Source organism: Ochotona curzoniae, unplaced genomic scaffold, assembly GCF_017591425.1.
Source record: "Ochotona curzoniae isolate NIBS_2020 unplaced genomic scaffold, NIBS_Ocur_1.0 contig_1, whole genome shotgun sequence".
In the NCBI taxonomy this organism is placed as follows: domain Eukaryota; kingdom Metazoa; phylum Chordata; class Mammalia; order Lagomorpha; family Ochotonidae; genus Ochotona; species Ochotona curzoniae.
This window is the reverse complement of record NW_024464918.1, coordinates 22217993-22362171: the sequence shown is the minus strand read 5'-3', so window position 1 is coordinate 22362171 and position 144179 is coordinate 22217993. Positions and strand designations below refer to the sequence as shown.

Genomic DNA, 144179 nt, shown 5'->3' with positions numbered 1-144179 from the left:
GTGTGTAAGACGGGATCGACATCTTCCCACAGTGTGCTATTTCTACTTGGAGCCAGCCTACTGTATAACTGGCAGATAGTGTTCCAACGAACTACACTTTCTTTTTTTAATGAACTACATTTTTTGTCTTGAAGCAGTTGTCAATGTTGTCAGCCAGTCTATCTCGTTCCCATTTTTAGTTTGGAGTCAGTGAGTTTTCCAAATGATGGATATATTGGAATGTATCTACAGACACATGCTCTGCATTGGATTGCTAAGAGGCAGTAGTAAGAAGCAGAAGCCAAGGGGGAATGAACTATTTTTGACTGTGAGATGCTGGAATTCTCCCCTCTCCTGGCTTCATTTATTGACTGTTTACAAGGTCAGGAAAGCAAAGAAATCATTGAAACATTTTAAATTACATATTGGTAAGAACAAATACACTATCAGGTGTGTATTTAAACTGACAGATATTCCTTGATCTATACACATTCCTATCTGGGAAGCATTCCCTCATATTAATTAGAAAAAAAGAGAAATCAGTGAGTGATATTTTTACAGTCAAGAGGAAATAATCATGTTGAAATTAGATGTTACTGATAAGCCTTTTTATTTTGAAGACACTTAGCGGAGAAGCTAAATATTTGTTTAAGATGAAAAATTTTTTAAATCAATGTCCCATTGATCTGCCTCTTTTTAGTGTCACGATACCGGACAAGCTCATATGGGATCCTGGCACATGTAAGGCGAGGACTTTAACCGCTAGGCCACCGCATCAGGCCCTCCCCTTGTTGAATTCTTTATTGTATGATTATTTCGTGCTTACGTAGTACATTGAAGGTATATCATCACAATAATTAAAAGGGAAAGAAAGAGAGGAAGAGGAAGTAATGGTGACTGTGCCTGTGACTCGGGCATCCCACATGAGCATTGCTTTCCAATCACGGCTGCTGCACCTGCTATCCAATTTCCTGCTATCAATCCTGGGGATGTAAGAGAAGATAGCTCAGGCTCCTGCACTCACGCAGGAGATTCAGATTGAATTCCAGCAACCTGGCTTCAGCTTGGCCCAGGCCGGACATTACAGTTATTTAACAAGTGAACCTGTGAATGGAAGATCTTTCTGTCTCTGTGTACCTCTGCCTTTCAAATAAATAAGATAAATAAAAAAAAAAAATTCTTTGAAATTCTCTGAAAACAAGTAGGTATCAACTCTTCCCACCCCGCCCCCCGCATATGAACAAACTATTCTAAAAAATGTTTTTAAGATATGAAAATGTAAGAAAAGATGCAGGGAAAGGCTGTACAAGAAGAAAGAACAGGGGGCCAGGCCAGGATCTGGAGAAAAACAGACAGGGCTGGGAGAAGGAATATGTCATGAGGTCAGATGGATGGACACGGGCCAGGTCACTGAGAGCACAGCAGGCACTGTGAAGGTTTTGTACTTAATTTGTGTGCCAAGAAGGTCACAGAAGGGTTTTGCACAAGGAAATGAACTAATGCAATTCATATTTTTAAAAGATCATTCTGGTTGCTATGTGGAAAACAGATCATGCTGGGCACTAGCCTGGTCCCAAGGCTCTTGCAGATGTCATATGGGTTGGCCCTAGAGATGGCTTGGGCCAGGGAGGTGGCTGATGAGACACAGTGGAGGGGGGCTGGGAATCCATGTGGACTTAAGGTGATTTGGTCACACTGAGCTGGTCACTGGGGACATGGACAGAGGAATGGGGGAGGGGAGGCAGACAAGAGTCTTTCAAGACTTTTACGTCTTTTAAGCTTTTGTTCTCTTTGAATAAAGCTTCAGGGGTCCTTGGCAAGTAATAATGTGGAATGCTTTTGAAAAAGACTCAAGAAAACGGAATCCACACAAACGACTCAGATTGAATTCTGCAGGTAATGATAAATAAAGTCTTTTTGTGAACAGAGAGATGATAGAAACCAAGTTGTTATCCTTAGATATTGTCACCACTGGGCCAAATATCTATCTCACAGATTTAACAACAATGAAAATGCGGACAAGGCTAACAACTATGTGTATGTGTGTGTGTGTGTTTAGGCAGGGAGCGAGCACAGTCTGGGCAGCCAGGCCAGCAGACTCCATCAGAGGTTAATTTACTTCTTTGTTTATTTGATATTGCTATGGTAACACTAAACCACTAGCCAGAAGGACAGAGAATAGTGGACTCTCTATACTTAATAATCTGATTTTATGTAAGACATTGGGAAAGAATGCAATAATTCAAGTTCTTTGCTGGAAACATTAAAAGAAACCAGATGAGGCTGAGCGTTTATTCTTGCTGGTCACAGCGGTCCCCTCCTTGGGTACAGCCAGGGTTTCGGGGCCAGCTGTCCTGGCACCACCCAGCCTGACATTTGGAGGAACTTACCCTGCATTTTGCTCCTCTCCCTATTGCTGCCTGGAACCAGAATACTGCAAACATCCCCCAAAGTAAAACAAAACCCCAAGGAACCGGAAAATGAATTCTGCCTATTTTTATAGGCTTTGCAAAGGAACTGCTTCCTCCTGGAGCGCTGGTTGACAAGGCCCCGAGCACTGGTCATGGAGAGGTGACGAATTTCTCTCTAGACTAGGATGTTCCCACTCTCTCTCGGGAAGTCCGAGTTCTGAAGCTGGTGGTCTAGGTATTTTCCCTAATTAGAAACACATTCTTTCTGTTGTTTAGGAGAAAAGCCAGTAATTTTTCACTCTTCCAAGTACTCATAGTAATATTCCTTAATGGACTTTTTCATGGGATCAGAAAAAAAAAGAAAGAAAAAGACATCCTTCAGCATTCTGAATTTTGAATCATGGACATCTTAGATTTTTACTGACGTCTCTGTTCACTCCTCCCATAAATTTTGAGTCCCTTCAATGTGACAATCTTTGTAACAGGTGCTAAGAATATGATTCCTGACCCCTTCGCTAACTACCATAATAACAATGCTTATAATGAAGGCCAGTGTATTTTCATTTCTGCCCTGTGATAACCCTTAAAGCTAACAGTGAGATGAGAATTAAGCTGCCATTAGTCCTTAATATCTAATATCCCCCTAAAGTCATCCCCAGCAGGCAGGCAGCTGAGAAGTCCCTCCCTTGAGGACAAGCAGCTTGCCCCCTCCAAGTTTCTCATAGGGGGCATTCTGTCTTTAAGCCTTGATTTGCCCATCGCGCTGTCTCAACAATGGCCAGGATATTTTACACCGCCTCACTCTCACTTCACCAGTTTGCTGCTATTTCTGTAATTGCATTTCCTTAAGATTCATTAGGGCAGCATCAAGGACCTTGCTGATATTGATTCACTTTATTCAACAGATAAAAATGTTCTTTTCCTCCAACACTGCAGGATTCTAAGGCTCTTTCAAAGCTGAATTCCATGTCCTAGCCTTGGCTACTCCGTATTCAACCAAGTAAGTGCTGCCTTCCCCCATCTGAGATGACCTCTAAAACTATCTTATCTATAGCACATTCTCAACCTAGATTTTGGTCTACATGATATAAAAAACATTTAAAACCTGAAGAAACCATCCTTTGAATTAAAGGCTAGTAAATGCATTCAAATATAACCTTGAATATCTTTAAAGATAAGCAAATACATTCAAACTTACCATCTGCCCCAGGTCAGTTTCCCAGTTGTAAGGTCAAGAAGATCACCATCATAAGACTTCTGTCTGGTCTGGTTTAAATCTGGGGTGAAAGACCTCAAGATTAGCACCTTTGGAAGTACATAAGTGGCAGGGGTTGGAGCGTCTATTTGTAAAAAGAGTAAAAGGAAATCAAATGGTAATTTTTAAATGTTCATTTTAATATTCCTTCCTAGTTCCAAGTGCAAGACCTGAGAAAGTTACTGAGCAGTTTACATAATAATAAATAGGTAATACATTGGTTGGTGAAGTCCTGGTTAACAGCTACAGGCCTAAGGAAGAGCAAATTGAGGCGACATGTTCTCCTTTAGGAGTTTAAGTCTCACTTTGACCACCTGTTTCTTACAGAGGAGTCCTCATATATCAATATCTTCATCCTACAATTTACACTCATGGCATTTGCTACAAATGTAATTTAAAATAAAGACTTGCATCCTAGTTTCTTGCATGAATACCTTCTTCTGAGAACATAAAAAGTCCATGCCAGTGGCTTTCGATTTGTGAAGGAATCTAAAATGTTTACTTCAGGCTAAACATACATGAGATATTCAGTTTTTGTCCAAGATCTTAAAAGAAATTAATTTAATTTGCCCAAAGTGATAAACCAAAACAATAAAAAAGGATAAATTCATTGGATTTGAGCCTAGATGAGTTATTTTCCAAATTTTTTTCAGATTAAAAAATGACTCTTTAGGATGGGGGTTGTACTTTTAATTGCCACTCATTGAGAAAATATGTGCTGATTTAGAAGCCCTAATGAATGCAGTCAAGGCTTTACACAGCTTGTATTTTGTCATGGTATTAACTACACTTGGAAACAACCAGGATTTTCTGTATGTGACACATGATTTATTCCATCTGTGGGTGATGCTACACATAACATACACGCTCAGCATTGTTCCCCACCACTCCTTGGAAACCTTGGGACTGTTTTCCATAGTCTGGAAACTACGAAGCTTAGCAATACTTCAGATTGCTCCCTTTCCAATAGTTCTGATATTTACACACCAAATGTTTAACAACAACATGAATAAAAAGGCAATACTGAGCAATTAACACAAAACACTTCTGAAACCTAAATACCTTTTTGTCTTGAAAACCTTTTTTTAACATTAAATTTATTTTATTTTTATTTTTATTGGAAAGACAAATCAGATTTATGGGGAGGAAAGACAGAAAAAAAAGATCTTTTAACCACTAGTTTCCTAGCCAAGTGGTCACAATGACCAGAGCTGAGCCCATCCAAAGCCAGGAGCCAGGAGCTTCTTCCAAGTCTCCCATGCAAGTGCAGGCTCCAAGGCTTTGGCCCATCCTCAACTCCTTTCTTAGGCCAAAGCAGGAAGCTCGAGAAGTGGAACAGCCGGACATGAACCGGTGCCCAGATGGGATCCTGACGCTTGCAAGGTGAGGATTTAGCCATTGAGCCATCACGCCAGGCTCTTGTGTTCAAAATTAAGTAATAAAGAGGCAGCACTATGCCTCTAGGATTTCTTTAATATCAGGTTGGATGTTAAGGAACAAACACCCTTACTGGCCTCTCTTTCTTTCTCTTTTTTTTTAAGATTTATTTATTTTATTACAAAGTCAGATATACAGAGAGGAGGAGAGACAGAGAGGAAGATCTTCCGTCCAATGATTCACTCCCCAAGTGACCGCAATGGCCGATGCTGTGCCGATCCAAAGCCAGGAGCCAGGAACTTCCTCCAGGTCTCCCACACAGGTGCAGGGTCCCAATGCTATGAACCGTCCTCGACTGCTTTCCCAGGCCACAAGCAGGTAGCTGGATGGGAAGTAGAGCTGTGGGGATGAGAACCAGCAACCATATGGGATCCCAGGGCGTTTAAGGCGAGGACTTTAGCAGCTAGGCCGTGCCGCCGGGCCCTGGCCTCTCTTTCTCACACAATCTTTTGATGTTGCCTCCTGTTAGCCAAACCCAACAGAGTTCAGTGGGCAAGGGGGCCTGGGTGACCTAAGGACATCAGTGTCTCAGAGTTCAGATTAGGTGAAATGGGACATAGAGTAGATCTTATCGGCAAATATTGGATGACCAGCACAACCAGGAATATGCATACACTTAAACACCTGACAGTTTTTCAAAGCACTCATTAAATCCTCCAGGCTGAGGCTGGGAAGCCGACAATGGAATGAAACAGAGGAATAGGGCATTTCAGTGATGTGCTCAGGATGAGGAAGGCACAAAACCAGACCTTCCCTTTCTTAAGCAATTTGGAACATGTTTAGGACTTCTATTGTGGTTACGCCTCTTCCAGACCCAAGCTACATTTACAGCCGGAGACGCTATGGTTTGTGGGTGGGTTGTGTTCTGCTTCTTTTCTGTTTATTTGGGGATTTTGCCTCTGTTCATAAAACATTATCTCTCAGTGTTTATAGTATTTTGTTGTTGTTGTTAAAGTTCCCAGAATCTTTCAAACCCTCCACGTAGATGAGTTATATTCAACAGGATGCCTGATTATTCACTCTGTGGGGGAGAGAAGCAGGCGCTCATAAACGGACCCCTTGGGGGTCCTGAGCCCCTTCCTGGCTGGGAGCCGAGTGGCTGTGGAAGACTGGCGTGTTGGTGTGCACGGGAGCCTCACACCCCGGGAATCCAGACAACCTGAGACAGCCTGTTAAGATCTACTGCCATCTCCCACCTTTCCTATGCACTGCTTTTCTCTCCCCCTACTGACCTTATTCACCAATGAGGACTTTCTAACAAAACAAAACAAAAAACAACAACAACTTTAAAAAAAAAAAGGGCGTTTTTTTTTTTAAGAAAGCTTTTTAAGACAGTTCCCCGCTCAACAGAAAGCTTCCTTTTCTGGGGTTTGGAGGAAACTTGCATTTTTGTTGTTGTTGTTTGTTTTTTGACAAAATCATTTTCATTGGATTAAAAAGAAAACTGAGTTGAGAAGCAGAGAGCATGAAACTGGATTTACATAGTTCACGTTTCGCTTAGGAAGCTTGCCAGTCACATCATATGGAAATCGCTGCAAAAATACATGCCCTGTCAACTAATCAACAAACCCTAGGCCACTGGCTTACAACCCAGTGAGCAGAAGAAACTATGATAATTCTAGAAGAATTGATCAACGCTGGCCTTCCCTACCAATGTCAGACAAAGCAAATTGGTCTAGTTCTGCAAGTAGAGAAGTTTCCAGGCTAATTGTATCTGGTGCCTACCAGTTCCAGAAAGTTCTGTGCATGAAATCTGAAAGGACTGGAGATTAAGATTTAGATTGATTCTAGGCACATTGTGATTAAGTTCTGAAGGAGACCCATTCTGAGATCCAAATCTCTCAGTTACATTCTTTTGGAGAACCTCGGTGGGTAGGCTCAAGTTGGGAATGATCCTAGCTAGACAAAGGATGAGCCAAAGTAGTTCAATTAACTGCAATCTCAGGCCAGGATAGAATTCCTGACGTTTACATATTCAGAGAGTTAAGGAGCAAATGCTGTCTTGTATATTTCTTGAAGGTTTCAGGTGTTTTTGTTTTGTTTTGTTTTGTTTTTATCTATTTTACCCTGTGCAACTTCTCCTGGAAACTAGCATTGATTCCACCTCTTAGTGAGAAAGTTGTAAATTCTTATCCTTAAATGCAGGATGGTAGGGGAGGGAAAAGATAGATGGGCTCTTTGTTGTTGCCTGATTACAGATTTTACATAGTAATTGCATGTGGTATGTGTGTGTGTGGGGGGAGGGGGGAAATGTTAAATTAGCTTTATGTGAGATTTATGTAAACTCTTCTTAGAATAAGGTGGGCATTATTTCTTACAGGAATTATCAGTAGACTACACTTACACAGCAGGGAGGTAATCTAAGAATAAAAAGAGAGCAGTTATGCAGGAATCTCTCCAAGAAGATGCTTTGATGTGCTTTGAATACAAGAATAACAAGTTAATTAGGAACCAGATTGAGGAATTTGACTTCAAAGAGAAGTCTGACACAATATATGGAAGTCACAAGACATTTCACACATGGTAAGGAACTTATTTAAGAGTTAATTTAGTAACTATGTGATCATGGTTATAAGTAATTTCCATTTTGCGCAGTAGCCATGCCTTATATTTATAAAGTGGCTTCTATTATTTATGAGGTTTTATTATTAAGCAACTGCTATGTAGGAAATACTGTTTTCAGGTGTGCCATTTCCAATCAATAAGCCACAGATCTGCCCCCACCATCTGGTATCTCCCCTTGGCTGCATACTGATCTGATGCAAAGAACACCATTGACAACATGGTGAGACAGAAGCTTGGCTGGCTGCGCTCCAGCACTACTGCCCAGAGTGGTGGACCTTCACAGTGAGTCTCCATCTGCAACAAGAGCGCTCGGTGTTGGTGTTCCTTCTTCAGTAAGTTGTGCTGAGTTTTCTCTACTAGACGCCAGGCAAGCACATTCAATTCTATACAACTTAGGGCTTCGAGGTCTATCAGGAATACTCGTGAATTTTTCATATATGATGATAAGCAACTCTAATCCTGGATTTTAAGCACAATGTGCCTCTGGCTTATTCACTCATTTTTAATATGGCATCCAGTTAAAGCAGAGAGGAGTTGAGTATGGGGACCTTTTATTTTTAAAACATTTATTTATTGTATTTGAGAGAGTTAAAAGAGAGAGAGAAGGAGAGAGGAAAAGATTGAATGAGACTTCCAGCTGTTGGTTCACTCCCTAAATGGCCACAATAGCTGTGACTGTGCCAGGCTGAAGCCAGGAGCTTCATCAAGATCTTCCATGTGGGTACAGGAGCCCAAGGACCTGGGCCACATTCTACTGCTTTCCTGGGTGCATGCATTAAGCAGGTAGTTGGTTCAGAACTACAGTGGCTGGAACTCAAACCAGAACCCAGATGGGATGCTAGCATTACAGGAAGTGCCTAAGTCACTACGCCACAACAATAGCCCAAGTTTGGAGATCTTGATGAAAATGGGAATGGAAAGATCCCCATCCACATTTTTGAAGATGTAGACTGTGGCTTCCACTAATCAGCAAAGTTTTCCATTCCTGCAACCGTTAGATCTACTAGATATTTAGTCTTTTCAAAACATAGGACTATATTTCCACTTCTGCTGCTAAGAACACCAAACTGGTATAAAAGCTAGGTCTTAACATCGAATGAATGGAGACAAAGGTCCTGTCCCTTGCCCAGGAATGCTTCTTGTTTTCCAAAATAGATTCCACACCCTCCCAGCCAGCGGGAGTGACAGTAATGGAACATGGCCTAGGCTTTCTGCTCCGATAATTACTCCTAAGTAATTAGTTGCCAGTTCTCTCCATCTCATTTACTTGTTTGCTTGATCAGTTAATTTATTTATTTAGACGAGAAGAGTGGTCTGTCTGCCAACTGTTTTATTCCCTGAAACAAAGAGACTTTGGGATTCTGTGCTAAGAAGCCCAAGCCCAGTGAGTCACCTCATAGCTACATCAGAGGGAGGATTTTTTTCCCCTTTCTTTTCCCTCTTAGCCGAGCAAAAGTTGAATGGCTAGGCTCTTGGCAACCTCATTGTATCCATTCTGTTCTGATCATTAGGTAAACAAATGGTATTCACTGGGCTCTGAGTCAGAGAGACAGAGCACAGGCCAGTCTTTCCATCAGTCAGCTGGACTGCTCTCCCCTTGTCACAGGTCTTTTGTCTCCATTGAAGACCCCTCAAGTGTTGAGCAGCTCACAGAGTAATGAGATGGACGCAGGCTTTGTCTGGAAAGGGACATTCAGGCAACTGTCTTTGCCCTTCTGCAGATGCCTGGAGCCTTTTCGCTGTTTTTCTGTTTTGTTTTGCTTATTGGTCTATTCAAATCAAAAAGTGCTGCTGAAACACATGCAACACTGTGAAGGCACGGTGGCAGAACTGGACAGGGGCACGGGCAGGGTTTTTCCAAGACCAAGTCTCCTTAAGTATTGAGGAGGGACAAGCAGCAGTGGGCTGCAGTACTGACTTAGCAAAGCAGGAATGGGCGTTGAACGAGACTGGCTCTGCAAACAGAGTGCCTGGGTTCCAAGAATCTGCCACGTTGTCTTGAAAAATGCCTTTGGCTAGCAAGACTTAAATTCTTTGTCCACAAACGGGTACAGCAGTCATAAGTACTCACAGCAATGACTTGATGGCAGGCTGCACACACTGTGCTTATTGGCGCATTAGGAGCTTTGATTAAATTTTTGCATGTAAAATTACAACTGAGGATGCATTTGTAGAGGGAGGCAGCCTTGAATCCTGGAAAGGAAAGAAATGACAGAATGCTTCAGACCTAAGCACAAGGAGTCATGGGTTTAGGGGAATTAAAAAAAAATTTACAGTTTATCTTTTCACTTTAGGGTACAAAGTTAATAACAACATTTTACAAATCTGAAAGCTCTCAAGCAAGCTCTCGTGGTTAGCATGTTGGTGCTGGAACATAATTTCCCAAACCACAGTTCCACAGACTAATTGTCTAGGAATCTTTTCTGAAAAAAAAAATTGCATTTTCTAACCCATGAAAAAGAATTCTTTGATCAAGCCTATTTGAAAAACTTAGCTTTTTTGGGCATTTATAAATATCCTTAGGATAATGATTCTGAGCAATACTATATGAATATCTGATCATCCAATGTTAATCCTATAAATCTGGATTTGAAGTACTTTCCTGTTCTTGCTTCTCCTGCGGCCGCTGTTCTGTTGAGTGTGGTTGTTTGGAGTTGGGCACTAGTTTTGCAACAGAGCTTTTCTTTCTTTTTCTTTTCTTCTTTCTTTCTTTCTTTCTTTTTTTTTTTTTTTTGTAAAAGAACAGAGAGGTCCCCAAGACTTGTGTGGGAGCTCTGCTCTATTCATGGCCAAGAATGGACTTGGCTGTAAACTGACTCACCCAGCTGTCTGCTGTCATCACTGGTGTTTGTATGCATGGTGCCTCTTTCATCAGAGAATGTTCTTGGCAATAGTTACGGTGAGACCAGCATGACTCTAATGTTGTGGACCTAAAGAGTAGTTGCTTTGAAAACTCAAAGAAGTCTTTACTGGTAGAACTGGGCTGACTTAGCTCAGGGGGAAAATACTTTATAATGATACTCGAATCTTGCAACCAAGTTTGGCCAACTTTTTAAAAAATCTTTATTTTTATTGCAAAGTCAGATATACAAAGGAGGAGAGACAGAGAGGAAGATCGTCCATCCATTGATTCACTCCCCAAGCAGTCGCAACAGATGGAGCTGAGCCAATCTGAAGCTAGGAGGCTGGAGCCTCTTCTGGGTCTCCCATGTGGGTGCAGGGTCCCATGGCTTTGGGCCGTTTTCTGCTGCCTTCCCAGGCCACAAGCAGGGAGCTGGATGGGAAGCAGGGCTGCCAGGATTAGAACCAGAGCCCATATGGGATCCCGGCACGTTCAAGGCGAGGACTTTAGCCGCCAGGCCCCCAGTTTTGACCAACTGTTAATCAGTTGAGTCCCCAAGATACATTCATTATCAAGTGTTTTGTTTTTTTGTGTTTTTTTCTGAGAACTTATATAAACTTCTTACCCACTCCGTCTCCCTTTCTCTTCTCCACGTATACTATGTGGGGCTGAGAATGGATATAGTGGAGTAGGTGCTAGACATTGGGGGAAAAAGGAGAGGGAGTAGAGAAAAAGAATGATGTTGCTGTGCTCTCTGAATGTGAGATTACATCATAAGTAGCATACGTTAAAACATTTTTACAATCAAAAGACATATTTTACATGATCTACATATGTGGTTTTTTTTTTGGTGGCAGCTAAAGAAAACCCTAAAACTAAGTGCTAAGATTTTCTTTTATGTGTTTCTCCGTAACTGCAGCCTAATATTTGCTATGACTAAGAGTATGGAAGGCTTAGCAGATCAGGTCGTTGGCACTGCATCAGGAGGACCTGCTGGTTGTCAATCTTTCCAGCCTGGGTTTAGCTACTCTGCCTAATGCACTGTCTTCACTAGTTTCTTCCTTTGTAAGCACATATTATCCCTGTTCCTAGGTCTTTATGAAACAATAAAATACAATCGTTCTTCAGTACTTACTCACACGCCTGGTAGGAGCATACCAAAGTTTGCATGGGCCTGCAGTGAAATAAGAAAATTAAGATAAGAAAATTAGAAAATTAAATAAGAAAATTGCGATGAGTATTACACCCAATTGCATACTGTTAAAATATTCTATTTTTATGGTCTAAAAAACATCTTACCTAATAGACTTTTTTTGAGTTTCTTTCTATTTTTTCCTCACTATTTTATCAATAATTATAACTTCAAAGTCCCAGAAGCAGCGAGCTGATGCAGCAGGAGCATTGGTCCAGCCACAGACACGAGTTCCTGTGAATTTTGCTTTCCAAGTGATCCCTTCCTTGATAGTGGAGCATCTTGATTGGCAGCTGTTCATCCAGCAGTAGAGAAACGAGTTCCTCAAAGTAACCATTTGAGGGCTAATCTCTCTTAAGAAATGGTGCTTTTGAATGGCCGCTTTACAGATGCTGATTTCCCACAAAGGATGGTAGGCAGCGGAAATGGGAGAAACACAGGGTTAGATGCTTTCATAAAGCCAAATAATACTGTCTCCTTCTGGTCACTGCATTTTCTGTATCTCTCTCCTCTCTCTCCTTCCCAACCCCCTCCCCTCCAATATTCAAACTAATTTTTGGAGATCTAGTTCTTAATTCATTTGACAGACATTCACTGGGGTCCATAGATTGTTAGGTACTGTCATGAGTACTTTAAATATATGTATATATAAAGAGAGAGAGAGATAGTATTGAATAATAAATAAAGTATTTAAATACTTTATCTCATTTGAATCACACAACAGATTAGTGAGGTGGGACTTAGTTTCATTCACAATTTTCACCAATGAGGAAATGAGGCTCAGTTGGCTAGGTGTCATACATGCAGGAAGTCATCTAACTGGGTTCAAGCTTAGGGCTCCCATGTTCTATAGGTCACGTCAGTGACCACAGGAATATCAGCAAGAACCTCGGGTGGCAATATTAAAAGCAGAGACTTGTTGGAAACACACAGAACTCATTTACTCATGTTCTTTCTTAGTTGGTTTGGACATTTTGGATAATAAAGGCACCTAACATTAAGGCTGCTATCATAATTAGGTCAAGTGATCTTTACAAAGCCCTAGGACATTGTAAGTTCTTGTGAAAGAATCACTGACAGTAAATGGATGAAGAATAGGAACGAGACTGTGATATGGGTTGCGTGAGACTTCATAGAAGATGAAAAGATAAATGTATAATACGAGATAAAACGGGAGCATTATAAGGCTGATTCAGAATTGAGTGAAGTGATGCATGGATTGTAATGAGTGGGGAAGGTGTTTGGGTTCCAGTGTTGGAGGGAAGGCTTCCTTGTTGATTCCACTCTGAACACAGTGGGTCTGGGCAGGATTGGAGGCACATGATGTATGGAGCTCATGTCTGGCCACCGAGACCGCAAGCTCTGCTGTGTTCCTGCAGAGCAGAGACATGATCAAGTGCCAAAGAAAGTTCTTGCAGAGCCTGTGCAACAAGTCTGCTTGGTTGAGAGGCTAAGTACAGCTCCCAAGGGGAAGCCCTCCGCCCTGCTGTCTATCCTGGACTGTGCATGGAGTCAGTTTTGATTACTTTGGCCAAAAACCCTATCTCACAATGATCCAAGAACTGAAAGATTAGGATCCTTCTGGCATGTGCTGGCATGTTCTGGACTGCAAGGTCTGAATTTACTCCAAGGCTGGGGACCAGTTACCTCACAGTATGAAAGAGAAGGGCTTTTCATTTGCACAAGAAACTGGATGCAGAAAGTTGATATGGAATAAAATGAAGTCATTGCACTCATGTTATAGTGTTTTCTCCAGTTTGGGGAAAACTTAGTCATGCTGAAGGTAACTCCAGAGACTGCAATGCTGTGATGAATATTCAGCTGGAAACATTCAAGGAGTCCATCCGTTTCAACATTGACAAGGCAGCTAAGGAGTTGTAACTGCTCCCACAGACGGCTCCCTTCTCTTGGTTTTCACCTGAGTGTGTGATCTGACAGGTGTAAGGAGCATTTGACTTTAGGGATTTTTCTTACCCTTCTGCTACTAGACATATTCCCTGTATAAATAAATAGTTGCAAAGTGCAAAGATGTCCTTGTATACACCACTACATTTCCCCCATCAGTTATGTCTTAGGGAGAGTACACTGGTGACACCAGAAAGTTGACATTTCTGCAACATGTGCCTACTTCTATGTCACTTTAGTACTTGTGTGAATTACTGCACCCATTCACTTATTCAAACTACAGAATCATTCCATCACCACGCAAGTCAACCCCTCTTATCCCTTTGGAGCTTTATCTGTTCCTTCCCTCCGCCTGGCAAAAACTAATTTATGGTTATATTCTCAAAATTTTAACATTTAGTTCGGCCATACTGTAGCTGATCTTCTGAGATTGGCCCTTTTGTTCAACATAATCTTTTTGAATTCCAACCAAGATGCATGTGTGAAAAATTCCTTACTTTTTGTTTCTGAGTGGTGTTCCATGGTATAATGGTGCCATAGTTTAAGTATTGATTTTACTTGGCAAGAAGCAATGGTGCAATGGTTAAATTCTCACCTTATAATACCGGGATCCCATATGACCACTGGTTTGTTTCCCAACTATGCCACTTCCCATCCTGCTCCCTGCATAAGGTCTGGGAAAGGAGAGGACAGCCCAAAGCCTTGGGATGTTGCACTCACGTGGGGGATCTGGAAGAAGCTCCTGGCTCCTGGTTTCAGATCAGCTCAGCTCTGGCCATTACATACACTTGGGAAGAAAGTGAACCATCAGATGTAAGATCTTTCTCTCTCTCTGTCCTGCTCTCCATAAGTCTAAGCTGCCTTCCCAATAAAAATAAATATTTTTTGAAAAAAAAATGGATTGACCTCTTGAATAGATAGATTAATAGTTTGTTTTCGAAGTTACAATAAAGCAGTCATCAACATTCATGTATAAAATTTGTTTGAATATAAGTTTTCATTCCTTTGGGATAAATGCCCAAGAGTGTGGTTACTTGGTTATATTTTGAAAAAGTGGAACCACAAATCATGATTCTATTTCTTTAATTTTTTTTCTTAAAGAAGGCACCAATTCCCACCCCCAATGCATGAGAGATCTATTTTCTCCACAACTTCATCAGGATTTGGTATTGTCACTAATTTTTACTATGACTTTTTAAATTGCACTAAAGCCATCATTATATTCTCAATTTGTATTACCTTCAGATGCATTGCCATATTTAAACAACTTTCTTGAGATATAATTCCCGTATCATACAAGTCACACTCCCAAAGTACATAATCCAGTCTCAGTTTATTCACTACAGCACAAGATAAGGTTTTCATTACCTCAGAAATGAAACTCCTGGGCCTGGCGCAATGACCTACTGACCGAATCCTCACCATGCAACCACCAGGATCTCATATGAGCATCAATTTGCGTCCTGGATGCTCTACCTCCCATCCTGCTCCCTGTGTGTGGCCTGGGAAAGCAATGGAAGGTGGCCCAAAGCCTTGGGACCCTGCACCCAGATGGGAGACCTGGAAGAAGCTCCTGGCTTCAGATTGGCTCTGTTCTGGTGGTTGTGGACACTTGGGGAGTGAACCAGTGAATGGAAGCTCTTTCTGCCGCTCCTCTCTGTAAATCTGCCTTTCCAATAAAAATAAATAAATCTTAAAAAAAAAATAGAAAGAAATGAAACTCCTTACCCCTTAGCCATCACCTGGTAAATCCCAACCCTACCTCTGCTTTGGTCTAATTAGTGATCTACTTTCGGTCATCAGTTTTTACATATACTCATTTGTGGTGATCCTGCTTTTAACTCCCATTATCCTTTGGCGAGCACTGCTAGTACAGGCGAGGTTGAATAGGGACCATGTTGAAATTTATAGGGATAAACACACATTTACTTTGAAAAGTCATTCTATCACCCATATGGTAACAAACTGGAAGGAAGTTGCCTCGGCCTTACCCAGTTGCTAGCAAGGATGCGCCTGAGCGGGCTTAAAGCAATCCTGGAAACCAGCTGTTCAATGCTCAGGAATTTTGTCATTTGTAGTTTGAAATCAGCCATGGTGGAACAATTAACTCCAAAAAGTCTGCCAAAAATATAAATCAAGCCCCTCTTTCTTCCCAGAGTCTGTTTGCCAGCTCTCCACCCTACAGTTTGTCTTGATTAATCCCATTTCCCCAGAGACCTCTCTCATCTGGGTCATTCTGTGAGCGCTTACTCCCAAGTAGGACATTCTGCTATCCATCACGCTGCTGTTTTTCCTCAGGCTTGTAAAGTCAAGTGGCTGAGTAACCCAATCAAAAGGCACAAGTTTCTGTTAATGCATCCTAATACCTAATTATACGTCTTTTCTAAGTAATTCACTTCCTCTTTGCCCAGGGACTTTGTAGAATAACGGGATGTAGATAACTCCAAGAGGACATTTGTGTCAGGCAGGGAGAGGGGAAAGGGGGCTGTGCAGGAGTCATCCGGAGAGAGAGAGAGAGAGAGAAAGAGAGATAAACTACCATATCTTTGTTCCTGAAACCATCAGAAACTCAGTCTGGGTTTCCCGTAGGGTGGCAGAAACACAATCACCTGAGCCATCTCTACTGCCCCCTAGGGTCCACATTAGCAACTGCTCTCTGCAGATAACAGGACCAACCCACAAACATCTAGAGGGTGAAGGGCCAATATTCTTGATCTTTAGCGGGGAGCCCTTGGTACACCCCATATAAACAGAAAAAGAACCAAACAGAAATTGTACTTACTATTCTGTCTTCTTGTGACATACGTGTGTATTGTTTATGTTGATAGTCACATTATCCTTGTACGCAGGTACACCATAGCATCTGACATGTCCTGACAGACACATTTTTCCATTGGGAATCTCGCTGTGCTAGGATTCAGGTGATGTAGTCCAGATTTTGTTGCCCTTCTTGACTGGCCCTGCCAAGGTTTAGGCAAATCACTAACACGTGTATTCTCATTCATTCCCGGGCACACTGGTCACATTGCCAAGTGTTCAATAAATATTGTTTAAGCGCAAAGTCATACATGAATAAATAAATGTTAAATTCCTTTTCAGGCTCAAGTGAAAAATCATCAGTGTGTGGATCGGAGGTTTGCAGACCACGGGCTGTCTTGGAGTGGCCCCTCGGATGCCAGGGGCCGTAGGGAGGGCCGTTATTTACGAGCATGTCTGCTTCTGGGCATTTTGCTTGGGATCTGCCCTCCCACTTGTTCGCTCTTTTCCTCTAGCTTAGTAACCCTGGGTGGAAGAGTCCTCGTCACCTGTTTAGTTAACACTGCCATGCTCTTGCTGAAGAGTTAGCAGGATTCAGGAAGGAATCGTGAGGCGGAGCCATCTGGGTTAAGAAGCATCCTCTGGTGTGCCGGTGTCTTTGAGCTTTACGTCCTCATTTGATCCTTTTGTGATATGTCAATGTATGCTAAACAATGTACTCTTATATATATATATATATATATATATATAGAGAGAGAGAGAGAGAGAGAGAGAGAGAGAGAGAGAGAGAGAGAGCGCTTCTTGCAATGGACCAGAAAAGAAATTTAAAAATAGGTCAGAAAGAGAAAAGGGCATATTAATTGGATCTCTGCTTCCGTGGGCTATTAAAATAAAATGGACGCACTTGGCGTATTTGGACCTGCACTTGCCCGCTACAGCCCCTACGTACGTAGCTAAGAAGCTAGACTTCATGGTCAAGTACAGAATGACCAATCAATGCCGTCTATGGTTCAGGAATAGAAGACTAATGGGGTGCAGGATTATCCATCCCTTGGTTTACGGGAACAACCAAAAGTTATTACTGCTTTTCAAAGGAATAAAAACTGTTTAAGAAACAAAATACATCCTGGCAAGACTGTTGGAAACATTACACTCTTTTTAAAGAGAGAAAATCAAGGGCATTCATCTTGTAACAGCAACTGAGCAGGGCAGCGTACTTCTCGGCGGAGAGCTTGCTGCAGGGGTAGGAGTTAGGGAGTGAATCTTCTGAGCTACCTTGTTAAAGATTTATTTATCTTTATTTGAAACGAAGCTGTACAGAAAGAAAAGACAGAGACAAGAATCTTCCATTCTCCGGTTCATTCCCAAAGTGGGTGCAACGGCCGTAGCTGAATTGATCTGAAGCCAGGAGCCAGGAGTCAGGAGTTTACTCCACGTCTCCCACATCCTCCACTGCTTTCCCAGGCAGCAAGCACAGAATCGGATGGGAAGTGGAGCAGCAAGGATATGAACAGCGTCCACATGGGATTCTGCCACCACAGACTGAGGATGAGCTGGTTATGCCACCGTGCCGGCCCTACGAACTGCTTTGATATTTTTGCTGGCGTCTGAAATGAGTTTGGAATACTGTGTAGAGACTGTAATTGGCCTCTCCGTTTACAAGGACGTTTGTGTTTGCAACAAATTCGCTGCCTGGCTGATAACAGCAGTCTCCCTAAAGTAATGACAGACTAGAAAAAAATGGAGATGGTGAAGAATCACGGCATAAGAACGAAATGGAAATGCTTACACGCAGGTGCCGCTTTGCTGTGGATGTGGTCTAAAGTATCACAGAACACCAACGGCAGAGTTCCTGGGACTTTTGTGCAAATGCTGCCCTCCTGTGGCCAGAAAGTAGAATAGAGAGGAGTAGAGAACCTGAATCTGGAGAAAGGTTGAGCGGGGAACGTTTAAATATGTTATCTGAAGAGCTTTAGAGTTGGGTGCGGGGCAGGAGGAAGAAGGGGGTCTCCTTCAAAAACGAAAAAGAACAAAAAGAAAAAAAAAAAGAATCAACAGAGGAAACAAACAAAAAGAGCAAAGCCAAAATGAATTTCCAACCAAATAACCCAGTGGACTCATTTCTGCCTTGGTAAAGCCTTCTTGCGATCTTCTCCTCAAAACACGTATTCTTCCTCCACTGTCCAGTTCACAAACTGCAGAATTACGGTATTTTACCAAGACTCTGCTGGATACCAGAAGTTGTGCCACGAGCTGGGGACTGAAGCATGAGAAAAGATATTATTTTATGGTCTCAGCTTTTATTAAGAAACAAGCAACTTTACATGGCAAATAGCAAAATGGCTACACCAAGAAAGCCCTGGGGGAGCAAACGAAGAGATTTTGTCTAATGACTGTGATGGCTAACTTGATTCTTGAAGAACAAGTGGGATTTTTTTTTTTTTTCAGATAGAGAACATGAAGATGAGCATTCTTGCCCACAGAGTACCCAGCAACATCTCAAACCTGAACTTGACCTGAGTGTGCAACAACCAGCTTTGTGGGCCTCCCAAGGCTCGTGTGTGCAGGCGAAGGTGTGTGCTGGAGGAGACGGGATGGCAGCCCTGGGCTGTTGAAAGGACGTACATCTGCTGGCTCATCCTTGGGGTCTTACGTCCACCTGAGACACCTGACATCCTGGCTCCTGCCTGTGACCTGGTCCAGGCCTGGCTTGTACACATATTTAGGGGAGTGAAACCAACAGATGGAAGATATCCGTCTCTCTTTAGAATAAATTAATAAAACAGTGGCTGTGTTTAATTTGGTTGTAATCACCTACTCTGTAACTGGTAAGCCCACATTTTTGTTGCCAAATGCTTAGTTTCTACAAACATTTTACATTTTTAAAGATTTATTTATTTCTATTGGAGAGTCAGATGTACAGAGAGGAGGAGAGACAGAGAGGAAGATCTTCTGTCTGATGATTCACTCCCCAAATGGCCACAGTGGCTGGAGCTCAGTCATTCTGGAGCCAGGAGCCAGAAGTTTCTTCTGGGTCTCCCACATGAGGTACAGGATCCCGAGCTACAAGCTTTCCCAGTGTTTCCCAGTATACAAGCACGATGCTACATTGGAACTGGGGCCGCTGAGACACAAACTAACACCCATATGGGATCCTGGCGCGTGCAAGGTGAGTACTTTAGCATCTAGGCTACCACACCGGGTCCCTCTACAAACATTTTAGAGGTCGTACCAGGTAGGCATTGGGAAACCAAGGAGGAATTGTAAAGAAAAACGTATTCTAGCATTATTTTAATATCATTTGTGCATGAAATCAAGCTGTAGACGATGAGCAGAGTATATTCCAAAAGGGCTACTTTAAGTAGAAAACTGCTGTACTTGTTGAGATGAGACTTACCAGGTATGACGCAGCATAGCAGGTAGAGGCAGTAGACCCCAGGAAAGATGACGCAGAGGGCGATGGGGAAGACAGAGAAGGGAGCCCATGCACCTGTCCTTGAGCTGGGAGCAGGTCTGGATACTCAGTGACTTGTAGCTTTGTGCCTTTTGTTCATTCAACACTGACTGCACTCGGATTTCATCTGTCATTTGACTATAAACTTAAACAAGAACGGCACCAAATCCATCTCATCACCCCCTGGTATATATCTTTTTGAAAGCGCTCTTATTCAATTGGCATAGATAAAGTTTGTGTAAAAGGAGACAAACATGTATCCACCTTTTCTGTACCTCCCCGATCAAAGGATCCAGTCGAACGTGCTGCTTCAGGAACATTCAAAGAACAGAGCGAGGTCTGCTGAAGTGAGAGCAAGCGTGGGAGACGAGAGTGGTTACAGGACAAACTGCTCTCCCTCACCCTGCTGAATGGAAGTGTGCAACATCTTATCAATTTTCCGCAGTCTAGGGGCTGACGTTTCAGCATGTCAAGACATCTGAGTTCTACTCAATTGTTTCATTTCCCATTTAGCAAATTAGAAACAGCTTTCATGAGAAGCTATAGACATTCCTCATTTTTGCCTTATTTGGCCCTGATTTGTCTTACCTGTTTTCCTAAAGTATATAATAATTCAATTTAAATGAAAGTTCAAGGCAAGCATGAAGCAGAGCTGCTTAAATCACCACTTGGGACAACTGCACCCCCTGCTGGATTGTCTGGTCAAAGTCTGGGCCCTCCTCCTTCCATTCCAGCTTCTTTCTAATGCGCATTCGGGGAGCCAGCAGCCGCGAGGGAAAGCTGCATCTGCCACTCGGGCAGGTGACCTGGATCCAGCGCTGGGCTCGGGCTTCCTCCTGGTCCATTCCTGGATGCGTGAGCATTTGGAGAGTGAACCAGCACGTGCAAGAGCTCTCACTCTCCTCTCTCTCAAATAAAATGAAAATAACAAGTGAAAACTCCAATAATATTATGAATAGCGCAAGATAAAGGTTTTTTTTCTTTTTAAAAAATGCAGCTTGTTTTATTTTCATATAAACTAAAACACTGGAATTGATTCCTATATTAAATACATAAATTATAAAATAACCATTCATAAAACTTTACATACAATAAATTGATTTCAATCTCTACAGTAATACATACAGTACATGTACATGTTCAGTGAACTTTCTCGAACTATTCTGGTAAAACTCAGTTTATATTTTTCTTTCATTACTAATCAAGCACTGAAGTAATATATGGAGTCATGCTAATGAGATGGAGAGAAAGTACCACAATGGAGGCAGTTGATTGGATGAAATCTTTGAGAAATTGGCCCCTTGACCATATTAACACAGTAGACATTTAAGGAGATATGTGTTCAACTATCTTAGCTCTATACTTGCGTCCTCACAGGATTGAGCCTTGAGAGTTAAAACATGCATGAATACTCCTTGGAACGGGAGTCATCGTTGTGAAAGACACGGGGCCTTTGGCTAACGCTAGGACTATAGATTGTGCTGGGATTTTCTGTTACTCTTCCAAATATATATATATATATATATATATATATATATATATTGCTTGGGTCTGGACCATTGAAAGTAACGATAGTCTCTGCCTTAATCACCAGCAGGACATAGTAGTCATGAACAGAAGATGAGGGGGAGGAGGCACAGGGGACTAGTACTGAGCAGAGATACAAGATGCTGAAGAAAAGGCGAGGGCAGAGCAGCATCGGGAAACCCTTCCTGTCCCCCACACCCCGTGCTTGCCCCACTGTGCTGCACACAGCCTGCGTCCTGGTAGCTGTGCATATCAGCTGTTTACCATCATGTTCTGATTTCTATCTGCCTCGTCACGGCAAACTCCTCCAGTACATGGGAGGAAATAGGCACATGGTGTGAACTGTCAGCCAAAAGATAAGTGGTTGCTGTCCTTGGTGGCTGCTTGGGAGCTGCTTCCAGTTGAGGAAACTGTGTCATGACTCTTTAGTAAGTTCGTGGGGTCTCAGTTATAGGTAAAACTGAATTCAACATTGTTTAGCGATGCTACACTCCCACCCAACCAAACTTTGTGAGAAGAATGGAAATAAACGTATGGGTGCAGAGGTCTCAGTGCAAAAATAGAAACAGGAAATGCTACCAACTCAACCACCTGCGTGTGCCACAGTTTGATACCCTAGGTAGAGAACGGAAAATCATAATCCTGATTTTGTGACGTTGCCAAGACTTTATGTATTCTATCTTCAGTGATTCGAGTGTTAGATTCCCAACAACAGAAGATGTGTTCAGGGAGAATTAAACTTTCAAGCTAAAGAAAGAAAAGAAATGTGAATCTGACCTACCCAGTTCTGGAATGAATCAGAAAATTTGGCACTTTAACAGGGCTAATGAGGATCAACTCCAACCTTCCATTATGTCTGAATCCTCTTGCCATCATTCCTGAAATGCAGTCCCAATGCGCTGTATTATCTAGAAATGACGAGGCAGTTGAACGGAGTGGAAACTGTCCTCCCTTAAGACCTCTAGCCCATGGTTCCACATCCTCCTCCCTCTCTGGAAATCAGACGTTCAATTAAAGAGGGGGTGGAGACATTCACCTGACGTAAACGATCATCTAAGATTTGCCTTGATTTCTGATCTTCAAAAGCTATCAACTTTTTTTCAATCCAGAAGATAAATCTAAGTTGCTAAGGCAATCGATTTAAGTAACTAAAAACTATCCTTAAATTACCAGCTTTGAATTACTTAAACTTCACAAAGGGCCACAAGTATTATAACCTCAAAACACACAGCGAAGCCTTATTCTGTAGATGTGTTTTTGTGTATCCTGTGCAAGTTGCCAATATAAAAAAATGCAATTAAATATTTTAAAAATAAATTGTTTAGGCTGTCCACCTATGTGCATGTAACGACACAGGTGGTGCAATTATTTAAACATCAACACAAAAGGTCGATGGATACTCTTTTACAGTTTACGTAAGAACTCAGGCAGTTCACAAAGACATGCTTCATTTAAAAGCAATGAACTTATAAACTACATTGAAGACATTGGACCTATGTGTCACACAATTGGTTTGCAGAAACAGTCAACAATAAATAATAGGGCTAAGCTTGCCAGAAATATATTTGAGTTGAAAAACAATTAGCAGCCAGCTGAAGTAAGATCTCGCAGCACAACTCCTTTTTGTCAAACCTTAGTTCTTGTCTTACTAATAGAGCAGTCGTGTTCTCCTTCTTGCTCAGCGGTGACCTGTGCATTGAAAGTAACGGCTTTACCTTCATTCATGCTTACTGTCAACTGAAGGAAAATCAGAGCACAACTATTTCTTCCAAGCCTCAATCCTCACTTTTGATGATCATTTAAAACTACTGCTTCCTAAAAATGTTTGGGTGGCATTAAAAACTGGTTCTACTATGACAGTTGAGTCTAATTTGTCCCTTTTTCTTCCTTTCTCATGAATTTTTTTCAGTCCTGAATAACCACTAAATTGGAGTTTTCGTCTTAATCTATCTTGATAGTTATGGTTATTGTCTGAAGAATAAACACTTTATCAAGAAACCTTAGCCTGGAAGGACGCTATTCTGATTGCTACTACTCACCGGCCAGATGCGGCAGGATAGCACAGAGAGCGGACAATGTCTGTTCCTGGTAGTGCTTCCCATGTCTGGGGAGACATTCTGTTTATTCTTCCTGGACAATGTATGTCAGGGAAGCATTCTCACACACATGGTCCATTTCCATAGATCTGTGAGCGCCTAGAATGCAAGCTAACCTTTTGCTGATACATTTTAATGTTGTGGAAATGGGTCAGACAGTTAGGCTTATCCAATGATTTACTTTAGAAGACTGTAGGCAAGACTTGGTAAAAATATCATCATGACACCTACAATCTACAGAAACTCGTTAATGCTCGTTTTCTGGATCTTAAGCAAGAAGGAGGAATCTCCTCTGCATTTTACCCTAAATACACGGAAATCTGTGCAGATGATCATCCTTGCTGCTGCGGCTGCTCTTGTATGATTTTGAGTTATGATAGACTCCAATTTTAAAAGACGAGTGTCTTGGTGGCAGAACCAAATAAAGAGAAGATACATTTTGTAGGACAATCGGCATATGGATCAGCTCGGAGGGGTGCTGGGATTGGTAGCAGATTGCAGTGAAAGATAAAAGCGTGAGCCATGGGAGAGGAACTTATCCTCGTCCATATTTCGTCATTGAGTTTGCTGGAATTGAATCAAGACACTGTAGATGTGACCTGAGTGGTTGAACAGAATCCAACAGGTCTACTTTTTCTTCTTATAGGAAACATGACATGATCTCCCCTCAAAATGAAAGAAACAATCTGGCTAATTGATGTCAACTGATGCCAAGCCTTCAGGTCATGGTAGGCTCTCATGTGATAAAGGCAGAGTTTTGTATGATGGCATACATATGCAAATGTTCTCATTAATATGCTCTTTTCTCTCATGATGACCTATTTGCTATAGATTCCTTGAGATCCTGGGTTTAGATCTCTCTATCTTTATTGCTAACGATGTCCCAGGTAGTTTGATGGGATAACTTCAGTGCTTAAATTCAACCAAACTGATACACTATTTTGTTACATGGGGGGGGGGGGGATATCATCTCAATAACACGAGAAAGTCAAATAATACAGCAGTTGTAATAGTTACAAAGCACTTTATGCTACTGTCAGCACCTCTTGATCCAGAATTGCAAAGAAAATCATATGATAAAAAAAAGCATTAAACCCCATTTGCAGATGAGGAAACAGGCACGGAGAGGTTAAGTGACTGGGCCAAAGGTACCTGGGCCAGCAGTAAACAACAGAATCAAAAGTGGGACTCCAGCATTCCAGGCGTCTGTTTCACGCTTCAGTTCCTGTTCTGGCTCTGAAAATGCCAGAGTTAAAACTGAAGGATCTGATATGGAAAGGTTTGTGTAGTATTTTCTAGAAAGCTTCCGACCCCCTACATGCATTTTCTATGCTTGTGAATAGCCCATAAAGAAAACCTTGAAAATTTGAAAAATTGAGGTTGTTTTTGTTCTCTACAGGAAATGAGGTGTAAAATTAGCTTTCCGGGAACATATATTTGCTCTCAAAATTGAATCCAAGACTCAGTAATACATAACTTAGGAAAAGTACCAATCTTCTCATTGTCTCTGGTAGAAAAAGGACCTTATCAATGAGTGTTATTTTATATAAAAAAAGTAGCACTATCTTGTTGCTGTCAGCTATCTGGGAAAAACGTTATCACACTCTGAACAAAAAGAGGTCAGATTGCCCTGGGCATATCAGGATACTTTAAAAATAATTCTAATTTTGTTTCATAGTCACATCTCTTTGCAAACCCAACTGTTGGTACATATTTACTCATCACCATGAGGTGTTTACACCCAAACTATTTAGCATACTCATCTGCAGACAATTTTAAGAAGCCATTTGAACATTGGCGTTTTGGAAACTGAAAGACTCAGAGATGCTGTCGGGCCCTTGTTCCCTATAGATGTAGACTTTCTACGCAGAACTAAGTCAGGAGCTTGGGATTGAAGCGTCCTTCTCCTCATTTCCAGCATGAGTGAGATCCGTCTGTCGATGGCAGGGGAGATGCAGACTTGGAAGGACAGGGAAGAGTCCAATCTGCTTTGATTTCTCAAGTCCCCAGGTGGGTCCCTTGACTTGGTTGCCGGCTTAGTCAGGGCTGCTGTGGTCCAGCTCATCTGTCAGCTGTGGAATGCTTTCCACGAGCGCCACCTTTGGTAGATGAACCAGGAGGGTGTTTTTCTTCCCATTCAAACAGCGGATATCTCTGTTCCTGAGTTTAAAGCAATCAAAAAGATAGGAAAGCAAATCCCTGTAGTAAGAAACCAGACTTTTCAAATGAAACATTTTATTGTAAATAGCTCCTCATTGTTTCTCCTCGTGCTTTATTCCCCACCCACCCTTGGTTCATTTTTGTGATGGTTTTGATTTTGTTTTAAAGTGATGTTTATTGTCTGGACTAGTGTTTTCCATGGGGTGTGGTGTTACGTTAAAAGAGCCCCCTGCACAGCAGAGGTTGAATGTTTCATTGTAACTTTGGTTCCATGCCCAAGACACATCATTGTTGATTTGCTGAAACTGGTTCCATTGCTGAAATTTTTCTGTACACAATATATTGTTTATAGGTCTTCTCTTCTGGTTTGACATATACATGTTTCATTAAATGCAGCATATAGTGTAGATTTTCAACAGGGTCATGTAGGAACTGTCAAGTAAGAAACCTTGAATAATGGCTTTAAAATACACATGTGTAGTCCTGGCTACAGGAGAGTTCATAGTTCCCATCTCCCTCTTGGTGTAAACAATTTTGCCATCGTTGAAGGTTTAAAAGCATTTTATCTTTCTGGGGTCTTATCCATGATTTCGGTTACTCTGTAAAACAGGAAAACTTCTTTAATCATCAATGCTGTTATTAGCTGTATCAGAAAAAAAAGGTGTTAAATATATTTTTTAATCCTTACCAACTCTTTCAGCTGTGTGATTTTGTGCAAATTCCATGACATTGTTAAGCTTAGCTATTTTAATTTTAAATGAGAAAATAGAGGTATGTATTTTTAGGATTGTTGTGACATAATGCAAAGAAGTTATCTCAAAAAGTTCATGGAAAACGGAATAAGCAGCTTATTTCGTGCAAAAAAAGAAAGTTGAAATCCGTGCAGCTATTTCATAACATGCATTTTCATGAGGCTTTTTTGAAGACTTCTAGCATGCATGGATTTTAATTTCTTTGCACCAAAATACTTATCTTTTAATTCCACTTCTGCAAATGTTTTTGGAGTGCTCATATTTAAAGTAATTAACAATTCTTGTTCCACAGTAAAAGGCCTGAAATGTTAGCTATTGTCATTGTTGCCTCTTCATCTTAACTTTTCAAGGTGATTCTGGAGGCTCACACTGAGGGATCTGTGCTGTGTTGCAGCACACTAAACCACTACCTGTGGCATCCCCTGCGGACACTGGTTAAAGCCTTGGCTGCTCCATTTCCATTCCAGCTCTCTGTTTATGTTCCTGGGAAGGCTCCTGGCTTCAGCCTGTCCTAGCGCCAGTCATTGCAGCCAAATCAATTATCTCTTTCTTTCTCTCCTTCTCTCTCTCGTTCAGTCTTTTCCTCACTTTCTGGTACTTGGCCTTTCAAAAAAGTAAATGTATCTTTCTTTTGAGGCTCAACTGAATCATTTTGCCTCCAAACAGGAGCTAAGGTGTTACTTTAAGTGCAGTCCTCTCTGTGCTCTTTAGCTACTGAAATGAAATATCCTGTCCTGCTTTTGGTTATGCAGTTTGTCACCACTCTGAAATCCAGACTGGAGGATTCCCTGAGAATCTTGCTACAAGAGTTTTCTGGTTGGCCTAGATAGGTGCTTGGAAAGTACGTATTCTGGGGCAGTTGCCATCTGGACTCCAGGTTCCTCTTCACATGATGTGTCTGGATTTTCCCTCGGTTAGAGGTCTAGGTCATCAAAAGCCACAAATGGAAAAGAGGATGTGTCGTCCTGCACCACTTCAGGATAAGGGCTTTCAAGTCTGAAGAGAAGAAATGAAATACCTCTTTCCAAGACAAATTCAGTTTCTTTGTCGTTAAAATAAAGATGGTCACTTTTTAGGAGAACTTTGCAATTGACCCACAAATGGTCATCAAGATCCATATGGAAGGAGTAGGAGGCCATTAAGCATTGCAAGAACACTTCCAGTTCACTCTATTCAAGGACATTTGTATCGTACATGTAAATTAGAAATACGTGGAATGCACATTTGTGGAGCCCATCTTGCTGCCAACACTGAGTACAACTAGAAAGAACGCACGCTAGGATCGGAGAGAAGTGATGGGAAGGAAGTGCAGTGTTGAGGTAAGATCACATTGAGGTTGTGAGGGATGGGTTCTGAGAGGAACCAAGAGATGAGCAGTACATAGGAACAGGGAGACTGGCTTGTCTGCTTCCCAACCACAGCCTTCCTCGCCTTCCCTCGGGAGAGGGATGCCAGAGCAGACAGGGCCAGTAGAGCAGCTGTCTGCCTTCCCATCCTTCATCAACAGGCAGCCAGACTGTAAAGAACATGCTGTTGTGACACCAGTGGCAGGAGTCAGAGTGTCAGTGGGATAAGTCAGCCCCTGTCCAGGCTAGGAATGGTGCGCAGGGCATGCTCTGTGTAGTCTTGTGAGGAACTCACATATTTGTCCCCCAAAGTGGCCAGTCTTTGGTCACTGGTCCCAGGAAAGGCATCATGATCTGGTCAGTCGTTGCCAGAGGAACAGCCACCTCCACTGTTAATGGAAGTAAGAGGTAAAATCAACACCCCTCTCTACCTTCCTGTCCTCCAGAAGAGCTGAGTTTTGAAGAGGAAGGGAAAGGCAAGAGTTCTCTTGGGGCTAACCATGAACCGACCCAACGCCTCCACAGAAGTACCTGGCTCCGACTAAGAGAAGGAATAAGATGAAACAGAGCCTCAGATGGCACTTGTAACCTAGGCAAGGCTTCTGAAAGCTTAATGTGACTGCAAATTTAGCCCAAACCTGGGCTTGACTATGTTGAAGTTCTCAACCCAGATCTTCCACGTGGGTGACAAGCACCTAAGTACTTGAGCCATCTGCTTCCTACCGGAATGTGGACTAGCAGGAAGCTGCACTGGCAGCAGAACAGCCAAGATTCAAACCAGGCACTCAGATTTGAGATATGGGCATTCCAGGCAGCAACTTGACCATGAAGGCAAACGGGTGCCTAAGAGTGTGGGCTTCAGTCTCCTCCTCCGTAAAACAGCAACTGGAGCTGTCATTTCTGGGGCTTGACCAAATGCCATCATGTTTTGTCGCAGTGCTATGTTGCCACACGTGACCTCTGAAAGAGTGCTGTCATCTGAACACCTAGGGGCCATCTCTGGCACTTAACACACCCCCAACACTCTACCACATGCTTTTCAATTAACTGTAGCGTTGTTATGACTACTATCTAACAGAGGAGGTCATACTAAGGATTGCTAAGCAATTGTTTTTTATGAGCCAATTGGGGAAGATAGACAGTATCAATGAATGAAAAACCTCTTTGAAGTCAGAAAACCTGAAGAGGGTCCCGGATTTCCTCTAGGGTGGGAAAAAAATGGGATCCTCATGTTACCCCGTTGACAGTAGTGTTGGGAATATTGTCTAGGCAAAAGGAAGTAGATCTTGAAGACAAAAGCTGCCAGACATTAAGAACTTGACTTTGAATGAGCCTATGTGTCAGCTACTATATTAGTTGTTTTTGCCTACATATCATTCAACCCTCAAATAAAAGTAGATAATATTATTTGCTACTTTTGATATTATAAATTAATTTTGTGGGTCTGGCCTGATAACCAATTAGTTAAATCTTTGCCTTACATCAGCTAGGATTCCCATATGGGAGGTTGTTTTATTTCCCTTCTAGCTGTCCGCGTGTGGCCTGGGAAAGCAGAGAGGATGGCCCAAAGTCTTGAGAACCTGCATCCACACGAGAGACCCAGAAGAAGCTCCGAGCTCCTAGTTTCAGATCAGCTCAGTTCTAGCTGTTGTGGCCACTTGAGGAGTGAACTGGCAGAAGGAAGATATTTCTCTCTGTCTCTTCTTCTCTAAAGATCTGACTTTCCAATAAAAATAATAAATAAACTTTTAAAGGAAAGATCAATTTTTAGAGAGTATAGTGATTTAAATGTTTATGTCCCCTCTGGAATATTTGTTGACATTTGATTCCCATTTTGGTGGTGTTACAAGGTGGTGTTTTTAGGAGGTGACTGTGCCATGAGAGGTCTGCCTTCATGGATAGGATAAGCTCCTTGTGAAAGGACTGTTTCTGTATGGAAAGTGGAACCATAAAAGGCCAGAGAAATTGTGGTCAGCCCACCCGGAGCTTTGCTGGCCATGTTAAGGAATGGGGACTTGATTCTGATGGTGATATTTTCCTAGGCAGGGACAAAAAATTATATTTGGTGTTTGAAAAGCTCACTCTAACTGCTGTGAAGATAAAGGGTTAGAACAGTGTTCTTCGGGGAAGTCGTGAGTCCAGGTAGTAGGCTAGGGAGGAGTGGGAAAACCTATGTACTTTGGCATCCGTTATTTCCTTAATGGACTCTTTAAGTTGGTCTCCAAATAATATATTTACAGGAATCAAAACAGGTATGTTATTTTGGCATTATATTGCTATGTTATGCACAGACTGGATCTAACATTTCAAAAGGATGATTTCATTATCTCTTATCCGCCCGACTATTCATTCATCTATCTGCCCTTCACTCCCTCTATCATTTTAACATTTATTCAGCACTTAGTGTTTATGGAACACTACAAAGACAGATAAAACATAAACACAACTCTATGATATAATAATGTCCAATTTGTGTGACAGGGAATAATTTTAATGTGACTGGATAAAATTTCCTGGATATACTACTTAGGTAGAGGAATGACTTACTGGAATATGATTCATCTTATACATTTTCTTTACTAAGCCAAAATAACAAAGACCAAAATTTTTCTGTTCTGTACAACAAATAATACTAATTGGCCATGTGGCCATTCCTTTTGCACAGATCTCATCCAATATTAGATGGGACAGGAGACTGAACAATGCAAATAAAACAGAAAGTAAACCTTTGCATATTTTAACAGATCATTTGTAAATGATGTCTTTATGAAAACCATTTTGTGGGTTTCTTTTGGCTTTGAAACAATGCAGTGTTGTATGCTTTTAATATTCTTCAAAATACTAGACAGGAAGTAAAAATATGGAGCTGTGCCTGGTATGGAAGCCTAGTGGCCCCGCTTCCCATCCAGCTCCCTTCCTGTGGCCTGAAAAAGCAGTCCAGGGACCCTGCACCTGCGTGGGAGACCCAGAACAGACTCCAGGCTTCTGGCTTTGGATTGGCTCAGTTCTGGCCAATGCGACCAAGTGAATCCTCAGACGGAAGATCTTTCTCTCTGTCTCTAATATCCCACCTGAGTCTGGCTCTAATCAAGGCTGCTTCACTTCTAATCCAGCTCCCTGAAAAAAGCACCTGGGAAAGCAGCAAACATGGCCAGGCATACATGTGAGAGTTTCAGATGAAGTTTCAAGTCCTCGGCTTTGGACACTGCATCCATCTGGAGAGTGAATAAATGAGGGTGTGTGTGTGTGTGTGTGTCCCTTTGTAGTTGAAACTTTGCCTTTCAAATACATGAATAAATCTTGGAAAGTTGAATTTCCAATGCAGCAGTCTTAGGAGATGGAGCCTACTGAGAGATGACTAATCCTGGAGAGGCAGAGGACAGAACACATATCCTTGGACTCTGGGTCTTGCACCAGTGCCATCCTGGGGCTCTCAGGCCTTTGGCTTTGGACTGAGGGTTCCACCACTGCTCTGCTTTGTTTTTATGTCTTCAGACTTGTACTGAATGTGGTGCTTTCTCTGGCTCTGTCACATACAGTCTGCAGGGTACTTTCCAGCCTTCACAATCATCTGAGTCATTTCCTCCTACAAGTGCTCAGTTATATCTGAGCACCTATCTGTCTGTCTGTCTATCTACCTTCCTGTCCATCCATCCATCTACCTCCTATTCCTTCTACCTCTTTGGAGAATCCCAACTAATACAGTAGTACATTAGCCCTTTGGAATAAAGAGAATGCATGATTAGATGACATTTCCTAGCACTATTTGAGTTCCCCAGGTTGAGGTGAAGTCCCACTAAAATCCCTGCATCTGAGTTATTTAATCAGCAAGCACTGAGTGCAGTCAGAGGACCTTCTGGGAACTTTTGGTAGCTTCCATATCACCACTGATGATAATGACTTAGGTAATTGCTAAAAGAAAATGAGTCATTCCATTTTAAGGAAGGTATCTTTACATAGTATTTAAGTACAGTATTAAGTAATAACATCTTGGGTTTATGAGAAGAATATAAACCATTACTTTAGCACAGAAAAAAACATCTTGATGGTTGCTTGCAGAATTCTTTTACTACCCAAGAACACGTTAAGGCCTTTCTTCCCTCCTTCTTTCTAACTCTCTTGCCTACCTTAGAGCTAGAAGTGCCATTAGTCTGTTTTCAGTAATGTTTTGTTTCTTATATTATTATTGTTTTAAAATATTTATTTATTTTTATTGGAAAGGAGATTCATAGAGGAGAGGAGAGGCAGAGAGAAAGATCTATCCTTTGGTGCTCCCTAAATGGCTGCAATGGCTAGAGCCAAGCATATCTGAAATCAGGAGCTAGGAGCTTCTCCTGAATCCCCCAGGTAGGTGCAGAGTCCCAAGGCTGTGGGCCATTTTTCACTAGTTTCCCAAGCAGAGAATTGGATTGGAAGTAAAGCAGTTGTGATATGAACCAGAGCCCAAATACGGTATCAGCACATTGAATGGAGGATTAGCTAGCCTAGCCAACGTGCTGGCCCATCTTACGTGGTTTAAATCCAGATTATTACTCAGAAACAGGAGATGAAAATCAACTACTTTTTGGAATTTAGGCAATTATAACAATTTGGCAATACAATACATTAAAATTTTGAACTTAAATATTTTCAAACTTGGTACATGTTCCAGAAATCTTGTAATAATAATATCCATCAGCCTTAATTATTGAACTATTTCCATACAGTATGGTAAGTCTTACATATACATAACCTATTTAATTTTCAACACAACATTCTATGTAAGTAACTTACATTTTATGGACTAGGAAACAATCTGATAGATCAAATGAACTTTTTAACAACAATGAGGCAAATAGTCAACAAAGGTCAGGATTTCAACTTGCAAGCATATTTGACTTCCAGTCTTTACAATCTAAACTCTTACACTGCCCAGACTCATTGTAAAGCTAACTTGTCATGTTATTTATTATCATTATAGTCTTTAATTCAAAAGATAATTATTAAATGTTTCTTAGGTGCTGTTTTGGAGGAAAAACAAACAAAATCTCGTGCTACCTTCAGGGAGTAACATAAAATGGGAAAAGGTATGGTGCTGAGGGCGTTGAATTTAAAAGCCAATAGTTAAACAAACTATAGAAATGGAAGATGGTCCTGCTTCCTTGTATGTGATGGTTCTTATGTTACTGATGAGCCAGTGTGGTGGCTCAAAGAGGACTCTGGAGTGAGGCTGTTGCAGTGGAGGGAGCTCATTCCAGTCCAGCGTAGTTTATGGTCTTGGGAAAGTGACATGGGGTAGTTTCATACAAAAGAAGAACAAAACGAATATCCACCTCATAGGTGGTTTTGTGAAGGTTACCGTACCTAATGCTTAGAAGAGCTCTTAGTACATAATAGTTATTTCAATATTATTGATTATAACTCTTTCTCATAAGGTTTCTTTTTTTCCTTCCCTAAACCTTCCATGTTCAGTCATCTTTCACTCAACCTTACTTATTCTGTTTATCTGTTGTGACGGGTGGAAGGGCAACTGCTTGTCTTCTGATATTCTGGCTATTTTGATTCCTTTCTAGAAACTTTCCTTCCCTCCTACGTTACTTCTTTAGCTATGCCTCAATATTTTTGGTGTGATGCAAGGCTACTTCCCTTGGCACAGACAAAATACACCTTTAGTTTGCAAAATAAAGATCCTTAAGAAGAAGGACTAAAGTTGAAGAATTGGTTATGATAAGACATAAAGCTCCCAGGAATACCTGCTTAACTCTTGCAGGTCACACTAAAGCACTTTCACCAGTATGGTCCATATCCCGGTACCAGAGTTGATACCCATGGGGAGAAAGAGAGAGAGAGACACAGAGAGAGAATCTCTTTCATTTTTTCAACTTGCCAAAGACAATGTTAAAAAATAACAGGCCCGGGCCCGGCAGCGTGGCCTAGCAGCTAAAGTCCTCGCCTTGAACGTGCCAGGATGCCATATGGGCACCGGTTCTAATCCCAGCTGCTCCACTTCCCATCCAGCTCCCTGCTTGTGGCGTGGGAAAGCAGTCAAGGACGGCCCAAAGCTTTGGGACTCTGCACCCACATGGGAGACCCAGAACTCCCTGGTTCCTAGCCCCAGATCAGCGCAGCACCGGCCATCGAGCTCACGTGGGGAGTGAATCATCAAATGGAAGATCTTCCTCTCTGTCTCTCCTCCTCTCTGTATATCTGACTTTGTAATAAAAATAAATAAATCTTAAAAAAAATAACAGGCCCAAGTAAAGATCTCTGCCTGATATAATTTAATAGCATAAGTTGGCAAGGGCCATGCTAAACAGATTTACAATAGTAGGTAGTCCCTTCTTGCTTCTCACAATGATACTGAGATTTGGTGTTTTCATACCTGGCTGTACATCAGAGTAACCTGACATGCTTGTTAATAGATATCAATCACTGCTCTCCACTTCTTCCCTGGGGTCTCGCCTTTATCCCCAGTAATTTATTATGTTGGAGGTGAAGCCTTAGAATCTGTATTTGTGAGCACCGGGATCCCTGGATAGCATTATTTATGTATGTATTCACGAGACATGGGCTTAGTAATAAAACCACTTTTGTGTTTGTCAAACTGACATTGAAAAGCAACTTATTTGAAAATAAGATCCAATTTCACTTAAGCAATCTGCTTTTCTGAATTCTGATGAAGAGAGACTGGGAAGAGAGGTTGAAAAAGTAGTTGTCATTATTCTGGGAAAAAGGGGTTGAAAAAGCAGCAGTCATTACAGTCACAGAATCAAATTTTCAAACTGGAACCAACACTAAAGACACAGTCATGATTCTCCTCTTTGCATATACAGAAACAACCCTTTCCGTGAAATGAAAGATTAAAATGAGAATACTAAGACCCACAGACACAGTGACTTTTCAAAGTGAAACAGCAAGTAGAGCATAATTCATAATTTTTAAAACTATCTTTACTCATCACTCAAGTGAACTGGCATGACTGCCAACTTATGACATCGAATCAATCCAAACCAAAGGTATTTCTTTTTCAACAAATATGACATAGTTAACTATGTGCCATATATAATTTTATCAAATACTTGCTAGAGTCACATTTTGGGGAATTAAATGGAATCTTACCTTTAAGAGACACCTTGACATCAAGGCCATAGAATAAAGGCAAGAGAGAAGAACAAGAATAGAAACAGAAACTGCAGAAGAAAAAGAAGAAGATTATGTACATCTGAATTTTTGTGGCACCATTCAGGCAGTACAAAACCTCAGTGCCCCACATCATTTGAGTCTGACAACTTTTCACCTACCCATTAACTACCCTCCTTTTTGTATCAACAATTCACACCTTCGATTTCTCTGATTACTCATAAAGCAATGCTACATTCAACTAACATTAATTCTACATTTTAGAATTATGAATGGTTATTACAGATAACTGGTCTAAGCACCCAATTTTATAGATGAAAAATGTAGGCACAGAGTACAAAACTAATAGTTTAACTTCACACCAGTCCATGGCACAGTAAGGATTAGAACTTCCTTGAGTCCTGTTTCGTTATATATTATTATTTCTATGTTTCTTGAATGATATGGTATTGTAAAACGTAAAGCATGACCAGAGCATATGTGTAATCATGCAATGCTATCATTGTTAGATAATATGGTAGGTTTTAGGACTAAAGCAGAGATGAGAGAGCAATAATATAGGGGATAAACACATGAAGAATTATTCCCGTAGAGCATGTCTAAGAGGGAAATGGGATAATACCAGTAATTAATAAAAATCAATTATACCCAGGTTTAGTGACAATGTGTGATTATCTTCCTGGTATGAAATATTCTCCTACTCCAATGAGCACATCAGACAATGAAGGTTTGATCTTGCAGCTGCCGTGCCTCTAATCCAGACATCCCCTTACTTGATTCATGGAAATGAAATGGGCTCTGACTTGTCCTTTTTTTATCAGAAAAATCACTTTAGAACTCAGCTAACAGGATGTACAAGGATGTGTTTGTTTAGTACTGGTCTATAACTGATTCAGGGCAAGACGCTTTTTTTAAAGTACTGATTAATTTCTTTGGTGATGTACTTTTGCAGAATCAGTGAGTCTCTGGCTTGATTATGACATTCAGTAACATGTGTTGGACATACTATCTTTTAATAGGGGTCATGAATGCCACTGCCATGCAGCACATGTTTTGTATATTTCCTTTAACACACTGCTTACATGGTTATTGCTTCATGATGGCTAAATTCTATAAAGGTGTTGTAAATGTGGTGCTAACAGCTATGGATTGGTGACTAATCCACTATTCTGAAAAACAGACTCTGTTTTTTTGTTTGTTTGTTTTTTCTTTCATTCCCTGAATTTACACCTGTGGCAGGAGAAGTTAAAAAGGAGAGGAATGGAAGGCTTCTCGCTGTTCCCATAAGAAGGCCACACATCAGAGCTACCTCTCTATGTGTGAAGGTTGTACAGATTTTTGGTCCCTGCAGGTTAGTGAACAGATTGGTAGTCAGACATCCTAATTTCTGAGCTTGATTTTCTGAAGATTGGTTGTTTTGTCTTGTTCAGATTGTCTAATCATCTGCATAAAAGGTGCTCATAGCATCTGCTGTTCCTTCTCATGGAATAGTTATTGGCGTTAAATGAGATGATTACAGTGGCAATGCTTTGGGTGTGGTGAACTGCTAGGTACAGTTGAAACTATGTATGCTAACTGTGTGCATGGTAATGAGCAACAAACAATGGATATTGGATGTCCTCCAGGGAACTGTGCAAATTCTCCAGGCAAAGAACGAAAAGCATCTCTGACGTAAGTGACCTTTAGCATTATTATTTTGTTCTTTGTAGAACTTATTTCTCATCTGTCAAGATTCATGTAGAAGGGACAATTGATAATAAGCACAATAACTACACAGTAATTCTAGGGTCCATAACCAAAGCAAACATAATCAAAAAGAGACACTCTCCATTCCTCAGTCTGCAGGACAAGTAGAACTGAGGTCAAGTGACCAGAGGTGCTTTTTAACCTCATCATTTATTGAAATCTCTAATCAACTGGATTGTTTTTGAAGTGGTTTAGTTTACTGCCACATGTAGAACATGTAACTTTTATAAATAAAGATCACGATATTCTATTAAGTATGTTACTCCATAATCATAAATATTTAGGAAATTCAAACTTAAAATATGTATTGAGCAGAAAAATTGTGAAAAAAAACTCATGTGGATTTTGACAGTAAATATAATGTTAGTCATTTTTAGCAAAATTTCCATGAGATTTAGTTAGCCAATAGCTAAGGTGGCAATATTCATTAAATATTTTAATTTTTTTCTTTCTCTCTCTCTTTCTTTAACTTCAAGAAAATGGGAAAAGAGCAGTATCATAACATATTTTAGGCAAATGGCCTTGACTGTGACTTCCTCCTTAAGTCAGCCGAGTGGAGCTTGTGAATTTGCAGGAAGAGTGGCTGGGAGGGCGGCATGCTAAAGCACAGGAGATGGAAGACAGCAGGCACATCCTTATTCCAATAGTCAGGGAAGTTGAGAACAATCTCTGCTACCTGTCGGCCTTCCTGCCAAACACTAAGCAACTAGACTCTGTCCTCAGTTTATCACACTTCACCTGGGCCTCACTCAGTCTTGCAGGAGGGAAATTCACATTTTAAATTTACGGTTGGAATTTTTTTTTTTTAAATAAGACTGCTTGATTTGACTTACATTGTCTTTGTGTTTCCTAATCGCCACGTAAGTGAGCTCACTTACGTCTCACAGAACGTACGTCTCAGGTATTATTATTCCTACTTTATCAAAATGGCTTAGACAAAAGAGGAGATATCATTTATTCAAGTTTTTTTAATCTATTTTTTTCCTTTTTAAAAATTATTATCATTTTATGATATAGTTCCACAGGCTTTGGGATTTCCCTTATCTCCTCACCAATTCTCTTCCCATCCCCACTGATTTTTCCCATATTATTACAATACTAACGTTCCTTGTAAACAATCCTAACTTCATCATTGCAGGCACAGACAATGGCAGAGTCCAGCACTGTATTGTCAAGATAAATTCAAGTCTGAAATATCCAACCTGCATAAGACTCTGGGGTCCAGACCCTATCAATTGCCTCTGACTTCTCATACAAGAAAAATTGAACCAAATTCTAACTGTTGTCTCTGGGTGGTAGACAGTTTGCTGTTTACTCCTTGTCTTGCCAGGGAAGATGCTACAAAGCAGCTACTCCCTTTTTCAATTAAAGGATTCCTAAGAAGTTACCCAGAGTCGATCTGACTGGGAGAGCAAGGCAGACTTCTTTGCCATTTGTGCTGTGTTCCTCAGCAGGATGCCTCCTGGCATCTTGGGCAGGAAAGTGTTTTTATTGGGCCAGACTATTCAGCTCACTAAAGCCTGCTCAGCACCTCTGCCTGCGCCCATCCCTTCTCTCTCACCACCTCTACACTTCCAATAACTCTCTTGAAAAGCCACTGTACTTCACCTTCCTGATCCTCCAACACCTGAAACATAACACTGGTTGATTGGGGAGTCTCAGTGTCTCCTTCACGTCACTGAGGAAGTGACAGGAGCACAGAGTCACCATGTGCCACCCTAAGGAGGTAAACTGTGGCACAAGAATAGAAATGTATTTAGCGAATAATAATGGGAAAGATGAAAAAAATGAAGGTACAAAAATATTTTTGAATAAATAATGGAGTAGTACATTAAAATTCAGGAGGAACTAGAAAGGTGAAGAAGGTAGAACTGAAGAAAAAAATACAGAGAAGAGTCAACACAAAAGGCAAAAATGTCCAGGCCAGGAAACAGATGGCAGAACCTTTTCTAGAACCCTGGGCTCTGACTGAGGCTGAGGGCTACGCTGACGATAGCTACACCTGCCTGTACAGTTGTCCATCACTGAGAGGAAAGAACAGAAACAGTGTGTGAAACCAATAGGACCTTCTGATTAAACACATTAAAAAAATAAATAAACAAACCCAGATGTTACGCTGAACCCGTACCTTTTCTTCCAAGTCTTTTATTTGTCTTTTTTGAATGTCTGTTTTATCTTCTAAGTCTCGGATTCGCTGAAGAAACAATAAGGAAAATAATTAGTAGCTGATCAGTAGTATAGAAAAATTGCTTATCAAACTAAAAAAAAAAAAACTGCATGAAACATTAGCTTTGGTACATGAAGTTGGAAAAATTCCATGTTTAGTTTTCCACATTCAGATGGTTGTTTTATTTTCAAAATTGACCCATGCTTGTTATAGAAAGTCATTGACACTGACATTGGCTATATTTCCAAAATTACTTGCTCTCCATCTTCACTGACCTTATCTGTGCAGACCCCTTCCTCTTATGACATAAACACCCCTCCGCACTAGCACCAATCAAGTGTACTGCAGTTTTTTCTTAGTGAGTAAGAAGAGTAAAAAGAACATGCTTTGTGGTATATCACTTAGATTGAGATTGTCATTATTTACTACCAAAATAAAAATGGCTAAAGTTGACTCATGGAAAAGCAAATGATTCTATTTGTCTTTTGCTAGCCTTTCTCTTCCACCTTCTTTCAACCCTTGTTCCAGGATGGAACTTCTTCACAAAGGCAGCTGGCCCAATTCTTACAAAACAAATAGGGATAATACTTCAATAAAAAGTATTATTATTACTTTTTATTAAGTAGTATTAATACTTCAATAAAAAGTATTATTATTATTATTATTCAAAAAAAATACTCGGGGGGAATGAACCCTAGCCTACAGCAAACACAGGAGTAGTAACCCTGTGGTGAGCAAGGCCTCCAGAGCTGTTGTTGGACTTACCTGTTAACTGGGCAATGAAATCCCACTCACTGAAATAGTGCAAATTTGAAGTCAACATTACATAGATCAGTATTTATCAGGAAGAAAATTCCTTTCACATTTCTTTGGACAGTCTAAAAGGTTCTTTCTAATCATGCAAGAGATTATGCCATGCAGCTTATTATTTGATGCCTGCACTGGGAACAGTAGGAAAATAGAGAACTAGAATCTAAGAAGGAAACCTGGGAAGCCAAATGGGGTGATAATATAGAAATAGAGGTTTTTATAATGCAAAGTGGGAAGAAAAAAGGGAAACTAGGATATATGATACTTTAACTTAAAAACTGTAACTCATTTCCTCCAAAATAGTGGTTCTCAAATGGAGGATGACTTTGTCTTCCTACCACCCAAAATGCATTTGGTAATATCTTAACATTTTTTAAAGAATATATTTGTTTATTTGAAGTGTATGAATCAATTTTAGCATAGTCACAGAGTAGTACATTCATCACCACTATCTGATTTCTTATTGTCCCAACAGTGGCTGTGTTCTGCAAGCAACTAATGGGAAGACGCCAGGAATGCTATCGAACATTCCACAAGGCACAGGGAAGCTCTTCCTCACCCTATTAAGAAACAAGCAATTATCTGGCCCCCGACTGTCAAGTGTGCAAAGACTGAGAAACTGCTCTAAAGCAAAGGGGCTGAGGTTTACACAGGAGGAGATGGTATATTTGGTCAGAGCAGGACCATCAACATTGAGCTTGAAATTATACAACAATGAACACTGGAGAAAGGGTGGCACTGGAATGCTGATGGTGTGTTTTTATGTGTGTAGTGGATAGGTAGATATATCTGTAGGGTTGCCGGTACTCCAAAACAAAAGAATAAATTTGTGAATCCATCTGCCTTGAGTTTGCAAGTTATTTTTTGGTGAGGCTACTGGATGTGTAGATAAATGCTGTGTCGACAAAATTAGGCGATATGTGAGATGACCACAGGATCCATTCAAGCTATCAAGTCTATACTTGTTGGGTGCTGTCTTACTTTATCAGTAATGTGTTGGTTGTGACAGAAAACATAACAAGAGGCATCAACTGGCTCTTGATCTCAGATGCGATCAGCTCCAGATGGGAAGAAAAAATGTAAACAAAGGGAATGAGAAAAATAGGAAAGATAAATGATGTTAAACATCTTGTATTAATAATATTCATCACCAATCTCCCAGTACAGTGGTTAACTTAAAGAAACTGCCCACATATATTTGTTAAACAAATGTATACTATATGCTTGGTTCCTTATTTTCCCCATCCCCTTACCATCAAATTCAACAGGAAACTTTGTCAGATTCCAAACAGATACCCTTTCGATTTGCTCCTTTTCATCCCTACTGCGAGCAAGCACACTAATTAACCATCACTCCTCATCAGAACTGGGGTTTGATAGTACCAGGTCTTTCTGCTTCTTACATTGTCCAACCTAGACCTATGCATAGTACCCCAGTCTTAAAATGGGAAAATGACCATGGAAGTCCCCTGGGCTTAAATGGGTGTGTGGGGCAAGAGAGGTAGGCAGGATTAACTGAACTGTGCTCAGAATAAAATCCAAGTTCTTGCAGGGCCTCATATGAGCTCTCTCTCTCTTAACCCGCTCAACTTTACCTCCTAGAAACCTCCCCCGACTCTGTGTGCTCCTGCCATGCTGTATCTTTCTTTGCTCCTCATATTTTCCAAACTTATTTTCCATCTAGTAACACAGCTCTTGCTATCCCTATCTTCAAAGGTACGATTTGCCAAGGCATGTATGTGGTTGCTTTGTATTTCAGACATCTTCCGAGGGGTCTTATCTGGCCAAAGTAGCTAGTTAGTCCTACTCCCAAATTCATACACACACATCAAGATTCATACATTTCAATGATTTCACATGACCCTTAATGACATTCTCTGAAAAATGTTTCAGCCATTGTTCATTTGTGTCAGAGCTTTGTGGCTTTACATTTGCAATGCAGATGAGAGTAGCAGTCATTATGTCTTTATTTACTCTATATTTCCCCGCATCTAATACAAAGCAGGCCCTTAGTCATGGCTCTGAATAAGTGTACCATGTGATGTGATCTGCACATATTTCATCAGTGTTCCAGTTTGATCATCAGGGAGAGGATCCTGAGAAAGGTGGAGCTAAGCTAGAGTGTAAAGGAGTACAGTTGAATCAATGCAGAGGAGACAGGTATAGCTGGCACTGGGGCAAAGTAGGTAAAACCACTAGCTGTGGCACCAGCATCCCAGTTAGGCACTGGTTCAAGTCCTGGTAACTCCATTTCTGATCAAACTCCATGCTAACGTGCTGGAGAAAGCAGAAGAAGGTCCAAGGTTTTGAGCCCCTGCACCCGCATGGGAGACCCAAAAAGAAACTACTGGTTCCTGGTGTTAGACTGCCACAGCTCCGATTGTTCCAGACATCTTGGGAGTGAACCAATGGATGGGAGATTTCTCTATGTCTCTCTGACTTTCCCCACCACCCCATCTCTGCAGCTCTGTCTGTCAAATAATAAATCTTAAAAAAAAAACCCATAAAACTTGTAGGTAGGAGATCATGGTACAAAGGATACTGGGAAGTTGTTCATGGAGAGGACAATATACTATGGATAGCCTCAGCTCAGGTTTTGGGGGATGGTAGTTCACTAACGAAGGACCTGAAGAGAAATGCATAGGAGTAGCCTCAGCTAGAAGCTGGGGTTATGAAGCTTTTGGGTAACAATGTTCTGCCAGGATAAGAGGGAAGTACCTATGGTGAGATGCTTGGATAACTGAAGAAAAAAATGTGAGAAGTCTTTCACGAAACTAGGCCACTGAACTTGCATATATTTCTATGCCCTTTATCAAGATATGTCAGAACTGTCTTTGTGTTAATCTCCTTTGTCTTCATCTGTAGATTTGAAAGTTGGTGAGGGCAGGTCCATGAAAAAAACTCTGCATTTAGCCTACTATCTAGTACCTAACATTTAATTGTTATTTTTAAATGTTAGCTGAATAAATGCATAGATGATATCCCAGAGGACATTTGGCAGTGCATGGAAGCTGACGCAATAATGAAAGGTCATGCACATGCCTGGATAACAGGTGTGAACAGAAAGGATCAGCTTCAAAAATAGCTCAGGGGAAATGTCAATCGGGTGTGGTGTTATATTAAAATTCTCAGAGGCAAGGGGCAGAGAAGACTTCAACGTTTCCAACCTGTGGGATTTGGAATGTGCTGACTCTTGCTCACAACAGGAAGTGGAAAAGGCAAGAAAGACAACTGTGCCTGTATGAGCTCATCATCAAACATTCAGCCAGAAATGTATAATAAATAGTTAATGGTATGCTCTAGAAGTTAGTCTATATAACTATAAATAACAAATGCTGATCATTGCTTTCTGGAACAATTCTCTGCAACTGAAATATTGATTAAAAGGGAAGATGATTAACTGGAAAAGGCATATTCTAATGATCATTTGTTCAGTGGAAGTCTCTGAGGCTATAAAATGTAAGATGCCTATCACCACAGACTTGGTCAACAGAGCCAACTTGCTCAGGACTGAAGTAATGACAGGTTGAAGAGAGGCTCAAACGGGATGACAAGGTCTTACTCACAAATACATTTACCTAACTATTAGCTCACCTTAAAAATAACCACATCTGTGGTTCCATTTTTGAATGAATACTCCTGAGTTTTAGAAATTTGTACAGAGGAAACCCTTGACCCTCGATAGAAGAAAACTGAAGTAATGTAATAATATTAGAATTTATTAATCAAGAATAAAAATTCTTTCATTGGTTAGAACTCAAAAACTTTTAAGATGGAATCTGAAGTAACACTGGTAGAAATGTACATGTATTTATCATCTCTGGAATAAATGAAATCAAATAGCAGAGTAATTTGCTGGTCTAGAAAGATTCACAAAGATCTTGGCTATAGCTGAAGAGTTAGTGTGAAATGTCATGTTCCCATAAGCTGGTTTAATTATTGTCACAAAATAACCCTTTTCTTCTCATCTAGATCTCTCATGTACATAGGACTCTCACTATACACACAAAATGCAGATTTTGTATGAGCTGTTTGCTATAGCTTCTGAATACTATAGCTTAACACTTTCAAATCTGTGATTGCTACTAAACATGTTTCTTGACCAGGACCCAGCAATCACCTGTCAAACTATGATATGGATGAAGAGTTGGAATTAACAAGTTTGGCTGGGATGAATATTGGATACCTGGTTTAAACTTGGATGGCCTAGGTGAATATTTTAAGTCATAGATAAGGCAGGAACATGACAATACAGTGCAATAGTTACAGACATGTCTTAAGGTATTGTCATCCTGGCTCTGTGGTTTACTATGTATCACCTTGGGTAAATCAGTTTGTGTCCTTGTCTTCAGTTTTGACATCTCTAGAATCAGGATGATAAGACTACTTAGCTCATAGGGAATCGTAAATGAAAAGATGTAAGCAGAGCCCTTAGTTTAGTTCCTGGCACATGGCGAATGACAGTAAATAAATGGCAGCTTCTAGGCTTTGTTCATGCTGCTGTCTGTGTGAGGAATACACAGAAAGGCCCTTGGTTTCTGCTCCAGATTTGATCAGGCTCAGTTATGGACTTGAATAGGAGGGGATCACGATGCTGCTGTGGAGAGTGTCCTGCTTCCCTGCTTAGGCACCGTAACAGGGACCCACGAGATTCAGGTGATATTTCATGACATGGTAGTTCTAAAAAGAGCGGCTCATTTTGTCAAGGTTGAGTCATTACCATTTTGTGTCTGCCCGTGAGTGACCATAGTCGTCTGGTTCTGACAGTCACTTCCATCTCCTGCGCTCCTCCACACTGCACTCCCTAGTGTGTGGTTAGGACTCTGTGCCAAGGCTCCTTGGCGTAGAGCTGACTGCGCGGTCTGGCTGCCCAGTCCTCACCTGATGGGCTTGCTGCAAGAGCTCCATCCTCTCCTGGAGAATCTGACAGTCGTACTCTCTGCTCTTCCTCAGCATCTGTCGCCGTAACTTTTCCACTGCCGTCCTCAGCTCCTCTTGCTGTTTCTCACTTAATAACTCACCAAACTTGATAACAGTTTCCTGCTGCAGAGCATTGTACAAAGTAGCTTCCAGTTCCTGGATTCTCTGGCAAATAGAATTAGAGATGTCTAACTTTGGAACTCAGCATTTACGTGTCACATGGGGAGGTATGTGTAAGTGTGTCTGCATGGGTGTGTTACTTTAGTCTTACATGATCTTAGCAACAAAAGACATTTTGAGGCTTTTCCACCCAGATGACCCTTGTGAAAATTTTCCCTGTATGAGATTCCCTAACGGCCATTCAGCTCGCAAGTCAGCTTCTCTAGTGAGGGACATTTGTTCTTTTTCATTTCTTTCTGTATTTTAAAAATTTACTACTTTTTAACATTTTGCTGCATCCACTTCATACATAGAAATTAACACATACACGTATCTACCTTTTTCTCGAAAGTAGGGACATTAAAAATCACAAGATGTAAGATTCATGACAATAACTAGAAAGTGAGGATGGAGGGATATTATTGTGGAAGTGGAATAATCCAATAAGGACAATATTTATAACTAAATACCAAACAATATGACACTTACATAATTTTTTTTTTTACTCTCCATCAGCTTCTACGTATCAGAGAAAACACATGATTTTTATCTTTCTGTGCCTGGCTTATTTCACATACTTTTCATTGTCAGAATTTTAGCTTGTTATAATAACTATAACTCCTTCTATTCGCAAATGTTGATGAAGCTAAATTTCCTTTCTTTTCCACTTGTAGTCCTTCAGATGATTAAACACATTGATCATGATGACCACACTTTAGTAATAAACAGTCTAGGTTGGACCAAAAAATGCTTGAAATTGGAGATATATTTTATTCTCCAAATGCTACCTTGTACAAACCTCTGTACTTGAAGATGGTCTTATGGTCTCTATATTTTTTCTTGAAACAAAAATTGAGAAAAATTGATCAAAAAGTGACCAGAGTCCCATAATTGGCTTGTTTCGATATTTTGTTTGAACATTTCCTTTTCTAAGTGAAAGGTCTATTTTCTTTCATATCAGACTTTTAAATTTATATGTGCTTTCAGGCATAGTTGCCAAAACTGCAAACTTATTCTTTGTAACTTTGACAGAAGTGATTGAACATTCCCTGGTTTGAGGGTACTTCCTAGTTCTTGTCCCAGACTAAGCCGACCTCAGCTTTCAAAAGCAAAACTTAGGGGCTAGCATTGCATCACAGTGCTTAAAGCTGCGTGAGATCAGTTCATCCAGGTTTCTGCTAGTGACCTAAGAAAAGCACTGGGAAGATGTCTCAAGTAATAGGGTCCCTGTTCCTACAATGTAGACTCAGGTGGATTTCTTGGCCTGGCCCCAATTCCAGCCATTTTTGAGGCTATCTGGGGAGTGAATCTGAGGATGGAAGATTGCTCCCCCTCTATGTCACTTTGCCTTTCAAATAAATAAACAAATATTTTTTTAATCAAGTATGTTTTTCTGAATGAGTATTCAGTGGTCTTTTCTTCATTTGGATCTGCATTAATACACTGCTTCAATTTATGATATATAGGTAACAGAGGTAAGGAAGAGGGGAAGGAAGGGAATAGAAAACTCCATTCTTTGCTCTCTAATTTAGTGACAAAGTCACGTTCTTTTTTTTCCATATCGATTTTAGAATCTCTTACTCAGTTTGGATAGGAAAGATTAATTCATCTTTATTATAAGCAGAGCATAAATGCTTCAATCTTTTCCCAAAAGTGACTCAAGCTGTTTCCAGGAAAGCATTATAAAAACCTCTTCTATATTCCTTGAAATATCCCTCTAAGTTCTTTTTTTTTTCTTTTTCCTTTTCTTCAAATTTGATTCATCACTGTGAATGAATGGAACTGGGCATAAAGTAAGAAGCAATGTGAGCTGCAGTCGAGTGCTGAGAATTCTGCAGCACGAATTGGGTGCAGGCGACTGCATCAAATGGGCTCCTCCAGCCACAGAATCTACCACCAGTGGAAGGTGCAGTCTTGACCAACACAGCCGCGCCCCGGGGGCTGCAGCGTGGGAGCTCAATCCAGCCCAACATCTGGAGTCAGAACAACACACCACCCTCAGTTATCTCTGACAAAGTTCTTATCCTCCACAAGCCTTGATTTCTTCACATACATGAAATAATAATATTAGGATACGTAGCTTAGAGGACTACCATGAGAAACAGGTCAAATATCTCTCACAAGATTGGACACATTATTCTGCTGCAAATTCCCAAATGACTGGATTTGACTGAATAAGACTTCTCATCAATACATAAAACCATCCAATTTATCTTTCACCTAAATATTTTTAAAAACTTTAAAGAAAAATATAATTAAACATAAAATATTATCACTAACAATATTTTAATGAAACTCCTGAACTCCTCGTGTTGTTCTGAAATTAGAACTAGAAACCAATGAATAAGTTTCTTCTGTGTTGTGGCTGACTCAAGCACACGACATGATAAATAAATGGGACAATTTATGTCACAGTATATAATTATAAACATCGTAAGAGTCTGTACTGATTATTGTACCCACCATGTATGCTTGGTCAAGAGCCTGCTTTCTGTAGTCCAGTTCCTCCTCCAGATAGCCCTTTATTTTGCAGAATTGTTCCTACAACAAAGGATCACAATCATTAACAGAAAAAGCCAGCTTAGTTAATTAAAGTGATATAGAAATTGAACTGATCAATGTTTTCCTTAATCCAACCATAGGAAAAATGACACGTATTTGTAGATTTACAAATATTCATTTCTTAGAGCATTACTTCAACTTTCATGGGAGAGTGTCAAAGAATGACTCCCATTTCCTCCTCCTCTCAGCCCCTAGTGACCAGAAAGCAATCCTAATTTCTGTTTCACGAATGTGGCTGCTTCAGTACTTCACATGAGTTGAATCACACAGCATTTATCTTCCCATGACTAGCTTATTTCTCTAAACATCCTCAAACTTGACCCATAGAATAAACATTCTATCCTATGTACACACCACATGTTGCTTAACTCATTCGTCTATCAACACACTTTTGGAGTACTTTTGGCTACAGCAAACAATGCTGTTGTGGATACAATGTAAAGATGTCTCCTCTAGATTACTGTTGATTCTTATGGTTATATATAAAAAATGGGATCCTGAGCCATGTGGTAATCCTATTTTAAGTGTTTTTTTTTTTTTTAGCAATTGATATACATTGTTTAGCATAGCAGTTTTACTGTTTTGCATTTCTATCAACACATTCCAGGTTTTTCACATGTTTGCCAATACTTAATATTTTGTAACTGGTGATATGGATGAGATTTGGTTTGAATACTTTAAAAATCAGAGTTACACAGAAAAATTATTTTGGCTAAGAATGAAAAATGCAAGAAAAAATTCTCTTCAGCTTTAGCTTTTAGAAATATCACAAAATTACATGCCTTTTGGAAGAATATAATTGAAATTGTTGGATACTTCTGACAATTTTGCCCCATGGTATTTACATAAAATACACCTTTCATGAATGCTAGTTAAACTGACAAAGGCAGTTTGTATTTCATTTGCACTGTACATCTTCAATTTTGTTTGCTGTTTCATCTTTGTACTCACCATGTCACTTTCCAATTCCATCATCTTCTGGTGCAGGGCTGCTTCTGCGCCTTCAATCTGCTGGATCCACTAAGGGTTCATAAAACGATTATTTAATGTCATGTGTATCCTGTCCATTGTACATGGATGTGCCCAGTCTCCATACTTTACACGTCATAGAGACTGAGAGATGAAGGGAAATCTCAGTGCAGTTTTTATCTCTAACTTCAGAAACTAGACCACAGTCTTCCGTCCGTCCATCCATCCATCCATCCAAAAATGTATTCCCTAATGCCTACCGTGTGTCAGGCACTGTGCTAGGTACCACAGGATCAACTAGATTTTTGCTCTCACTAGAAGACATCATGAGAGATTTTTCTTGATGGACTGGAATTCAATGAATGAGAGAGATGTTTGGGGCAAAGGAGAAGGAAGTCAAGGCCAGAAAGGACACCCTATTCCATAGCAGTGCAATCACAAGGAGTATGAAGAAGGTCAGGTGATAACACAGGAATGCTAATTTTTTAGCATGTAAAATTGAAACCAGCAAAGAACTGAGGAACTATTGTTGTTAAGTGAAGAAATGTTAAATTTCACAAAACATCTTATCTTTCATAAAGCTCAGAATATAGTTCTTTTACAATGTATGGATGTTATTATGAATGTAATTCCATGAATGAGTTTAGAGTTTGAATACTATGTGAACTGACCACATACATGCTTTAACGGAATACACTGTCTCTCAAGTTAAATGTCAACTTATATCTCAGGGAAGCAATTGGGCATATTAAGTGTGTGGGTTGGGCAGGGAGATAATGTTGGTTCAGACCTAATTCTTGTGTTTCATGGCTGAGTAGCCTTGAATGATTACCTGATTTTTCTAGGTCTCAAGTTTCTTATTGTAAAATCAGGTTGATATGCAAATGAAGATTACAGGAAATAATTCCTGCATGGCACTGTCCACCATGCACTGAATGCTCCAGTGTTACTCAATTACTACATACTTAAGTTAGAGTTTGTGGTGAACTGAGCATTGATACACACTAGAAGCTTGATATACTTATGAGAAGGAATCAAATCCGATCATGCTCATTGAGACTGAAGAGGTGCTAACCTTCCCATTCTTTGTACAATACGGCTTCCCAAGTATTAAATTTCAGTCCAAAGCCATGGGTTTGTTAACTTGACTCCTAGCGCAACGGTACACTCTCAAACTTAGTAACCCTCTCTCTCCTGCCCACTGCCATTTTCACTGAGAAACAACTTTTACAAATATTATATGCTTGTAAAAAAGCTATGTATCAAAATGGTTAAAGCATGAAGTTTAGACACAGATTTGTATGTTGGCCCCCACGCCTATAATCTATCTAGTCAGTGGCTTTCTCATAAGTGAAATGAAAATACCAGGGCCTGTAGAGTGATTCTAAGAACATAAGATACTTTGCTTGGCTTGTAACATGTTCCCATACAAGGCGATTATGATTAATATAGAGCCACAATATAATTTGTTTATTGGAATTTTCTGCAGACTCAGATTCTGGCTAAAGATCATGATCCCATACAATAGCATGCCATTCAGATTTGAAGTCTGAAAATTCAGGATGGATATTTGGAATTCCTTGGAAGGAAAACATTTTCTTTGTGAATCTTAAGGTGGGAAGTAAGAGTTTACTCAGTGAATTTTAAGAGCCTGCACCAAAGATATCCACATAGACTGTTGGCATTTAAGGGAAGGTTCTTGTCTTACTCATCTGTTTTTTGCTTTCTATCACAGTGTTGGACAAGTGATCATCACCACATGCTTCTTCTTTCGGCATCTCTTCTTGCAAAAAGCGGTAAGCACAGGTCCTGGCTTGTTAGCCAAAACCCTAACAGCCCAGAACTGTGAGCTCTGCATGCCTGCTTTCTGGTTTTATCCCAACCCACAAGGCGAGGTCGGGTAAAACAGTCACGATCATCGGCTCTAAAACCATACTGCTCCATTGTAAATCATGGCTCCATCCATCTTCAGCTGTGTGACTCTGGGCAGTTGCCATCTTTCCCTTTGTGCTAAATCCCTCTTGTACAATGGGGACAATTATCCCAGCTAGATAGCAGTTAGAACGATGCACAGCTCAGAAGCACTATACAAGTACACACTGCACTTGACTCACACAGAGGTGGATGGAGGAATATTTTCCCATCGGTCTAAATGAATTTGCAGTTCCCAAGGCTGTTTTCCCTTTCCTTCACCTCCCCAGTCCTCATCTTTCACAGAATCTGCCTTAGGTTTCTTTGTAGCTCTAACAAAGGCAATTTTTCTTGCAACAAAAAATTATAAACATTCCTGATTCTAGATAAGATTTGATGTTGAATAAATGGAACATAATTGGTCTCACATAAAGTGCCCTCTTTACTTTTGTGTCTCCCTGTGTGTTTTGGAAAGAGTGTCTTGTGAAAAAATATACTCATTGATCCCATCAGCAAATATTTGACTATGTATTAAATATGCTGTTCTGATGTGGAAAGATAAGGATAAAAGTAGAGGTCATATTTGTCTTCCAGGAATTGGGGTGTGAGTGGTAGGTGGATGGAGGGGCGTGGCAACAGTACATGGGCAGGTGAAATGCAGTTGTTAAAGACCGCGGGAGCAGAAGCACAGGTCACTGTGAAAGCATAACGAAATGGCATCTAACTGGGTCCAAGTGAATACAAAGCTTCTCCGTGCATGGGGAAGTCTACTGTGGGGAAATGAGTGAAGAGGAAGGAGAATGGGAAGTTTGGAATATTCTCCAGATAAGTGGCAACATAAGGCAGATAAACAGATAAGTGGTGGTAAGAAGCACTAAGTGGGGAAGGGAAAGCTAGAGACATATCTAATATAGGTAGGGAGGAAGAAGGTCGCTGGATGGACAGATGGGAAGATGCCACAGAAGTAAATAGGGACTGGATTCTGGACCTCCTGTTAAGGAAGATGTGGTATTATTAGTTTGTTCAAGAGAGGAATGCTAAAGTGATTGCGTATGTCATTAAATTGTAAAGGAAGTATGTTTTTAAAATAGTAAATTTCAAACTTTCTGTCATTTAACATGTAATTATGGGTACTTCAATGTATATTTCTAATGGATACGGTCTTTATAAAAACACAATCATACAATTATTTTCACATTTGTCAAAATGAGCATTAGTTCCTTTGGTCATCTGATAGCTGGTCGATATTAAAAATTCTCCCAGTTGTCAGCAAAGCATGCTTCTTGAAAACGATAACAACAGCAAAAGCACAAGGTTTGTTTAGATTTTTACCCCCAAAAAGAATCATTGCAACACTTCTTTGATGTTGTTCTCTATTTTTTGTTTACATCATTATTTTTCCACAATTTTTCTTTATATCATTATTTGTTTGAGTAACTTAACTGTATTATTTCGCCTGTAGATTTTCTTTATCTTAAATGGAAGAGAGCTGGTTGCTTGCTTATGTCTTTACATAATTCCAAACAAGCCTTTTACGGATATCCTAGTGAGAGGAGCATCTTAGATGATGTGTAAAACTCTCACTTTATCCAACTGTGTACACATGACTTGACTTAGTTTCTGTGGCACCCTGAATACAATCAGCTCTCTGACTCCTCCACTGGGATCTTTCCTCTTCTTTCTTCTTCACCATTTACCTCGTTGAGACACAAGAGGGCAAACACACACTGAGTGAAGCTTTCCTTCTAGGCCTCCCACACTACACTTTGAGAGTGATACAGCAGTGAGCCATCATCAAATGGCAGAACGAGGTGGGAATGATTGGTTTGTATAAACCCAGGCCAACAACTGCACTTCTGTACACCCTAGTCTGTGACACTAACCCTGTTCCAGTTGACCACTTATCCACAAACCTCTCTTCAATGGTTTCACAAATTAGTAGCAATTACTAGAATAATGCAAACCAGATATCTAGTTATATATACATATATATATTAGAAATTATAAACAAAAATTATATGCCTCCCCCCTCCCCAAAATCAGGTGTTTTCTTTTGCATGCACGGTTTCATTTTATCTCTATCACCCTCAACAATAGAGCATGGATGACATATTAAATAATGCAAAGACACATGTAAATGGAATGTCATTCACCTCTCTACAGTCTTCTTCAGGAGTCAAGTTAGACACAAAAATGATTTGAAATGTCAGAATTTCATTAATCTCATTACCTTCTCCGCCAGGGATAGCACAGTGCTGGCCTGAATGATGGCTACTTGTTCTTCATTTCTTAAATTCTATAAAAAATAGAAAAGGAGAGAAATAGGTGAAGAGACTAAACATATGTATATTATAGAAAATACTGCCTGCCTGCCTGTTGCAGCCACCACTGTACGTGCATGCAACCTTAAGAAATTCCTATTATGCTTAGAAACAATTCAAAGGAAAGAATTCATTCAAAATTTCAACAAAGTACTGATAATGTGATTTTTTCCCCATATCTCCCTACTACTGACTTAATTTTGTATCACTGTAATCCTATCTTATTAACAGTCATGCTGTGACAAAACCAGAAACCAAACAAGACAGATAGTTCTCTTTACAGGAGTTTTGATGTGATTTCCCGGATCCTATTCTCTCCTGTGATAACTTTTCAAGGTTAAAAAATGGTGACTCCTTCAACCTGCAAGCGTCATTCACACAGAATCACAATTAGTGTTCCTCTCACTGAATTAATATGCCTTGACCCTGTGTGAAAGGTGTTTTGAGAAAGAAAAGCTTCCTGCTTCATTTTTACAGGGCCTCCAACAACCCTAGCATTTAGCAGCACTTGCAACAGCATGACTGATTAACTTCATACCAGACGCCTCTGAGCAGCAGTCAGGTCATAATCAGTTTGTATCGCTGCAGATGTGGTCGTATGCAAGCCTGAAACTTGCCCCCTGAAAAGCACTTTATCAGGTTCCATTTCTGACACTACCTTCCAAGGCTCCTGTGGTCCCTTAGGCATTTGATGAACTGAAGCGTCTCCCCAGGGAATTGCATCCCTGAGTGAACACAGTATCTCACTGGCTGCTCCTTCGTGCATGAAGCACTGGTAAGTATTTCTCGCTTCTGCTCAGGCAAACGCCTATTTATTCCACACTTAATTAACTCATTACTTACCCCGTTATCACCCAAGATATCCAGCTGTTTTATGAGATCAGGGATGTTCACATCCTACAAAATCAAGGACATGTACTCAAGTCAAAGACACAAAGGTGGCTTACTAGTCTATTGACATGTTCATAATAAGCTAGAGAAGACTTTTTAGGGCCTATGTTGTTTAGCTTTTTCCTTGGTGTTAAGCCTCTACCACATATTTTATAAAGCTGTAAGACCTTAGGCAAACTACTTAATATTGCATAGGCTAATAGTAAAAATTAAAGATTATGTTCTATTAAAATCTATCACATAGCAAGGACCAGTAATACATTCATTAACTTTTTTCAAGCATAGAGAAAAGTTAATAGAGAACAAATGTAAAGAATCAGCCAATTTCATTCTCACTAGTGATTTCTGAACTGGCTGACTTTGGCTACCACACAGAAAACTACAGTGCTGCATCATTTGTTAGGTATTTAGCATTAATTTCACATTGTGGGAAGCAGCTCATTTTTATTCTATTCCTGAAGTCAGCTTGAAGCAGCTCACCTCCATCGAAAAGAGTTTTCTTGGATATGTTATAACATCTACCAGATCAGACTGTGATTCACCTAAGAAAAAAATATCTAAGTGGGTGGGGGGGCCAGCACTGTGGCTTAGTGGCTAAAGTCCTCGCCTTGAATGCGCTGGGATCCCATGTGGGCGTTGGTTCTAATTCCAGCGGTCCCGCTTCCCATCCAGCTCCCTGCCTGTGGCCCGAAAAAGCATTTGAGGACGGCCCAAAGTCTTGGGACCCTGCACCTGCATGGGAGACCCAAAAGAGCTCCTGGCTCCTGGCTTCAGACTGGTTCAGCTCTAGCCGTTGCAGTCACTTGGAGTGAATCATTGGACAGAAGATCTTCCTCTTTGTCTCTCCTCTCTATCTATCTGACTTTGCATTAAAAATAAATAAATCTTTTTAAAAAGAAATCTGAGGAAATGACAAAGTGTATTGCTCTTCATTTACTTATATTGAATTGAAAAACTGCCTCGGTTTACAAATTTTCCACTCAGCCTAGGAAAGGAAAGGTTGAACTCTGGGAACCTGATTTAGAATAGAAGACAAGAAAGCATTCATTGCCTCTTCCTCTCCACACACACTCCACGTCACCTTTTATCTTGTTAGCATCCTTCTGTCCACTTACTCGTGTCCTAACAGCAGTGTAGCAGAGCCCAGGCACCAGGAAAAGGATGGTCTAGTTTAACGGCCATGGGTAGAGAGGAGGCAACTGAAGCATACTTGGCAGCTCAGAGAGGGAGCAGGGAGGGCCATGCAGAAAGTCAAGGAGGGAGGACCAGGGAGAGGAGAGGCACCCTTGCTTGCTGACTTCATCACATGGAAGGACAACACATTTTCTGATAGAGTCACCTTGACTTCATACTTAAAATGTATATCAGCTGACACTAAAGATAGAATTATGTTTTACCTAAGCAACACACTGTAAACTCTAAGCCATCCCCAAAGGTAGATGATCCCTAAATAAACACACTGAAAGAGACAGTGGATTGCATGGTGCCATAGTCTCTGTCAAGTCTGAATTTACACAATTAAGCCTTCTACAACTCCAGTTACAGACCAGCACTGCAAACGGACTCAGTGGACACATTTTGTGAATTTAGCAAACCTGAACTGCCTTTCTTGGAGTCTTGAATTCATGTCCTATGTTCTCTAGCTAATAGGGGCTGCTTAATAAATATCTTCACTGTGCACCTACCTTTATGTTACTTTGTTTTACAATCACTGTGGCTGCCCATTTACTGTCACCATTTATGCCTCTGACATGTCTTGGCTTTGTTTATGTGATACTGACTTGGCAGTAGAAGTGACCATTTTCAGTTCCTGCATCCATGCCTTTTCCATTTCCCAGATTTTCTAATTCCTACAAATAAGCAATTAAATAGCTGCCTACCTTGACACCTTCTTTCATACAGTAGATCTGCAGAGCACTCACACCATCTGAGAATGGGTGGATTTGTAGATTAAATGGAGGGGATCGTCTCTCTCTCTCCTTGAAATACCATGAAGAATACATGGGATTAAAAAATAAAACAGCAAACAATGAAACCAGTTGTCTCTTTCTGCTGTTTCAGCAGTTCATTTAATAAGTCCTCTGGGACAAAAATACAGCTTAATATACTCCTGCTTAAATGTAATCAAAAAGGACTGGCAAATCAGCCCAAATTACAGAAGACTTTAAAGATGGTGTCATCCAGTCTCTCAAATTTTTATCACAGAAGAAAAATGGAATTCCAATTTAAGCAATTTACTTAATGGAGCTTTCAGATATCATAAAGAGTAACTTTGCAATGAACTTTTATGGCAGCTAACAGCTGACATCAAAACTTCATGAGTAAGACATGTAAGTCAAAACAATGACTTACTTCTCTGCACTGAGGCATTGTTGCTAAGTCTTTATCCTTACCTAATTTGAAACAACTTTGTGAAGGAACTACTAGCAAACTAACAGAAACAAAATGGGAATTTTCTTCCGTTTTTATACACCAATATATCACCATATTGTGTACGACATAATCCTAACCTGATTTGACATGTTTTGCAGACTAAAAAGGATACAACAAAAACTAACACTTGCAAAATACTAAACAAAATATTTCTTAAAAAGTTACCTTGCTTCCAATACCTCTATTGTATAAATGCACCATAAAATTCATTTATAAACTCAAATTTAATTCTAAAATAGCTTATATATAACACATTTCGAAATGTAACTCTTAAGAGAACAGTTATTAACAAGTGAATGCAATGGAATGTTGATGTGCTTTGTAGCCTATTCAAGTGATTTCAAAGTTACATGTTGGTCTTATCTATAAAGCTAGCAGTGTTAAAAAGAGCAATATCTGACCCAGAAGTTCAGAGATGAAGGAAGCGTTTCCCACTGCCTTGTCACAGGAAATGGGCATGATGCTGAATCTCAGCAGCCCTGCTATAAAGTTTTGAGGGTGAAGTGAGGTCCAAACAAAATAATGAATTCAAATGCTCAACTTAACCCCTGGCCCGAAGACGTGCCCCAGCGCATGTTAACCATCGGGATTACAAGTATGATGATGACCCCCCATCATTTCCTTACTTCTAGCTCTAGGTTTCGAAACTCCAGCAGCTCATTCTGGTCTCGGGCATCCTGTAGTTCCTGCTGTAACCGGTGATTTTCTGCCTCTTGCTTTTCTATCTAATAAAGTAAATCCTCAGGTTAGGAAAAGTACTGTTAAAAGCAATTACAAGTGAGCAAAGCAAGCATAGATGGCGTTCATTTACTTGGTGAACAAATCATCCAGACCACGAAGAATAGACCTCAGTGGATATGAACAAGATCAGTCTCTGGCTTTCCTTCTAGTTATTCTTGGGTTCACTTTTTTGAGTCACAGAGAAATCATGCCGGAAATACTGGTTCGGGGGATCAAGTCTAGGGCTCCTGTGAATACCGAATGTGATCATACTCGCTGTGCCCTGGCGAAGGGCAGGACAGGGCACCAGAACCATATTTAAGGATGTAAATAAGGAAAATTGACCCCTCTCTTTTCTGCTGTCAGAGAAATACTTTTTGAAAAGCTGCTTTCATTATAGAGAAAGATTGGCTTCATTCAATTGCTTAGGATAAAGCCATTCTCTATTTTGAAATTAAAAAATCCTAATGTGGCTACCACCTAGGGATCCAATTTGAAGTGCTCCTGTCATCTCTGCACACACAGTCTCACACACTCACATGTAATTATGCATCCATTCGAATTGAGAAACTCTGACCTACCCTGTGAGTAGACTAATCTGAAGCACACTCCACACCCATCCCTTTGCTGACAAGGGGCGCCTCTATCTTTTTTTCAATGGGAGCAATTCTTAACACTTTCTTCCCCAGAAGTGACACCTCCTCCTCTGGTTTTCTTCTACGCTGTCCTGTAGCCCTTTCTGACAAAGCATTGGGATTAAGTAGGTTCTGTATGAATGTGCTTTCTCTGTAGATAGGTCTTATCTGATTTTTATCTCTGGATTTGGGGAAATCAGAGCATTTTTATTAACTTCGGTTACTTTTGAATTCCCTTTGATGTTAGTTGTGTGTATTGGTACTTATGTACAGAAATTATTTAAAGTCTTGGATTTAGAAATATAAACTCAGGATTTTGCTTTGTTTTGAAAGGCAGATTAGATAGCCAATAGAAAGAAAAGAGCAGGAAAGAAGAAAGAGAAGAAAAGGAAAGAAGAAAAGAAAAGAAAACACTTTTTCCTGCTACTTCATTTCCCTATATCCCACGAGGCTGAAGCCTGGAACTGGGAACTCAATCTGTGTCTCCTACGTGGGCATTGATAGTTCAAGCCATCACTGCTGCCTTCCAAGTCTGCACTCGCCGGAAGTTAGAATCAGGTGCCAGAGCATTTACTGAATCCAGAAACTTGTATATGGTGTATGAGTCTTAACCACTAAGTTAAATGTCTTCCTTAAGAGGGGTATGTGTGTGTGTGTGTCTGTGTTCAAAAATAAATGCATTTTACTTTCTCAAGCATATACTTTTGAAATATAATGTTTAGTTTGTTGCTTCTGTTCTGCATTTACTCTTAGAAGCTAAAGCTAAAAGATTCTTTTAATTCTCGAAAAAAAAAAGATAAAGGAAATTAAAATCTACAGAAGGGAATTTTTTTGTTATAAAGAAATGGATTAAAAACTTTCTACTGGATGTCTCTGAGATTAATTCGAGTGGATGCATCATTTCCCACTTTATTTTCCAGTTAACCTTAGGTTAATCTCCAACTGTCACAATTATTGTGTCCAACTGAAGTTTTTTTGGGTGTATGTGGTCTAATGAACTTTCGATTGTTTCTGAAAGTTGACATAGATTTATAAAGGAGATTCTACTGCCCACAATCGTGCATTGGATCAATGCTGCAACACCTGGGAAGACTGATGGTTCTGGTGGTTAGTGAAGTTATTAGAGCAGAATTCTTAAGTTATAGTTCATATACCAGGGCCAGTGTCAAAGAAGTCTCTTTATAGATGTTTGTCAAAGATAATGTAAAATGCTCTCTACTATGTGTACTTCAAATCAAAAGCCTATGCTCAGATAACCAAACTAACCACAACTGTTGGGCCTTCACCATACTTTTGCATCTTGGCTGGTTGAGCAGTTTCCTGGATAGGCTATTTCGTGCTTTGAAAACATTTGAAAAAAGCCCCCTTTCTCCAAAATAACTAACTAACTAAATAAATAAATGAACATTCGAGATTAAAAGTGGCACACTCCAATGAGAACCTCTAATAGGCTGTAGCATGGTTTGATAGTCATATTCTGTTCCTTCCTTGCACAAAAAGTAAGCGGTTCTACATTGCTTTGGAGTGGGTTTACAGGCAACTATATAGAATGTGTGGCTGTGTGCGTGTGTGTGTGTGTGTGTGCGTGTGTGTGTGTGTGTATGGGCACATTATCTCATCTATATATACATATATACATATATGTCTTTACATATATCTGGAAAACAAATCAGTGTGCTTCAGGGATCAAATCTTTCAGGTCTACACAACACCCAGCACAGAGCCATGCACACGAGTGCCACACAAGTGATGGTGACGGGGATGCAGGTGAGCATGTAGCAGAGGACAGAGCAGCGCCACAGAAGCCTCCCTTTCCCCCGGACCCCCAAGCCACTCCTGAGAGCACCCCCTGCTGCTCCTGGATCGCTCACTTTCTCTTCTGCCCCACTAGAATGTTGTGCCCAACATACCTTTTCTAAAAGCTCCTGGTTTCTCTTAATGAAAAGTTGCTTATCTTCTACCCAGTGTGAATCCTGTTTGACAAAGAATATCGCGCAGTCAGCATTTCAGAATGATGGGAAAGAGCACCTGTCGTCAAACCCCTTGGCCAGAGCTGTTCACATTTCCACCCTTTTTGTTTGCCTGCCAACAACTTTGAGAATGACATCTACCTCTGCCAGCTCCTCTCTTCCAAAGACCTTGGGCCAAAGGTGCCAGGGAAACTGAACTCCTGAACTCCCTTCTCATCATCACTCATACCCTCTACCCTTTCCTGTATGAATAATCCAGGACCAGCCTTCTGGGGACTCAGAAGTGACCACACAAGCAAAAAAAAAAAAATAGTGAACAGGGCCAGAATGCGCACAGGCTAGGTACATATGCATGGAGAACATCAAAATGCAGAGCCATAAATATAGCAGAGAGGCAGAGAATGCAGCTGGAGGGGTGGGGATTGGTCTCAGCACTTAGATGGCAACTCTGGGCTATTGGCATAGAGCTCCTCTTCCTCTGGCATTCTCTCTCTTGCCCAGCCTCATTCATTGTTGTGACGGGGTCCAGACTCTGGCCAGAAAAAAAAATAAACAAACAAACAAAAAAACACCAGGGACAGAAACATAGGGTGGAACATCCTGATACACTTGGGACAGGTCACTGTGGACAGCCAAGCCATGTCCTGGATGTGGCCCATGCACAGGGTGAGCTACAACAGTCAGATTGGAATCTTCCGAATCCATAGAAGAACTAGCATCCTGGTACCTACCTGTCCTTTCTGAGCCAGAGTTGCCTCCAGATCTTCGATTTTGGCCTTATACCTTTGCACTTCTGCTTGGAGCTGTTCTTGAGCCTAGTGGGACAAACATTCCAGAACAACAATTTGTCAGTTAACATTTCATTTTTTCCCCCATGTTCCTTGCCTAGAAATCAAGTAGTGCAAGAGAGCAAGAAGAGGATTTTCTATACCAAAAATATCTTTCTAAACTACCTTTCTCTAAGATCTAAATTAAACTACCTTCAAGATCTATATTCTTGAATAAAACTCCCTCTGGAGTTTTAACAGGCTAATGTTAAAGCTCCTTAGCTCAGCATCTTAGGTTTCCTATTAATATCAAGTCATTATTGGCACACACATGAAAGTATGTGCGTATGTCCCACATCTGATGTGAGCTTGCCTCTCCACTCCAAATTATGGTGCTTTTGCTAAGTATTTGTTGATACTTACTTATTTGAACACCATAAAAGAAGAATGATTGGTTGATTTCATCTGCTGGTTCACTCCTACAATGCTCACAAAATCTACAACTGGGTTAGGCTGAAGCTGAGAGCTTAGAACTCAATCCAGGTCTCTCACACACAGGGGATTCAAGTACTTAAGTCACCATCTGCTGCCCCAGTCTCTCTTCGAATGTGCATAAGCATCAAGCTGAACTGGAAGTGGAGGTGGGACCTGAATCTAGATTTCCAACATGGGATGCAGGTATCCTGAGTGGTGTTTTTAACCTCCTGTACTACAATGCTTTTTTTAAAAAAAAAGATTTATTGATTATTATTATTATTATTATTATTTTATTTGGAAAGACAGAGTTATAGAGAGAAGGACAGAGAGAAAGATCTTCCATCCACTGGTTCACTCCCTAAGTGGCCATAACAGCTGGAGCTAAGCCAGGAGCTTCTTCCAGGTGTCCCATGCAGAGGAAGTCCCAAGGTTTTGGGCATCCTCTACTGCTTTCCCAGGCCATAAGCAGAGAGCTGGAAGGGAAGTGGAGCAGCCAGGACACAAACTGGCACATAAAAAGCAAGGACTTTAGCCACTAGGCTAGCGTGTCAGGCCCCATGGTGTTACTTTTTTTAAAAAACGTTTACTCACTGTGTGTGTGTATGTGTGCACATAGGTATATTTTTATGCAATCTCCTAAACACATAAAACTATAATATTTCTCCTTTCCCACTAAACAATTAATAGTACTTCTTCCAACTCTCCTTAGTGTAAGAGGGAAACTTCAGAAAAAAAGAAAAGGGATAATGTCATTATATGGTCCTGTTCCTGCTTATGTCAAGTAAACTAAGCTTTGAGTCAATTACAGCACAGTGAATATGATTTTCAAGTCAGAAAGCTAGGCTCATATTCTAGATTTGTGATTTTAGGTAAGACATTTAAACTAATTCAGCCAAATTTAGCTTCTCCTTAGATATGATATCTTTTCTACAAAATGTATATAACAAGAGTGTTTAACCCAAAGGTTTCTTTTAGGATTGCATAGATAACATGAGGAGTCTTCAAAAAGCTCATGGAAGATGTCTGTGGGGAATAATTGATGCTTAGACTTTTTTTTTTGTACCAGAATATCTTACTTCCTAGCTTCACTTTTTCATGAACTTCCTGAAGTATCCTAGTACATGTGAATTGTTCAGTATAATTCGTGGAACACAGCAAGTATTTAATAAATGCGAATAGTAGTAGTGGATATGTTTAACTTTTCTTTAGTTTTTAACAGGCTTCTGAGCGGCAGCTAATAATGGAAAGGACATCTGGCCCTGTATGATTGGAGCTGGATTCCCAGTTTGCCATTTACTGGTTGTGGGTTCTTGGGCAATTCAATTAACCTGAGTTTCAAATTCTTCTAAGACATGTGTCTTAGGGAACAGACACAAGGTTAAATATAATATTGTCTGAGGAAATCATTGGAAAGCTCACAGTGTAACGCTTTGCACTGATTAAGAAACTGGCGACCATTGCTTTTGCAAGATAAAAGTTCTATTTCCAAGCAAGAAATTTAAAATCTAGATTATCAAAATCCATTACTGTCTAGCTTTGGAATTTTAAGTTTTTGAATAGTAACAACTACATACTCAACTCTCTTGAAAGCAATGAAAGCATACTAAGCTGGTTGAAACATCTTTAGATCCAAGGTTTACTGACATAAAAAGAAAAGGTTTCAAAAGCAACAGAGGAGAGAAGGGAGCGGGGAAGGCTCCCTCCTGATACTTTTATGCTGATGGTAAGCCCTCTCCCAAAGGAGAACCTTCGCTTCTCGTTCAGCATCGATGATGCCTCCCGTCTGCTCCTGCAGCAGGGCGTATGCTCTTTGGAGGGCCTGGTATTCTTTCGTCAGTTGTCGAAACCGTAGCTCAGACTCTTCAGCTGCTAAGCTCTGGAGGTTAGGAAAACAAGTCAAAAAATAACAGTGTTATGTTCAAGACCTAGGTTCAACATGAAACACGAACATGTGCCTGCTTTTCAAAGAGATATTAAAGATATATTTAATGTTCTGTCCTATTGTATTTATATGTAGTTTTTTAATTGGATTGAGACAGAGTGAGTATACTGAAGCTGGAAGCTGGAAACACAAACCATGCTTCCCACATGGATGGCAGGAAGTTAGTGACCTGAGCCATCCCTGCTGTGTTCTGTACTGACAGCTGGAGTAAGGAGCTGGAACCAGGAATTCCAGACACTGGGATGTGCAGTATGAGTGGTTTTAAGTACTAGGGTAAACTCTTGCTCCCTAATTTTAATTATAAAGTGTACCTGTGGACATATTTACTTTGATAATATGAAGATGGACATCGCCTAAATATGGAAGCATTTAATAAAAGAAGTACTTATTTATTTATATATTTCTAACTGATACTCATTTTGGCCTGGGGTATCAATTAATTTAGATCTAAATGATTTTCCCCCAGATTTTGGATCTAAATTATTACATGGAGGTTCTTCTCTCATCTCAATGTAATATATAGATATTCCCTGATAAGTGACCAAAACTGTTTTTCAGTTTTAGATCTTAAAATTCCAAGGTATTAAACAATCATCACAGAAAATCCAGGTTGGTGACCCCCAAGGACCTGAATCAAGAGTTGTGTGGGAGGATCCAGGAATTTTCATTTAACTGGGGCCCCTGGCTCACTGTGATAATGATCCACCGAGCACAGATTACTAAGCGTTGCCTGAGATTTATCCAAAAGTCTCATGGACATATCCTTTAGCTCACATCTTCCCTAGATGAGACATTTCGGAAAGCAACTTCTTGATTAAAAGAAAAATCAAGGTAAGAGCTGAATAGTAAAGAGTATCTCAGCCGGTTATTTTTATTATCTTTCAAGAAGAAAGAAAACCAAGAATGATCTCAAAAACGCCTCTACTATGAGACTACTTTGAGCTGTTCATAATTAAATGAGAGGTAAAGTGCTCTTTCTTTGAAAGGAAAGATCTGGGCACAATAATAGTCAGGACTAGAGACACAGAACAGCTTACTTCATCTAAGTCATCATCGGGAGTAGCTGGGGTACGGTCTGTTCTGAAAGAGGCCATGGATGATGTCTCTGAATCCATGGAATCCTCATCATAGCCGATGAAGGGGTCCAGAACAGGTCTCTAGAAAGAGGAAAAGTGCACCAATAGAGACACATCTAAACGAGGAGAAAGCTGACGAGTCATAGCATTGCCAACTGACATATGCATCAATGCACAGAGGAGGCAAGACTTCTCTGGTGCTTCTTTGGTGACAAAAATATCAGGCATGAGCACAATGGTTTCAATGTCGGCTTCTACCATATTATTCCACTTTTGAAACATTCAAGGGAGATTCATTAATATGTGGCTCTTTTCACAGAAACACTATCTTTCATTTTAAACCATGATGAGTTCATGTAATTTACTCTATCTTGTACTTAAAACATAATTCAGAGACTTCAAAAATCCAGACACAAATCTTATGACTTGTCATTTAATTCTATATTCAAATCAAATGATACACCAAGTAAGAACCACAAAAAGTCAAATAACTATGCAAATTAAATAACAAGACTTTGTATATTAAAAAAGAGTTAATCCAAATATTGGAGGATTAAGAGTGTCTTTGAGAACACAATGATGAATTATAGGTCCAGGACCAGACAGCAGTATTACTTGGTAGATACATCAAATCATATTTCTTTCTTTCTTGTTCTTGGAGTGTAACCCTCCAACTTGTCAGATCAATCTTTCAACATCAGAGCTAGTAGCTTCTACATTCAGAAAATTCATTCAATGCAAATTCTTTCAGGTTAAAATTTACATTGCAAACATTTTGGACTTTACAAGAACAGATTCTCTTCTAGCAAATAAGGCTCTTGATGTATCACATTTTTGCAGGAAGATTTGCTGGCAAGCTTCACCTTTTTGACTGTGGCACAGGCAGGCCTGATAACCCCATTTTTCTCATTACCTTAATTGGCTTGGAACTTCTTCTGTGTTTTCTCCTGCGAATGAGCTTTTCTCGGTCCTGTAAAACAGACTGAGTTTTCAGATCTGGAGTTGTTATATATTTCCTGACAGTTTAATCACTTTTACAAAAGACAGTATTATTTTCCCCTTAAGGTATTACACATCCATTTATTTTATGTAAGGTTGGGGGAAGGTTACATTTTGGCAAATTTTGGATAAGTATTTTCAAAAAAAGATTATTTTATTTTCCTTAATCATGTATGTGAAGTCTCATAAATGCCCAATTTTTTCATCATAAAACTGTTCCTTTGTTTTTGTTTTTTGCCTCTGATTATACTTGAAAATCAAGTAGCTCTGAAAATAGCTTTTTATCTTCCCCCCAAAGCACAGTTCTTCCATTTTCCAGGACCCAAAGTTACTTCAAATTTGTTGTAGAAACTGTATCATTTTAAGATAATGTAAAACATTATTCTTTTCATTGAATAATTTGTAAAGCACAGAAACTTGTCTTTTTGACTGGTTTTGAATCCTTGAATTGAACTGCAGCCCCTGACAATGGAACAGAAAACAGAGAACTGGTTGGATTGAATCCAGTGTTTCTTTGGTTGTTTTCAATTTTCTGTAAAATTCAACAGCTAGAAATAATAAATTTCTTGATTCACTCCTGCTGTGAATGTAGATACCCTGGGAGTTTGGCATTACCCACTAAAGGCTCGATGTATTTACTGCACAGAATTAAATTAGCTGGAATAAATGTTATTCTGAAAGTCAAATCAGCATGCTTAAAGACCCCCCTAATTCTGTAACAAGCTCACACCTTTATCTCAGAAGCTACAAAGCCAGGACTGTACCTGAGCTAACAAATCCTGGAGGTTTATGGGATATTATAACAGACATGGATTCAGACTTCTTTTGAAAAAACAGAATTAAGCCACTGATGTATAGGGTGTTTTTTTTTTCTTTCTTTACAACTACAAATATTTTGATCATGCAAACTCAATGTATCTCTTTTAAAATATATATACTCTGTACTTAACTACTCCTGCTTATCTAATATACACAATACAATACATAACTCAACAAAGGGATTTTTTTAATTGAACTTTTAAAAATTACAGACAAAAGCTATACTCTTTCATTCTCTTGACTGCTAGGAACCATCTTGCTCACCCCAATTCAGAGACTACTGACAAAAACCCACCATTGCTCATTCTTTTCGCTGTTAACTCTTGGTCTTGAAATAACAGCAAAAAGAAAGAACCTTTCATGAAATAAAGGTAGGAAGGCAAAGATACTCTATACTAACAGAAAACAAGTGAGCAGGAGCAGTCATTAGAATATCAGGTAAAACGGACCGTGGCACACATACGCACACAGTCAATCGTTAAAACACTCAAAAAGTCATTATGTAATAATGGATCGATCCAAGAAGAATATGTTACTGTAGTAACACATGTATGTCCCTAATCCAGAGTGTCTGGCTACTTTAACAATTAATCTAAAAGGAGACATACTCCAATAAACTAGTACCCCACTTTCATCAATGAACAAATCAGACAATAAATAAATAAACAACTGAACTATGGACCACATTGATATCTACAGAACATTTCATCCCACACCTGCAGAATAAATATTCTTTACATCAGTGTATGCAAACTTCTCTAGGTTAAAAACATACACTAGGCCATAAGGTAAACTTTGCCAAAACTTTTTTGTAATTGGAATCATCCATGGATTTTTCCTGATCACAATGAAACAAAATGAGGGTGGAAATCAACAGGTTAAGAACCTCCAGAAAGAGGCTGGTGTGATGGCTCAACTGGCTAATCCTCCACCTGCAGGCACCAGCAACCCATTTGGGTACCACTTCATTATCTGGCTGTCCCATTTCCCATTCAGCTCCCTGCTTGTGGTCTGGGGAAAGAAAAGAGAGATGGCCCAGGAGCTTGGGACCCTGTACTAGCACGGGGAACCCTTGAAAGGCTTCTGGCTCCTGGTTTTGAGGGTTTCCTTTACAGTGATGCAGTTTCTTAGCTTGATGTAACCCCACTGGTCTATTTTTGCAACATTTTTGAAGATTTTGTTCTTTCTCCAGGGATTAGATTTTAGCTGCTTTGTCAAAGATTAGCTAATTGTGGTTGTATGGATTTGTTTGTGGGATTTCTATTCTGCTCTATTGGTCTACATGTCTATCTTGGTGCCACTACCAGGATGTTTTGATTATAGCTTTCATGTAGTATTTATTGAAATCTGGTATTTTGATGCCTCTGGCTTTGGTTTTGTTGTTTAACCATTCAGGGTCTTCTCTTTCCTTTCCATATAAATTTTAGCATAGTGTTTTTTTTCTAGATGTTAGAGGGGTGTCATTGGTATTTTGATTGCTGTAAATTGCTTTAAATTGCTGTAAATTGCTCTGGATAGTCTGGCTATTTTGATATTTATTCTTCCCACCAGTAAACATGGTAGAATTTTCCATTGTTTATGTCTTCTTCTATTTCTTTCTTAATGTTTTGTAGCGATTATAAAGTTCTCTTATATCCTTGTTTAAATTTATTCCAAGGTGGAACCATGCAAGCCCATTAAATATTAGCCACACCTTCAAGTGGGTGGTACAAGAATCACCCAGCCATTTCCTAAATGTTTGAGAGACCACCAGCGGGGAACATGTTCCCCACAGATTCTCCCCCAGACAAGGAGGGGTCCGTGAATGTTTAAAATCCCAAGACCCTTCCAAATACCTTGATATCTCTTCCCCTCTCCTTTCAAGAGGCACCCCCATCTCCCTCCTGGCTCTCTCCCAGGAGACGTGCTCTCCTTCCTTCTCTTCCCACACTCAACCAGTCACTTCACGAAGAGAATGTCTCTGTCTGCAACTAATTCCCAGCTTTTTATTTCTTCACTAACTCTAGAAAATACCGGGATTCAATCCTGTTTCTGTAGGCAAAATACTTCATCTCACATTTGAACTTGGGCCTCTGGAATTACTCCAACATAATTAAAAGCTCATAGAGTATGTTGGTTTTTGGCTTCTGAATTTTAGAGACAGATTAGCATTTACAGATTGATCCAGATTGATCCAGACCTACCCTTGTGAGTTCATCAATAATGTTCTGCTGCTCGATGACCTGCAGTTTTAGGAATTCTGTCTCTTGTTCTTCATTAGCTTGGTCAAGGTCATTCAGAGATTTTAACTTCTTCAAGGGTGGATGGGAAGTTATTTTCTCTCTCTGGATTGAAAAAGAAGAAAATATTGGCAAACATTTTAGAAACACCAAACATTAACTTAGGGCATAAAAAGATTTGTAGACTATGTATGAAATTCCAGGTAGCATTGAGTACTGTGCAGTCAGGGTACTACGCATGCGCGCGCACACACACAGAGGACATTTCATTTGCTGAAAGACTTTGAAATTGTTGGGATTATCTAAAGACCTCCCTAAATGCATGAGAAATCAAGGAGTACATTACCGTATCACTCATTCATACATAATAATGGTATCTACTGTGCAAGATCTTTGAACCAAAGCATGCCTGCTGGCAAGGTGTGTAAAGAGCACCTTTCAGGGAGGCGCTCTGGAATTTCTGAGCTTTTAAGGAGCGTGCAGATTCCTGGGAACACTTCTACAGTTCTGCAAATCTAGAAACTGTATAAGCTTCAAAGCCAGCAACCTCCTCTTGCCTTCTTTCTTAAAGCTTCCTTGCTTACATAAGGGGAAATCCAAATAGCATTGTATGTAGAGAATCAGCAGGGGGAAAAAAAAAAGTCAGGCGGCTGCAGTGATATAAGGCAGGGTGCAGACATTACCAGCATGCCACCATTTTTGCAGAGTCGCATACAAACCATTTCTGAATTTTCCTTGGTAACAGCTTTTAGTTTCTCTTCCATGCGCTGCAAAGAGACCATCAGCTCATCATTTCTCTTGGCGAGGCACTTGTTCCTTTCCAGGAGAGGTTTACATTGCTTTTCCGTTTCTCGCACACGTTTTAACTGGGAAGAAAAAAAATTAAAATTTGTCTTTTGTGGACAGGATTGGGGGAGAGGTGAGAGAGGGAGTGCCCTCTGTCCACACCCTTGTCTTCTGCACTAGGTGTCTCTGGGCTGATCGCTGACATGACAATCTTTCATGTAACTGTTCACTTACAGTGGTTACCATTTCCTCCGCTGGTTTTCACCTCAGTCTTCATAACCTGTTATCAAACTATAGCATGAGCAGGTGCTGGAGAGATACTGCTTCTGGAAATGCTCATGGGAATTCAAAGTTCTTGTCTGATCTGCTCCCTCTATATCAGTTATCCAGCATGCGCAGCTCTGCTCTCTGGACCTTCAATGACCTCTCGCTGGGTCAGTCCACCCCCTTCAAGGTCACAAGTAAGACAACCAGGAACTGAAGCCCAGACATTTGTCTTCTAAGACTGTTGTGTCCCTCAGAAATGTTGCTGCGACCCCCTAACTCACAGTACGCTTTATTGTGGGTGAAAATCCCACGTAGGGCCCGGTGCAATAGCGTAATGGTTAAAGTCCTTGCCTTGTACGCACCGGGATCCCATATGGGCAATGGTTCTAATCCCTGCGACCCCGCTTCCCATCCAGCTCCTTGCTTGTGGCCTGGGAATTCAGTTGAGGATGGCCCAAAGCCTTGGGACCCTGAAACCCATGTGGGAGGCCCAGAAGAGCTCCTGGTTCCTGGCTTTGGATTGGCTCAACTCCAGCCATTGTAGCCACTGGGGGAGTGAACCATTGGATGGAAGATCTTTCTCTCTGTCTCTCCTTCTCTCTGTATATCTACCTTTCCAATAAAAATAAATAAATCTTAAAAAAAAAAAAGTCCCATGTAATTCTGAAACTGTACTGATGTTTATTCTTAAGAATATCTAGGCAGGGGCCTGTCGCGGTAGCCTAGTGGCTAAAGTCCTCACTTTGCACTCTCCAGGATCCCATTTGGGTGCCGGTTCATGTCCTGGAAGTCCTGTTTCCCATCCAGCTCCCTGCTTGTGGTTTGGGAAAGCAGTTGAGAATGGCCTAAAGCCTCCCATGGGAGACCCAGAAGCTCCTGGCTCCTGATTTCATATTGGTTCAGCTCCAGCCATTGCAGCCACTTGGGGAGTGAATCGGCAGAGGGAAGATCATCTCTATCTCTCCTCTCTGTATATCTGACTTTCCAATAAAAATAAAATAATTCTTTAAGAATAAAATAGAGTATCTAGGCAGAGTATGGTTGTGCTGTGGCCCACCCACAATTAAGAGTGTCTATCCATCCACACATTGTCAATTGCCCATTTAATCTAAGGTAGGCCTTTACAACCTCAGTACCCTTTACATTTGGGGCCAGATAATTTTTGTGGTTAGAGATTTCCTAGTGTTGTATGATATCGACCAGCATCCCTGAGCTTCCGCTCACTAGCGCTCAGTAACACCTGACAGCTGTGACAAATATTTCACCAGATTTTGCCCGCATCACCTCGAGCTTAGAAGTAATTGCTGGTAGTTCTACCTTTCACTCTGAGAAGTCTCCTGTTTATATAGTTTATGGTCACCCTGTACGAAATGAGTTTCCAAGTTAGAGTTCTTGTTATTCAACTTTTTCCAAATTGATGGATCTGAATGCGTGAATCAAGAGTATCTAGAAGGAGTTTTAGAAGTACCCACTTTTGTTCTTAAAATGGCCAGGATGGGCCTGGGGCCAAAGCCACACCTTGAGAACTCAATCCAGATGTCTCAGGCTGGTGGCAGTAAGATAGCGACCTGAGCCATCACCGTGTCCTCCCAGGGTCTTTACCAACAGGGAGCTGGAGAGAGGAGCTGGAACGGTAACCAAACCCAGGCACTCTGCTGTTGGACAAGTGTATCCTCACTGCCAGGCTAATTTTGCACTTAGCCATTCATCTTTCTGGAGGTTTGTACCATGTTATGAATATTTATTAAAGTTTAACTTTATTATGTGTGTACCCTTTTCTGTTATGTGACACTTCCATAACACAATGCCGAACAGGAAGATAAATGGGAAATACTCTGAGTGTAACTCACCAATTCATTTCGTTCATCTCCCAGCAAAGTATTCCTGTCTTCTAATTTTCTTATTGTTGCATTCAATTCAGCTATTCTCTTCTGATTTCTTCGTAAATCCTACAGATGAAAATTAAAATAGCCAGTTCTTTAGTAACCCTTTTCAATTTTGGAACACTGCTCTAAGATCTCAATATTCTTTATCTGAGAGCAAAACTTTCTCTTAGAGAAGAGTAGCTATTTACTTCTTTCCCCTAACTCATAATTGAAGTCCCGGTTGAAACTGCAAATGGATTTCCTGCGGATTCATGATAGGAGCATCGGCAGAAGGTTGAATCAGCTTCAAATGCTCTAAGCCCGAGGTCACGTTGTGATTATGTGAGTTCAAGGATCAACCCTTAAGTCACGGCTGCACCTTGCTTCCCACAGCTTCCACAGACCTATTGCTATTATACTTAACCATCGCAGGCACTGACTAGGAAGTGGGGATACACTTTTAAATTCCTGCCTATCTTCGTAGAAAAGAGTGAGAAAAGGTCAATAGGTTACCTTCATGTATAAAAACCAGTAGCTGGTAGAATAGCCCTCCCTCCATGGTGTATTTTGTCCAATGCAACTGACAAAATTGCCACAAATCACTTTATACCCACCAATCCTGGCTTACTTATCTCCCCATCCATGGGACTGTTATGAACATACACTTACAGTTCCATTATCATCTTATATTTTTGATAATACAGTAATGCTTATAAACAGCTTTATACACATTATAACCCCAGATCCATTATACCATAGAAGAGTCAACAAAATAGGTACAAATCTGGGAAGCCATAGCCAGCTTCAGGTTTTGTGGCTAGAATTAACAGATCAAATATATACATATATACACACATATTACATATATACACATATATACCTATATAATGCATAGAACATGAATAAATAAGACATATATATGCTGTTTTCTCCTCAGTTATGCTACATTGCAGGTGTCAGTGATTGAACGCAATTTACATCTGCTACATCCTAGATCAGAACTGTTTCTACCACCCACCAGGATATATATATATCTTGAATACCAATTCATAAATTATTCATCTCTTGGTTTTAAGTAGTACTTTGGAACCTATTTCTATTTTTAAATGATACATTTTAATTGTTTAACAGATAATAATTTGAAAGGTGCAGCTGTAGTTAAGGTATTAATTAAATGTCCCATTATATCTGTGCACTTTTGTAAAGAATTTGCTGTAAAGAATTTGTTTTAATTCTAGGGAAATGAGTGACGAGTTCAATAAAACTAGAAGCTTTCACATGAACAGTATAAGCAGTTTCGTTTCCCATACATTTACACATTTTGATCCATTTAAACAATAGCCTTATTTACCAATTTCCAACACAATTGCTCACAGAAGAAAAATTGTCAGTCTTGGTAAGAGCTTATATATTTTCATCTAATTTATGATTCTTATAATTGGCTTGAATTTGGACAGGTATTGCTTGCTCTCTTCTAATTTATGATTCTTATAATAGACATAAACTTGGATAAGTATTGCTTGTCTAGAGAATTTTATGAGGGTTTTAAAGAGAGCTCTAGTTCTCACGTGATCTACTAACGTAGCACAGAACAGTCAGTTGTCTCTGAGTTTAGAACACCATTTTCCCAAGACACTAGCTGGTTATAGTGGGAGGTAAAATTGATTCCTTGTGTAAAAGGAAAAGAGCTTAAGTGAAAAGTAAAATTTGGAGGCTAAAAATAGATGGCTTTTGAGTTCTGAGCCTCAACTTGAACAGACTTACAGGACTGCCGCAATGTTCAGAGCCGTCTCCTGCCCTTCCCGGAATTTCTCGTTTCGGACTGCTCATGTTACACTCAGCCTCCTTGACAAGAAAGAGTTGTTCGTCCAGAGCCTCCTTCTGCAGCTGGAGTTTCTGCACATAGCCTGTCTGGGTCTCCAGCTCCTTTTCCAGGGAGAAGATGATCCTGTCCTTGGCTTTGATTTCATCCATCTGAATTAAATGAGATCCAGATCATTTTTATTTAACAAATCTGTGAAGAAATACATTTTTATAATGACATAACTTCTTTCTTCTGATATATGAAATATTAAGAAAACCAGAAATATGACAAATGCACAAATTCATGAATATGTTGAGTTCTGTTATGAAATGAATGGCTATTGGGATAAATTAGAGGTCAAGGAGAGCAATTTTTTTCCTCTGCTGTATCCTGCATGCATGTTTTCATTCAATAGATTCCCTGCAATGGTCTGGGGTTGGAAAGAAAAGGCAAACTTAAAAATAGGTTATTGGTGTAGATACAGGCAGACATAAATATGCCACTACAATGTTTAACACAAAGAAGGAACATTAATGCTCAATTCAAATTAACAGCTGCCACAATCAGCAGGACACTGATAACTGAAGAAACTGTAGACTTCCCAGCGACCTAGTCATTTCCAAAGACTAACATGTTTACATTCAAGTAGTGAATTTGGACATGAATTAGGTTCACGTCCTGTGGTTCTTTAAGATCTCATCCATACTGTATAGCAGCTACTATTTAGCAACTGTTCCACCACTGCTCTCTGAAACTGATGGTTGGGACTGGAACAGGGATGGAAAATATCAGGTTAAATTATATCAGCCACTGTTTCCCCTGTGGGATATATTTATTGATTCCAACACACATTCCTGCTAAGCCTTATCATGGCCTCAAAAGCATTTCTCAATGAAAAGACAAAGACATCAGATACCAATGGATCACAGTTCCATTGATACAAAACCTTTTGCCATCCCTGGATGAGGACTAATAAAGTAATTGTAAAACAGACAGCCTGGTCATCGATTAACATTTTATCTCATTTCACCATATTCTATGTAAAAATTCAAAATGCAGATAGGCAAAGACATTTAATACAGAAAAAAAACATGCTATTTTCTTCTTCTGAAAGAACCTCTTAACAAATGACTAATCACTTTGTATAAATCTTTCTTGGTGGGGCTGGCGCGATGATGAAGAGGGCTAGTTCTTTTCCTGTAGTGCCTGCTCACTTCTGATCCAACTCCTTGCTGGTTGGCCTGAGACAACAGTGTCAGCCAGAGTGGATGGCTCAAGCCCTTAAGTCTCTGCACTCCTGCAGGAGACCTGGAGGAAGCTCCAGGTTTCTGGCTTCAGACCAGCCTATCTCTGGCCACTGCAGTCATCTGAAGAGTGAACAAGTAGTTGGGAGAGCTCTGTCTTTCCCTCTCTACATATATATATAGCTCTACCTTCCAAATAAAAATAAATTTTAAAAATTTCTTTGTTGTGCTTTTTAGACAAGAAAAATATTTGAGCCATAAATTATATTTGAGGCATAAACTATGTATGATACATGGTTTCATATTTTCCAAATACTGTGAGCTCTTGCCTCCAAGTCACAAGACTAAATTTCAGGTCAATTTTTGGAGGGCACTGAACTAAATTTTAAATTATCTGTTGTGGTGTCTTGGATAACCTGGTGGGCAACCATTAGTATCCTGCTAATTTCGCAATAAAAGTGCCATCCCTAGTTTCTATCTCTTTGCATTAGACTTGAGTTCAGCGTTCTTAATGGAGCAATGCTTTATCTGTCAGCGCTATCATCTACAGTCAGCTCCTCATCTACGTGTTCCTAATTGATTCTGATGTATCCTCCCTAGTTTAATCTGATTCTGTAACCTCCCGTATAACCACCTTGATCATCACCATCATTCTAACTGAAATGTACACATCTATGAGCATCTTTAAAGCACTACAGTGAGAAAATCAGATACTTTCTCATCTTAGAGCAGTCTTATTCAGTAGATTCTATTGTCAGTGTTTTGTAGGTGATGACAACTGACATGAAAGGTTAAAAAGCCTAACCTTTAAGATGCCTGCAAATCACACTGGAGTGCCTGAATTCAATTCTGGACACCAGCTGCTCATTTGAACTTCCCACTAACACAGACCCTGAGAGGCAGGTGGTGATAACTCAAGTAGCTGGATTCTCTTTTCCTCTCAAATAAAAGTTAAAACACCCACACAAAATCTGCTGGTATTCATCTGCTAATAAGTGTCAAGGTCTGATCTTTAATTCGTGTTTACGATATTAGGGAACCCTCTCTTAGATACTATGCACACCTGGCTCCAAGATTGCCCATGTTCTTGTAGCATTTCCCAAGCTTGTTTTCTGTGGAGTAGCCTAGCAGCTAGAACTGGAGTAGTGCTACTGCACAGTGGTTTTCAACATGGTCTCTCATTCTAGAATACTGAGTATTAACCAAAATTCTACTTCATAGGTAGGAAGTGATACATACCAGATTTCTCTAAGGGAACTTTCTAGACAGACAGTTCCCGTTTTTCTCCCTTCCAGCTATAAAAATGAAGCTAGAGGACATGGCAGGGACAGAATAAGAAGAAAAAAAACTTAAGACAAGTGCATCTGTTTTACTGAAACAGTTGCCCATGTTATGACATTTGTACCTCATTTTTAAATCACTTTTCAAATAAATGACTTAGATTTCAAATGGTCACTAAGAGGCATTTCTGGCTACTTCAGCTATGTGTTGGCAGAATGAAAATCATGGAAACAGTTTACAAATCAACAAGATCACATACTTGTAGCATTTACATTAAAAACTGTCAGGAAACAAAAATATTTAGCGCAAAGCTTCTTTCTGATTACTTACTTGCACCGTTCCTGGGTTCAGTCTTGATTCTTTCTTCATCAGTCATTATTTTTTCAAAAACCAAAGTCATGGCAGAAACCAATGTCTGCCCTGTGCTTGGCTTTTACTTTCAAACGAAGCAGTAGAAGGAATTAGGGGTAAAACACTTGGGATGTATGGTGACAGCAACACTTTACAGCCACATTGTATTATAATACAAGAACATTATACATGTTTAGCTTTTCAAAGTGTTCCATGGTAACTATTTTTAACTTCAAATTGAAACCCTGGAGATAACATGTGAGGGACATCATGGAAATTCTTAGAAAACAATCACTTAGTATTGGTTGACACATGAAGGAACCTACCGTTTCTTCAAAGAAACTTTTTTTTTTTGTCTAGTGAAGTACATACTACATTCTAACAGGTGTTGGCTTCTTTCATAGGCTAAAGCTAAGGATTAGCTAATGTTACACATCCAAGTGCAGTTAATGTATTTTGTTCAAAGAATTGGGCAATTTCAACTTAGTATGCTATAGCATTCAGACAATTATTCCATTTGTTTTATTTTTAAGCAAGTAAAAAAAATTCATGTAACTTTTGTTTCCATGAGGTAAAACGAAAGACTAAACTTTAGAGATTGAGCTAAGTCTTGGAAATTGTTAAAAGCAAACAAGCTAATTAGGCAGGACTTATAATAATTAAACATTACAGTGGTTTCTATTGTGATGGGACCATGTTTACTTTGGGAAAATGACCTATTTTTTAAATGACTAAGAATTATATGTCCTTGTGTCCTGTTTTCAGACATCATTCCTGGAAAAATGACTGGTGAATCAGAATATTCCCACTGGTTACAATGTTTCGACACATGGAAAGCAGCAGCTATCTCCCTATCCACTGTAAAACATTCAATAACATTTTATAAATGAAAAACCTGTAAAGCACGCTGACTTGAAGCATATTTTTGCACAGATCCAAGAACATAGTATTTTTTCCATGTATTGTGGTCTGGAAGAACCAAGTTTTTATGAGAAAGATGATTTGAAATCTTATGTTTGCAATCCAATTATGATCTGTACTTATTTATTATAAATCCCCCTATCTACCTTTCAATGTAGCTTGCATTTTGAACATGGCACTAGACAAAAGGTGTGCAGTTCATGGCTGCGCACTGAGAGGGCGACACCTGACAAACAAGCCCAAACAGCGCTCTGAAACCTGCAAAGAAAGTGGTTTGGCCTGGGCCTTCGGGGATTACTAACCAGCCTCCGAATATCCCGCTCCGACTCCCACTTGATCTTCGAGATGGCTTCTTGGTGGGATTGATGCTCGCTCCTGAGGTCCCCAGCCTTAATTTTATCTGCTTGGATCATATTGCTCAGAGCCTCATCCACCTGTTTCTTCGCGGTTTTCAAATCAGCAATTTCCTGTAAGAGCTTAAGGCGCTCCGCATCGAACAGTTTCCGGGCCTCCTCCCGGGCCTCAATGGTGAGCGCTGTCCTTACTTTGTCACTGCTGCCATCCCGCAGAGCACACAAGGCTGACTTGAGTCTCTGGATCTCTCCGTCCCGCACCTTCACTGTCCTCGACATCTCCTGCTCGTGCTGCTTGATGAGGTTCTCCCGCACGGCTTGCAGCTCCTTCATCTTTTCCTCGTGGAGCTTGGTTTTGAGTTCTGTTACCAGGACCGTGTGTTTGCGCTGCTCCAGCTCACGAATCCTCTTTGCTTCTTGCGTCTTCTCTCTTTCAAGCTTGGATACCTGGAGGGAGAGAGGCCAGAGGATGAAAAAGAAATGAGCCTCAAAGGAAAGGGGTACTCCTAGGCAGCATCTGCAGCACAGGCTGCTGGGATGAGTCAATTCCTCCTGCCTGTTCCAATCCCAGGCCCCTGTGCACTTCCAGGCAACATCATCCCAGGCCTTTCAGCTAGGCATGTGCTGTGTCAAAGGAGGAAATACTGGAGACTATTTACATGACACTGTTTAAACGTTTGGTGGTTTTAGTGTTTGTTGTGTGCCGACTAGCAGCACAGGCAGTGTCCACCAGCTTGCTGAAATGCAGAATCCCGGGTCCTGTTCCAGACCTACGAATGAGCACCTGTGCTTTTACCAATCCCAAGGTGGCTGGTATGCACATTAATATTACTAATTGTTTTCTGTCTGCCATGAGAAGGAGTTCAATATAGATCATTGAGAAAGTGCTTTATGCTACACAGACTTAACTGGATCTCAACTAATACCTGTGAGCATCTCATGACAGCTCAGAGTCAGATACTGTGGTCAGGCTAATAAATCAGTGCCTGGGATAATATTATAAATCATTTCTCTCATTTGCTATTTTCAAAAGAGAAAATACTGAATGAACAGACAAAGAAGAATGAACACAATGAGTACAGACTCTCTTCCCTAAACTGATGTGGAAATTTAACACACACACACACACACACACACACACACACACACACACACACACACGCACACACACGTCAAAAGAAAAAAAAAGGAAAAAAAAATCCCTGCTGCTCCTTGGAGTCATCTATGTAATAAAGGATGCAGTAGATTGGGGTGAGTCCCTAGTGTTACAAAGCACAAATGCTGCCAGTCTTTCTGTTCTATCGTTCCCCCACCCTCCTTCTGCTTCACCTCTGCTCTCTGTCTCACTCTATGTCCTTGTGGTCTCTTCTCTCTCACATATACTAACACAGAGAGAGGGAGGAATGGAAAGAAGGAGGGAGACAGAGACAAGGAAAGACAGAGAAACTGGAAATAAACAGGGAAAATACTTGAGTCCTTTTAGCTGAAAATAGAAATTAAGATTCAAACGCTCCATTGAAACCACTGTAATTACCATGTAAAATGTCTCACATTTTACTTACCATAGTGGGTTACCTACCTTTAGCCAGAATAATATTTTCCAAGTCCACATAGCAGTCTGCAAATATCATTATCCCTGTCAAGGTTATTCTAAAGGAGCTCAGAGCGTGAGGTAGCAGCCAGGCTCCCTCACATGATTGACCTCTCGTCTCCTGATGACCATCCTGTCGCTTGCTCTAGAGCTGTGCCAGCCCATAGGCAGGTACTACCACACTGCACACTTTGATTATCCTCAGTTTGAATCAAGATTTTCTGTAAGTGTAAAGTACAATACAGATGTTGAAGACTTACTGTGAGGTGAGAATGTAAAATATGGAAAGGGTGTTTGGCATATCACAATGCCTAGTCGGAGTCTGTGCTCCGCTGCTTTCAGTCTAGCTGCTTTCAGTCTAGCCTTCTGTAACTGCAGGAGCTGGGAGGCAACTCAAAATCTTTGATCCCTGCTGCCCAGGTCTCCCACCTGGGTGGAGTTCCTGATTCCTAGGTTCAGTCTGGTACAGACCTGTCATTTGCACGTGTTTGGATGGTGAGCCAATGAATGGATGATCTGTCTGCCTTTCAAATAAAATGAAAATACATAAACTGAATTCATACATGGATTACACTCATGGTTCATATTTCTCTTGTGCAGCATTGCTTTTGTGTCCTGAGAGGTTCATTTAGTAAAATTAACTTCCCACACACTGCTGGTGATAATCCTCTCGGTAAAGCCCAGCTCTGGTCTTACATATGTACCTGCTCAAAAACCACCCAGTATTCCATCTCCTGTGGAATGAAATCTCTGCATTTCCAGTCTCCTTTCAGCATCTCGTCTGTTTCTCAGAAGCGTGCTTGCACTTTCAACTCCCCCTTTTCACTCTCTTCTCCCCTCCCTCACCTGTCCTCTACCACAGAGGTAACGGATTCAGCTGTTCTTTAACAATGTTTTTGTATTCTAGAATTTCTTCTTCTGAACTGCCCCTCCTTCAGCTCTTCTCGGCATACTATCATGTCTTATTGATAAACTAGATGTCATACCTTTCTGTTTTGTCACCCTCACTGCCCTACAGAGTTTATTTCTCTGGTCTGTCTTCTCAGTGCAATTTGGTAACATCTCTTCGCTAATCCATCCCAATTTTTTTTTTTTTGGACCATACTCTTGTTGGCTCACTTTTTTGTTCTCATGAACTCCCCTTCTACTCTAGTCCAGACTGAAAGCTCCTAAAAGGCCACCAAAGAGTCTTGTTTATGTTTATGGACCTGGCGCTTGCCAACACAGCATGTAATAGGCAGCTACAAGGTATGTAGCTTGAAGGGTGTAAGTCAGTATGTTTTCCTGGACAACCCATGAACAGAAAAAAGAATAATATCTCCTGTTTCATAGTTTAGGGAGCCTAGTCATTCACAGTTACCAGAGCAACCTCTAATTTACTGTATAAAACTACAAAAAAAGAAACATCTACTAACATACAAGGCTCCCAGGTTCGCCTCTTGGTGTTTTCCTTTGATGCACCAGTAGGGGCAACCTTGAGTTTTCCATTGCTCTACTGTAAATGCAGGTGGGTATCCTGTGGGCCAGAGATGGAAAAACTACAGTCCATTGATAAAAAAAAAAAAAAATCTCTCCTTCTCCCTATTTTAATGAATAGTTCATTAGAACATAGTCACACTCATAGGTTGTTCATCACTGTTCTGATGTAAACCGGAGTTGAGTAATTTTATAGAGACTATCTGGCTCAAAAAGCTTAAAATATGTACTATCTTTCTCTAGTCGGAAAAAAGTTTGCTAACTCCTGTCCTGGAGAGTACCATTTTGAGCCTTATTATGTAAAGATTAAGCAACTTGTTATTTATTTTTTCCCATCTAAGACAATGGGAAAGTTACTTGGGCTCAAATGATAAGGACTTAGCTTTAAGTACAGTAGATACTAGCTATGTCAGGCATTTGGAACACCACCACGATTACAGTCTACTGTAAATCATTGAGGGAAGTTTTAGCAATTATTCCTAACAACAAAAATTGTAGTAACAATAAAAAGAGTGAGAAATTTGAGGTTTGCATTTATATTTCTTGATTTGGCTACTTCTAAGAAAGTTGCTGAAAAATGCTGTAGTGGGATTTTCTTAAAAGTTCCCTTACATAATGTCCGTGAAAGTACCTTGAACTCTAAAGTACTCTGAAAAGTAAGGCAATACTACTCCTGGAAATGGTTAAGGGACACGGGATTGAAAATACCTGTCAAACTCTCTGCAGTGCACTGTATTTCTCTTTCATTCTGTCATTTCAAATTATAGACACTAGTCTTTTCTATGTACACTTGAGGGGATATTAACAAAAAGAGAAAAAACTAAAAAAATGCATGAACACAGAAAGCAAAGTTTAGCCTGAAGACAAAAACAAATATAAACACAAGGGTAGCCTTCTTGGCTACCCTTAAAAGGATCCATAGAAACCAAAGAAAAGAAAAAGGACTTGAATGAAATCCAACATTTCTCATGTCCACTTATTTGGGTTGCCATGGGAACTGGCACTTTGTCAGGATTTCTAGGGATGACTTTTGTTTTTAGTGCTTGGGAGAAGTGCTTCACGATGAAGGGGAATCCAAAGGTGATGACTGAAATTTGGATAAGGAAAGAGCCAATAACATTTGTTATACTGAAATCACCTTTTTAAAAATTATTTACAGTGAAGATTGTGTCACTGAGGAAATAAATGTTTTACATTTTAAAATGAAGGCATGAAAATATGAGGAGTTGGGCTCGGCGCAATAGCATAGTGGTTAAAGTCTGGCCTTGCACGCGCCGCCCAGGATCCCATATGGGCGCTGGTTTTAATCCTGGCAGCCCTGCTTCCCATCCAGCTCCCTGCTTGTGGCCTGGGAAAGCAGTTGAGAACGGCCCAAAGCTTTGGGACCCTGCACCCATGTGGGAGACCCGGAAGAGCTCCTGGCTTCTGGCTTCAGGTTGGCTCAGCTCCAGCCATTTGCGGCCTCTTGGGGAGTGAATCATCGGACAGAAGATCGTCCTCTCTGTCTCTCGTCCTCTCTGTATATCCACCTTTCCAGTAAAAATAAATAAATCTTAAAAAAAAAAAAGAAAATATGAGGAGCTGCTTCTGAAAACGAAAATGACAGTGCTCTGAAACAGAAAATTTGTGTAGCAAAAAAGCTGTACTTTAAAAAAAAAACTTTTATTTTTATTGCAAATGCAGCTTTGCAGAGAGAAGGAGAGACAGAACCATTTGTTGGTTCATTTCCCAAATGGCAACAGTGGCTAGAGATGAGCTTGGCCAAAGTCAGGAATTGGGAGCCTCTCTCAGGTCTCCCATTAGGGTACAAGATCCCAAGGACTTGGGCCATCCTCCACTGCTTTCCCAAGCCATAGTAGGAAGCTGGATGGGAAGCAGAGCAAGATGGGGTATGAACCTTGACCCATCTGGGATGCTTATGACACAAGTTGGAGGATTAGCCTGTTGAGCCATGGCACCACTCCGAGGAAATCAATTTTGATTCACAAAGATGTTTCGTGGGGAAGAAATTTCAACTTCATCGCAGAATATTACTTGTAAAGGGCTATTAGGAGTTAAAAACATATTTAAGCAGGGTTTTTTTGTATATCAGTAAATTGAAAATTTGGGGCACCTCTATCACATGGGTGTAAGTTATTTAATCACATTTCAGATGAGAAAAGTAAAGAACAGTCTATACCGAAGATGTACCTGGTCAATTGGGCCTGACTGAAATCTAGTGTGGACCAGGAGTCAGCTCTGGGTCAGTGTCAAATCTCTCTATTTGCTTTGAAAGCTTTTGCAAATTGTTCCAGTTTTCTCCTACTGCAAACTAGGGCTGGTGATACCATTCTTAGACATACTTTTTGAGGACTCAGACAATGGATCATATTGCCTTTTACAGAAGCTGGAACACATGGTAAATCAATAACTATTAATACCTGGTATATTATTAATATTGATGAATATTTAATATGCCAACATGACATTATACAATATTAATATAGTATTATATTAATACCACCAACAGCATAAATATAAGTATAGTACGCCTTCTTATCCACACTTTCAGTAGCCTAGGAAACTTTGATCCAAGATTATTTCATGGAAAATTTCAGAAATAATTCATATGTCTAGTTGCATACTCTTTCAAATAGCATGATGAAATCTAATGCCAACCAGCTCTGTTTTGCTCAGCATATGAATCATTCCTTTGTCCAGTATATCCGTGCTGTGTACTTAGCCTGACCATTAATCACTCACTGTCCTTCTTGAGGATCACATGCTGTATCGCTGCTTATGCTCATAACTCCTAGTTGACCTAACCATGCTTCCGAAGCCCAAAGGTAGAGATGTTGACAATCTGGATACAACAAACAAGCCAGAAGGTACTTCCTTCAATTGAAACGGTTAAAGTTCTTGACTTAAAAATGAAAGAACAAAATTTTAAGTTGAAGTTGTTTCAGCCCACAATACAGTAAGAACTTTTAAGAGGAAAAATCCCTGTAATTTTTATTATATTGCTCATGATCTAGTTTGTTAGTTATTGTTAATTTCTTAGTGTGATTAATTTGTAAATTAAATTTTCTCCTGGTTAGGTATGCATAAGAAGAAGCTCATGTACAGATAGTGCTTGGCCCCATCTGGTTTCAGGCATCCATGAAGGTCTTAAGACAGACATATCCCTCTTGGATGAGAAGCGACTTCTGAACCCTATTATCATGAAAACACTCACATTAGCATTACACCACTAAAAGCAACAATTCTTTTCCTGATTAAAAGACATGTTCAAAGAGAAAACTGAGTTTTCATAAGAGTTACCCAGCTTCCTAGAATTAGAAGCATCTGATTTTGGAAATGCCTGGAGTACATGCAGGCACAAAATGTAGGGTGTAGCGTGGGACACTGGCACATTAAGCAGATTTGAATGAAGAGCTCCCAGATCCCTTCTACCCAGGAGGTTTTATTAAAAAAAAAAAAAAAGGAAATATCATTAGCAAAACTGAAGCCTGCTGGGAAATGTTACAATATGACACAAGAAAGAATTCATGACTACTTTATAAAGACCTCTTTCTCTTCTATCCATCCTAAACTTAGTGTGGCCTTTGGAAAACACTTTGGTAAATTCTGCTGAGATAAAAGATAGCTGTGACTTAAGCTTCCACATGATCTTAGAGAGCCAGGTTGACAGACTGGACAGCCCAGTCAAAGATTAGGAAGGGACTGAAAGGTTATCAAGGCAAGACCAACTAACACGAGCTTTTGCATGGATTATCTGCTTCTTGGAGATCTAAACTCACAGTAAGCTGGCAGGAATCTTCATGGGGACAAAGGAACGCATGCACAGGAGATGTGAAAGAGGAAACAGCTGCCCTTTTAGGGGGTTGCTCCCAAGAGGCTTACACACCTGGGGAAGCACTAAGCATTATACTTTTTCATTTCTTGCTTTCACCTACTTACACTTTCCCCAAACAGAACTCACAGTACAGACAGCAAGAAATATCCAAGTCCCAGTGGGCGCCTGACCTGGAAGGCTCCAGAAACAGTTACTCAGGGATAGAGCAGATGGGATGGCTAGCTTCCTGAGAGTGCTCCAAGGCAACAGAGGGGAGGGGAATAAGACGCTCGTGATTATCTTGATAATCACCACATCTTAACAGAAGACCAAGAGTTGTCATTTTGGCTCATCCACTCAGTGTCACTGGGAGCAAATGAGTTACAACAGTTGTCACCTCCTTGCCTTCCTCAGTGAAGTCATATCCCAGCAATGACCAGTGTTAGGCTCAGTGGGGAAAGTACTTTCAAATGCAGGGTGGCAGCTCTGATTCCTTCTGCACTTTGCCACCTAGGCCTGCAGCCCTGATGCCTCTATCCTCTGAATCCTGTCCTTTCCCTTCTCAGTCACTACTCCCACACTGTGCATTGCAACCCTGTCTTATCTCTGTAGAAGAATAGAGAGCTGTGGGGAATCCAGTGGGAGGATTTCTCATCTTATGACAATCATTGGTGTGTTCATATAGAGTCCACAGGCGCGACAAACAGAGGAAAATATAGATTTCATAGCTCAGAGTGCTGATCCAAAACAAAGATAGACTTTGGATAGAAATCTTTTTTTCTGACCAAACCTACATATCCTATATCGGTAAGTGCTATAACAGTACTTAAGCCACAGGTTTGATGGGGAAATATTTACAGGCAGTCATATAAGTTAATTCAGTTCAAAAATTTGCTCAGAATCCTCACACCAAGTGGGAGAGCTGAGACTGGGGCAGGATTAAATGTACTTTATGCACTGTGTGACAAACAGTAAACTTTCAATAAGTTGTAGCTATTTATATACTCAACCCAAAGCACTCACGGCTCGACTTTAAATACACACTGGATGTTTTGTAAATGGCAACAGGATTATTTATGCTGCTAGAAAAATAAGTAATGCCTTATTGCCCCCTAACAGTTTCTATTCTTTACCTTGTCCACTCTCTAGTAGCTGAATTGTCATTTTTTTATCATCAGAGACTCAGATCAAAACCAAGAGTGTAAAAATTACATTTTGGCCTTCTTTACACTCTCCTAAAAGCTAGCCCTTCCAAAGCAAACTCATATTTATTTATAATAAAACTGCTTTACGATCTATTTACCCTTGCCACTCGCCTTGCTCTTTGGGGAAGACAACCGACAGGTGGCGAGGCTTTGTTTGAGCTCCCAGGATCATAATGAACTGTCACGGAGAGGAAGGCAAGTAGGGGCAGCCCCAGAGGGAGGGCAAGGCAGTGTGCTCTTCTCTAAAATGCAAGTTGCCAGTCTCTTGTTAGAGAAAGGGGGCAGTTACTACCGAGCAGCCTGCCCGCACCCTAGATCAACAGGGAGCCTGGTGGGAGAGTGAGCGTTTCCCGTTTTCAAAGGTTCCATTGTATGGGGAATTGGCAGTGGTGGGATCCTTGGGGCCCTCTGCCACATTGCTAGCTCATGAATGTATTCTGTGTAAAGCAGCAGTGACATACAGTTCCCAGCTTCTGACCTGATAAACCTCTTCTTGTGAATGCAGTTTGTCATCCTGTCCTTCCTCCAATTAAAGGAGTATGCCCCCCACCCCGAAATGCTACATGGTCTGAGGGCAAGCAAGAATCAATTCCATATTCCTAGATTGTCAGTCCTAGAAGGAATCATACAAAGGAATGCTCATCACCAGGAGCTGAGATGCCCAGACATTCTGTTAAAATGATAAGTCTTGGTCCCCACCCTAGCTTTCCTACCTGAAGTTAGATTTTTAATAAGCTCCTCTAGGTTAGTCTATTGCCCTGTGATGCTTAAGAGTCACATAAATGGACAAGCAGATTCAGTCAACTGAATTCCAGACACAGACATTCAGACACTTCAGTTTCATCTGGCAAATAACTCCCAGATATCTTGATTCCCAATAAAATGCTTTCTTTAACATCATGTTCCCTTTGGCTTCAACAAAAACATTTCTTACATAAACTTGCATTGGGGTCTTTTTTTTTTTTCCCAACATGAAGGCGTAGTTGAGATAGAGGCAATGAGCTTTGGCAGATCCAAAATCTATTATTATTGTTAAAATGAGCAAAATGAGATTTGGGAGGAAATAAGAGATTAAAATTTAATCGTGATGTCAAGGAAAAAGACATAGATAAAACAGAATAAAAATGTCTGTTGGTATGTGAGCTATTGATTACTGATGTAGAATATTTTCTTCCTACACAGAGTTAACTGGATGAAAGGTAACTTTATGGTGGCACAATCATACCAGTTGGCAGGGAGTAAAAATTTCTCTTGCTTCTTGAATATTTCTATGTGCTTTCCCAGTCATGATCCTATCTGATATTTCCACTTTTCTGATGAGATATGTGCTTATGTATACATTTAAGCAATGAGACTTTGAAATACAAGGAGGCTTTTCTACAACTGACCTTAGTCCAGAGACTAAGATACTAAAGATACTAATACTAAAAAGTTTTCGATAGTTTATTATGTGCTAATGAGCACTTTGAACTCTTGACATAAATGCTCTTAGTTAATTCTTGTAAGTACTCCACGAACTTCTCTAATTCATACCTCATCTCAATCCTACAATTTAGTGGTAGTATTTTATTAGGGAAGAAACGAGGGCATAAGGAATAAATCACTTTTCATTCCTATCTCTATGTTTTCAACAAATGTATATTGAGTTCAAGAGGTCCTGGACATTGTTTAGGCTGTAGAGATGCTAAGTAAACCAAGTCCCTGTTTTCATAACAGTTACACTTAACTGGGGAAAGATCAGCACAAAACAAGTGAATAAGTAAATGTATAAACTGCTGTGAGTAAGACAGTGAGCAAGGGACAGAGAGTGAGAGTGCATGGGCACAGGAGTGCAGTGTCAGAGAAGAGCTGGAGGCAACACCGGGAGGTGATATCAGGAAAGGCCTATGAGAGAGACAAAAAAACCACTCAGGGTGTGGAGCAACAGAGTGATGCAACCTGCTATTTTAGAAGAGTTGCTCTGAATTCTGTAGGAGGACTACAAAGGACAAGGCTGGAACTGCTCAGGGTCATACTAAGTGTTGGGAGCTGCTGCTGTGAGTGGCTGTCACTCTCCATTTTAACACCTGACTTTCTAAACCAGTTTCCCAGTGAGGAACAGGTCCAAGTGATTCTGCATCACATGCTTGGTTCCTTCCTGCCACAAACAAGAGCATCTCCATGCATACCAAGGTTGTTGTTCTCTTGGGCAAACAGCAGGTGTCCACTGACGTGGGCTGGCAGTAGAGCCAAGGCCACAGCCTCGGGTGGCCTCACTCACCTTGGACTTCTCCTGGTGCAGCTCTATTTGGATGTCTGTGAGCTTGGTCCTGAGGTCTTCGTTGGCAGCTTGAAGGGCAACGATGAGTGCCTCGGGCTTCTCGCCCTTATTTCGCCCTTTCTTGGACATTGTTCCTTTCGAAATGGAGTCTGTTGGTTTTTAGTTCCTTTCAAACAGGGGCTGCCATGTTACTGATTCTTATCCTGGGGTGCGATGTTTCAGCATCTACTGCAGGGTGCTCCTTGGGAAGGTTTCCCCAACCATTGTCCTGGAAACCCTGAGAAGAGGCAGAGACAACAATTATGGTTTGACAAAGAATGGCAGGCAGACTGAGCCAAACGGCTGTCCACTCCCAGTCCAAGTAGCTGTAAGAGCTTCCTTCAGAGGCGTTCCTGTCTCCAGGTTCTCCGCCTGTCCACTTCACATATAAATCTAGAGTGATTTTTCCAAAGGGCTAATCTGATCATATCAGTGCTCCGCATCTTTCACATCTTAGACTGCTGTTTTTGCCTCAGTCTGCCTACATGGCTATCTTCATCTCCTCCACATCACTCACTGATGCTGTGCCCACAGAGGATATAGTTGTCAAAGGAAGTGATCTGTCTAGTGACTGCAGAGAGCTGAGAGCCTCCACTTTAAAAAAACCCAATAGATGAATGCAGATGATTATACAATGGCTAAACTCAGAAGTCGGGATTAGATATCAAGGCATTATTGCACTAAGCCATTCACATATTCATTCATTCATTTACTATTATTAGAGTTTTTCCACATGATGTGTAGGAACAATAAGTTGAGTAGTTTTTTAAAGTGAGATTTTCAAGGGAAAAAAAAAATCTGTTGCCTATCTATCATGGTCAGCTAAACTTATCTTATAATGGTTTCAAAATAAATAGATGCTAGCTAATACAGAAGAAAATTTTCTTTCTGAATGACTGAATGAGGAAGACCCTTGAGAAGAGGCCAATGGCCTAATGCTTGAGTAGTAGGTAGCATGTCTTAGAGGGTGGAACAGAAATATCCTGAGCTAAGGAAATGGCTAATGCTGAGACACAGTAATCAGTAACTGTTCTGGGGGAGGGGGAGCATCACTCCATATAGAGCTAGAAGAATTTCATGGACATTATAGATGGTGGGAAATGTAGAATTCCCAGCTTAGAATGTTGGAATGTTTTTGTAGTGAGCAATAGGGAAGATGCTGTCATTTCTAGAAGATGCTAGTCTGGTCATTACAGAGCAGTAGAAGTGATTTAGTCATTCTGGAGAGAGAACAGAGGCAGAGAGATTAGATAGTAGACTCTTGAAACTTTCCAGGTAAAGTTGGTGACAGCATAATCAGAGAAAGCAGGGCTTGGGTTGAGGGTGATATGTTTCTGGACTTATAAATCTTTACATTCTTCCAAAGAGTAAGAAGGGAAAGAGGGGGAAATGTCAATGGGAAAATATGCAAGACTCTGCAGACTTCCTTGCAACTTGTCAGAAACCTGGGTGTCACGCCTGCTGAAGTATTTCAGAACAGAACTAAGGGGAAGTCTTGCTGCCCACCCATATGGTCCATCACCTGCTGCTCCATGAAGACCAGGGTACCAAGAAGCCTGGAAATTAGCTGGGAAGAAACAACAGCTTAATGTAACACATAAAAACGGAAATCAAGGACCCAGAGCAGTAGCCTAGTGGCTGGAGTCCTCGCCTTGAACAGCCTTGAACAGCCACAACAGCTAAAGCTAGGCCAGTCTGAAGCCAAGTGCTCCTTATAGGTCTCTCACATGGGTGCAGAGGCCCAAGGACTTGTTTTATCCTCTGCTGCCTTCCTAGACCACAAGCAGGGAACTGTGTAGGAAGTGGAGCAGCTGGGATGTGAACCGGCACATTTACAGGATGTTGGCACTGCAGGGAGAGGACCAACATGCTATACCACCACACCAACCCCCATCAAACTTTTAAAGAATGAAATCCAAATCTTCTCAAGCTATTCAAAACAATTTAAGGAGAGGACATTTTCCCAAACTCCTCTGAGAGGCCACCATCACCTTAACTCTAAACCAGAAAAAGATACAGCTTTAAAAGATAATTGCAGATGGGCCCGGCGCCATGGCCTAGCGACTAAAGTCCTCGCCTTGAACGCGCCAGGATCCCATATGGGCGCTGGTTCTAATCCCGGAAGCTCCACTTCCCATCCAGCTCCCTGCTTGTGGCCTGGGAAAGCAGTTGAGAACGACCCAAAGCTTTGGGACTCAGCACCTGCGTGGGAGACCCAGAGGAAGTTTCTGGTTCCTGGCTTCGGATCGGCGCAGCACCGGCCATTGCGACTCACTTGGGGAGTGAATCATCGGATGGAAGATCTTCCTCTCTGTCTCTCCTCCTCTCTGTATATCTGACTTTGTAATAAAAAAAAATAAATAAATCTTAAAAAAAAAGATAATTGCAGACCAACAATCCTGATAAATCTAGACGCAAAAGTACTAGCAAATCAAATCAACAATATATACAAAAACCATTCATCTAGACCAAGTAGGACTTATCCCTGGCTTGCAGGAATGGTCCAACATATATAAACTATTAAATGTGATGTATCACATTAAGAAACCACGGGATTACCTCAACAGATGCCAAGAAATCATATAAAATACAACAACCTTTCAAGACAAAAAAGAAAACAAGCCTTGGATTATTTGTTTATAGAAGGAACAATTTGTTAAAAGGAAAAAGCTAGAAGCATTTCCACTAAGATTCAGAATTGGAGAAGCATGCCCATTCTCATCATTATTATTCACTACAGTTTCTAGAAGTTTAAACTAGAGTTATTAGTCAAGAAAAAGAAATGAAGAATACAAATGTGTATAGGGAAAGCCAAGTTACTCATTTGCATAAGATATGATCCTACATATAAGAGAGCCAGCAGATTCTGGTAAGAAATTATTGGAACCCATAAGAAAGATTTGCAGACTATAGAATCATCACACAAAGTCAATAGATCTTACATGAACAAAAACATTACACCTAAGAAACAAATTGTAAGATTGGCCCCATTCACAATAGCTACAAAAAATTAAATACCTAGGGATAAATTTGATCAAGCACATGAAATATCTGTAGAATGAGGTTTTTATTTTTTTTTTTAAAGGAGGGTTTGGCCGATCCTCTGCCTGGAAGCTACAATATCCCATATGGGTGCCATTTTGTGTCTTGGCTGCTCCACTTCCCATCCAGTTCTCTACTTGCAGCCTAAGAAGGCAAAGGAGGATGGTCCAAACCCTTGGGACCCTGTACCCAGGTAGCCTACCTGGAGGAGGCACCTGGCTTCAGATTGGCTCAGCTCCAGCTGTTGTGGTCATTTGGGGAGTGAACCAGCTAACGGAAGATCTTTGTCTCTTGTCTCTTTCTCTGTGTAAATCGGCCTTTCCAATTAAAATCAAACTTTTAAAAAGTTAAGAAATAAATGACACAAAATATCTTCCATGTTTATAGGTTGGAAAAATTAACTCATCAAAATGTCCATGCTAGCCAAAGCAATTTACAGATTTAATGTCATCCTAATCAAAATACAAAAACATTCTTCTCAGATCAGGAAAAAAAAAAAACACAGAAATCCATATGGAATCACAAGAGATACAAACAGCTAATTAGGCAATAAAAATATAGCTGGAGGCATTGCAATACCAGATTTTAAGACATATTACAGGAAAGTTATAATTAAAACAACCTGGTATAGTGTAAGAACAGACATATAAACCAATGGAACAAATCAGGGATCCCAGATTAATTCACACATCTAAAACCAATTAATCTTTGATTAATGAGCTAAGATCACACTCTGGAAAAAGGGGTGTCTCTCCAAAATCTTCTGTATGTGGAAATATGAAACAAAACCCCCTACCTTAAACCTTACACAAAAAGCAACTCACAGTGGGTGGAAGATGTCCGCCTAAGACCTGAAAGTGTGCGATTATTGGAGGAAACAGGGAAGACACTGCAAGACTCCTTGGATAGTACCCCAGAAGCACAGGTAATAGAAGTGAAATGGACAAGCGGGAGTACATCAAGCTAAGAAGCATCTGCATAGGAAAGTTAAACATTCAAGCAAGTAAGGAGGTCAGTGACAGGATAAGAGAAAATATCTGAAAACTCCACATATGATAAAATATTACTGTCTGAATTATGTGAGAGGCTCAAGAAACTCAAGAATAAAATAAGTAATCCAGCTAAAAAATGGATTAAGAATAAGAACAGAAATTTCTCAAAGGATGAAACACAAATGGCCAACAGAAAAGATACTTGGTATCACAAGTCACCAGGGAATTACGTGTTAAAGCCCCACTTTAATTTCACTATCCAGCACTGGGAAAGCCTCTTTACACTGTATTCCTTTGTGTAGATGTCGAAGGCTTTTGCAAAGATGCTCATGGAGAAGTCTATGTGCCATTCATTCTTGTTTTATTGCCTTTCTCTCTGGGTTCAAAGTTATTTCAGAGGTGTTATAGAGTAAGAAGTCAGCTTCATTGTACACAGGGGAGAAATCTCAAACACAGTAGAAAACAATTTTGTACTCAAGGTCAGTTAGATCGAGAAACATACATCAGGGCCCTGTGTTTAAGGCAGACATTTGATAAATATGTGTAAAAAACACCGAATGCAAAATTAAAAATAATCAAATTAGTGGAGGAAGGGATCCTAATGGAATTATATTTGTAACTGGTAGCAAGACCTTCTATTTCAGGTATAAATGAAACAAATAGTCTATCTTGTTGTTTCCTTGGTGACTGAGTTCAGATCTCGAATTTTTAAACAGCTACTTCAAAGGCACCTTTACAAAAAAATGTTAGATCCAAACAGAAATTTCTATGTATGTGAGGTGAAAAAATGCATATTTTTAAGGAGCCAGAAAATGTTCAATATAAATATTTATATTGACTAATACTACTTAAGTAAATGTATATAAAGTTGAGCAAATTGGTTTTGAATGCCCTATACAGTTCTGTTATATAGAATTACATTTGATTTTCCACCAGAGAAACTATAAAAATTTTAATGTTACGATATCTATCAAACTTGCATGTTCTACCTGCTCAAGGAAAGGGACACACACACACAAGGCGGAGGTGGGCTGGAGAGATGGAGAACAAAAGGAAGTGTATTGTGAAGGTGAGACTGTGTCTATCCAAGTCCTTGCTGAATAACAGTGCCCAACAGACGACCTCACCAAATACAAATTTGATGATTAAGACTAAAATGCAAAGAGCGAATAAGGAAAATTAAAAAAAAAGGATAGAGAAGATGAATACGAAAAATAAGCTGTAGATCACTGTGCTTCTTGGGAAAGGTTTAAGAAGGCAACAGAGGTATGGCTAGAAAAATAAAGCGAAGGTAAGCATTTGATTCATCAGTGAAGGTGCCTGTGGTGATATCAGCATTCTATATCAGAGGGCAGTTGGAGTCCCACTTGCTCTGTTTCCAATCCATGTTCTGTATCTGGGAAGGCAGCACATGATGACTCAAGTTCTTTGTTCCCTGCCACCCAAAGGGGAGGGACCTAAATTAAGTTTTGGGCTGACTACGTCTTGCTTTAGCCCCAGTTATTTGTAGGTATTTGAGCTAATAAACCAGCAGTTGATAGATTTTTCTCTTCCTCACTGCATTTCAAGTAAAGTTTTCAGAAAACTCAAAAAGAATATGAGAATAAATTAAATGATATGTGACTGTCCAGATGGCGGGTTTGCAGTTGTGCTTTGTCTAATGATTACTGGTGACAGGTGTTTAGTGGAGCAGTGAAGATGTTGCTTGGGATGCTGCATCCCCTGTTGGGGGTGACTGGGTGCAAGTCCTGGCTCTGCTTTTGATCTAGCTTCCTCCTAATGTGCACCCTTAGGAAGCTCAATCACTTGAGTCCCTGCCACCTACTTGGCAGATCCTGATTCAATTCCTGTTTCCTGGCTTCACCCTGGCCTTGTCCTGGCTACCGTGGGCACTTGAAGAGTGAATCAGCAAATGGAAGATCAATCTACCTCTCTGTTTCTGTCTGCCTGTCTCCCTCTTGTCACCTTTCATATAAAAGGAAAGCAAGAAAATAAAACATTTGAAAGAAAAGGTATATAGACAATTTTTAAAATCCCTTTACAAAAATAATTGCTTGAATATTTTCAAAATATTTACTTATTGCAGAGATATATATATATACACACACACACACACACACACACACACACGATAGTGGAAAGTGAAAACATCCCATTCACTGATCGTTCCTTGAATTACTTGAGTGGCAGGAATTAGGCCTATCCAAACCTGGAAGATATGTGAAACCTCCCAACTGTCTGGGTCTTCACTGCTAACTCCCAGGGTTTGCATTAGTAGGAAGCAGGAGTTAGCAGTTAAAGCTAGCAGAAAAAGTTAGCAGATAAAATCTGTATTCAGAGTTGGTTACGGAACCAAGGTACTCAGATATGGGATGTAGGCATCTTAACAGCTAAGTTAAGGGCATGTCTCTGGATAAACATTTTCTAAAGATTTATTTTATTTTTATATGAGACAGAGTTACTGAGAGATGATGAGACACACACAGAGAGAGAGAGAGAGAGAGAGAAAGAGAGAGAGAGAGAGAGAGAGAGAGAGAGAGAGAGAGAGATTTTCAATCTGCTGGTTCACTCCACAAATGGCCGCAATGGTTGGAGCTGAGGCAATTCAAAGCCAGGAGCTAGGAGCCTCATCCAAGTCTCCCATGTGGGTTCAGGGACCAAAGCACTTGAACCATCCTCTGTCACTTTCTCAGACCATAAACAGTGAGCTGGATTGGAAGCAGAACAGCCAGTGTCCGTATGGGATGTTAACACTGCAAGTGAAGATTTAGCCAGCCTACTAAGTCACGGTGCTGGCCCTGGATAAACACTTTTTTAACAGAAGCATGTTCTAATTTGTTTTCAAGGGAAGCTAACTCTGCAGTTATACAATGGACAGAAGTGAAGAGAAAGTGACTTGAAGTTGAAGATCCTAATGAGAAATTGTTGCCAATGTTCACATATGGAAAATGAAGCTTGTACTGGAATAAGGGGTATCTGGACTCATTCCAAACTTATGCACCTCACCATCCTCATTTTGTCATCTTTAAACATCTTCTATTTATAGAATGTACACATATGCTGAGCATCTTATAGTATTTCATGGGCATCCTCCCATTTCAGATTTGAAGCAGGACTATGAAATATATGCAATTACTACTCTCCATTTGTAGATGGGAGAACTGAATTACTAGGAGGACCAATTTTCTTCCTCAATTTTGCAGTAGGTTGCTGGATAACCAAGTTGTGTTTGTCCTGGAGCCTCTATTTTTTTTCCTCACCAGCTTGTTTATGATGTGGAAAGAGTCTAGATTACATGCTGATCATCGAGAAGTAGTGAAGGAGGCAATGACACCTTTCCCTGGTGGGTGGGGCATTGAAAGAATGTTGTGTAGCACAATCCTCAGTAGGACTGAAGGTCACAGCCATGCGCTTAAAACATGAACATGTGTTTAATGTATTCCAGGCACTGCACTAAATGGCTTATATTTTCTTTTTTTATTTAATCCACACCGTTATAAATATTACAGTTAAGGAGAAAGAAACTTGAAGAAGCAATACAGGCTATGCAAAATTGTGAGTGGTTATTAGCAAAGATAGTAAACAACATGAGCAAACAGCTCCATTAAAGAAACTATAAGCCCACATATATCTGCAATGTTCCAGCTCAATTTTAAATAAATTATTTTTGTGGAAAGCAGTACCATTTATTGATTTGGAGAAATTGCATTCGAGGAACAGCAATGCCATCTTTTTCTTACTTATTGATTTACCTATTTTATGTTTTATTCTACATCTTATTTTAAAACTAATTCCAAGTATTTATGGAAATAATCAGCAGTATTACATAATTTAAGGCCTTGAAATTTTACTTACTTCTATTTATTTATTTGAAAGGTAGAAAGAGAAATGGGAGAGCAAGCGGGAGGGAAGTGTAGAGGAAGTCACTGCCTGTGGGGTCAGCATCCCATATAGGTATCAGTTAGAGTTCTGGCTGCTTCACTTCCAATCCAGCTCCCTGCTAATGAGCCTGGGAAAGAAGCAAGATATAGCCCACATTCTCAGGTCCCTATACCCACATGGGCGGCACAGAAACCCTTGGCTCCTAAGTTTGGATGGGCCCAGCTCCAGTTGTTGTAACCATTTGGGGAGTGAACAAGCAGATGGAAAATCTTGCTGTCTCTCTTTCTCTAACTCTGCTTTGCAAATAAATGCACAAATAACTGTAAAAATACTTATTTTTTTATTCGAAAGTCAGAATTAGAGAGAGAGAGAGAGATCTTGCATACACTGGCTCACTCTCCAAAATGCCACAAGGGCTGGGACTGGGTCCACTTCATTCACAGAAGTGGCAGGGCCCAAGCATCTGTGCCATTCTTTGCTGCTTTCCCTGATGCATCAGCAGGGAGCTGGATCAGAAGTGGAGCAACTGAGACTCAAACCAGTACCGACAGGGGATGCTGTCATTGCAGATAGTAGCTTTACTTACTGTAGTGCAATGCTGGTACCTGATTTAAGACATTTAAAATGCATCTGCCTATATATGCAAAGAGTGCTGTTCAAATAGCAATCATCTTGGAATGGCAAATAATGGATTTTAATTTAGTCCGAGGCTCTTCTTCCTCCATCCCAATATTTCTATAGTAACTACTGTATAGTCTCTAATTATGGTATAGTCTCTATAAGCTTAACAGGAGGATGCTTTTTTGGAGGAACAAAAGCTAAATAGAAGTTTTCAGAGAGGACACAGGAGTAAAGATGCAGTAAGGGTGGCTCAAAAGAAGCAAGCAACAAGGGTGCACCCAACAGTCACACTTCTGACATCATATCACGAAATGCTGGAGTGACTGCAAGCAGAGGAACCTTTTTGCTAAATGTGAAATGCTTTGGACATGACTCTCCACCATTGAAAGAGACTGTCATTAACCACAGCAAGTCACAGTACAATTGTATATGCTGTAAAACCCAACTTCCTGGGAAGCAAAAGGCCCGGGAAGAACTCCTTGAAAGTGTATTCCAGCTCCTTTGCAGCAAGGGACTAGGCAATCAGGCTGGAACTTGAATAAGCCAATTTCTGGAAATCACCGGGGTTCCATTTTCTATCAACCCTCATTTTCTTCCCACTTGACAGCCTTCCTGTGCATATCTTACAGTGCTCAAGGGCATGAATAACTCAGGGAAATGAAAACATTACCTACGATATTAAACGTCACCCTTCAATGTCTCTATCCTGATTTGCTCTGTAGTGGCAAGGATTTTCCTTTGCCTATTCACTGCTTATCCAACTACTTAGCATAGTGTCTTACACTGAAAATGAAATGCTTGCTGCAAGAGTACATGGCTGGGGACCCAATGTGATAGCTCAACTGCTGATATTGTACTTACAAGCACTGGTATCCCTTATGGGCATTAGTTTGTATCCCAGTTGCTTCATTTCCCATCCAGCTCCCTGCTTGTGGCCTGGGAAAGCAGTACAGGAAGGTCCAGCGCCTTGGGACCTTGCACCTATGTGAGAGACCCAGAGGAAGCTCCTGGTTCCTGGTTTTAGATTCACATGGCCCTGGCCACTGTGGCCATTTGGGCAGTGAACTAGTATACAGAAGATCTATTTCTCCTTTTCTCTGTAAATCTGTCTTTCCAATAAAAATAAATAAGTCTTTTTTAAAAAGAGTAAATACATGAACAGAGCTAGCATGCAATGGTTATGGTCAAAGCAAAGAAGTCTGAATCCAGAACCTCACAATTTAGTCATTCACACATCTGACTACTAAAATCACTGAGTTAATCACAGCATTAATACTTCAGATTCAATCCTGCAGTATATTGCTAATGTTTAAGTACTTAAAACCCTAATTAACACAACTTTGAATGTAAACAGTGTAACACCTATGAAGTTCATTTCCTTCCACGTTGTCTTTCTTGTCTCAGAAACTAGAAACTGCAAGTTCTCATTTTGAGTGTTAAATTATCTCTGGAGATGACTTTGCTAGCAAAGACCAAAGCCACAAAGCTTCAAAATTGTCTCGTCTGCATCTCAGAATCTGAGAAGTTTCAGAGAGCTGGAATTTCATCTTTGTCTACTTAGTAATCTTTTATTCCGAAGCCCTGAAATGCAAGGCTGTGGTATTATAGATCCTAACAGCATCTATAAAGATAATCATTATACCTCATCTGCTTCCTCACCCCCTACAAATACCACCACTGCTAACCATCACAATCATTAGTAGTATGAGCGACCACTTACTACTGCTGGCCCTGGTGCTGAGATAACGATGTGCATTATCTTTTTAATGCTCTGAGTGGGTGTTAAAAGTCTATTTAGTTCAGCCTCTGAATGTATGATTTATGAATCCACTCTTACAACTCTTCCCCGCTGGGAGAGTCCAACATGTAAATAATGAACTGCAGGCCTGCAGATGTATTGAGCGCTGTTACAGAGAAGCAAACTAGGCACACTACTTAGCACTCAGTGGAGGAGACCTAGTTCCCTGGGGGTTGACAGTGAGAGTAGGGAGGGTGAGGTGAGAGCATGCTCCAAGAGAAGGCGTGGCTGAATACAGAAACCTGAGAGGAAAAAGTCCATGGAAAAGGGTCCACAGAATAAGGAAGACTTGACTATGTATTCTGTAAGAAATTTAGATGCATCAAAACTCTTGATTAACTTGATTGGTGGGGGGAGGAATGGAGGAGGAGGAAAAGGAGCAGGAGGGGATCTGGAAAGGGCTGCTTCTTAAATCTTATATTACACTCATCTAAACTTTTACACTGCAGGAAAAACATATGTTGGTTCTGTAACTTGAGGTTAAATCACAGACAATACTGAGGGGGAAATACGCTTCACAGACAAAAATTGATGAGCTTTGCTATTGTAATGGTGAAATTTCTTTTGGCATTCTTTTTTCCGCACTCTAGAGTGTAAAAAAAAAAATGATAACTATCAGATTCTGTGTGCCATGTACAATCTTTGAAAGTGCACGCATGGTTACCTCATTAAAACAAACTTATGATACAGGTACTGTTTTTCCTATTCTGCAAAAGAATGCAACAAACTTTTAAATCTGTCCCACATCACACAACTTGGATGCTGATGAGTCATTCCATCTTAAGACGTGATAATTCCTCTGCGAAACTTTAAAAATCAGACTGGCCCGATTCAAGACATTTCTTTCTAACACACACCCAGTATTTCTCTCTCCTATATTACCAGAAAGAGAGCAGTTTTCTTCCTTTCTCTTTGGAGCTATTACTGTTTTTAAACCTATCAGACAACTTATAAACAAATGTTGTAGTGTAGAAATCAAGGCATAAGATCAACAAGCACAGCTCTTGTCCAGAGCCTTACAAAAACTGAACACAAAGCTGTGACTCATTCATTGCAGGAACACTCTGGGCACCAATTAACTTAATCACCTTAGGGCATCTGACTTATACATCCCATTTTTCTGGGCACATATAATCTTGTGTTAACATTTTTCCTATTTGAAACAAAGTATTAACAAGAGAGTACTTCACTCCTCCAAACAGTATGCCCCAAAATTGCTATTAAATTTTAAATGATCACATGAGAAAGATGATTAAATAAGATGGGATTTGATTCCTATATCTAGGACTACGGTTGAAAAACTTGTAATGTTGAATTGGCTGCCTTATACACAATCTGATAAAATACAACAAATAGTAGTAAATAATGATCATGAATATGTCCCTTTGGTCTCTACAGAAGGCGTAACACAGACTTGGTAAAGATGAGAGTAACTGGCCTTTGGTCCAGAGCCAGTAAATGCCATGGACTGGGGAATTTCACCCAAACTGCCTAACTGTAAGGTCAGTCTATCTCTTTATCATTGTCATAGTGCCATCGTAGGACGGTGGTGGAAATCACGCAGCATGATGCAGGTCAAGGGCATGTGTCCATGTTGCATAAAAGGTTTAGTCAACAAATAGGCATTCAATGCTTTTATTGGCCAGCGGTGTCCTTGGCATTGACAGTACATCAATAAACATATATAATGGCAGAGATGCACACTATTGGCTTGTGTTCATTGTGAGAGATACAAATAAGACATAATCCGTACATACACAATACCTACACACTAGGATGGATGATACAGGAGAAAGACTGATAGGATGTGTCCAGGTGGGAAAGTATTTAATGTATAAGGGAGGGTGTTAGAAAGAAGGCTGAAGGGGAGTAATGCATGTAAAAGCCTGGTGGTGGGGGAAGGGAGTGGAGGAAGAGGGAAAAGAGGGGTCTAAGTTCCAGGAATCACAGGGAGTCAGGGAGGCTGCAGAAAACAAGTGATTAAGGGCAGCAGCCAGGCAGAGCACAGACGTGAGTGGGAGGATGGTAGATGCAGACCAGGCTGTGCTGTGTAGAACATTTGTGATCAGCTTTGGAATGTATCCAGTGTGGATGGGGGACCCCGGAGTGACTGAGAAGAGCACTGCCCTGATCAGACATAGGTTTGAACATGTCACTCTGACAACTCCGGGAAGTATAGAAGAATTAACCTAAGGGTGTAAGTGAAGAGACTGTCTTGGAAGGAAATGAAAAGATCTAGCTATGTGACAGGAGTGGCTTAGGGCAGAGTAGGTTCAGGGGAAGTGATGAGAGCAGATGGCAGCTGCTGCTGGGAACCCTTTTCAGGATGCTGTGTCATCAGCACTGAAGGACCCACAGGTGCTGAGTTGCATGTATCTGACCAACGTGTTCAACAGTACACTTGATTGTCCTTGGAGAGTATGAGGCCCCCAATGTGAGCACTCCACTAAGTCAGACAGGATGGGGAAGCAGATATAGGCAACTGTCCCTGCCCTCAGGGAGCTGTACTTCTATTAAACAGGGTAAGAGGGATGCTGTCATGCTCATTTTTCATTTGTTCAATTTCTATGTATTGGGTAAACAGTCTGGGAATGTTGGAGACAGAGTTATGGGTAAAAGAAAACACGTTGCCTTCATTATGTTTATATTGGAGGACAGTGAGAAAAAAATCACAAGATAAATATACAAATTACATCACATATTAAATGGTGAATTTAACAAGGAACTTATGAAAATCAACCCCAAATCTGTTCAGCACTAGTAGTGAAAAACTAGATGCAATGCAACAGCCACGTAAAAGCTTACAGGTTAAGAAAGTGATATATGCAAATAACACATCACTACATGACAATTTGACAAGAGTCAATAGGGTTAGTTGTATTTCAAAACAGTATTTAGTCAAAAGACAGAGATGCATGGGGATGGTGTGATGGCATAGCCAGATAATCTTCTGTCTGCAGGGATAGCATCCCATACTGGCGCCAGTTCGTGACCGTGCTACCCCATTTCCAATTCTGATCACTGCTTGTGGCCTGTGAAAACAGCAGAGGATGGCTCAAGTCCTTTGGCCCCTGTACTTATGTGGGAGACCCAGAAGAAGCTCCTGACTCCCAGCTTCAGACAGGTTCAGCTCTTGCTGCTGTGGCCACTTAGGGAATAAAGCAACAAACAGAAGATTCCCTCTCTCTCTCCCTTTTTCTCTGTAACTCAGACTTTCAAGTAAAATAAGTAAATAAATTATAAAAAATGAGTTGATGGTGAATGAAACACAAAGAATAATGGTATTTATGTATAAAGTTAAGTAAATATGTATTCATACCTTTCTTTATAGGAACATATGAGGATGCTTCAAAAAGTAACCAGAAAATTGAAATAAAAGACAAGTTTGTTTTGGTGCAAAACTCTTTTGAAATTCAAGCATTATTTTATCATTATATACATTTGCATAAACTTTTAAAGACTTTCGATATGCATGAACTTCAAAATATTTTTTCTTACCAAAATACAATTATTTCAAAATTCCATTCATTTTTATTTCCCAGTGACTTTCTGAAGCACCCTCAGATAGCTGCATAAGTGTACAAAAATATTTTAGGAAGATACACAGGGCAAAAGGCTTCACCTCATTTAGGGATCAAAAAAATCTTACAAAAATATTACACAAGGTGTACTTTCAACCCTCTAGGGGACATGGTTGCAATCCCTTCCTTCTCTCCCTGGGGCGAGCCTGCAGGCCATTCTCCACAGCTTCTTTTCCATGGTGGGATACCCACTGTGTCTGCTGATGCAAGGACAACCCCGCTTGGACCACAGCTACAATGAATTAGAGAGTTTGATCAGTTTCTGAAAAAGTTAAGGCACTCAGAAGAAATGCCAAGTCCTGGGTGACAGGGAAGTTCTTTCAGTTCCCCCATCTCTGAACTCTGTTGGAGTGGGGACCTTGCAGCTCCATTCCGGCCTCCTTTCTCCTTTGCCTCATTTATCGTCACGTTCGGTCTACTCCACTCAGCCTTCCCAAGATCAGTTAAATCTGTCAATGTGTTAACTGACAAGGTTTGTTTTAAAACTCTCCCAGTCCCTAGACATATGTGGATTTTTATTTTAAAGAGGGTTTAAGAAACACAGTTACCCAAGATAGCAAAACAAAACAAAACAAAACGAAAAGGAACTTAAACCATGGACGTTTATTCAGTTATCCCAATTATGAATATTACCTCTCCCACTTTCTTCACTGTGCACAGATTCAATGCTATTGTTAGTATTAACCTTCCCGCTTCCCACGCAGTATACAGATTAGGAAATGCTATTAATAATCCTCTCCCCCACCCTCACTCCAGCTCCTGCAGTCACTATGTGGCATGTGATGAACTATGTTAGGGAGAAAAGGCCAAGGATGCTGAATCTTCCCTATTCTAAGTAACGTTCTTTTGTCCTTATACGTTGCATAAGTTTACAAATTACTGGAAGGTACTTTGCCACATTTCATTTTCACATCCATACTCTAAGGCAGTGATTACTCTCCTCACTATGCAGATGAGAAATTGGAATCAGGATGATGAAAGTTGCCTCAGAGCTGGGGTTTAGCCCAAATCTTCTTCCCAATTCTGTTTCTACTTCTCACAGCCATAAACTTTCCAACCTTGGGTGTGTGAGGACATTACTTCATCAGTGGACTTGGCATGAAGGTACCAGATGTGTGGTGTGCATGCCTTGAAGAAGGAGTTTATATCTAAAAGCCTTCTTAAAACTTTCTTTAAAGCCTTCAAAAGGATGCTCCCCCGCCCTGACCCCAGGGCCTTTACACATCCCATTCTTCACACAAAGCTCTCTTTTCCCTAAATCTTAATATAACCAACATAAGGGAACAGTTAACCTGTATTCTTCACAAATGTCATCTTACTTAGCAATATGGTCTTTGCAGTTGTAATAATAATAATAATAATAATAATAATAAATAGGATAAAGTCCTGCTAGATTTGGGTAGGCCCTAATCTAATGACTGATATCCTTCTAAGAGATTCTGACACAAACCACAACACACATAAAGGAGAAGGACAAAGATGAAGACAGAGGTTGGAAGGATTTGTCTAACACTCCCATAGAACCCAAGGATTGCCAGGAGAGAGACAAGGAACAGATCCTTGTGAGATCCCACAAGCAGCCAACCTTTAAAAAAAACACCTGATTTCAGATTTCTGTCTTTCATAAGCACAAGAGAATCATTTTCTACTGCTGAAAGTCACCCAGTTTGTGGTTACTGGTTCTAGAAGCACTAGGAAGCTAAGAGAGAACTCTTTCAGAATCTTCAGGATCAGGCAAGATCCCTTCTAGTGCCTGTTTTCATAGCATAGGCTGCTTTTTTAAATAAAACATGTCACAACTTGTCATTATGTTTAATTTCTGGCCCACATTTATCTTCTCTACTAAAATAGTATGTACCATAGCTTGTGACCATGTTTAACTTTTTTTTTTTTTTAAAGATTTATTTTTATTATTTTTTCATTGGAAAGGCGGATATACAGAGAGACAGAGAGGAAGATCTTCCGTCCGATGATTCACTCCCCAAGTGAGCGCAACGGGCCGATACTATGCCGATCCGAAGCCAGGAGCCTCTTCCGGGTCTCCCACGCGGGTGCAGGTTCCCAAAGCCCTGGGCCGTCCTCGACTGCTTTCCCAGGCCACAGGCAGGGAGCTGGAAGGGAAGCGGGGCTGCCGGGATTAGAACCGGTGCCCATATGGGATCCTGGGCGTGCAAGGCGAGGACCTTTAACCACTTGCGCCACCGCGCCGGGCCCGACCATGTTTAACTTTTATCCAGATTTCTTTCACATGCTAAAATTGGAACCTTGTGAAAATGGGGATGGTGTTGAAATACTGATTAGCAGAAAAACTATATAGCATTCAGTGAGTGAATTCTGAGTGAAAGAAAGAGTGTCTGAGTGGATTGGTGAAAGACAAGAACCACGGAAAAGCTTCATGCAAAATAACTCTCCCCTGCCTTTACTCCTTCTCCCTCCCTCTACTCCCTGTTTTTGTGGAGTGAAACCTCCAATGTTTGTCTTTTTAAAAGTTTCTAGATTATAATGACACAGACAAAACTTCATAACAGCAGAAAAAATTGTCAACACTGATACAAATGATAAGGAACCTAAAAAGATAAATATGAAGATGGATCAATTTTTTTCTTTGAGAAACCAATTCTTTGTTATCATTTCATCTTATTATCAAACAAAAATTACTTGTGACATCAATTTAATATTCTATCTGAAATCCTAATTTTATGTAATGGAAATAGCAAATTTGTGCATATTTCCTATCTTTAGAGTTAACATAAAATAAGCATTTGTCTTAAGAATTACTGGAAAAAGTTACAGTATACTTTCACACAGTATACTGGACATATTACACTGCTCATGTTTGTCCAGTTTTTAATTTCTGCTTCACACAGTACTTACTTAGACATAGAAGCCAATCTATGAAAACATACTTGAAAGTAACTGGCACATAGGAGAACCCCATACACTTTAACCATGCATATTACCACCAGACGTTTGGCAACTGACGAGATCATGGGGAGTACTCATGGGGCAATGTCACCTACTCTATGTCATAATTACATATTATTAAAATTTTTCCTTTCACATCTTGAAAAACATTTAGAAAATGAGTGAAACATATATGTGAGTGATATGTGGGATTAGGCTGGAAAAAAGATTTGCAAATGTACTTCTTTGCAATGAGAATGATATAAGCTAAATTAACCTTTTTTTATCTTTGGCAAGAGAGTAAGAAACATAAAATGTCAAGGAAAAAAAAACACCCTGAGGGGAAAAAAAAAAAAGAAAATACTCTGGCATTAAAATTCCCTACCTCTATTCTTTTAAAAGCATTAATTTATTTTCTAGTAATTTTTAAGCTTAACATTTTTAGTTACAGTTTTGATGCTGCCAAGTTGAAATTACAAAGTTTTTTTTTTTTTAAAAAAAACCTAAGGTTAACTGGATGATAGAAATTCTCACATTTGCCTCCAATTTTGGGCGTCAGATTTCTGATTGGACAAGTCACATTTTCAAAAACTGAGTCCATTAAGCATATCTGTGGTGCTTGCCCCTTCTCAATGTTTTGTTCTAGAGTGAAAGGGAAATCTTCTATCTGCTGGCTCAATCCTCAGAAGGGCAATGTTTTGCCTTTAATTTTTCTTAATTTTGCTGGTTATGATACACTCAGAGGGCAGAAAAATTATCTATCTATATACTTAATGCTTGGTATGCACACTTTAATAAAATGTTTATGTAGTAAGAAAGTAAACGAAATTACATTCTTCAAGCAACATTTTTAGTAACCAGTTTGCTAAAGAATTGAATGGTCAATTAATATACCTCAATGGATAACCCAGAACAGTCAAGCTAGATCTTAGTTCTATTTGTTTCAATTATGATTTGTCTTTTTCCATATGCAGAAATCACCATTGTCTGCCCTGGAAATATCATGAGGTTTTATAAATTTCTTTAATATTCAGCTTTGACTTTAAAAGATGTTCATTTTCTAGGGAAATACCAGAAGTGTGTTCTCTCTTTTTGAGTGTCTTCTACCTTGATTATGTGGCTAACTCTAGAGTCACAATTGGACTCCTTACGCCACAAGCAGCCATTACACTTGGTCAGAAGTTCCAGGGAGACAGAGAAGCTGTACAGAAAAAAATGAAGGTTGTCAATAAGATTGTTACAGACTCCATCATCATGTAGTAGAATCGACAGGCTATGCTTGTCAAAGCCACTTTTTGGCATTCTCTCTTTTTGCCTCCCTTCCACACTGCTACCCTGCCTGTGCCTGGCAATTTCCATTGGCAGTTTTACAGTTGGATCTGTACTTTGGTCTCTGAGGCCTCCCTGAATGTATCTTCAATTATTGTCAAATTTCTCTTATCTCTTATATTGTACAGATTCACCCTTTGGTAGTAGACAGAGTCCATCTTCAGAAGACAAAAAGTAACAATGGAAATAATTGTCAAATGAAGAAAACAAAACACAAAGTCAAGACTTTTTCAGGCAGAGAAATTAAATTTTGTGTCATGATCTTTTGACCCCAGTGTGTAAACATGGACTCAGCACTAATCAAATTATGACCAATGCATCTTAAGATTCCTCCTTGGAAGGTGAGTAACTTGGAGGCACTGGATAAGAAAATCACCTGGAAGAACGTGAATTTGTTTGTCTGTGACCATTTTCAGATATGGGACGATAACGATTTTCTCCTTTTGTCCTCAAACTTCCAAGGAGGAATCATGATCAAACTTCAATCAAACCAAGCTACTGACATGATAACTACGGACAACAGTTTTCCGGAGTAATTTCTCTGCAAAATCTGGCAGCTACAAGTAGTTGTCCTTGATCGAACACAATTGACTGCTCTTAAGCCGAAGCTGAAATAAAGGAAAACCTTTGTAGCTGCTGAAAGGAAGCAAAAGCAAAGCAAAACGGCACCAACTGCCTGATCTGCTTCCACATTCATCCTACAAAGAAAACTCTCAAAGCTTTAGACGTTCTCCTCTCGGCTACAGGAAGCTGATGATGGACACTGCACTGAGCGCTTCTCTCAGTTAGCAGCTTGGCTGCATCATTTCTCTCTGTCTACTAGAAAGAGCCAGAGGAATAGGATTCTTTTCTATGGCATTGTTTCATGGGGATGGCACTGCTCCAACTCAGTATCCCTGGCCCGGGTCTCAGGCCTGGCTATTTTTGTTTCTTCCTAGAACTGATCAGCGCAGCAAGCCTTGCTTTTCTTCTCCTACTGTTACAGAAGTAAAGTGAGTCAGTGTTTGTGTGTGTGTGTGTGTGTGCGCATGTGTGTTGAGGGGAGTGGGACGATGAGCACTCAAGGACTTTGCTGCCTCATTTATTCTCATTTACTATATCCTGGCTTATAAAACTTGAATCTAATTATCAGCACATCTGCTCGACTAAAGGCTGATATTTAAGTTCTATATGAATTGAAATATCTTTTCTGATAATACTAGACTATACATAGTAACATTGCATTCTAGGTCTAAAGCTAAACAGATTGGGTATAGAATCTGAATTATATTTGCTTCCATTTTAAAAGAGAAACAAAGATTTAAGGAAATGGGAGGTTCTATGGAGAGTTCCTAATTTTCAACCTGTTACCAGTATTAATTTTCCTACCTCAAAAATCATTTGGAAATTACCAACAGAATATTGAGATTCCTTCTTTATGCAGACAGATAAAATTTAGTAGGCACAAATTGAGTCTCAACAATGTTTGAAATGTTGCTCTAGAAGATTAGCATTTAGCCTAATGGTTAAGATGACTCTTAACATACCCTTTTCCCATATCAGAGGACCTGGACTCAGTTTCCAACTCCAGCCCCCGAGTACAGTTCCTCCCATTGCAGACCAAAGGAGATAACACAGACGGCTCAAGTAATTGTGTTCCTTCCCTCAACTTGGGGAAAAATGCATTGAGTTCCTGGCTCTGGCTACTGCCCAGCCAGCCATGGCTGTAGCTGGCACTTGAGAAGCGAACTAGCACACAGAAGCTTTCTTTCCATTTCCTACTCTTAAAATATTTTTTAAATTAAATACTTCCTATTTTATATGAGGTTAACTGACACTAACATGCTCCATGACTTCAGTAAGGCTATTCAAATGTGTTCCAACAAAGTGATTGTACAGCAATGAATATATTATATTATGTGACCTGTAGAAATGAATATTGCTTATTGTTGGCAGCAACACTGAATACTGTTGGTGTCTTCAACAACAAAAATTCCTCACAAAGAGGCTTCAATCATATTTATCACGATCTGTGTTATTTAAGGTTTGATTACTTATTATCTATTCACCCAACTCTTAACTCTTTATCATTGCCTTCTCAATTAATGCAATTAAGATAGAAAATAGCATCTACTTGAAAAGTAAGGAATTAATGTTCTTATTAACAACAGTTGTAGTTCACTGGTGTTGAAAATAATATACTATTATATGACTTGCTTCTATCTTCCCCAGACTCACATTTTTAAACCTAAGCTTTACAGTGATGCTATTAAGCAGTGGCAACTCCAGGAGAGTTCCACCTCCATGAATAAAATTACTGCCTTTCCTTACGAGCGAGACCTGAAGGAACTTGTTCACTACTGCCCCCACTGCAGGACACAGCAAGCAGTCGCCATCCGAGGGAAATAGGTCTTCAGCAGACCTGAAATCTGTTGGTGCCGTGATTTAGGGCTTTGTAGCCTCCAGAGCCATGAGCAATAAATTTTGTTGTCTCTAAGTTACTCAGTGTAAGACAGAGCTGTCCTTGGTATCTGGGGTTAGTGGGGATTCGTCTCGGGGTCTGCCCTACTCCTACAGATAACAAAATCCACCAGCTCAAGTTCCTTGTATTTTATGTGTAATAATTACATATACCTGCTGCACATTCTCCCATAATCTTTAAATCACCTCTAGGTTACTTATAGTTTCTAATATATATAAATGCTACGTAAACAATTGTACTATTCAGATACAAGGTAAGAAAAAAAGCCTGTTATGTACAGTATGAATACAATCTTTTTAAGGAAAGTATTGTCAATCTGCAGTTGCTTGGCCAAACGAATATGAAGTCCACAGATATGAAGAACCAATGTATTCTGTTATAGAAGGCTGAATGGACTATTACACAAATGATCACCCATTTTGCATTCTTTTTCTTAAGATTTGATTATTTTTATTGGAAAGGCAAAGTTACAGAGAGAAAGAGAAACAAAAAGATCTTCTGTCTGCTAACTTACTTCCCAGGTAGCCATGATTGGAGCTAAACCAATCTGAAGCCATCAGCCAGCAGCATCCTCTGAGTGTCCCATGAGGGTGCAGGGTTCCAAGGCTTCAGGCCATCGTCTACTGCTTTCCCAGGTCACAAGCAAGGAGATGGATGGGCAATGGAGTAGCTGGGGCACAAACTGATGCCCATATGGGAGCCTGGTACATGCAAGGCGAGGATTTAGCCACTAAGGCCATTGTATCAGGCCCTCATTTTACATTCTTACCATCTCCATTTCCTTCTGATAACATACTCTGCTCAGAGGAAATATCCCTCTTGTACTCAGTCAACTGCCTTTCTCCCGTTTCTCCTCCTTGTTTGGCTCAAAGGTTGGCCTGTGATCCAAAGCAACTGGTTCTAGGTTAGGCACAAGTTGCATCAGTGAACGAAAATCCAAGACTTCTGATGGAACTAATTTTCTAGGGTTGATGAAAGGCGAGGTCAGATCTGCCCATGGGAGAAACTCACACAACGAGGTCAGAAGAAGCTCCAAGGGAGGGAGACGGACAGCACGGCGGAGGCTTTGTTGATATGAACAAGACATGCTAGAGTAAAGCACCATTTCTGTACTCAAGACAATGAATTTATGAGAAAATAAATTACATTACGCCTATGTCAGTTCCAGTTGCATTTCTGTGCCTTGCAAAACATCTCTGAAAAATAACATTAAGAAAACTTAAAAGGGACTGAATTTGCTCATAACAATTGTTTTAATGTGCACAAAACACCCTCATATTTCAAAGCATGAAGGATGATAGAAATAAAGTGACTACACAGGAAAATATTTTGGCATGCTTTAAGGTGGATTTAGTGCTAGAATCCCCGGGTATCCTATACTTTTCTTCTCTCAAATAGAAATAATATACTTCTCCTTCGTCTTGCCTTTTCCTACTGGGAATTTTGAAAAGACAAACCGATGAGCCTCCAACATTAGACAAACAGGAAGGCAAGAGACAGACAACCAAGGAAGGAATGAGCCATTGTGTTAGAGAACTAAATCACCTAATCAGCTTCTTCATGGAAAACATGCTGAATTCTCTTCAGTAATCAGTACCGTCCATTCTGAACAATGAAGCCCGACAGGATTCACTCCCTTCACTCCCGAATATCTGAGATATACAGAATTATGTGTGCCTAATACTACTGATTACTCTGATTTTGAAAAAAACAATGGCTGTGGAGTTAGAGCCAGGATGCTTCTCCAGAGAAGCTCATTTCCTGTCTGTGCTGGAGCTTGGGTTGTTCACGTCTCTAAAGGACACAGCATTTATTTGAAAGAGCTAGAGAGAAAATAGCACTAGCACCATCATGGAGTGTGAACAACAAGGAACAGGCAAATATCTGCACACAAAGCAGACAGGAAAAATCTATCTTGTCATCTCCCATAACCAGGACACGCAAGTGAAATCTCTTTGGAATATGTTCACTCGTGCAGCCAAGAGAGAATCTGCTTTGATTTTAAGGATAATTGTTCTGTGATTGCTTGGTTTCCTGGAATGTCTTTTGCATCAGATAAGCCTGTTGTGAATGTCTGAAAGCCTGTATTGATCAAGCTGAGTTTGCTGCCCCAAATTCTAATAAAGTCACTTATCTTCTTTACCCAAAGCAATGGATTGCTGAAGTCACAAAGTCAATTAAAGAAACACTTAGTTGAGAGACAGTGCCGGGTCACTCATTACAGAAAGAATATTTGTGGAGCAGTGTGACCTGTGGCCAGTAGCCTCTCCACTTTGAGTTTCCTATCTCAGGTCAGCATAGTAACTGAGCAGGACTACCCGTGGTAGTGTGGAAGGCTGTGATTTCCTTTCATCCTTAGGCTAAAGGCTGAGGCTTGGAGGTTGTTGTTTCAGTTTGACCCAAGAAACAAACAAACAAACAATTTAGAGCAGAGGTCCAACCTCCTTTGGAATCAAAGAGTTGCAGTTTAAAAATCCAGTTTGATTTTTTTTTTTAATTTACCAGATTTAAAAAGTCCCTTAACGTACTATTTCAGTGTGCATGGAGGGAAACATGCCTACATTGTAGTAGGGTTATAACTGAGTACAGTCTTCCTGCAAGGCAATCTGGTAACATATTTAACAATGGCAAGTATATATACCTTTGCTGGAAACAATCTGTTCCTGGGAATTTGTGACATAATATATGCTAGCTCTTGGGTGAGATTATTTTTTTAAATAACGTCACCAGCATAATACTGCCTTTAGGAACAAAGCAATGAAAATTATCTAAATTTCAGTATCTATAATGGAATGTATTATGAGGTGGTTATTAAAAAACAGAATTGAGATCTAGTGGAAAATCTTAAAAGACATTAACAAGGAGACTTTCAAAGTGAAATACCTTAGTAACTGATTGAAAAGGTGGGTTCCAAGCGATGCTGGCTCTTTTTTTCCCCATCCTCCTTATGATTTGAATTTCAGGAATGATGTGAGGATACCAACTATATTTTAAGGGCTGGCTAACAACTCTTTTTGATCAACACTCACAGTGAAGGCTCATGAGAACTCTGGCTCAGGTATTCACTAATGGATTATTTCCCTAATTGTGTTATCCCTCCTTGCCATGCTATCTATGGGTTGACATTCCTGATCATGAGTATCCACAGATGCTTTTTCTTAACACTTTCTGTACTCTAGTACAATTGATGTTTTCTAAAAAAACAAATAGCAAAGATCCTGTACCGAACACCCACTTTGTGCCATATAGCATGATTGGAAATTGATACGGAGTCTACCATTTCTGCTAGAAAGTATGATCTATTTACTATCTTCATTTTTCAAATTATAAAACTCAGAGAAGTTTAATGATTTATCCAGAGAATCAGATAAGGGGTTAAAGGAGAGGGTTGAGAGGTAACTGTTATCTAATATATATGAATTAAGTAATCCTACATGTCAGACGTGGTGTTGAGTCTTCAGCAAGCACAAACAAACTATCCAGTCCCAGGTGGATCAAAGATGAACCTGCTCTGTTCACGATGCCAAGGGCCCATGTCAGTTGTGCAACCAGCACTAATACATACAGTGATTCTGAAACTTGAGGCATTTCTCTGTCACTCTTATAATAATTTTCATTATATCTACATGGCACCTTAATATTATTCAATTTTTCTTTAAATCAACTCATATTGTCTCTGTAAAGTCCATCTGTTTTAACTTCAATCTAAGCAGACGTATTTGAAAAACCAAAATTGTGATGTGTTAGCAATATTTTTCTAATACATGCTCTAATCAATGTGCCATTATGGAAAAAAAACCATCCAAGTCCCATTCAACATCATCTTTTTTGACATACTGGATGCATACTCTACTGTCTGAGTGACAGGGCCCCTTGAAGATTGCATGAAATTCTCTTAATTTCTATGATGATGATATTCACTGGAATGTAAGGTGCAGCCGTTGGCACACCCTTTTTTTATTTCAATTTTGCATTTTAAAAAAAATTATTTATTTTTATTGGAAAGGCAGATTTACAGAGAGATGGAGATAAATATTTTTTTTTGTCCACTGGTTCACTCCCCAAGAGGCCACAAAGACCAGAGTTAAGCTAATCAGAAACCAGGAACCAGAAGCTTCTTCCGGGTCTCCCAATTGGGTGCAGGGTCCGAAGGCTTTGGGCTGTCCTACTATTTTCCCAGGCCACAAGCAGGGAGCAGGATGGGAAGTGGAACTGTTAGGATATAAACTGGTGCCCATATGGGATCCCAGGTATGCAAAGCGAGGATTTTATCCATTAGGCTACTGTGCTGGGCCCCAGCACATCCTTCTTGGTGACAAATTCTGCATACACACATAGAGTGACATATCCACATACATTACATATATCCATTTTCCATCATTGCCACTCCTCTAAAATGTTTGACTAACTATTGGTTTGATTCCTAACAGTATACTGACACTCAATATGTGATGAATTAATGAGTGGTATGTAAATCAGGTCAGAAAAAGTAAAAAAAACTTCTTAGTTACAAGGAGTTGAAGAAAGAAGTTAGAAAGGAGTCATGATCTATATCAAATGCTTTCATGGGACAGAACTCAGGCTGTATTGCTAAAATTTAAGTCAAAGGGGAGGGTGATTTAAATTCATATCATATACTTACCAAAATTTTAAAAGGATTTCCTTAGGACACTTGCTTGGAAGTGTGCAATGAGTGAGTGAGTCATATGAAAACGCTTTGCAAATCAAGTGGTGAGTATTTGACCTGCTAGTTAAAAAGCCTTTTAGGGCATCCACATCCCACAGTGGAAAACCTGGGCATCATCTCCAGCTCTGCTTCCAGGTTTGTGCTGATTCAGATCCTGGAAATGGCAGTGACAGCTCAAGGAACTGATTTCCTGCCAATCACTGAGTTTCCTACTTCCTGCTCCGGATGTTAGCCTGACACAGACCTGCTTGCTTAAGTGTTTTGGAAAGACAAGCAGCACATGGGAGCATTCTCTCCCTTTCCAATGAATAAATAAAAAATAATAATTTTAAATAAACATTTAGAAATATATGCCAAAATTCTCTGGAGGGAGTGAGAACTGGGGCTGGGATAAGGGAAATACCAGGAGTCTACGAAACTGTATCAAAAAAAGATAATAATGATAATAAAACATAAAAATAATTTAAAAAACTAGAAATATAGGCCAAAATTCTCAACAAAGTTAGGATTTAGGGTTCAAGTGACAATTGAAGAATAGTGGCAGCTTGAAGTAAACAAACAAGCAATCATAGATCAAAGAAAAACTCAAATTTCCCTCAACAAAAGGCTTCAGGTCTCACATTTGCAGCCTGTAAGAGAATGGATATCACCGTAAGTTGCTAAAAGTACTAGAAGCAGGCTGTACCCTTACAAATTCTGAATTCAGAGATCAGAAGTGAGGACTGGGAATTTTTACTTGCAGCAAACGCCTGTGTGATTCTGGTGGACATCACAGTTCAAGACGCTGACCTGATTAACAGCCAATCTCAAGTGGGAGGAGGAATAGGTTGGAACTACTATTACCATCACATATTTTAAGTGTAATTAGTTTGCTAATCAGTGTATAGAATATGAAGTTCTCTAATCTCGCTATTTTTATCCATAATTTTAAATTCTGTTCCTTTAATTTCTTTTTTTTTTAAGATTTATTTATTTATTAGAAAGTCAGAAATACAGAGAGGAGGAGAGACAGAGAGGAAGATCTTCCACCTGATGATTCACTCCCAAAGTGAGTGCAATGGCCGATGCTATGCCGATCCGAAGCCAGGATCCAGGAACTTCTTCGGGGTCTCCCACATGGGTGCAGGGTCCCAAAGCTTTGGGCTATCCTGGACTGCTTTCCCAGGCCACAGGCAGGGAGCTGGATGGGAAGTGGAGCTTCCGGGATTAGAACCGGCGCCCATATGGGATCCTGGCGCGTTCAAGGTGAGGACTTCAGCTGCTAGGCCACCGTGCCAGGCCCTGTTCCTTTAATTCCAACATCAACTCTCCCTCCCCTCATTTTGAAGTTCCAAAAACTGAGATAATTTTTTTAAATGACACTCACCAACTCCCATAAAGAGGTTAGTAAATCCAAGTGCAAAAATGTAATGGATTATGTCTTAAAGAAACGTATTTGTGAATGACATGCAACCATGTGAAATGTTATGGCCTACAAGGTTCAACCGTGGGCGCTCTGATTCAAGTCTGTATCCAAGGTCACTTCTGGCATGAGTATAGGCAGCTGCCCAGCATGGCCTGGTGGCCTCACTGCTTAGAAAGGCAGCGACTGAGAAAGGGAATCCAATCTATCTACCTCTGTAGTGCCTTTTGTTTCTAGTGAAAGTCATTCCTCACACACCCAGAAGAAAGAGGTACTGATGCAAGTAGGGCTATCTAAGGGTCACTTTTTCTTCTTTTTAAGAGTCACCTTTTAGCCAAAAAGGAGGGATTTGGGGACAGGCAATTAACCTTGTAGCTGTGATGTCTGCATCATGGTTTTGATCTCCAGTTCCTCTCACTGACCCCAGCTTACTCCTAACACAGACGCTGGTTGGAGTAACCACATTCCTGCTCACTTGGGAGACACGGAGTAAATTCCTTACTCCTGACTCGGGCCTGATCCAGCCCTGGCCATTATGTATGTTTGGGGAGTGAAGTACAGGATACAGTGGGTGGCCATGCTCTCTCCTGCACTCTCCTTCTCTGCCACCCAAATTGAAAAAAAAAAAAAAGGGTTCAGAAAAGAGATTAAAGGAGATATTTTAAAGGCATCAAAGACTTTCCCTGTGGCAACTAGAGCTAGTAAATGAATAACATAAATAATTCAGATCTATGGGGCTGCCCGATGTGTGATATTTATAATTATAATCATATTGTGTGAACGTATATTATTGGAGCTGAGACAATCTCAGTGTCTAACGAGACTGTTCAAGGCTTCCATGCATGTATTTGTGTAGGGAAACGAAAGCACACATTGCTAAAAAATACGTATGTGCATCTTTACACTTGTACCATTTCTACATGTATGTGTATACACATAAGCATATAAATCTATTAAAATCTTCATGTAAAAACATATACTGACATATATTTCAAAAAACTTAATAATATATTTCACACATTAATGACATTTGAAGTCACCACAAATAAAACAGAAAATGAAAATATTCTAGCCTATGTTCCTTTATCCTGTTATTGTTTTAAAAGTCTTTTATCATCTGCATTGCATTTTAATTGCTGATATGCAAACCTCACCTCTCTATTAGGCTACAAGTTATTTAAAGACATTGAGATTCTATTTGGTTTTTGCATCATTCAGAATCCAATGGATTTATCTACAACGGCGGTTTCATAAAATTAGCAAGAGCGTTTAAGGAAATAGTCAGGAAACGCAAGTGCCCTTGTGAATTTTTCTGCCAGTTACTTTCCTGAACTTGGCTAAATTATTTTTTTGTTGCAATCCAGTTCACTTTTTCTCTTTAGATTTATTTATTTTTATTTGAAAGGCAGATTTTAAAGAGAGGAGAGATAGAGAGAAGGTCTTCCATCTACTGGCTCACCCCCGAAATGGCCTCAACAGCCAGAGCTGAGATGCTCTAAAGCCAGGAGCCAGGATCTTCCTCTGGGTCTTCCACGTGGGTTCAGGTTCCCAAAGACTTGGGCCATTCTCCGACATTTTTCCAGGCCACAGAGAGCTGGAATGGTAGTGCAGCAGCCGGGGCACAAACTGTGCCCATATGGGATGCCAACACCATAGGGTAGCAGATTAGCTTGATGCGCCATCATACTGGCTCCAGTTTGCATATCTCTATGGTGATAGGGAGAATTTAAAATGCTAAACAAAATCGAAGGCTTTTTTTTCTTTTTTTGGTTTTTACAAATATTAAGAGTGCTCCACATATGAAGATACAGATTATCACTTCCATCAAAGATGTTACATATCAAAAAGTAAAATACTTAAATTCAAAAATTATAGATAGTGTACTCAGCTAAGTGTGATGAAGAAGAAGAAGAAGAAAAAACAAAAGCTGATGACCTGAACGCTGATCTGACTTGCCATTTCAGAAACAAGCTAATTAACTGTTGAGGCTTCAGGTTCTTTTCTGTGAAATGCAGACTTTAATATCCATTTTATCTCATTCTCAAAGTTGTTGTAGGTTCCACGAAGGCAACATATGTTAAAGTAATTTATATAAGGCTATATGAATGACATTTCGAGTTTTGCCCCTGAATGCTCACAATTTAATGGCATTCAACTAAATACTGTTATAGAACAATGAATTCAAAATTCACCAATTTTCTGCCAAGAATATAAAATGATAAATGCAATCAGAAAAGCTCTAAAAACTTAATTGTATTATGCAAATGCTCAGTAACAATATTTTATATACAGTTAGATATATTCCACGTGGCAAAGTGTCTAGGTAATAAATGAGTACTCTGAATAAAGCAAGGGAGAAATAAAGCTTTATACTATTTCTTATTTCAGCCAAAAGCCTTCCCCTATTAAATCTTTCAGAACATTATTTTCTAATGTAGACAAAATAACATAAATAACACTTTGCAACAATAGATACTCGAAAGCATCTGCCTTTAAAAAAAATAACTTCTCAAATTTTTATTTTCATGGGAACTCTGCGAACAGGGCCTTGAGGGCAAAAGCAAGCATGATTGTGACTGCTAAAGAAAGTAAATGTCCACTCCTGGTACAAGGGGGAGCATCTGTCACATTCAGAGTCTGTGGTTTCCTACTGTCATAATGATGTAATCTTCAGTCCACAAGGGTGAAATAAAACACTATGCTTTACTCAGCTAATAGTACTTTCCACAGCTATTTACTGTGCATTGGGTACTTGGATTGAAAGTGGGTGTTCTACAGCTTAGTGCAGTGATGTGCAGTTTGTTCTTCCCAGTGTTTTAACCAGGCACAGGAAAGAAAGGTTAAAGTACACATTTGGGAGCATGGCACATTAAGAAGCGTGTGGACAGCTTAAAGGGACAGACACGGGATGTGAGGACAACTGAATTTTATAAAGCCTCTATTTCCTTGTGATAAAAACGGGATAGTATTATCATTGATCTCAAGGGTTTTTGAAAACAGTGAATAAGGCAGTGGATGTACAACACAATGTGTGGTCCATACTAAGTTCTTATTCAATGGTGGAATTTGTGGTGTTGATATTGGTATTTTATGAATTATATGCCTTGAAATTAGTTCTAATATTACAGACCCAGTCTTTTGTCCTTTGCTTTACACTTCCCATCAGTCCCATGCCTCCAGCCGCCTCTCCCATCCCGGCCTGCCTGCCTTGGCTCCAGTTGATATCCATTCACAGATGGCATAGTTCCCTGCTATTTCAGGAAATAATTGCATGGGCCCATCAGAATAAGGTTCCCTTGGGTTCTCCTCAACTCAGGGAAGGGATTCAGCCAATTTATTTGTGATGAATCAATCTATACTCTAGATTCAATTTCCTCATTTGTAAAATGAAAAGAACTTACTAGAAAGTACCTTCTTTTTAAAAAAATATTAATTTCTTATATAGGCACATACACACACACAAAAGAAAGAAACAGAGAGAGAAAGGAGAACAAAGGAACACGAGAGAGCACCCATCAGCTGGTTTACTCCCTAAATGCTTGTAACATCCGGGGCTAGATCAGGCCAAAAGAGAGAACCTAGAAGTCACTCTTAGGGTGTAGCGGGAACCTAACCCTTTGAGCCATTGCCTGCTACCTTCCAGCGTACACCTCAGCAGGAAATTGGGATCAGAAGGCGAGCTGGGACGCAGGACCAGGCTCTTCGACGCAGGCTGCCAGCATCTTCAGTGGTGTCTCAACAACCAACCCTTCTCAGCCTACTCAACACTGTGTCTTTTTATCCATCATTTTAAACATTCCAAGTTCTTTTTTAAAAAAGTATTTTTGTGAAAAACAATCTTATTTTTCTTATCGATTCCTCTATTACCACATGAAATCTGCTGGAAAGTGAGAAAAATAGGTAGCCCTTGACCCTTTGTACCCTAATCAACTAAGTAAGATCATTTTTTAAAAAATAAACTAATTAATAATAATAATAATAATAAAAGGCCAGGGAACAAATTTTGAATCTCCTCACTTACACAGGGCTGCATTCTCACCTCTGTGGGGTTTTCTCACATTATAAAATGGCTTTGCCAATACCAGTAAATGAAGCAAAGGGGACGGACTACTTTAAAACCAGGAATTGGATGTTTCGCTCGGTTGCTTTCTCATCCATCTCAATTTAGACACCATAAACAACAGTTACTGGGCACCCTCCCCTTCCACTCAGATGGAAATAATGCCAGTGACTAAATGCTTAAAAGTGAAATGGAAGGGCACGCACGCATTTCACTTTAAACACAGACTGCTCCCATTCTCCTTCTCAAGTAAAGCCTGAATAATAACCATTTCAAAAACACTAGGGATTGGAAGAAATTTTCATTGTAATGCTGACTTCAGAAATCCAAGCAATTCTAGTAAGGCAGCTTCCCTGAAAGAATACAGCTGCCAATTTATGGGAATATATGAGAAGACAAGGATAAGATAGAGGCAAAGGATCTGTCAAAACCAGGCTTTTTTTTTTTTTTCTAAGTCATCTTCAATATTTAAATGGTAAATTAATAAAGTAGAAATCAGGCCAGGAATGATATACAGATGGTTTAGGATTTTGTTTTTTTGTTTTTGTTTTTTTCCAATTCAGGGATTGAAAAATTGGTAGACTTTTATTATACTAATACAAAAGTGTTTAGTTCGCTTAATACTTGATGATTTACCAACTAGGAAGCCTTTTGCAAATGTGACTCTTCATTTATATTAAGGTTCCATTGTTTTTATATGAAGCATTTTTAATAAAGAGCCACAATGTTGGGGAAAATAATAAAGCTAAACTACATAAACATTCACTATGTGCTGTGTACAATTCTTGAGGCATCAATTTGCCTAACATAATCCAAGGAAATAGACAATTTAAGGGACTAGGGGGAAAAACCCTGCAAATTTAAAAAAGTGCTCAAGAGCAAATTGCATTGCAGAGTCTGGAAGAGGGAGAGGAGCACAGCCAAGAACATGGTGCAGCGGGAGGCTTCTGCTCCCATGCTGTCTGCTGATCCAGGAGAGGGTGAGAGGTTGCACTGAGTTTTAAATAGACTAGTGTTGGCTAGAGGTGGCCTGCAATGGAACCCAGGTAAGCTCTCCCGGTCTTGGTCTGGGACTTCAGAGTGCCAAAATCTAGAGACAAGGTAAGGGACAAGGAAATGAGAAAACATGACTGCAGTCTTTAAAGGCCTAGATGCCCCAGGAAAACCAGAGACCCTGGATTTTGATGCAGGTAACCATAGGCTGCTGACATGCGCGGGCCTGGAGAAAGCAAAGGGAGTCAAATGGGGGTGGGTTAAGGAAAATAAATTATTTCTACCAACAGTTAGTAAAGTATCCTGTTCAGCACATGAAAGGTAAAACAAAACATATGGCCTAAGACTGCATGCGTGAAGACCAGTGGACCCAAGAGACAGCAGAAACAGACTCCATTTACAATGATCATTGCAAAGGTCCTATAGAGCAATTGTGTTGAGGCTGGTGAGAAGGCTTAACAGGCTAAAACTCCACCTGCAGCACTAGCATTCCATATGGGCGCTAGTTCAAGTCCCAGCTGTTCCACTTCGATTCAACTCTCCTGATAATGTGCCTGGGAAAGAAGCAGAGGATGACCCAATCCTAGGCCCATGCACATACACAGGAGACCTGGAAAGAAGCTCATAGACTCAGATGGGCTCAGTTCCAGCTGTTACAGTCATTTGGAGGAGTGAACCAGCAGAAGGACTAGGTAGTTATTTAAATCCAAACATTACATTTGCATTAACTCCAAATACCAACTATAAGATTAAAGCTGGCACACCAATAAAAATCCCGAGGGAACATAGCAGCTAAAATTATGTTCTCTCTAAATAGTCACATACACTTTAATTGTATGAAAAATAAAAATGCACATTTATTTGGCCATATTACACCTGAAAATAAAGTTTAAAAAAATTTTAGAGGTTGACTGCACTAAAAGCAGGGAAAACAGATTATAACTTCATAGTAATAAAATTCAGTTTCTCCTTGAAAAAAGCATCAATTCCAAATTTATTTGTATTTATTACGATGTAGCTTCAAAAAACATAAAACCAAAGTCAACTAATAATATAAAGAGAAATAAATTCATAAACAGAGGAGTTTAAAAAAAAACTCAAAGTAAAAGACATCCCATCATGACATCGAGTGATATTATTTTTAAGTCAGATTTTTGTCCATTCTACGGTGTGGGAGGAAATAAATATCACCTGCCTATTTATTTCCTGACAAGTTGACACTAATGGAAGCAGTCATCCCGAAGATGCTAAATATTTCAAAATAACTATGGAACATCATATTTCCCTCCACCATCATGCCTATTTATCCTGTGTTATAATCTAAAAGCCTTTAGTGGTGAAACATATTTTAAGTCAGGGAACTGAACCATTTCTGGTTGACATAACATTTTACAAGATCAACCAATTTCTTGTTTTTACTTTCTGTTCAACTTTGCTGCAAATGGCTAACCTCAGTGCTTGCTTCTGCATACCATTCTCACTATGAGAGTTTTATAAACACCTGGACAATCTGCCAAGGATGTTCTGATAAACTTCTATCAGGTTCAGATTTGTCTTCTTGCTCTTTTATTCTGTTCTTTTTCTTTTCCTCTCTTTCATCTTCTTTGTGTCTTTTTATTTCAGTTTATGTGTAACGTACATGGGAAATTCCTTAAGTGAGTGTGTGGATCCAGGAACCTGGGGCATCCTCCACTGCCTTCTCAGCCCATAAGCAGAGAGCTGGATGGGAAGAGGAACAGTTGGGATTCGAACCATCACCCATAGGGGATGCTGGCAACAAAGGCAGAAAATTAGCCTGTTATGTCATCATGTTGACTCCACATGAAGACTATTTGACCTGAGAGTTTTACATACATGACTAATACAGTAAAGTAGCGCCAATGAAAGGAACACACAGAATAATATCAGGCAAAGGAGAAGAGGTTTTGGTCTTGCTAGATGAATAAGGAAAAAAAAAATCAAAGCACCTGACACAGAGTATTTCAAATTGTGTTGTCTGTTGAAACAAGACAACTATAATTTACTGCTCTCTTGATTAAACCCTAATTTTCTTAAAGAATTATTTACTTAAAATTAAGCTATAAAATATAGCTCATGTCTATTTGCATTCTCATATTACATTCTTCTGCAGGCGCATTTGGGGTTTTCACTGCAGGAGAAGTGGCATTACATTTACAAAATTAGCAGAACTACACAGCTTCAACAAAGCAGCTGTGGGAGAAGAAAACATAAGAATGTTATGAGATCACATTTTTAATTTTGAAAGATTTAATCATGCATCATTAGCACTATATTACAACTGAAGAAAATCATTGAATTTTAAGTTCATAAATTTTGTTTCCTGGGGTTGGTTTTTCTAAACTACTTGGGTTCTATCTCATTTTAACTACTTGGTTAATCGCATTTTAATGTCAGACTTTAGAGAAAAATTTCACACACTTTGCATAATCAAAAACACAAAATACAGATTAATGTTCATTTTCATAAACATGTTGAATTATATGGCATGTAGTATTCTATCACTTTATAAACACTTATAAACTGGCATATACTATCATGATTTTAATCTCCACATTCTGATTTATATAAATCATTGAGAAAATACTGGTCATATTTTTTGCATTTAATCTGTGAAAATCAGATTTCATCTTTATGAAATGAAAAAGAGCTCTTTTTAACAAATTAGTAGCCTCCCACAACATATGTTAACTTGAAGACTTCAAAATAACACAAAAGTCATGAAAAAATAATTCTTAACACAAACTTTTCTTTTGGTACACAAAACAACTACTGAAACATAATAAAAGAAGACTTAACACAAATACTTTGTATATTCTAGGTGGGACATTCTATTATCATTTTCCTTTGGAATTTTAATATTAATTTGGGGAAATGTCATAGGATACAAATTGGTCACTTTGTTCATCAAAACAATTTCTTTTTTTCCCTAATGCTGAATGTCTAGTCATAGGTGTTTTTAAAAATGACTAATCATTGATCAAATATATAGAACACTGAAATTCCTCCTTAATATTCATAAGACAAATCTGTCTTACTCTTGTATGCCTTTGGCATAGTTATTTTTAGCAATTACAGCTCTGTTTCATGTCTAATTCATTATGCAGTCAGTAAAAACCATCATTAGACATTACAGGAAAGAATGCCACATGGCGTACTCATTCTGTCTTATCCACCAGCCTTAACAATAGATATATCTCCTCATGGTAATCTAGCAAGAGTAAACCCAAGCATACCAACTCTTTAAAATAAATAACAGACATAATAAATAATCTAAGACACAGATGAAAGGCTGTCTAACATATCTGGAAGATACAGGGTAAAATAATCTGATATTTTCTCACTGCCTATGAAAAAGCATTTTTTTTTTCTTCCAAAAGGACTACAAATTCAATTAAATATCCAAAAGTGCTATTCATTATAAAGAACAATCCACTTAACCGGACACTTAATTGAGAACTTAGAGTTACCAGGCACTCTGCAAGAAGTTAGGGCTCCAGTGCTACATAAGATGCTAATTAAATAAATGTCTTTTCTATTCATAAATTTACATATTGCTGAATACGTAACTATTTGCTAAACACCAAGCTAATCCAGAGGTATAAGGCACCTAGCTCAATTCTTCATTCTGGATTACTTACAATGCAAGGTAGTTTTCTGTTTTCATCTAATATACCAAATGCTCACAATTGTTGGCCTCATGGAAACGTGTCAAACCTTTTTTCCTCCATTATTTTTTCATTTTCTGCTTATTGCTAATCACACCTGTAGCCTGATATAATGAGGCAAGATGTATCTTTTCATATCTTCCTTACTCTTCTTCAATAACAAGAAAAAAACATACAAAGTGCTTTGCACTTATTATGCCTGGCATTACACTAAGACTCTTACACATTTTCCTTCAAAACTCCATCTAAAATTTGTGAAGAACTATTACCAATGGTACAAGAAGAAATTAGGGAGCAGAGTGATTTACTAAATACCTTGAGTTAACTACGCTACGAGGATGTTCAGCTCAAACTCAAATGCAGGTTAAAGAGAGCGATTACATAGAGGAAAAACTCCAGGCTCATTTACATAGTATTACCTAGTTGAAAAAGCTTGAACTGATTTTTAAAGAGTTGTGTCAGCAGCCTAATCATTTTATTTTCCTTTTTTCATCACTAATTTGATATACAGGGAAAAAAAACAGAAAGGAAGGGAAGCAGAATAAGGGTGAGTGTGCAAAATTTTTTCTCACATAGTATATCTGGATGTCTCTGATTTAAGAGTTTATCAACTCTTTTGTGGAAGATTGTGACCTCATTAAAGAAATGTAACCCTTCCATATTGTTTCCTTATTTACAAAGTCATTAGCCAGTCCTGCCCAGCTTGTCTCCTAACTTCTGGAGGACACGATGGGAGCAGGCTTGAGACACTTTGGAACCTGAAAGAAGAGACTCAGGTGCCAATAACAGAACTGGTTGGGAAGCTGAAGCCACAAAGACAGAAAGCTCACTGAGTTTTGTGCAGCACTCTAAAGCATCGTAACTGCAAAGGGGTAAAACTCTGTTTAGCAAGGAAACCTACTGAGCTGGGCTAGAACACCTGACCCTCTTCATCAGATGATCCCTGTTATCTGATAGCCTTCAGTATCTGAACAGATTCCTCTGTCATTCCATAGGAGGTATCTTATCACCCAGGCCTATCTTTAGGTAGAATTATGGTAGGCCATTACAACCAGAATCTCCTTTACCCATCCTTTACTCCTTTTTCCTTTCCACTGACATCAACCCATCATGCTCCTTGGCTTTAAATTCCCACATGCCCATGCTGGACTTGGAATTCAACTAAATCTCTATTGCAAGAGATCCCTAAAACTATCCTAATGGTCTGAACAAAGTCTTCTTACCTTTTAACAAGTGTCTTTGAGGGTTTTTTTGGTTTTTGTGTTGGGTTGTTTTTGCTTTTTTGTCTTTAACACATCAATCAAGGCAAAACTGCAAGACCAGAGCAAAATGAATGTGTTGGAAATCAGGGGGAGTTTCCCAGGTCAGATGGGCAAAATCGATATGGAAACAGGGATCATGTTGATTCCACTTAAAATGGACCAGGGTGGGCCCAGAGTGGTAGCCTAGTGGCCAAAGTCCTCCCTTTGCACACACCAGGATCCCATACGGGTACAAGTTCTAATCCCAGCAGCTCTGCTTCTCAACCAGCTCCCTGTTTGTGGCCTGGGAAAGTAGTCGAGGATGGCCCCAAAACCTTGGGACCTTGCACCTGTGTGGGAGACCCAGAGGACGTTCTAGGCTCCTGGCTTCAGATCGGCACAGCTTCAGCTGTTGTGGCCGTTTGGAGAGTGAATCAAAAGATAGAAGAGCTTTCTGTCTGTCTCTCCTTCTCTCTGTATATCTGACTTTACAATAAAAAATAAAATAAATCTTAAAAAAAAAGAAAAGAAAGAAAGAAAGGATTGACTACGGTAACAGGAGTCATCCAAGCTGTGGAAATTTACTTGGTCCTAAGAGGCCCTGCTTGGAATTTTTAGAAAGAAATCTTCAAAGCTGGATAAAATCCTTTTGGAAATATTAAACAATTTAGAGTTCCAGTAAAGCAGTAAGTAATATTTCATTTGCTCAAAGCAAGCTAGATTCATACCTGTTGTCCTGGTGCCACTATTAACAGTACGCTAAAAAGGTCCTGGTTTAAGCAACAAATTCTGCATAGTCCTCTGGACTGAAACTCAAGGGGAGACTGTTTGGAGTAGTTCTTTGGGTAACAGGCACTTAAAATTCCTGATTGCATATATCTATGTAAAGAGCTTCAGATTTAGAATCCCAGTGAACAAAGAAATAGCTTCTTTTTAATCTAGATTATTCCCCCCAAGAAAATTGCAATAGTTTTTAAAAAATAGGTCACCCAGATTTCAAAAATTGTTTTGTTTCAAGCCATCTGGGCTGAGGGTGATTTGGAAAGTGGCTGTTCTTAGTGTCATGGCAGCAATCCGACATCACATTGATTTGTGCATCTCCCCGTGTGGCAGCATTGTTTTGGGGTATTTGGTATTCAGAAAATGTATCAAGAATTTGAGCCTGTGAGAAACAAACTGCTCAGCATTTCAATTAGGATCCTTGTGTTGTGCATACAAAACAACAGCACAGAAAATTTTGGCACATGTTGGACTATGTGGGTTTAAAAACCTAAATATTGCCAAGCAGTAGCAAGTTAAATTCTACTCTGCATGGGTGATCTCATCCCCGTCGAGAGTTTCCTTCCAGGAAAGGTGGTTGACTAAAACTCCTGATGTGTACCCCCCATTCCTATGACTTAAGGCTTCTGGTTCATGTGTAGTGAATTATTCTCCACACCTTTAACGGACTCTGTGTAAAACCTTGAATAAATGGCATCTAAATCAGGTCATGTGACAGCATTTTTCCATAACGTCCCCAAAATAACAATAAAAAAGATAAGTGGCTTCATTTGCAATTATTGCTGCATCTGTGCCCTTCCCCCATCCTGCTGGAGTAAGTCTTAAAGTCATTTACCATGTATTTGTAGGGCTGCTGGGCTGTGAAGTTCTATTCAGAGCTGCTAAGTAACAACACAGTGAACTAAGAGGCCTCCACCAAACATGGCTGTTTCTCCCTGTCTAGCTGTCCGGTGTTTCCAGTGAAAACCGAAAAGTGTATTGTATTTTCCAGATAATAGCAAAAGATAATATGAATTCTAATATTGGTAACAATGACACTTGTGTATTGTGCATTTCCTAGGTGTTAGGAGCCTTGTCTATATAACTATTTATGCATCACAAGAAACAGATAATATTATTCTTACTCTGAGTGAGAAAATGAAGATTCAGAGAGGTTAAATAGTTTTTCCCAAAGTACTGAACTTATTTTCATGAGCTCAGGGGTTGAACCCAAATCTGCCTGACTTTCTTTCCAAGGATGTGAAATCCTCTTGCCATTTGACTTTGTAACATTCTATCATCAATTGTTTGCTAGGATTCTCAAGAAACTATCTAAGATGAAGGTTATTATGAAACTTAAGAAACGGGTTATGAAGAAAATGGTTATAATTAAGCATGGTGTAGGTAAAGATTTAAAATTTCTGGTCAAATTTGAGAGGTGAGGAGGTGGTAAAGAGGTGGGAGATCCCATTTGCTGGTGGAATCCTGGAGCACTTTCCTCAGCCAGAGCTGGGCTGCAGCCAGTCAGGAGCAGGAATGCAGTCAGCTCTGGAAGAGCATCCTAACTTTGAAGCTCTGAAGGAGAGAGAGAGGGATCACTTCATCCCCCTTGATAAACAAAGCAACCCATAGGCGGTTGTTACAAGTAATGCTTATTTCGTAAACATGGGAAAAGGGAAAACCATGATATTGCTTTCCTTAGATATGTGAGTAGCTCTCAGAATGTTGAAATGGGCAACTTCAGTCCATGCTGGGTCTGTATACAACCAGGAAGGAAAGAACCAAAAGGTTTGTCTTGACCATGTTTCTACTGCTACAGTACCACCTTGCTCTTGCCTTTCCTAATTATTATTTTTTCATGCTGGAAATTTGTATTCTGTTCCCTTATGCTCTTTCACTTCTCTGTTTTTTGTTTTGCTTTGCTTAACATTTATTTGAAAGGCAGAATGACACACACAGAGACTATATTCTAAGGCACTCCTCATGATGGTCATAGAAGCCAAGGCTAAGGCTAGGTGGGAGCCAGAAATTTTCTCTTGGTAGCATCTTAGGCGGCGGCTTAATAAATTATGCCACAATTCCTACTTCCTTCCAGCTATTCTTGATAAACTTATCTTTCCATTTATCATTACCCTTTCATCTTTCTACATAAGAATATTTGACAAAAGTGACTGCTTTCCAAGAACAAAAAATAATCATTTGGGGCAAGATTTACAAATTGCATGCAGATTATAACAAGCTGCTAAAAAACTACCTCTGTCTCTAATGAGTACAGAGGCTGATTTATCTTCTGTGTAAAGGGGAGAAATTAAGGCACACTGTGGGTCCTCGCATATGCAAATATAAGGAGATCCTCTACTACTACAACAAAGACTTTTAAGGAGTTTTGCAATATTGCACACAAAGAATAAGAGTGGCAATGTCCCAAACCAGTATTTCCTGTGGTCCTGCCTACGCTGGGCCAGCCTCCAGAAGGAAGGCTTCTCTGAGATCCTGCCTTCTGAGCTGTCTCCATTTCAGTGTGTTTTCTCCTGTTTCTGTCAAGTGTGAGCCTGCCCAAATTGCTGCAACTCTTTCAGCTCCTTTATTTGAATCTCAAATCTGACAAATTTCTGGGTATTGAAATAATTTTTCAAATGGTCGCACACACTTCAAATGTTGCTTATGATTACAGGTATCATCCCTCAAGAGTTTCCCCTAAGAGAATGACTGCTTTCCTAACGATGTGCCTTAGTTAATAACTGGCCACCATGGAAAGTCTGTTACATAGCATTTAATGATCGTTAGCTGTTGTACTGTCTAGTCAATTGCTTTTGGTAATTCAGTTGCATTTCTAGGAAACAACAAAACGGCACAGTGACCTAGAATGAATATAAAATCAAAAGGCAAGAATGTGTTGATTTTACTCCTGGTTTGGAGTCCAAATCACCGTTACTCCATGCAAATCTCTCTGAGCCACAGGACAGATTGAAAAGCTGGTAATTCCAGTCAACTACTGTTCTTTGCTACCTCTCACTCTTCAACCTGTCTTAAAAAACAAAGTGAACTGTTTCTCATCTGTAATTAGCAGTTCATTTTATTACCTAATTAGTCAAAACGAAAATCTGTTGTAACTATTGCCAGAAACTTTCTGGAAAAGTTAATCTGTTTAATTTTAAGAACATTTGCTACTAAGAGACTATCAAAAGGTGCAGTTAATAGGGACCATAGGTTTCAAGCATTTCTGATGTAATTCATTTGCATCTTTTCACAAATCTTATGTGAGTTATTATTTCAATGCTGGAAATATCCAGGTACCTGGTAACAATTTGGAGTGAATCATCACCCATACCAGCTGGGCAAGATTTCTAACCTGAATTCCCAACAAAGGGAGGTTTGCTGGAAAATACACAATATCATAGGGTGAGATCTGAGGTATCCATAATTACTACTCACATGTGAATAAGTTCTTGGAAGTGTTCATTTGCCTCTCAGAAGAGAGCATTCATCTCTTCAGGGAACTGACGGGCTGACTATGTGATCTCAGGCCCAGCACTCTCCATTCAAGAATATAAATTGAGAGAGAGAGAGAGAGAACACACAGAGGATATTTTCAGAAATACTGTAATCATGGGAATTCTGACTACGATTTGTAATTTTAATTTTTGAGAATTAAGTATTGGCTGATCTGGCATAATGAAAATACCTCCCAGTTTCATGTCATAACATCTCCTAACAACATCAAGTAGGGAGCTGAAGAATGTGATTCTCATTAGTGTTTTTTGTACCCTGTCTTAGCCCCGAAGGAACTCTGCTCCTGTGGATTCGCACTACAAGAAAGGGAGGATGTATCATCTTCCACGCATTTCGTTTTAGACCAAGTTATTTTTTTTTTTTTGTGCAGACGAGAAATGAAAAAAGAAAAAAAAATCACTCACAAGTAAACAACACTAAGATTTTAAGATTTTGAATTTCCTCAGCTGAGACAGTAACATTAAATTCAGGATTGAAGTTCTCAGAGTTTGGAAATGTTACACAATGGCATAGTAAGCCAAACCTCCACCTGTGGCACCAGAATCCCATATGCCTGCCAAGTTCTAGTTCTGGCAGCTCCTTTTCCAATCTGGCTCCCCACTTATGGCCTGAGAAAATAACAGAGGATGGCCAAAGCCTTGAGCTCCTGTACCCACGTGGGAGACCTGGAAGAGGCTTGTGGTTCCTGAACTTCTGATTGGCTCAGCTCCAGCCACATGTTGCATGATGCTTATTCTTGAGATTCATTTTCTAATCTGTCATCCTATTTTATGCCAGATACCATCATGGCTAACACACACACTGCAGCACAATGTTGTGCAAAGGAAAATAATTTGAAGAGTGAGAATGGAGGTAGCATTAAGATCTAATGGCAAATTATAGAAATCAGAGTGCAAAACACACACTGATTACAGTTATAAAAAAGAATTCAGGGACTGCACTGGCGCTGGCATCCAATATGGCCATTTCTGTTCTAGGCTTGGTTGCTCCACTTCCAATTCAGTATTTTTCTAAGAGCCTGGGAAAGCAGCAGAGGATGGCTCAAGTCCTGGTTCCTTCACTCACATGGAAGACCAGGATGAAGTTCCTGGCTCTGACCATCAGACCATTCCAGCTCTGGCTATTGCAACCATTTGGGGAAAGAAATAGTGGATAGAAGACCTCTCCATGTCTCTCTGTCTCTTGTTCTCTCTGTAACTGACTTTCAAGCAAAATAACTTAAAATTTTAAAAAAGCAGGAATTGAGAACTGATTCCAATTCTACTATAACAAAAATTTATTTATCATCAGCAGAAAATAAAGCCAAGATACACATTGCTGGATGTTAGGGAGTTGTGATAAATAGGTCTTGTTACAGTTTTGCTCCAAAAGGACAAGACACTTTTTATGAAATGCCATTTTTTGTCAATTACTGAGACCTATCCTGGGTTACCACCTGGTACTTGTCCCAAAGAACCTGACCCACATTACCAGGCCTTTCACCACTGATGCTTGGCATATCTGCACTTCCAAAAGCTTTGGGATGACATAGAAGTAGAGTGATGAGGTCACAGTAATTGTAATTTTTTCCTTTGCATCTTCCTGAGATACCCTGGCATAAAGACAGTTAACACTTAAGATCCATTATCAGACTCTGTCTCCAAGCTTACATGCTTAGCCTCTAGTACAAGCTTAGAATGTAGTACATGTTTGATAATTGATAACTACAGAAAAAGGAGTCTTATCATTTCTATAATCCATTTTGAAGAGCAACTCTTATGAATGATTGGTGAAAAACAACATCGTGTCCAAAATCTGCTCTGTTTCTTCTACACAGAAAGGCATTTTAATATGATCATAAATCACAGGCACTCTGGCCCAACCAGATCAGCTACTGCATCCTCTGAATTTTCCAGACCACTAACTCCTGAATCTCTCAATAGGTTTGGCTTCTTAAAGTTCTTATCCCTTCAGGCCCAAAGGTGGGTCACAGATATTTCCTGTTGTAAAAACCCCAATTCATAAAAATGCAAATCTGCTAAGCTAATGGAGGCATTACAATCACTTCATAAAAAAATTATTTTCTTTTGTCTGAATAGAAAAATAATTTTAGCATTTCTCCTTGTATAAATTTAAACCATTTTCCTAAAGCATATTTTGAATAGTTCCAATGATAACTGAATTGCAAAAAACAACAACAACAAAAAAACAAAAACAACTTTACCAGACATATACTCTTCAAAAATAACATAGCATGCTATTTCCTAGGGTGTACAATGGCATGGATACCACCAGTCTATTCCCTTGAATGACTTCAGTCCACAAAATTATATAAAACAAACACATTAAACATGTTCAATATATAAGGCAAAAGTGGTAAGTGCATAGTTTTTCCTACATGAAAGGAATTTTGCTCATTTCCTTGATCAATTCACCAGAATATTAAGAACTCTTTGGACTACCTGTATCGTCTGTAGGGTTTGCTAACCTATGTGTTACTTGGTGAAAGGAAATAATTATTCAGAATACAGGTACAAATTGGCATTATTCACTCTGGAGTTTAACTAAAGGAAACAGTTTTTCTTTAGCAAAGCACAAGAATTTTCCTTCTAGCTCCAGGGAAAACCTATGAGCTATAATTAAATATTGAATTAGTGCTGCTAGGTTAGAAGCAATGGTCAGTAAAAGCAATCACATCGAAGTGTGAATGGAGTGGAAGCAGACATAAGCAAAAGTGCTGAAAAGAAACGGCACTTGAGGGGAGTTACACTTGCTCCTCCATGTCAACACACCGTAACAATCTAGGTGACAATACTATCCAGATTGCAAAAATTCCAGCTTGAGATCTCATTTACACACACTGAGTTTTACAAAAACAGCAGCTCTGTTACTAAAAAACCACGCTACCGGTGTACTGCTGTTTTGCTATTGTCTTATTAGTGACCTTGTCTTTTGGTTCCCCACAATTCCTATAGGTCGTATGTATTTTTATACTACTGTACTTTTACTGTACTTTTACTTTTACTTTTTTTTTTTAGTGGATTTTTGGAAGGACTTTGATGGGTATCCATACGGTACCCAAGATAACCAGAGATATCCCTGCAGTCATTAAAAACTCGGATGCAATTATTCAGGGCAACTAGGATGTGGGGCTGCCCCTTCCCAACCACAGTGTCTGTGGATGATGATAATATCTTTTTCTTTTCACAAACTGGCTTGTTCTTGCTCTTTCTTTGGCAAGGAACAAGTTTGCTTTCCTTCACAAACAGTTAAGAAACATTTATTGCACATTTACTGTTTGCCAGGTCTAGAGAAAAAAATCGAATGAAATGTGGCTCTAATAAAATCTGCAATCTTGTGAAAGAAAACAAACAATAACAACAAAGGATAAATACATAGGGTCAGGAAAGTGATATATGGGGTTGCATTTAAGCAGCATGGTCCAGAAAGCAGATGGCTGATGCTCAATCAATATTACTGTGTGTATATCAATGAGAGCCGCTGTTTATTAAATTAGTTGGTCCCTCAAGAAATGATGACTTCTATTTACCTTGGTTCCTCCCTCCCCTACATGTTTCCTGTTTAACTTACTGCTAGCTTTTCCCACACCATCTTGGTGTTGCAAGACAACTAATTATTGTGAGTATGAACGGCTGAGAGAATTATCTGACAATGCATGGCACATAGTAAGTATTTCATATGTCTTACAGACTTAGAGCATTGAAAACTTGAAATTAAACTGGCATTGAATTTTGATGCACTCTCTCTAGAACTCCATATACTGTTTCCTAATCTGCAAGATTTTTTTTTCCTTCTGAGAAAACTTTCAAAGAATAATTGCTATGATACTCAACCTTATCAAGGACTTGCTCTGACCAACAAAGGAGCTGCCATGTGAATTGTTTACATCATCACTTCATGAACCCTCAAACCAGAAATTCATCCAGTTTTTGGTTGTTCTGTTGCTTTATTTTTTTTGCTTTTGGACAAGGAAACCTCAGAGAGGTTACCCAAATTGCATGGCCTCACACAGCTGACAGAAGGTGCTATCATTTCTTCATCACATTCAAATGCATCACTGAAATGATCTTATTCTACTCATTTAAGTTGAAGTAACTTCTATGCAGAAGGATTGTTAACATATTTGAAGATATAAAAATTGAGTATGTGTGTGTCTGTGTGTAGGAAAAACCTTATTTTATTCAGGATCTCTGTATCTCTCACACCAAAATACTGCATGAAACTCTGACCTCAAAGGAGTGTTAACAGCCCTGGTATTTCAAAGTCTCTGCTGTGCACTAATGTATACGGTTGAGAAGGGGTAAGACAGAAAGAAGGGGTTAGTAATTTATCCTTTTGTATCTCTATTAACTGCAAAAAAGTTCATGGAAAGGTTACCTGATTGGACAGTCCAATTCTACTCTTAGTTTTAATTTGAAAATGTACAAGAGCACCTAAGGAGTCAGGGTATGGTTGTTCTGTTCTGTTCTTTTTTTGGTCTCCTTTCTCTTGTTTTTAGTATGGAGTATTGCATTTGAGCTGGCTCTGGTTTCCTAGTGAATTCTCTGAAGCTACCAGAAGGCCCTTGAAGCCCTTAACCTCTTAATGGTGTTCTTGTCCAAAAGACTCAGAATTGGAAAACAGAATCGAAAATTATGCTCTCTGTGGAGGCTGGCAGTTTCCCAAGGCTGATCAGAAGGCCGAATCCAATATCCCTTTGCTGCAGCACTCAGCAATTTCTTTACAAGTCTCCCACCCCCAATCTTCTTTGTTAAGCAACCAGCCACTCTTGATTCTCAGAGAGAAAGATAAATAAATGAACCAATACAATAAAGTGGTCTCCTTCCAAGGGGGTAGCTGACAAAAGAATGGAGAAAATCTGGAATGGTTAACAGAAACTTTTCTCTCCTGTAAAAAAGGAAAGGAAAAGGCAGGGAAAAAATCTTCCCAAGCCTTTTGGAGCAAACACTAATGATAAGGAGTCATCAAGCTATAACGTGATCATTTGTATAACATCTTTAAGAGCACGTTTAGATTCTTCACTCTCAAACTGTCCAAGATGCTCAAAGACCAAAGAAGGACAAGACCATTGCCAACGAGGATACCTCACTTGTGTTAAAATTAAATAAAAATCCAAAACAATCTCTAAAACCTATTGGGTATTTTAAATATATTAAACCCACTGGTTTCTGAAGCCAAAGATGCAGTGCTATATAGTCAGTATCTCACAAAAACAATGAAAGTGTTTATGATTTGCATTTGTAATGATTACATAACAAAATTAATCAGATTTCCCTCTACACTGCAAGTTATCGCAATGGCACAAAAATTTAAAGTCTTAAAGGATGGATATCTTTCAATCCTGCTGATCTCTGTGAGTGCACATAGATCCTGACTCAAACATGGATAGCATCACAGTTTAAACGTGAGACTTTATTGAGAAATAAAGTCTCCCCTCAGTACTTAGGATAGGTTTGTCAACTGTCATTGAGTGCCTCCTAAGGGAAAATACAGACAAATCTCAAGAGATGAAATTTAGATTTCCCTAACACTTACCAGTGACCTGGATAGCCCAACAATAAAATATTAACCATTGCAGGAAAGTGCAGACTATACTGCTTTAAAATGATGTGAACTACGCAAGATTTGTTCTTTGAGATTCTTAAATTTTGGAAGTATATAGGATTTGGCCTAATTAACCGCTCCTTGATTTAGTAAGAATGCTGGAGTAGCACCATTTTTTGTCATCTCTACATCATTACTGTAATGACTAGATCACTTGCTGTGTCAAATTACATCCTTACTGTTCACCAAGGAGGACAAAGACAGCCATCTTTCCCAATCACTCCAGCCAGTCATAGAAGTTTCAGCTCTTTTCTCACAGCCTTTTGTATTCCCCTGCTTTTAGTATTAGCCATCCAAGTTCTCCTTTCTGCTATTAAACCTACAAATCATAAATTCTCCTCTTATCAGTACTTTTCAACTTCTTGGGAACTTAAAGAATTGGGACTGGTGCAATGGGTCAATAGGCTAATTCTCCAACTGCAGCACCAGCATCCCATATGGCTACCAGTTCATGTCCTGGCTGTTTCACTTCAGATACAACTCCCTGCTTATGACCCGGGAAAGCAGCAGAAGATGGCTTAAGTCCTTGGCCTCCACACCCATGTAACAGACCCAGAGGAAGCTCCTGGATCCTGGTTTCAGATTGGCTCAGGCCACTTGGGGAGTGATTCTCTCTCTCTTCTCTCTGTAAATACGCCTTTCAAATAAAAAAATCTTTAAAAAACATTTAAAAATCAACTTTGTTGGCTGTGTCTTTAAGAATAACATATAAACAGCCTTGAGATAATGCTATTACAAATAAAAGGATTTAGTCTATCAATTTTAGTGCCTGGACTTGGCTAAATTATTTATTTACTATTGTTTATTGAAATTTGAGCCTCAGATTCTTGATCCACAAAATTGTGCACAGAATTTTGATGAAGACTACTGTTTCAATAATGTAATAGAGATAAAAATCACAATTCATACATCAATGATATAATGTATGATCTGAACAGAAATCAGAATATGAGATAATAATATGATATGTAGGTAAGTACATTTAAACAATAATATTTTTCTATTAGGTATGTCAAAACTGAACTTTAAAAAATATTGATTTTATTTAAAGGCAGATTTTACAGATAGAGAAATCTTCCATCCATTAGTTCATTCCTTAAATGGCTCCAACAATCCAGAATTCAGCTATTCTGAAGCTGGGAGCTAGGAGCTTCTTCCCACATGGGTCCAGGAGCCTCAGGCCTAAGATCATCCTCCACTGCTCTCCCATCAAAAGAACACTGGATGGGAAGGGGAAGAGCTGGGGCACAAACTGGCACCTATACAGGATGCTGGTACCAGCAGACAGAGGATTCGCCAGCTCACTAGACCCCAAAGCTGGACTTTTAAGAGAACTAGAAATTCTGAAAAATTGAGTGTAAATTAGATTAAATTTTGAAGTTTTAAGAGCACATGATTCAGACTGGAAAAAAATCCAGAAATACAAAATTCCTTGCTAGAAAGGAATGCACTTTTGCTTGTAGCAGATTCAGCAAACTGGCCATATTTTCTCAGGAGATGTTTGAGCATCCAAGCTACCTAGGCATAGAAAGACTTAACGCAATTCCTACAGCTGCCGAACGACCTTTCATTCAGACCTGCCTAGTACCTGTAGTTCATCATCTATTCTTCCAGAAAAAGCTTGTTGAGCTAAGTTGTATCCAAGGCAGACAAATTGGAATAACACTAACATGAAGACAGAACTCCAGTTTCTCAGGAGAAGAATTTGCTATAGATAACTGCACTTCTTGAACTTAAGCTCCTTTATGCCTTATAAACCAGTGTTTTTATATAAATGTATGTGTGTATGCATATATAAAAAGCATAAATGATAAATATATAAAGCAAATTTCATAATTAATTTATACATATATGCATCATTTACCTTGGGACCTGAAAATATAAAATACCCAAGACATTTTTGCCAGAATCATAACTGTAGAATTAAATAATGTACTCACTAAAACATCAATCATATTATTACTGTATCCATCTTATATTCATACTTCTATCTACCCATTAATACAAATGCATGCTTTTGTTTTGCTAAACATAGCTATTACAAAATCTTGCATTACCACTGTATACAGGTGTAATTTTAGTGACCTAGTAATCCACTGGTTAATTTTAGTGTGACTGGTTGAATGATTCCTACATCTTTCAACATTTAAGCCAATGATTCAGCTAATAAAAAATGAAATTGTCAAATAAGCCAGTGCCCATAAATCATTGCTTTGAGGTAAGACACTGAATTTATTTCCTAATAGTCTTCAGCAGGATGGCAGTCAATGATTCACACAAGGTTCTCGATCATCACACAATGCTGGATCTTCGGATATGCAGAACATTCCATGTGGATACAAATGCCCCTACTTGCCCACACGCCATACAGGTCTATACTGTTAACCCTAACAGTGGAATTGTTCAGAGCTCTGCTACGAAGAGGTTTTTTCTGTAAACTTGAACAATGCCATTATGAAACTAGACAACGCTGACCAGCATTAAGCCAATCCGCCAACTCATCCAGGCAGTCAAGCACAGGAAAAACAACTACTGTCACCTTCTCAGCTAAAACCACAGTGCACATAAAATGTCCTTCAAAGAAAAAAAATACATAAAACAGCACTTCCACCTCCCCAGCGGACATTTCCATTCTGAAGGTAAATTAAACCAGGTAAAGAACAGAATTCTGACACTGGACACTGCTCTGGAAACAGGGGAGTTCTGGTCATCGTCAAGCACGTCACTGCAGTCTTTGCCCAACACACTCTTGTGGCAACCTGGTCTATCTCAGAATCTCAACACACAAGTTCATTTACTTTCCTGTGTGTCCTGAAAACTGGCTTTCAGGGGCATCAGTGTTACTGCCTGATATGATTTCTTCTGGTTTAATATTAGGGACTTCCTCTTGCCTGGTCTCTTATATTTTGTTTAAACCACCCTAGAATTTGACCCAGCCAGTCAGTTCAAGTTCATGGTTCATTATTGCACAGTAGTTCCCTAGTGCTATGCTGCAGCTAAACTGAATTCTCCCTATTTGCCTGGTTTCTTCCTGCCTTAGTATCTTTACAGACGCTCTTGTATTTAGTCTAGACTGTCTCAATACAAATATTCCCTCAAGGCCTGGATTTACTTAATTACTTGCTGACATAAGCTTCTCAAGGTGCATCTTCTGAAAGGTTGTTTTCTTTTCACATCCCTTCTTATTTATAATGGTAATTGAAAATATTTACCAAATGCTGACACTGCACTGAAGACGCTGCTAAAGTTTCTACAAACTTACCCAACAAAGGAAAGAAGTACTGCCTGATGTTAAAGAATGCAGAATATCAGGGTTCAAATACTGGCTCTAAAACATACTGGTTGTATAAAACTTGGAAATTTGGTTATGTAATGTATATTTCGTTCTCAAATGTGAAAGGGGAATAATTGTAACACAGTGATACCTAAAAGAGTCATTATAAAGACTGTGTGAAATAATACAGTTAAATTCCATAGAATAATTCTGGCACATTGGCATTACCACATAAATATCTGGTGCTGCTGCAATTATGCAGTATGATATCACTACAATCCACTTATCATTTCCACTTACGAGGAAACTAAGACTCAAAAAGGATGAAAACATTCCTAAATTCACATAATGGGTATGTGACACCTAAAACATATGCCCCAGTTTAAACTCTAAACCCATGACCTTATTTGCTAAAATATGGACAGAATGTTGGTTGTTGTGGGTCTGAACATTAAGAGTCACTACTATTCGTTAAATATTTACCATGCACCAGGTGTGGTCTTCAGCACTACTCATGCATTATCCCATTTCATTCTCCTGGTAGGTGAGAATCATTTCTATCGCCATTTCATGGAGAAGGAAATTGTCCTTTTGAGACATTTCTCTAGTCAACCTATCTATACATGACAGAGCTAGGACTTTACCCTCTGACCTCAACTGAGCTCCTTTCTTGCCAAAGCTATTTCCTCTCTCATCCATCCTCTCCTTTCCTTGGAGGAAGACATTTCTACTTCACCCAGCATTTTGTCAGCTGTGAATATGTCAGGGCTTCCTATTAACCGAAGGAGCAGGACCCTGCCCCAGTTACCATTGTCTTGAACTTTATGTTGCAAGCTGGATTATGAAGAATCAAATGGAACCTAGGAAATGTTTCATATATACGCTGCCATTTTTGTTTATGACAGACTTTGGCTTCTGTACAGATGGCTAATGAAGAAAAAACAACTTACATGTTGTATCATTAGGTAAGAGGCCTAGCCTTGACATTGGGTTAATATTATGTTCCAAGTTTATTAAGTTGTTTCTTCTGTTTATTCATTTTGAATCTCAGTTTTTCTATCTACAAACAGAAGAATAAAACTTCCATCTTAGGGTTGTCTATAAGATTAAATCAGAATATGATGAAAACCACCTAGCCTAGTGACTTCTGGGTGATAAACACTCAGTAAAGTTTGCATGAAAGGTTGCTATTGTTTAAAATTCAGGTTATTAAAACTCCTTATCATTCAAGCGGATCTAAAATCATTGCCCAGATCTAAAATCTCCCTCACAAAAGGTCATATATATAGTGAAAAATTTGAGTGAAGATGAAGGGACAGAAAATAAGTAACTCACTTGGGAGAAGCGCCCTGAAAGGGCTGAGCACAAATGAGCAGGAGTGGGGAGTGGTTTTGTGTGGTAAACAGCTTCATTCTTCCCCAGGGCTGCAGTCCCCAGTGGGTGTCTGTGTCGTCAGGATGTGTGCTAAAGGCCTCTGGGTGAGAGTGTGCCTTTGTTCACCAGTCTCACCAAGACAGTGAAAGTCGTAAGATTTTTTTTTTTTTTTTTAATTTAGAAGCTCTCATCTCTGACGTGGTGAAAGCTTGGTGAAAGGGGCCAGCAACATGTGGATCAGCTGAGGATGGCTCAAGACCTTAGTCCCTCTACCCTAGTGGGAGACCTGAAAGTAGCTTCTGGCTTTGGGTCACCTCAATTGTGGCAGTTGCTGCCACTTGGGGGAGCTAGTCAGGGAATAGAAGAACTCTCTCACAATCTGTGTTTTGAATAAAATATGTGAATCTTTGAAAAAAAAAAAAAAAGATTAAGGGTGCTCTAAATTATGGCAGCCAATAAGAAAAGAGGAGTAAAGGCAAGCATTTTCCAAAGAGGACTCCATGCATGCTGTCATGTTATACACACATAATCCACCTGCAGCGCTGATAAAGATTTCAGTTAGTACATGGAATTGAAGCAATTAAAGGTTCCTGACAGTTATGGTTTTGTTTTCATTCCCCTAAAAATTCATATTTGAAGCTCTAATACCCTGTGTAGCTGGCATGGTAGAGCTTAGCAGGTAGAGTTGCCACCTACAACACCGGCATGCCATATGGCCTCCAATTCATGTTCCAGCTGCTAAACTTCCAATCCAGCTCCCTGTAATGGCCTGAGAAAAGCAACAAATGATGGCTCAAGTGTTTGGATCCTGCTACCCATGTGAGAAATCTGCAAAAAACTCTTAGATCCTGGCTTCTGCCTTTGGCCCAACCCTGGCAATTGTAGTCATCTGGGGAGCAAACCAGCAGAAAGATCAATACCCGCCCCTGTGTCTCTCTGTATGTCCAACGTTCAAACAAATATATAAATCTTAAAAAAAAAAAAAAAAGAAAGATAGGAAGAGCCGTCACCAGATTCTGATCTTGTCATCATCTTGACTCTGAACTTGTGATTTCCAGAACTATAGGAAAATCAATATCTGCTGTGAGAGACATCCAGTCTCTGTTACAAGCAGATGAATAACACAGACATTTGTATTAAATGATTTCCCATCTTCTCATAAAAATAAAAGTCATATTTCCTGAGAAAAGAATCAGGACAGCTTTTAAGGAAATAGACTTCTGGGTCCCTTTCAAGTCAAAGAGACTATTTGGAAAAGAATTTGACTCTGAACTTTTATCCTCCAGATACAAAAAGAATAAAAAACTGTCATATTATCACCTATAACTTTGACTTTGTGAAGTATTCTTTCACGTAGGAAATATTTCCTTGAAGTATCTGCCTGTAGATCGCATGCTGTTGTAAAGGGCCATTAGCAACACAAGGATCAGTCCTGTACAGCTCAAATCAGAGTAACCTAAACAGTGGCTGTTTGTCAGATGAATTCTATTCCCTTTCCTACTGAAACTCAAAATCTTTCTCATTGAGATGTTGCCATCAGCTTGTAAACTGATAGGAAAAGGCTGGCCACAATGTGTTTTGGGACATGTTTCCAGATGGAACCAGCTGTACTTCAAGGTAAGGTTTGCAAAATAAACTGAGTTTGGATTTAATTGGAGCTTATAGAGCAGCAAGAACAAACATCCACTAAAAGTATAATAAACAATACAGTAGTACGTAAGTGAAAAGGAAAGAAACCAATAATGAATGTTTAAATGTCTTTCAAATATTTAAACAGTATTGTGGCCGAGTGGATTAAGCCACCAACCATACTGCTGGACTCTGCTACAAACACCAATTCAAGTCCCAAATGCTCCACTTTCAATCCAATTCCCAGCAAAGCACCTGGAAGAATAGTGAAACATGACCTAAATCCTTGGACCCTGTACCTACTTGCTTTGAGTTCTGGTTTCCCAACTGTGCCTGGCCCAGTCCTGGCTTTTGTGGCTGTTTGGAGAGCGAACTAGATAATGGAAGAGCTTTCTCTCTCCTTCTCTCTTTCTCTGTTATCATGCCTTTCTAATAAACAAATCTTAAAAAAAAAAAAAAAAGAATTACTGTTAAGACTTCAGTGAATTAAATGAAAAAAAAAATTACTGTTTACAAAGTGCTCCCTATTCATGCATTGACCTAAATGTTGAAGAAAAAAAATTCTAACAAAGATAATTTTGCATTTGTGTCATCGTTGTCAGAGAAATAAATTAAGTCAGTAAAAACAAAACAAAACAAAGCAACAACAACAAAAAAGACAAAAATGATTCTGCCCTACATCCTTATCCAGGCACACACACTTGCAAACTGCATACTAACTTTAAAAAAAAAAAAGATTTATTTATTTATTGGAAAGTCAGAAATACAGAGAGGAGGAGAGACAGAGAGGAAGATCTTCCATCCGATGATTCACTCCCCAAGTGAGTGCAACGGCCGATGCTATGCCGATCCGAAGCCAAGATCCAGGAACTTCTTCCTTGACTGCTTTCCCAGGCCACAAGCAGGGAGCTGGATGGGAAGAGGAGCTGCCGGGATTAGAACCGGCACCCATATGAGATCCCTGCGTGTTCAAGGCCAGGACTTCAGCTGCTAGGCCATGCCACCGGACCCAATCTTTTTTTCTTAAATTCACTGCATGCTATACCTTGTAAATTACTTAGCAAGTCTTTCTTCAGGAGAACCCTCATGGTTACAAGGCATTGTTTAATGTCTGCTTGCATGCTATGCTATGTTTATCATTTTTGTTTGAGACAAACAAAGAGCTTTATAAATAAGACCTAATAAATCTTCTAGAAACAGTTGCTGTGGGAACTCTTTCCCATTGGAGGGGAAAAGGAGGGAGACAGTTTCCCACCAACAAGCACGGGGATGCACACATTTGTTAAAATAAATGGCCTGAGCGCTACCCTTCCCATTCAGTAGCTGCTGTTTCTAGATTTGCCATCTGTTAACACAGGTAAGCAATGCAGAGCAAAACACTAGAAGTACAGAAACCAGGGAAATAAGGGAAGACAAGAAAAGCAAATAATTACGAAACACCTCCTGTGTTCAGGAAACCGCTGGTTGCTGTTGCATTTTTACAGGTGCTCTATAAAGGCTGCCCAATTTTCACTTAATTCAAGCCATTTGATTAAAGCAAACTGTGCTAAGAAGGAAGAGGATCCCTGCGAATGAATGCTGCTGATCCTAAAAGGAGCTGACACATGTCTACTTCAACACATGAAGAAATATGGGGTCAGAAAACAAGAAAAGTCCTCCAAGTTTGATTCCTCCAATTCAAGTGCAATCAGAGTGTTGTCCACTAGTTTCCAATTTTAAAACGTTATCAAACATTTGTAGGAAAGTCCATAAAAATGCAGCAATTAAATAATGCTAGTAAATTTCTGTTGGTAATGAAAAGGCTTAGGAATTCTTAAGATGCATACCAAAGGCAATTTCCAATAGGTTTATTTATGTGAAAGGCATAATAAGATAAGTGGGAGGAAAGGAGAGCGTGGGGGGAGGGAAAAAGAGAAAGAGAAAGAGGGAGAGAAAAGGGAGTGAGATCAGTCCTCTATCCTCTAGCTTACGGCTCAAGCGGCCTCAACTTCCAGATCCTTGTTCCCCACTTGGGTGATAGGGGTCCAAGCATTTGGGTCACCTTCTGTTGCCTTCCCAGGGGCATTAGCAGGAATCTGGATCATAAGCCAAATAGCTATGGCTCAAGCTGGAAATCCAATATGAGATTGGACTGTCCCCAAAAGCTAACTTCTAAAAGAAATAAAAATCTACTAAAAATACAAACACAATGTTAAACAGAACAAAAAATATTGAAGAATATCTTAAATAATCTATAGTTTATGCAACAACACAATAAGCCTCAGGTTATTCACTGAGTGTTTAATTCTAATACTCATCATAGAAAAACCAGCTGAAAATTGATTATCAAATCGTTTTTCATTTTTATTTCATATTTTCAAACATTTATATATTGTTTATTTGAAAGACATATTTTTACAGAGAGGAGAGACAGAGAGGGATACCTTCCTTCATCAACTGGTACAGTCCCCAGATGGCCTCAAAGGCCAGAGCAGAACTGAAGCTAAGAGCCAGGAGCATGTTCCCAGCCCCCCAAACGGGTGCAGGGGCCCAAGGTCTTGGGCCATCCTTGATTGCTTTTCCAGGTCATAAGCAGAAGTGAAGCAGCTTATGCTGGGTACGGCCCTCTCCCCTTCCTTCTCCCCTTTCCCCAGATATATGAAGAAAAAAAAAAAAAAAACCTTGAATCAATTGTCTCATCTACTTTCCCCCCTACCTTGACACTTCCCACCCTACTCAGTGGTTCATATGTGTTCAACTATGTAAACATCATCAAAAATAAAATGAATTTATATTTCAAAAAAAGTGGAGCAACCTGGACACAAGCCAGTGTCCATTACGGGATGTTGCTACTTGCAGGTATAGAGGATTAGCTTGCTATGCCACCACATTGGCCCCAGACTATCAGATCCTTAAAAGGATAATCACATATCACTTTCAAATATTTGAAACATCGCAATAGTAACTCACAAAGAAAGATTTCAACAGAATTGAACGCAGATGTATTGAAAACTCTGCTAGGAAACACAGAAATATACCAAAATGCATGAAAACATTAACCAACAGTGACAACAAAAGTAAAACAGGTTGACCATACGAGGTTACATATAGCCCAGACGGATTCAGTAAGGTGCTCTGACCACTTCCTCCACTACCAACCTACATGAGGATATAGATGATGAGATTTGACAGGCGGAATCTCAATGGAGTGATGACAAAGCAAACCCACCCAGAGAAGTTAAGAAGACTGCGTCAAGAGACAATGTTTAACAGACATGGGTGTGAAGGATTGACAGCGACACTTAAGTCAAAGGCTCTTTTTTTTAAAAAAAAGATTTGAGAAATAAGAATGTCTTCATATCCTCTGCTGATGTGAATGATGTAGTTGACAGGATGAAACGGGTGAGTTAGGAGAATGAGAGCTACAATTTAAAACGAGGTCTTCAGAAGATGAGAGTGGGTGGAACTTAGAACCCATGCTGGCCTGGCTGACCTTCGCCGATAGAGGGACAGCTTTGTACTATGAAAAGTGCGACAGCCACAGACGAAGTTGGCTAGTTACCTCTTGTCACTATAAGAAAATACTCACAGAAGCCTAGCTTTATGAGCAAAAGTTTAGTTTGGCTCGTGTCAAACCTGTGAGCCTCATGGAGGCCCAGTGCAAACCGAAAGGGCTCTGACTCTGCAGAGGGCACCAGATGCACCATGAGTCAGGAAGCAGGAAGAGGTTGGATCCACACACACAACTGCACATAACTCACAAACCTCACGTCAGGTGTCTCCCCTGCAGGGTTCCATCACCCCCAAACAGCACCACCCTGGGAGCCAGAGCTCAAACGCGTAGGTCTGTGGGAAACACTGGGACTCCAAACCACAACTAGAAGCCCATACCAAAGTACTTAAATAACTTCCTGGAAAAATGAAACTGACAGAAAAATGTACTTGGGTATCAAGATTTAATAAAGCGCAGTTTGGTTTTTTTGAACTTGCAGAAGTGTTCTTTACATTCTTCTTATAGCTGTAACCTCATCTCTGTGTTAGGGAGGCTGGAGGGGAGTGCGAGTCACTGGAGAGTTAAATGAGGATACAGAGTGAATCTTCCCTCTTAGAGTGTTGCTCCTGATCTACTTTTTATGCAGAGTTCTTTAAAATAACAGATTCTCAAAATCTCCTAAGGTGCTCTCACAAGTTATACAGCAAGAATTGACAAAAGTGCAGTTGTCTGACAAATGCACCAAAATACCTGAATTATACTTTTGACCATGTGGCATTCCTAATGTTAAGCATTATATAATATCCTGTGTTAATTATCCATACATTGAATAAACACCTATAGTGTCTTAACTGTATTTTCAGTTTGCTTCTATACATAAGGAATTTGGAACACAGGCAGATTAAATAATTTGACTCTGGTCACACAGCTAATAAATCAAGAGGCTGAGATTGAAACCCAGGCATTTTGATGCCAGACCCTTTGCGTTTAACTTCTTTCACTGTTTTTTTTTTTAAGATTCCTTCCTTCCTTCCTTCCTTCCCTCCTTCCTTCCTTCCTTTCTTTCTTTTTCTTTCTTTCTTCCTTCCTTCCTTCCTTCCTTCCTTCCTTCCTTCCTTCCTTCCTTTCTCTTTCTTTCTTTCTTTTTCTTTCTTTCTTCCTTTCTCTCTCTCTCTCTCTCTCTCTCTCTCTCTCTCTCTCTCAATTATTGGAAAGGCAGACATACAGGCAAAAGGAGAGACAGAGACAAAGATCTTCCATTTGCTGGCTCACTCCCCTTACAACATAATTGCTAGATGAAAGGGTAGG

At 39.8% G+C, this 144179-nt stretch overlaps 1 protein-coding gene across 1 annotated transcript; it reads right to left on the bottom strand.

Annotated features, from left to right (window-relative positions):
• Window positions 1-25639: 25639 nt before the first annotated feature.
• On the bottom strand, window positions 25640-86806 carry JAKMIP2 (janus kinase and microtubule interacting protein 2). The gene is made up of 21 exons (XM_040975992.1): window positions 86529-86806; window positions 76132-76629; window positions 71993-72202; window positions 70214-70312; window positions 68030-68176; window positions 67275-67415; window positions 64187-64243; window positions 63235-63354; window positions 62003-62131; window positions 59743-59826; window positions 58952-59014; window positions 56313-56411; window positions 55134-55232; window positions 53206-53259; window positions 52272-52337; window positions 48113-48181; window positions 47063-47140; window positions 44402-44605; window positions 38672-38737; window positions 34777-34847; window positions 25640-26179 (listed from the first exon to the last, which is right to left on the bottom strand). The coding sequence occupies exons 1-20, from the start codon at window positions 86655-86657 to the stop codon at window positions 34797-34799; spliced, it is 2463 nt and encodes an 820-aa protein (XP_040831926.1). The 5' UTR covers window positions 86658-86806; the 3' UTR covers window positions 25640-26179; window positions 34777-34796.
• Between the last annotated feature and the right edge of the window lie 57373 nt (window positions 86807-144179).

Coding starts and splice junctions, on each gene's coding strand:
- JAKMIP2 (XM_040975992.1), bottom strand. CDS start 86,657: ATGTCCAAGAAAGGGCGAAATAAGGGCGAGAAGCCCGAGGCACTCATC. Junction 53,260..55,133: donor GTATGAAAGAAGGTGTCAAG/GTAGGCAGCTAT, acceptor TTGATTTTGTAG/GATGTGAACATCCCTGATCT. Junction 52,338..53,205: donor ATATCTTGGGTGATAACGGG/GTAAGTAATGAG, acceptor TATTTTTTATAG/AATTTAAGAAATGAAGAACA.